The sequence below is a fragment of the Tachypleus tridentatus genome, chromosome 7, assembly GCF_004210375.1.
Source record: "Tachypleus tridentatus isolate NWPU-2018 chromosome 7, ASM421037v1, whole genome shotgun sequence".
Classification (NCBI taxonomy): Eukaryota; Metazoa; Arthropoda; class Merostomata; order Xiphosura; family Limulidae; genus Tachypleus; species Tachypleus tridentatus.
The window spans coordinates 143,438,968-143,583,146 of NC_134831.1; the positions used below are offsets into that span (position 1 = coordinate 143,438,968).

General features: G+C 34.2%; 2 protein-coding genes, 1 long non-coding RNA gene and 4 other non-coding genes across 7 annotated transcripts; 5 read left to right on the forward strand and 2 right to left on the reverse strand.

Moving 5' to 3' along the window:
* Window positions 1-20,064: 20,064 nt before the first annotated feature.
* TRNAN-GUU (transfer RNA asparagine (anticodon GUU)) lies at window positions 20,065-20,138 on the forward strand. The gene has a single exon. It is a non-coding gene; the product is annotated as a tRNA-Asn (tRNA).
* Window positions 20,139-22,533: 2,395 nt separating this feature from the next.
* On the forward strand, window positions 22,534-22,607 carry TRNAN-GUU (transfer RNA asparagine (anticodon GUU)). Its single transcript has one exon. It is a non-coding gene; the product is annotated as a tRNA-Asn (tRNA).
* Window positions 22,608-24,997: 2,390 nt separating this feature from the next.
* Window positions 24,998-25,071, forward strand: TRNAN-GUU (transfer RNA asparagine (anticodon GUU)). Its single transcript has one exon. It is a non-coding gene; the product is annotated as a tRNA-Asn (tRNA).
* Window positions 25,072-27,465: 2,394 nt separating this feature from the next.
* TRNAN-GUU (transfer RNA asparagine (anticodon GUU)) lies at window positions 27,466-27,539 on the forward strand. Its single transcript has one exon. It is a non-coding gene; the product is annotated as a tRNA-Asn (tRNA).
* Window positions 27,540-33,217: 5,678 nt separating this feature from the next.
* On the forward strand, window positions 33,218-58,851 carry LOC143256796 (excitatory amino acid transporter 3-like). Its single transcript, XM_076514480.1, has 10 exons — window positions 33,218-33,381; window positions 41,099-41,297; window positions 45,739-45,958; window positions 46,439-46,481; window positions 47,658-47,793; window positions 51,375-51,501; window positions 53,083-53,316; window positions 55,645-55,839; window positions 57,887-58,027; window positions 58,542-58,851. Exons 1-10 carry the CDS (start codon window positions 33,355-33,357, stop codon window positions 58,717-58,719), a joined length of 1,500 nt encoding a protein of 499 aa, XP_076370595.1. The 5' UTR covers window positions 33,218-33,354; the 3' UTR covers window positions 58,720-58,851.
* Window positions 58,852-77,591: 18,740 nt separating this feature from the next.
* Window positions 77,592-89,188, reverse strand: LOC143258151 (uncharacterized). Its single transcript, XR_013032163.1, has 4 exons — window positions 89,070-89,188; window positions 83,871-83,913; window positions 82,114-82,225; window positions 77,592-77,763 (listed from the first exon to the last, which is right to left on the reverse strand). It is a non-coding gene; the product is annotated as an uncharacterized LOC143258151 (long non-coding RNA).
* Window positions 89,189-104,908: 15,720 nt separating this feature from the next.
* On the reverse strand, window positions 104,909-130,058 carry LOC143258152 (ileal sodium/bile acid cotransporter-like). The gene is made up of 6 exons (XM_076517166.1): window positions 129,842-130,058; window positions 123,584-123,789; window positions 119,724-119,928; window positions 112,373-112,633; window positions 109,040-109,196; window positions 104,909-107,927 (listed from the first exon to the last, which is right to left on the reverse strand). The coding sequence occupies exons 1-6, from the start codon at window positions 130,010-130,012 to the stop codon at window positions 107,866-107,868; spliced, it is 1,062 nt and encodes a 353-aa protein (XP_076373281.1). The 5' UTR covers window positions 130,013-130,058; the 3' UTR covers window positions 104,909-107,865.
* Window positions 130,059-144,179: the final 14,121 nt, after the last annotated feature.

A 144,179-nucleotide genomic window follows, 5' to 3' on the forward strand; every position in this document is an offset into this window, starting at 1 on the left:
TGAACAATGTCTCTACAGACACAAACTAAGCAGGAGATTACCTCAAAAACGCCTCAGGAGATAGTCACGAGTAAACAAATGTCATACAACCGCCACTGAGATAATTCGTTGCCACAAAATATTAAGTGCCTTCTTCAGAATAAATACAAACATGTGGCGTCACACTGAGATCAGCAGAAATTAACCTAGACAGAAAATGTTATGTACTAGGCAAAAAATGAAGCATAAAATTCCATTTAAAGCCCATTCAACAATCATGGTAGACATACATCTGTCCTCCTAACAACAAATGATAACAGGAAATCTGGTTGAATTTTCATCGTCTAAAAGATCAACAACATTTTACATAAAGTTCAAGTAGTAAAAGGATAGAAATGGAAGCCACAAAGTAACAAAAGGATGTAAATAGAAATCACAAATGGATTGGAATAGAAGTCACAAGCAGAAGAAACAAAGTGCAAATAAACAGAACGAGTAACTTGAACGTTGTATATATACTAATTACTGGGTATCTGTCGTTGTTTTTCATTTATTATATATTTAGGTAAAGCAGATTACTCTCACCTAAAGTTAACACTAATAACATTTGTAACTGACCTGCAGATAGTAAAAATCAGACTGATTGATTCCCTGATGGATAGCAGAAAGCAAAGCATCTCCATGGTGAGACTATCACCTGTTTGTTTATCAAGCCATCTAGTAGTAAAGCTAAGCGAAGAATAATGGACAAGAAGTAGGCAAAGAAACGTTTCAAGACGTCTTCAAAACCAACATGAATAAAAATCAATATCACAACCAAACCTTGGGAGCCCTTTCCATTGAATCAGTCTCAGTGGAAATATACCTTGGGACAGAGATCTCGTTACTTTGAGACTCATTGGCAACTTACGGAAAAGGAAAATGAACAGTAATACGATCCAACGTTCCTAGTCCTCCCATTCGGTTTGAAAACGTTTGTCCTTACAGCAACAGAATGTGTAGATTTGATATTGGTCTGATCAGTCATCTACGAATCCATTACAGAAGACTATCTTATTCGCCTGTGAATGATTACCAATTAATCAACCACAAAGCTAAACGATGGAGCTAATAAGCTTGCAAGAGAACCTCTTTCATCAAGTCCTGCACAACTCTACTGATAGGATATCTCTTCTGCACTAATATGATAAAGGAACAAACAAGAAAGACTTTTTATCGGCAGTAAGAAGGTACGAGACTACTAGAAAACAAAGTAACATATTGTGTACCGAAGAAAAGTAAAATATGGGGAATTATTAGAATACTATACAGCCAAAAAGTGATATATTGTGTACCGAAGAAAAGTAAAATATGGGGAATTATTAGAATACTATACAGCTAGTGGTAACAGCAGTAAAAAAATGCTCATTCCATATAAAGGTCAGACCTGTTGATGCAATATTGGGATTTTCACCTGATGCTCAGTTCAGCTCATTAAAAAACAACAACACGCAAATGAGCTGATCACGTTAGCAATGAAAATTATCTCATAGCTCATTTAAGAATGTTTCAACTCTGAGAAAAATGTTTAAAGCAAGAGAACATAATAAAAAAAATCGTTGAGGAAACTATCCCTCTCTCCTAACCTAATATCCATCGGGTTTGCATCGGACAATCTTACCATTATATTTTTGTATGATTTAGTATGAAAATACATTTCTTACCCAGTTGCTTCACATTAATTTACTATAATTACACATTTTAGTCATTATAATTGGCCCGGCATGACCAAGTGGTTAAGGAACTCGACTCGTAATTCGAAGGGCGCGGGTACAAATCTCTGTCACACCAAACATTTAATTACACAGGCTATCTTGTGTGTTTTGCCAATATATATTGCAACTATGGAAGCTTCACTTCACACTTATTCAAATATCTATTTGTGAACAAGATGAACTAAGCAAAGATCTAATTATCGATTAGTTTCAATAGTTTTGTTTGTTTTGGAATTTCGCACAAAGCTACTCGAGGGCTATTTGTGCTAGCCGTCCCTAATTTAGCAGTGTAAGACTAGAGGGAAGGCAGCTAGTCATCACCACCCACCGCCAACTCTTGGGCTACTCTTTTACCAACGAATAGTGGGATTGACCGTCACATTATACGCCCCCACGGCTGGGAGGGCGAGCATGTTTGTCGCGACTCGGGCGCGAACCCGCGACCCTCAGAAGTTTCAACAGAAACCTTAAATAATTTTGTTTCACATAAACCTATATATATGGTATAGGTTTTGCTATACCACTTGATGACAAAATATGTGACACCTAGCTTCCCTCAAACTAAGATTTAGTTTATTCTAGGTTGTGCTTGAGCATTTTCCATTTAGCAAATGTGTCCGCACTAAATTTACTACTTCTTTCTTGAAACAGAACATCGTTTCAAATAAAAAAACAAACAAACTCTATATACTTTTCTTGAAAATGAGTTTAAAAAGTTCAGTTTAACGGGGGGTCAGCTCGTATTTAGTATACCAGATAAACATAACTGTTTGTGGGAGGGAACAGTTAGGGGGTTTTAGTCGAGGAGGGAAGTAGTTTGTCACGGGGATAGGACGAACACATCACTAACACGAGTGCATTACACAGCCTAACGTAGTCAGAACTGTCACGGTATAATTTGGAAACATGTACCTTGAGGGAACTTTCATGGCTGTTGAATACTGTCGAACGATTGCAGGAACAAGTGGTTGATAAGATCAACGATTAGCTTGAATGTGACATACATATTACTACTAGGTAGAAGAAAAAAAAAGCTGTTAAGCCAGCATACTACGAAATCGTCCCTTGCTTTTAACTTCACTCAGGCAAGGATTATGTGTTTATATGACACACACAAACACACGTGAGAAGAAGACAAGACAATTCAAATTACATCCTAAGGCATGACATAACCTACCATCAAATAAACCAGGTCTCATGTTAAGCTGGATGAAACTTATAAGGCTTGAAACTTTAGAACTTGGTGAAAATTATAGGCGAGCAATATTTAATGAGAAAATATCTATGTTTGATTACTGGTAACTAGCAAATTATTGAACTAAGGGATAGTTAAGACTGACCTAAACATACTTAAAAATAATTTCCTCAGAGTTATGGAAGTAAACCCTGCAATTATACAAGTCGAACAGGGGCAAGTTCTGTTGACGAGGTCTTTGAAATGGCAGCAATAAAAAATTAACCCCGCCCCTTTGTTTGGAGAGACTTCCCGTACGTGTTCTATAACATAACCATTCATTCACATTAGTCCTAGGAAATCTTTACGAGGCTTATAAAACTAGTTGAATCATAGTCAGTCATGACAATCCGTGAAATCTTTCCCTTTTTCACAAGTCTATTTATAATGTGTCTCTGCTAGGCCCTCCAGAGGTTATATATGGCTATGCTGATCTTTATGAAAGCAGTTAATCAAGATTAAATTATGTGAGACATGGGGATGTGCAGTTTCCTGTATGACGTAAATAACGTCATCAAATTTTTGAAACGAAACATAGCTCGTTGTAAAGAATATATAGCTCTATACTGAAACTAGGGTCCTAATGAATAAAATTCTTGTAAAACATACAACTGTCTTTGTTTTAATCAATTCTATAATCAGAATATTTTAGTGTTAACTTACTGGGAGACAAATTTTATCAATAAAACGTTAGAAAAATTGGCTAACCTAGCATAAATGTATTATTCTACTGGTCAGAGGTTTCTTAAGAGTAGTCTTTAAAGTGTCCCTGGTGGCTCAGTGGAACATTTGAGGTCTTATTTAACCAAAAGTTAGGTGCGACACCTGTGGTGGGTAGAGTACAGATAACCCATGTAGCTTTGCGCATAAAAACAACAATAGAACAAACGAAAAAACTTTCATTAGAGGGTAACTCACAATTTAATCCACCACAAAAGAAATCTAGGCTTAAAACATATCAAAATTATGACCGTAACCGCAAACAAGTATGCGAAGTTTTATTTTTAAAAAAGCTAAATTTTGTAAAGCATGATATGAGTGTAAATCAATAAAATATATTAATAAAACAAACTTCAAGTTAAGTACACGATTACACCAGAATGGATGTAAATTGTGCAAATTTTTACATTATTTGCTTATAGTGCCTTTCTTAGCTCAGTTATAACAGGTCATTCGATTTTTTTCAAATATAGTGGCTTCATTAAGCCTAATGATAATGAGATAGATTTCATTGTCATTTTTTTTCCTATATATTAGTTTAATTATGTCAGATGAGAAAGAACGACTGATCATATGGTTTCAAAGAAATATAGCTTAGCTATACGATTTGTAGATTAAAGTTGTTGTTTTTTTTTGTTCTTCTTAATAAGGGCTTCAGATTAGTTATGGCAGATGTGAAACAAACAACTCATTATATACTTTATAAAGGCTTAGTTATACTACTTGTGGATGGAAAAATAAATTGTTTCTTTGCTACCACAAATTTTAGATTAGGTCTACTAGGTTCGGGTGAAACAACTAATTACATTTTTTCCAAGGGTGTTTGTTAACTTTTACATGGAATGTATAGACGAAACAAAAATCCATTTGGTTTCCTATACATTTTAACTTGATTCTACCAACTGTGAGGTAATTAATTAAATATTTTATTTCCAAATAGTTTTCTTTGGTTTTAGTGAGCATGGATGGAGCAGCAATTTATTCGAATAATAATAAAAAAAGATAAATACAATTAAAGCGCGATTCGAACTCCTGTTGTCTGAAATTCAGCACATGGTTCTACTGAAACCTAAGTTGTAGTATTGTAATTCCGCAAACCTACAACTTTGTCGTTGGAGGAATAGGATTAAATATCTACCTACTGAAGATCTTATTAAGATGGGAAAATTCTTTAGCAACGTGAGACAGATGTTGAAGTTCCACGGTTCATTTACTGAGACCGTAATTGCAGAAATTAAGTTTTCAACTAAACCGATAACGTTCATCACATCAGACCGTATTTTATTATTGCAGTAAATTTTACAGTTAAGTGAAAATTAGGATCTAATGGCCAAGAGTCATGACAACTTACTTCTACAACATAAAAATTATATCAATTTACATTTTAATAAACCCATAAAAATGGGAAATGTAGGTACCAGCTCTAGAGATCGAATATTTAAGTGATATAGCCCCAAAGGCTACTTTACACTACGGTGTAGATAACAACTTGATTGCACGTGCAACAACGTGACGAAAAAAAAAGCAGTAACAAACAAACTCATCTACTAAATTAAAGAGTTTTTTATATTTCTCAAATTACTGGCACACGACAAGAAAAAGAAATTGACAACCGCTTTGTGTATCGATTGCCACTTTTCCAAAAACAAATTATCCCAGCTCTATAACATTTTCCAACTGTCTAACGTTATAAGAGTTTATGGACACTAGCAGTTTTAGCTACAATAAACAAACGTGGTTCCGTGGATTCCCGTAGAACGTTTTTCTTCTGATTCCAGTCAAAATATTATACTTTGATAACATAATTATTAACAACTTTATGTCAAAATTAGTTTTATAATCTGTTAGAAATCCTGGTTACAGTTATACTAAATATGAAGGCTGCCAGATATAGTGGGCCCGGCATGGCCAGGTGGTTAAATCACGCGACTCGTAATCGGAGGGTCACGGGTTCGAATCCCCGTCACACCAAACAAGCTTGCTCTTTCAGCCGTGGGAGCGTTATAATTTGACGGTTAATTCCGCTATTCGTTGGTAAAAGAATAGCCCAAGAGCTGGCGATAGGTGTTGATAACTAGCTAGCTGCCTCCCCCTAGCCTTACACCGATAAATTACGGATGGGTAGCGCAGATAGCCCTTGCGTAGCTTTCCGCGAAATCCAAAAGAAACAAACAAACAAACCAGATATAGTAGTCATATCGGATAAAAATTATTGGCATTGCGTAATATTTTGCACTAAAAATTTATATTTGTAAATTAATTGTAAACTAAAGTAAAATTGGTAATAAATTCCATTAAAGAAATTAATTACAGATCATGGTAACAATTGTTCATGAAAATTGATGTAAATAATGTGTTTAATTTCAAACAAAGGAACTTTTGTGTTTTTATCTTTGAAGGGGGTATTTAGCTGAAATTCTTCGACAGAAAACAAAATTCCCTCAGCAAATTCTAAACAAATTATTCATAAATAATTATTTCTATTATTTTTATTACAGTTTCAGTAAAGCAAGACATAAATTCGAAATAAAAATTGTATTTTGAGCATTTTCTCGACATAGGAAACCTCTTCCTCAAGTTCCCCACCCACTACGCCTAGTTATGAATGGAATTTTATTTGAGAGGGAAGAATGTTGTTACACATTAACAATATCACCAACCGTTCGTTACCCTTTGTTATTGACTCGTAACTTCTTAATGAAGGGATCGAAAAAATTAAAGTTAGATATCCCAATAAATTAATTTATTATTTCTGTTCTGACTGTAAACTGGTGATGCGTTTTTATGAAAAGTCTTTTTTTTCTTCTGTCCCTAGATAGAAAAAAGCTCTGAAATGATTGTTATAAATTAGAGACTCTATGAGAAATACAAGCCTCACTAGTGGGTTAGCAATAAGTTTTCTTTTTATAGCAATAAAATCCAGAGTTCAATTCACTGGACACATTCTAATACCCCATTGCGTAATTTTGCTCTAAGTTATTTAATACGTAATTTATAGAAATTAATATATCATTAGAAAGTTGTTTAATTTCATAATATATATCTGATGACAAAAGAGGATACATTAGGGTCATTCACCCTAAATATATTTTCTTGCCTTACTACCGTAGAGGTTGCTTGTTGGATTATATAGAACTACGAGTTTGACTGTACGATGATAATTTTTTGTTGTTCTGTCTTAATCATTTTTAATTGTACATTTACTCTTGTCAGTTTAATTGTAACTTTCTACATGCTCTAACGTAAGCATGTTCTTGACTTTTGTTTTTGGATTTTGCGACTTGACTGTCTAATATTTGAAAGTTGCTGTTTTCATGTATTTAGAAAACTTGTCCTGCCATCTATTGGTTTATAAAATAACTATAATTAATGAAATGATCAAACGAAAAGTTTGAATCTCATTACATAATGTGTCTATCAATGGAGCATTTGGTTTTCAATTTTGTCTAAGGGATATAGAAACCAAGCGGAACTTTACTAAATCTCGTCAAGAAGCTCCAGATTAAGTTGAACCAAAACGAGAATTCTTCTGTGCACAGTGCGAAAGGTTTCACGCAAGAATTGGACTTATTAGCCATTCGCGGATACATCAAATAACGGTGAGATGCAAAATGGATGTCATCTTCATATCTGATAAATGAAAATATGCATAGCACGTCTATCTTAAAATTAGAAACTGTTTTGTCGAAGAAGAACATAAAAAATATATATATATGTTGAAGATACTTATGTTTATGTTAGATATTTGAAATTAATGCTATTCTTATAATATACGAAACTCCTTTATAATTAAGCCCCTTTCTGACTCAGTGGCACGTTTTTTGGCTTATAATACTAAGAATCAGGTTTATACACCCACAATGGGCAGAACAGAAATACCCCGCAATGTAATTTTGTGTTTAACAACAAACAAGCAAGAAAAACCTCTATAATCAAACACATACTGATATAACATTTCGTTTATAAGAGTTATTAAAGTGTTGTTGTTGTTGTTTTTGGAATTTCGCACAAAGCTACTCGAGGGCTATCTGTGCTAGCCGTCCCTAAGTTAGCAGTGTAAGACTAGAGGGAAGGCAGCTAGTCATCACCACCCACCGCCAACTCTTGGTTTGCTCTTTTACCAACGAATAGTGGGATTGGCCGCCACATTATAACGTCCCCATGGCTGAAATGGCGAGCATGTTTGGTGTGATGAGAATTCGAATCCGCGACCCTCAGATTACGAGTCGAGTGCTTTAACCACCTGGCCATGCCGGGCAGGTTCAGTTAATTTCGGTTTAGTTATTGTTATTTGTTACGGCGTTTGGAAATGTTAAAGAAAATACGACAATGACATCCAATTTCACCATCTACTTTCCCGCTGGGACATTGGTACGTCTTCGGATTTACAATGCTAAAAATCAAGGGTTCGATTCCCCATCTTTAGATACAGCAGCTGGCTGGACGGGGCTTTGCTATGAGAAAACAGTGACTCGTTAACAGAGTATGATTTCTTATGATTCAGGCATTTAGACTGAAATTTTCAGCATGTGATTATTACTGGTTTTTTGTTGATTTTTTTGCTTTTGGTTCTACTATGTTTCGCGTAATTTCTTGAAACATATTTGTTTTAAAATGATTCTAAGTTACTGATAAAATAGAAGAAAATAATGCATCGTAAAATAGGAGGAAAAAGATAAGTTGATTTCCTTTATTAGTTAAAAGTATTATAAATATTGTAGATTTCTTCGTTGCCATAACAATCCACAGAATGCAAGTAGTGACGCTTTTGTGTAACATACTGTATGTTAAAATTAAGATTTATTTCATTTTTACTCACCAGGTGGCGTGCAATATTATAATTAAACGCAAAAGCAAAACACCGACTGTGACTCGTATTTCACTTTCAAACGAGATCGTTGATTTAATGTGACTATTGCTGTAAACACAGAAATACAGTTTATGTATCCGATCAAACCTTTCTCACAGACTAAACGTAAAGCTAAGTAAATCTGCAAAACATAAATTATCTTGTGTCACTGAATGCACTCAGGAGATCTGCAAAGTAAATTCATAAATTACTGCGGTCTATGACTATAAAGTTTGGCGTCACTATATTTTCTAGTTTTGTCACCAGTTGATATGTAATGAAAAACAAATAACTTATCGTATTAGTTGTCTTTGAGTCTATAACACAAAATTCACCCACTCCTACTCCCACCTAATGGCATAACAGCATGTCTGCAAATATATACCATTAAAACCAAGTTTCGGCACCTTTGTGCTTAATAACAAACAACAACAACGACACAGAAGTCGTAATGTATGTGAAAAGCCGCTACAGTTCAGTTGTAGTAAATCAGACGACAATACAGGGTGTCCATAAAGTCCTTGTGCAGTTGGAATCTTTAATAAGTCCACTTCTATATAAGATATAAACAACTTGTAAAACGAAAAAGAGGAAATTTATTCAAGATTCAGCATATTTAACTGTACGAATGTTAACTTTCAACATATCTGCCATCTTTCTGGATACAAAGCCAAACACGATTTTGAAGTTCCCCGAACACATTCTGTAGTTGTGTATGATTTATGGCTCTTATCACATTTGTTATTCTAGTACGAAGATCGTTTAGAGAGGAAAGCTTTGTTGTATAAACTTCACTTTTTAACTGTATGCTTCAGACAACACAGTCTCATGGTTTACACTAGGTCTTCCAGTTCGTGGCTTATCACTAATGGAACCCGTCTTCTTAAAGTTTTTCATCCAGTTTTGAATTTAATTTTCGTGAGACGTTTCTTTGTGTTAATCAGATCTAAATTTTCTTCTGACGGCTCACACAGACTTCAGCTCACCTAGCCAGAGAACGCGATTGACCTTTTCTGCAATTGAAGCCATTCAGTACAGTAAAGGGTTTATTATCCGAAAAATAAAATAAAGAAATTAGATAAAATGAATCATTACCATCTGTTGCAAAAAACTCAGTTTCTCGTAACAGAAATAGAATGGATTTTAATGGCATAAGTCTTGTTGCATTTTGTAATCCAGTTCTTGTGCGATAAAACAAAAGAATGTCGTTACTGAGAGGTTTACACAGGACCCTTAAAAGCACAGCACGTGAGGTATCCGAAGAAAGGTACATCGTTATATACAAATTAATAACGCTGGAAATTTCCAAATATGGTTAAGAGAAGAATTTGGGCCAATCTTTAATAATTTCTTGTCATGTAATCTTCTTTCTAAACGCATTTGTTCACTGGAATTTTTTGCTTTCTTACATTAAACGTGCTGAAAGTTTTTTAGAAATGTCATACCACATGTTCGGCACATGGGTTATTTCACACTTAAATACAGAATTGTGCATGCAGTAAAAGGACTATTTATGGAGCTCAATAACCTAAATTTGACTGCATTACTGGTTATCGTATATGATACACTTGGCGATAGAGATGCGGTTAGAAACTAATAACGTATGGTTTAAGTTAAAAGTATGCACACCAAAAAGACGTTCTCTGATTTTGTATGCAATGGCACGCTTTTCTGCAGTCGTCTCTTAACCTTTTAAATTGTGGTGTTTTAACTTTCCTTCGACATGCTATATAGAAAGAAGCACGTAAAACATCTGTATACTTTCTTTTACAGAAGCTGGTACCAAACCTGTCTTATTCGTTTAAGTGCCATGCATAATTATATTATGGCGCAGCTAGGGGCTGCTTTGTACAATGAGCTCCAATCTGGCTGACATATAAAATTTTCATGGGGGTGTTTGGTCGAATGTGGTAAGGAAGATATATTGTCGTTGGCAGCTGTGTCTCTGTATAGCATAAACAGCTAGCTTTAACTTCTTTTCGCTTTTACCAATTACTGCTTGAAAAGTATATATATGAAAATAAAGATTAGACTCTTTAAATATCTTAAGGCTTGAGCATGCGAAAATAAGAATTAAGTAAACGATTGCTGTTTCGCTGCTGTCTTTGAAAACAAGTATTTTTAATCATACCTATAGGTTTTTTTTAGTTCTGTATGATAATTTTAAAGGACTCATGAAGTCCGTAGTTATAATATACACATCATCATTACAAGAGGCCTAATTGCATTTCTTTGGTTTGCTGACCCTAGCTATGCTGACGAGCCTCGAATAGGCGAGGCTGTAATCCATAGCCGCACTCTTGAGAGGTCGGCTATGGACTACAGTGAATGCATTTGGTCTCTGTATAACAGATTATCTTTTTCAATTTTGCCTTCAGTGAGAAAGAAAAGAAATCTATGCTATATATATATGTTTGTTTTGGAATTTTGCACAAAGCTACTCGAGGACTATCTGTGCTAGCCGTCCCTAAGTTAGCAGTGTGAGACTAGAGGGAAGGCAGCTAGTCATCACCACCCACCGCCAACTCTTGGGCTACTCTTTTACCAACGAATAGTGGGATTGACTGTCACATTATACACCCCCACGGCTGGGAGGGTGAGCATGTTTAGCGCGACGCTGGCGCGAACCCGCGAATTACGAGTCGCACGCCTTACGCGCTTGGCCATGCCAAGCCTCTATATATATGTATAAAATCATTAATTAAACAGTTGGTCCGCTGTATAATATCGAATTATGAAATAGGCGCAATGACCTAAGTATTCAGACACCTAAATTAATTTACTTTATTTTGTAGTGATGCAAAATGACTCAAAACCCTCATAGGTATAACGTTCACTTCATCATTATAAGGGGCTTAACTGTACAAGTAAAAAAAAAAAAAAACTTTAAAAAAGGAATTAAATGTAGGAATGGCTAATACCAATCCTTCAAAATCAATATTGGCAAGATAGTAGGGACAACGTACAACATTTGCATGATCCCTACATAATAGCAGAGCATGCACACAGTGTCATAGAATGTTAACAGCCTAATATAGGATAAATTAAAATTAATAGTTATATATACATATTGTTGCATATTAATTCTTACTGTCAAGAGCCGATGTAAATGTCATTCCAACTATTTGTTTGCATTGTTCTGAAGGATTGGTGTTAGCCATCCCTACATTTAATATTAATTCTTACTGTCAAGAGCTGATGTAAATGTCATTCCAACTATTTGTTTGCATTGTTCTGAAGGATTGGTGTTAGCCATCCCTACATTTAATATTAATTCTTACTGTCAAGAGCTGATGTAAATGTCATTCCAACTATTTGTTTGCATTGTTCTGAAGGATTGGTGTTAGCCATCCCTACATTTAATATTAATTCTTACTGTCAAGAGCTGATGTAAATGTCATTCCAACTATTTGTTTGCATTGTTCTGAAGGATTGGTGTTAGCCATCCCTACATTTAATTCCCTCTTTGAAATGTTTTTCTTTACTTATTTACTTGTTCTTGATTTTTTAATGCACTGTTTCAATAAACATACGGAGGTTGTATTTACAACCGATGGTAATTCCAATGCAGTTCCAACTGTAATATTTACTGTTTATCTCATACTAGCTGATATAAAATATTATAAAGGAATACTAACATACTATACGAGAGCTAACTTCTAGGAGTAATAACAATATTTTTCACACTAGAATTATGCTTTGTTTTTTTAATTACTAGTTGTTATTAATAATACTTATGAAAGCTGATACTTCGTTTGAAACTACGTCACTTCAGTGAAATTATTTTGATTTTTAACTTATCATGTAATAAAAAGAAGAAAGAATTACAAGAAAATAGAACATTTTCCTATGATATTTACAGACATTTCCAGAAGTTGTAACTCAGTCAATACAAAGATATCTTATAAAAGGAAACACTGCATAGTATTGTGAAGTTCTCATGACCTATTGAGAAGATATTAAAAATACAATTTCGATGAAAAATTCGAGTGATCCTTAAATAGGCAGTGGCACCGCCTGCTTGGATATCTCTGCTTTGCTAACCCAATCTGTGTCTTGAATAGACGAAACTGTAGTCCACAGAAGAGGACACAGACATGAATCAGGCTTCTACGTCACAGATCATTTTTTCAGTTTTACCTCCAGTGCAAATAATATAAATCTATAATATATATATATATTCAATGAACTTTTTAAAACTGTTTTGTTTACTGTATTTTGCTCCTATCAGAAGTAGTTTTGATGTTTCAAAACTATTTTTTTATTATTACGTAGATGCAGAGTAATCAGAAAAATTGTTGAGAGAATTTAATTGTTTACTTATGTTAAACCAAGTGAAATTTTAGAAAAATGTTCACTACCCTAACCGTAACTATTCTGCAAGGTAAACAACCATTTTTTTTTATAAATTCTGTAATGTTTCGATATTATTTTAATATCTATGTTTGTTTCACTTTAATATATATTTAGAAACGTATGTAGCTTATATTTTTATACGTGTATTGTGCAAGTCCCACCTGTTCTCTAAATCTGTAGAATATTCTCAACAGTAAGAATCAGAGTGTGTGTTTTCTTACAGCAAAGCCACATCGGGGTATCTTTTGAGTCCACTGAGTAAGAATCAATAATATATGTTTCACGAAAGCACCAGTGTACCTTCGAGTATTGTTGCCAACAGAACTTTAGAGAACCTAACTCTTAAAACTTTATAAATCGATGCGTCAAGAGACAGTTTAATATTGTTGGGTTGTTGCAGTAAGTACAGTATAAACCTCAGAAGTTTTAAATGTGACAAATGCTTATCAATTGGAAAACTACAGATATTTGACCAGAAACGTTTATAGATTTCGAACATTACAAACATCAGTGAATTAAACTCGAGCGTTAATTGTTACACGAGAACAGTAGTTATTTTCATCGGTGTGTGTGTGTGGGGAATCACATGTAAAAAATAGAGCTAGCTAGCGTTCCTTAAAGTGAAGTGCATCAATGTAAAAGTAATTCACGCCTCATGAAACGTCGATAAAATATTCATTTCCAGACCAGATAGAAGACTCTGTAGTGTTTCTAAGTTTGTGAAACTTTTGCATATAGATTACTATCTGTTATTACCGTTATTATAAATTGTACTGTTGTTTGTATATTAAGATATATTTGTGTTAGAAAATAAAATTATGATTATCAATCTTGTTGGCAAATATCGTAAATTTTATACATATAGACATTCAGTTAACTTCTAAATTCAACATCAAATTTCTGTTTTTTTTTCCAATCGTAATGCATAACGTGCATAAGAAATCAGAGACTCGTCCGAGATAAATTATAGTACGTAACAATTCGAACTGATATTATCAATTTGATATTCTGCTACTATTTAAATATGTAAGTTATTTATTAAATTAATGACCACTCGTTTCAGTGAAAATTTCCAAAATGAACTGTGCTTCTTAAATGTTATATGTTAATCCACAGCAAAAAAATGTGACTTTTTGTTATACCGTAATACAATTAGTAGTACTATTAGAGTTTTGATATGGCTTTAAATAAATCGGTTGGGCCTAATCTCTTTGCTTTTAGACAACTAGACCTAATTCACTTTTTCAAATATTTATCAATTTGATCAAAAGGATAAGATTTTAGTGTTTAAAAATAAACTGCTAATATATATATATATATACTAGCAGTGACCCACAGCTCATTTGCAGTTAGATTAGTACCTTTGTCACAACAGTACTTATTTCAGTACAAGATTTCTAAAATAATACAAGTGTTCCAATTGCAGACTTAAAATCTACGTAAGCCCACATATTTTAGGCCTGACAACAGTCAAGCCTGTATATGATAAAGGGATACATTAACACTGTAACTTGTTTAGGTTTTTGCTTTATTTTAGTTACTAACCTTTACCGTACCTAATGTTAACAATAAATAAACTTTTAATGTTATTATACTTTTTTAAAAGTTTTTAATGTATTGTTGTTCAAAAATATCTACTAAAATATACTTACATCCTCCGTCTTTTGTTCACATTCGTTTAAATCAGGGGTGTGCAACATTTTTCGTCGGTGGGCCATATAACCAACTTCATCAATCAAGCGGGGCCACTTAAAAAACAAGCTTATTCGTGTACATGCACAATAAATTAAAAAAAATTCTCAAAATGCAAGCAATAATATTTTATATTTTTGCATGAGTGATCATTTTAGTGCGACACTTGAAATTTAGAGTCCTTGCAGAGCTTGTCAATATCAGCTTTGACAGAAGTGGTTGCCACTCTTAACTGACTGGTCAAATGTTCATCAGTCAGCTGACTTCTACATTTGGTTTTGATGAGCTTCATTTTGGAGAAAAATTGCTCACAGCAGTTGGTGCTACCAAAAAGGGAGGCAATTCTTTGTGCATGACGGGACAAATTGGGAAACTTTTCACGTACACAGAGTTTGTAAAAGTCTAGCAAACTGTTTTCAGAGAATTTCCTTTTAGTGTCCATGTCAGCCTGCAGTTCAATGAGTTCCATTTGGCAATCATCAGGACTCTCTTCCACTGCCAAATCAAAAGGTTGAGCGAACAATTTCAATCTAATTTCAGTTTGTCAGAAATCTGGAAATCTGTTTGCAAACTCATCACGCAGCTTTTGTACACTGGTTCCATATTTGGTGCAATCCAGATTAGGAAATTCCAGTTTCCTGGTTGCAAGACATGTAAAATGGGTCAATATGGCTCTTCTCAACTGAACCTGGAAAAGTTCCAATTTCTTCTCAAAAGCACAAATATGCTCAAACAACTTATTCACAAGTTGACTTTTCCCTTGTAGTTTTAAGTTTAAATCAGACAGATGCTGTGTAATGTCTGTGAGGAATGCTAAGTCATTCAGCCAGTTCTCATTGCTCAAGAAGTCCACATTCTGACGTTTGCTCTCCATGAAGAACTTAATCTCCTCTCGCAGATTCCAGAATCTCTTCAAAGTAGCAGCTCTACTAAGCCAACGTACAGCAGAGAAGTACAAAACATCTGAATACTCACTGTCCAGCTCATCTAAAAAAGTTTTAAATTGTCGATGATTTAATCCTCGTGTTCGAATATAATTTACGCATTGGACGACATTTTCATGACTTCTGCAAAATCCAGAACTTTGGTGCACAAGCTCTCTTGGTGAATAATGCAATGGCTTACAACTACGTCTTGTGCTCCAATTGCAGTTAGAAATTTCTTGGTGAATCCATTTGTCCTACCTGTCATGGAAAGAGCACCATCTGTTGTAACACCACATAATTTATAAGGATTCAGTTCAAACTTTACTACAACCTTAAGCACTTGTTCACAAATATCCTGTCCTGTGGTTGTGGAGGAAAGGCTTGCCATATCTAAAACTCTTCGAAAACATCAAAGCCTGCAGTAACAGCTCTGATGAAAATGACAAGTTGGGATGTGTCATTGATATCAGTGCTTTCATCCAAAGCCAGACTGAAAGCTTCACACGAATTCAATCTCTCTTCAAAGTTTCTTTGATGTCCTCTGAAAGATCTTTTGTCCTGCGTGAGACAGTAAAGCGGAAAGGCTAGTTTGCTCCACCAAATATTTTTTCTCTGGACATGCATATTCTGTGAATATTGTTAAACAATTTTAATAAATTCTCCATCACTGAAAGGCTTTCCCTTTTCTGCCATACATTCACAAAGCTTAAAACTCAGTTTTGTCACCAGTTCTGAATTTTTCTTGAAAGTGGTAAAACACCTTGTTGCTTTTCAATGGATGTTTTAAATGTTCAATTTTGTCCTTTCGTGCCTGACCAACAATTTCATCAAACTGGGAGGAGTGCTTAGTTGCGTAATGTCGCTTAATATTGTACTCTTTCATGACTGCAATTGTAGTTTGACGGACGAGGCAGACAACACCTTGATTATGTGGGACAACAAGATATTTTGTGCACCATTCACTGTTGAATAACCTTCCCTCATCATCAATTTTTCGTTTCTTAACTGCTGACATTTTACTAGCCCTGAAATCAAAACAAAAATTATTCTCACGAAAATAGCAAAGTAGAAAAAACATAGAATTTATTTACACATGGAACCTCTTATGGACAGAAACACATGTTTCTAAATTGGCATCCCGATCATAGCCTTCCGGTACTTAAATTAATTGAGAATAGCAAAATACAGTGTGACCTCGCCTATTCGCGGGTTATGCGCGAACTGCGTTTTTGTAGGTCACAGAGACTGAAAGGGCTTTTCGAGGAGATTTCTGTTGTATTTACTCAATCAAGCCGTTTTTATCAATTGTCGTCTTCACCAAACAAGATTGACTGCTATTGGCTGACTGCCTCAGCTTCCCCAACAACGCAAACGGCAAAGCACAGCCCGGTAACGCACGGTACAATTTAGTGAAATACATAACAGTATGCAATATTGCTACATTATTACTGCATCAATGAGTATAAGTATCATTAGTGTTTGGGAAGCATTTCATATAGTATATAATCGCATACATATACGTTTTAAAACTGCGTCCAATATTCGTGGTTTTTTCGCTATTCGCGGGAGGGTAAAGAACGTAACCCCCGCGAATAACGAGGTCACACTGTACATAGAATCAGATGCATCTGAAAGCAAAAATTTTAATAAATTCAGTAAAGTCACAACAATATGCTAAATAATAATCAATTTACCTTCAATCTCTTGTAGTAACTGTAAAAGGAAATAAAATTTTCACCAATAATGAATGACGGACAGCAGAGGTTCGGGAAAATTGTCGCCAGCGGGCGATGGCGAGGTTCAGGACATGACGTTGAGTCGTAGACAATAGTGCTAGTGCACGTCACCTATTCATGCCCTAAGGAGGCCGACCAATCGAATTCGGCCTGCTCCTCTCTAGCAAAGATAATTTTAGAAGTTTGTCGAGTCGAAGCCTGGGAATCCCGTAGGATCGATGCTTTTTAAAAATATTCCATTTGCGTTGGATTACAGATCAGGCCACATGGTTAGATTACAACAACTAGGGCCACACTAAATGGCTTGGCGGGCCGGGTTGTGGCCCGCGGGCCGCCTGTTGCACACCCCTGGTCTAACGCAATCGGCTAGCGCGTTCGGCTGTTAACCGAAAGGTTGATGGTTCGATCCCACCCGGGGGCGTTTACGTTTTGCCGTCTGGTGGCAAAGCGACGATTCCACGTGACGGTGTCAAAACGTGATTCACGAATCAGGAGAAAGTCCGTCATCGATCTTCCTTCTCATATCAAAGAAGAGACGTACAGCGTTTTTCACCAATAGGCCAAAGAAAGAAATATGCAAATAGAATGAGACTCTCTCGTGAATAACTAGTAGCATACGACTCTTAATATCTCATGTTAAATACCGCGAATTTTAGAAAGTTCCAATAAAGTGTAAAACAATTAGTGTGACAGAACCGTTACCGTACGCTGTATGTATCTCAGGCTTAGAGAGATATAGCTCAAGCGACGACTCAAACAATCTTTAATGTTTCTATCAATTACGTATAACATAGATTATGAAACATGTTTAATTCATTGTGGTTCTACTTGTTACAGTTGTGTGATTATAATTTAGTACTAACTCGAACGTTTTGTCCAAACATGTATCTTTTCCACGATGAATAACAAATTAACAATGATCATCGGTTGTTCGCGAAGCATAAACCGTCGTCATCAAATATAGTTGTTTGCCACGGTTACTTCTACCATGCTGTACCAAAGAAGAGAGACGTGGATACCGATACAAGTGAGGTTCTTAGCCCATACTGATGCAGACAATCTCGTTTGAACTTGGTGACACAAGATCTTCGAGTTGTTATTGAAATATACTGATGTATTTGTGAGACTAGACGGCTGACTGTCTTACACAAAGGTAACCCGTTTTTCTTGGTAATTAATTACATCTCTAAATAATATTGATAAACATTAATGTACATTGATAATTTTTCGCCTTGTGTAAAAAGCCGGTATATTCTATATGTACAGATGACCGTGGTACTCAATAGACATAATACAAATATGAACGCTTTAAATCAACACTGCGAAAAGGTTTTACTTTAAAAGACCAATATTCGTTCATTTTCATTTGTTTCACTACCAAAAATATTATTCAACAAAATAAATGTTATCTTTGAAACCTATTTAAAAGTATTAACAATGAAATGTTTTGTGAATAAAGAGACTTTTATTTATTCACATCATCTACGATTCGGTTTAGTAAATCACGAAACCCATGCGTCTTTTCGTTAAAATTCGCATGTTATTATTGCTTTCTCAAATGTAGTGTTACATTCGTACAATCCCTAATCTGACACAAACCTTTAACAATGTCATCGAAAACTTTCTAGAAATAGGTTGATAATTATATATTTATATATACATATATATATTTACAATTCTAAAACCATTAGAACTCGTTTGAAGCTAGGTTTAGTTTCGAATAGATGTAACGTAATTGACGGTCTAAGACAGAAATCTCTCGTTTACCAGTAATACGACTACACAGTAATGAAGTTGCCATGGTGTAAAAGGCTCCACAAGCACATCTACTTGCATAAAGTATATGGAATTTATTAAGACGATAGGGATGATTAATTGTTGTTGTTGAATATTATTAGGCAGTAATGAAACTGAAAGTGTAAGTTAGAATATTGGACATGTTTACGAAAACAAAAGATTTAGCAAATAGCAAAGAAACACTTGAGCGTTGTGTCACATAAATTTACGGAAAATATTTTTCGGTGGGTGGCTCAATATATATTATTAACCATATTCCTCAAATACGACTTAAGAATGTTAGCTTTACTATTTCTGATTTTAAATCATAAAGCACAAAAACTGTAAATGAAAATCTCACTTATTCTCTATTTTCTCCTTTATTCACTTAAACACTGTGTATGATGAATTTTCGGGTAAACTTTTTTAAACGCTAATTTGAAACTCCTTTGCTCAATTTACTTGGGTTTTGAACAGTATCAAAAGTAGTGAATTAAAAATGGGAAACAAAGAATCTAGTAGTTTTCATTTACAAATTCTATATTAAATGACAATGGAAAAAGAATCACGAACTGCGGCAAAAACGTGCTTCGAGGCAATTGTAATTGCGATTCGCAATCATAATGTGAAGATCGAGCTAACTTATAGACTATTATTGACAGCTATACAGAGCAGACGAAATATTTTTAGAATAGTTGTTGAGAAACCAGTTTACGTATATACAAAGCTTATTAAGATATTTCTTGAAACATTTTAAAAGGAACATATGTTTTTTATAGCTGCGCGATGCAAAGACAAAGACGATGATAGAGTAACTGGGAAAGGTTAAAGATGTGAAGGATTTATTTGGTTATTAAGATTTACTGGTGCAATGAACGCGAAGTAAGAAATATTTGAGGAAGTGCATAACGTTCAGTACATAATAACTGAATGATATATGTACCGGGAATAAAAGAACAGCGTGATTGTAATGTAGAATAAGGCTGTAAAACATTGCTTTTTTCTTTCCTTCAAGAAATCTTCTTTGGTCGTTAATTACGACGCCTCCGTGGCGCAATCGGCTAGCGCGTTCGGCTGTTAACCGAAAGGTTGGTGGTTCGATCCCACCCGTGGGCGTTTACGTTTTGCCGTCTGGTGGCAAATCGACGATTCCACGTGACGGTGTCAAAACGTGATTCACGAATCAGGAGAAAGTCCGTCATCGATCTTCCTTCTCATATCAAAGAAGAGACGTACAGCGTTTTTCACCAATAGGCCAAAGAAAGAAATATGCAAATAGAATGAGACTCTCTCGTGAATAACTAGTAGCATACGACTCTTAATATCTCATGTTAAATACCGCGAATTTTAGAAAGTTCCAATAAAGTGTAAAACAATTAGTGTGACAGAACCGTTACCGTACGCTGTATGTATCTCAGGCTTAGAGAGATATAGCTCAAGCGACGACTCAAACAATCTTTAATGTTTCTATCAATTACGTATAACATAGATTATGAAACATGTTTAATTCATTGTGGTTCTACTTGTTACAGTTGTGTGATTATAATTTAGTACTAACTCGAACGTTTTGTCCAAACATGTATCTTTCCACGATGAATAACAAATTAACAATGATCATCGGTTGTTCGCGAAGCATAAACCGTCGTCATCAAATATAGTTGTTTGCCACGGTTACTTCTACCATGCTGTACCAAAGAAGAGAGACGTGGATACCGATACAAGTGAGGTTCTTAGCCCATACTGATGCAGACAATCTCGTTTGAACTTGGTGACACAAGATCTTCGAGTTGTTATTGAAATATACTGATGTATTTGTGAGACTAGACGGCTGACTGTCTTACACAAAGGTAACCCGTTTTTCTTGGTAATTAATTACATCTCTAAATAATATTGATAAACATTAATGTACATTGATAATTTTTCGCCTTGTGTAAAAACCCGGTATATTCTATATGTACAGATGGCCGTGGTACTCAATAGACATAATACAAATATGAACGCTTTAAATCAACACTGCGAAAAGGTTTTACTTTAAAAGACCAATATTCGTTCATTTTCATTTGTTTCACTACCAAAAATATTATTCAACAAAATAAATGTTATCTTTGAAACCTATTTAAAAGTATTAACAATGAAATGTTTTGTGAATAAAGAGACTTTTATTTATTCACATCATCTACGATTCGGTTTAGTAAATCACGAAACCCATGCGTCTTTTCGTTAAAATTCGCATGTTATTATTGCTTTCTCAAATGTAGTGTTACATTCGTACAATCCCTAATCTGACACAAACCTATAACAATGTCATCGAAAACTTTCTAGAAATAGGTTGATAATTATATATTTATATATACATATATATATTTACAATTCTAAAACCATTAGAACTCGTTTGAAGCTAGGTTTAGTTTCGAATAGATGTAACGTAATTGACGGTCTAAGACAGAAATCTCTCGTTTACCAGTAATACGACTACACAGTAATGAAGTTGCCATGGTGTAAAAGGCTCCACAAGCACATCTACTTGCATAAAGTATATGGAATTTATTAAGACGATAGGGATGATTAATTTTTGTTGTTGAATATTATTAGGCAGTAATGAAACTGAAAGTGTAAGTTAGAATATTGGACATGTTTACGAAAACAAAAGATTTAGCAAATAGCAAAGAAACACTTGAGCGTTATGTCACATAAATTTACGGAAAATATTTTTCGGTGGGTGGCTCAATATATTTTATTAACCATATTTCTCAAATACGACTTAAGGATGTTAGCTTTGCTATTTCTGATTTTAAATCATTAAGCACAAAAACTGTAAATGAAAATCTCACTTATTCTCTATTTTCTCCTTTATTCACTTAAACACTGTGTATGATGAATTTTCGGGTAAACTTTTTTAAACGCTAATTTGAAACTCCTTTGCTCAATTTACTTGGGTTTTGAACAGTATCAAAAGTAGTGAATTAAAAATGGGAAACAGAGAATCTAGTAGTTTTCATTTACAAATTCTATATTAAATGACAATGGAAAAAGAATCACGAACTGCGGCAAAAAACGTGCTTCGAGGCAATTATAATAGCGATTCGAAGTCATAATGTGAAGATCGAGCTAACTTATAGACTATTATTGACAGCTATACAGAGCAGACGAAATATTTTAGAATAGTTGTTGAGAAACCAGTTTACGTATATACAAAGCTTATTAAGATATTTCTTGAAACATTTTAAAAGGAACGTATGTTTTCTATAGCTGCGCGATGCAAAGACAAAGACGATGATAGAGTAACTGGGAAAGGTTAAAGATGTGAAGGATTTATTTGGTTATTAAGATTTACTGGTGCAATGAACGCGAAGTAAGAAATATTTGAGGAAGTGCATAACGTTCAGTACATAATAACTGAATGATATATGTACCGGGAATAAAAGAACAGCGTGATTGTAATGTAGAATAAGGCTGTAAAACATTGCTTTTTCTTTGCTTCAAGACATCTTCTTTGGTCGTTAATTACGACGCCTCCGTGGCGCAATCGGCTAGCGCGTTCGGCTGTTAACCGAAAGGTTGGTGGTTCGATCCCACCCGGGGGCGTTTACGTTTTGCCATCTGGTGGCAAAGCGACGATTCCACGTGACGGTGTCAAAACGTGATTCACGAATCAGGAGAAAGTCCGTCATCGATCTTCCTTCTCATATCAAAGAAGAGACGTACAGCGTTTTTCACCAATAGGCCAAAGAAAGAAATATGCAAATAGAATGAGACTCTCTCGTGAATAACTAGTAGCATACGACTCTTAATATCTCATGTTAAATACCGCGAATTTTAGAAAGTTCCAATAAAGTGTAAAACAATTAGTGTGACAGAACCGTTACCGTACGCTGTATGTATCTCAGGCTTAGAGAGATATAGCTCAAGCGACGACTCAAACAATCTTTAATGTTTCTATCAATTACGTATAACATAGATTATGAAACATGTTTAATTCATTGTGGTTCTACTTGTTACAGTTGTGTGATTATAATTTAGTACTAACTCGAACGTTTTGTCCAAACATGTATCTTTTCCACGATGAATAACAAATTAACAATGATCATCGGTTGTTCGCGAAGCATAAACCGTCGTCATCAAATATAGTTGTTTGCCACGGTTACTTCTACCATGCTGTACCAAAGAAGAGAGACGTGGATACCGATACAAGTGAGGTTCTTAGCCCATACTGATGCAGACAATCTCGTTTGAACTTGGTGACACAAGATCTTCGAGTTGTTATTGAAATATACTGATGTATTTGTGAGACTAGACGGCTGACTGTCTAACACAAAGGTAACCCGTTTTTCTTGGTAATTAATTACATCTCTAAATAATATTGATAAACATTAATGTACATTGATAATTTTTCGCCTTGTGTAAAAAGCCGGTATATTCTATATGTACAGATGGCCGTGGTACTCAATAGACATAATACAAATATGAACGCTTTAAATCAACACTGCGAAAAGGTTTTACTTTAAAAGACCAATATTCGTTCATTTTCATTTGTTTCACTACCAAAAATATTATTCAACAAAATAAATGTTATCTTTGAAACCTATTTAAAAGTATTAACAATGAAATGTTTTGTGAATAAAGAGACTTTTATTTATTCACATCATCTACGATTCGGTTTAGTAAATCACGAAACCCATGCGTCTTTTCGTTAAAATTCGCATGTTATTATTGCTTTCTCAAATGTAGTGTTACATTCGTACAATCCCTAATCTGACACAAACCTATAACAATGTCATCGAAAACTTTCTAGAAATAGGTTGATAATTATATATTTATATATACATATATATATTTACAATTCTAAAACCATTAGAACTCGTTTGAAGCTAGGTTTAGTTTCGAATAGATGTAACGTAATTGACGGTCTAAGACAGAAATCTCTCGTTTACCAGTAATACGACTACACAGTAATGAAGTTGCCATGGTGTAAAAGGCTCCACAGGCACATCTACTTGCATAAAGTATATGGAATTTATTAAGACGATAGGGATGATTAATTGTTGTTGTTGAATATTATTAGGCAGTAATGAAACTGAAATTGTAAGTTAGAATATTGGACATGTTTACGAAAACAAAAGATTTAGCAAATAGCAAAGAAACACTTGAGCGTTGTGTCACATAAATTTACGGAAAATATTTTTCGGTGGGTGGCTCAATATATATTATTAACCATATTCCTCAAATACGACTTAAGAATGTTAGCTTTACTATTTCTGATTTTAAATCATAAAGCACAAAAACTGTAAATGAAAATCTCACTTATTCTCTATTTTCTCCTTTATTCACTTAAACACTGTGTATGATGAATTTTCGGGTAAACTTTTTTAAACGCTAATTTGAAACTCCTTTGCTCAATTTACTTGGGTTTTGAACAGTATCAAAAGTAGTGAATTAAAAATGTGAAACAAAGAATCTAGTAGTTTTCATTTACAAATTCTATATTAAATGACAATGGAAAAAGAATCACGAACTGCGGCAAAAACGTGCTTCGAGGCAATTGTAATAGCGATTCGCAATCATGGTGTGAAGATCGAGCTAACTTATAGACTATTATTGACAGCTATACAGAGCAGACGAAATATTTTTAGAATAGTTGTTGAGAAACCAGTTTACGTATATACAAAGCTTATTAAGATATTTCTTGAAACATTTTAAAAGGAACGTATGTTTTCTATAGCTGCGCGATGCAAAGACGATGATAGAGTAACTGGGAAAGGTTAAAGATGTGAAGGATTTATTTGGTTATTAAGATTTACTGGTGCAATGAACGCGAAGTAAGAAATATTTGAGGAAGTGCATAACGTTCAGTACATAATAACTGAATGATATATGTACCGGGAATAAAAGAACAGCGTGATTGTAATGTAGAATAAGGCTGTAAAACATTGCTTTTTCTTTCCTTCAAGACATCTTCTTTGGTCGTTAATTACGACGCCTCCGTGGCGCAATCGGCTAGCGCGTTCGGCTGTTAACCGAAAGGTTGGTGGTTCGATCCCACCCGTGGACGTTTACGTTTTGCCATCTGGTGGCAAAGCGACGATTCCACGTGACGGTGTCAAAACGTGATTCACGAATCAGGAGAAAGTCCGTCATCGATCTTCCTTCTCATATCAAAGAAGAGACGTACAGCGTTTTTCACCAATAGGCCAAAGAAAGAAATATGCAAATAGAATGAGACTCTCTCGTGAATAACTAGTAGCATACGACTCTTAATATCTCATGTTAAATACCGCGAATTTTAGAAAGTTCCAATAAAGTGTAAAACAATTAGTGTGACAGAACCGTTACCGTACGCTGTATGTATCTCAGGCTTAGAGAGATATAGCTCAAGCGACGACTCAAACAATCTTTAATGTTTCTATCAATTACGTATAACATAGATTATGAAACATGTTTAATTCATTGTGGTTCTACTTGTTACAGTTGTGTGATTATAATTTAGTACTAACTCGAACGTTTTGTCCAAACATGTATCTTTTCCACGATGAATAACAAATTAACAATGATCATCGGTTGTTCGCGAAGCATAAACCGTCGTCATCAAATATAGTTGTTTGCCACGGTTACTTCTACCATGCTGTACCAAAGAAGAGAGACGTGGATACCGATACAAGTGAGGTTCTTAGCCCATACTGATGCAGACAATCTCGTTTGAACTTGGTGACACAAAGTCTTCGAGTTGTTATTGAAATATACTGATGTATTTGTGAGACTAGACGGCTGACTGTCTAACACAAAGGTAACCCGTTTTTCTTGGTAATTAATTACATCTCTAAATAATATTGATAAACATTAATGTACATTGATATTTTTTCGCCTTGTGTAAAAAGCCGGTATATTCTATATGTACAGATGGCCGTGGTACTCAATAGACATAATACAAATATGAACGCTTTAAATCAACACTGCGAAAAGGTTTTACTTTAAAAGACCAATATTCGTTCATTTTCATTTGTTTCACTACCAAAAATATTATTCAACAAAATAAATGTTATCTTTGAAACCTATTTAAAAGTATTAACAATGAAATGTTTTGTGAATAAAGAGACTTTATTTATTCACATCATCTACGATTCGGTTTAGTAAATCACGAAACCCATGCGTCTTTTCGTTAAAATTCGCATGTTATTATTGCTTTCTCAAATGTAGTGTTACATTCGTACAATCCCTAATCTGACACAAACCTTTAACAATGTCATCGAAAACTTTCTAGAAATAGGTTGATAATTATATATTTATATATACATATATATATTTACAATTCTAAAACCATTAGAACTCGTTTGAAGCTAGGTTTAGTTTCGAATAGATGTAACGTAATTGACGGTCTAAGACAGAAATCTCTCGTTTACCAGTAATACGACTACACAGTAATGAAGTTGCCATGGTGTAAAAGGCTCCACAGGCACATCTACTTGCATAAAGTATATGGAATTTATTAAGACGATAGGGATGATTAATTGTTGTTGTTGAATATTATTAGGCAGTAATGAAACTGAAAGTGTAAGTTAGAATATTGGACATGTTTACGAAAACAAAAGATTTAGCAAATAGCAAAGAAACACTTGAGCGTTGTGTCACATAAATTTACGGAAAATATTTTCGGTGGGTGGCTCAATATATATTATTAACCATATTCCTCAAATACGACTTAAGAATGTTAGCTTTACTATTTCTGATTTTAAATCATAAAGCACAAAAACTGTAAATGAAAATCTCACTTATTCTCTATTTTCTCCTCTATTCACTTAAACACTGTGTATGATGAATTTTCGGGTAAACTTTTTTAAACGCTAATTTGAAACTCCTTTGCTCAATTTACTTGGGTTTTGAACAGTATCAAAAGTAGTGAATTAAAAATGTGAAACAAAGAATCTAGTAGTTTTCATTTACAAATTCTATATTAAATGACAATGGAAAAAGAATCACGAACTGCGGCAAAAACGTGCTTCGAGGCAATTGTAATAGCGATTCGCAATCATGGTGTGAAGATCGAGCTAACTTATAGACTATTATTGACAGCTATACAGAGCAGACGAAATATTTTTAGAATAGTTGTTGAGAAACCAGTTTACGTATATACAAAGCTTATTAAGATATTTCTTGAAACATTTTAAAAGGAACGTATGTTTTCTATAGCTGCGCGATGCAAAGACAAAGACGATGATAGAGTAACTGGGAAAGGTTAAAGATGTGAAGGATTTATTTGGTTATTAAGATTTACTGGTGCAATGAACGCGAAGTAAGAAATATTTGAGGAAGTGCATAACGTTCAGTACATAATAACTGAATGATATATGTACCGGGAATAAAAGAACAGCGTGATTGTAATGTAGAATAAGGCTGTAAAACATTGCTTTTTCTTTCCTTCAAGACATCTTCTTTGGTCGTTAATTACGACGCCTCCGTAGCGCAATCGGCTAGCGCGTTCGGCTGTTAACCGAAAGGTTGGTGGTTCGATCCCACCCGGGGGCGTTTACGTTTTGCCGTCTGGTGGCAAAGCGACGATTCCACGTGACGGTGTCAAAACGTGATTCACGAATCAGGAGAAAGTCCGTCATCGATCTTCCTTCTCATATCAAAGAAGAGACGTACAGCGTTTTTCACCAATAGGCCAAAGAAAGAAATATGCAAATAGAATGAGACTCTCTCGTGAATAACTAGTAGCATACGACTCTTAATATCTCATGTTAAATACCGCGAATTTTAGAAAGTTCCAATAAAGTGTAAAACAATTAGTGTGACAGAACCGTTACCGTACGCTGTATGTATCTCAGGCTTAGAGAGATATAGCTCAAGCGACGACTCAAACAATCTTTAATGTTTCTATCAATTACGTATAACATAGATTATGAAACATGTTTAATTCATTGTGGTTCTACTTGTTACAGTTGTGTGATTATAATTTAGTACTAACTCGAACGTTTTGTCCAAACATGTATCTTTTCCACGATGAATAACAAATTAACAATGATCATCGGTTGTTCGCGAAGCATAAACCGTGGTCATCAAATATAGTTGTTTGCCACGGTTACTTCTACCATGCTGTACCAAAGAAGAGAGACGTGGATACCGATACAAGTGAGGTTCTTAGCCCATACTGATGCAGACAATCTCGTTTGAACTTGGTGACACAAGATCTTCGAGTTGTTATTGAAATATACTGATGTATTTGTGAGACTAGACGGCTGACTGTCTAACACAGGGGTGTGCAACATTTTTCGTCGGTGGGCCATATAGCCAACATCATCAATCAAGCGGGGCCACTTAAAAAAACAAGCTTATTCGTGTACATGCACAATAAATTAAAAAAAATTCTCAAATAGCAAGCAATAATATTTTATATTTTTGCATGAGTGATCATTTTAGTGCGACACTTGAAATTTAGAGTCCTTGCAGAGCTTGTCAATATCACCTTTGACAGAAGTGGTTGCCACTCTTAACTGACTGGTCAAATGTTCATCAGTCAGCTGACTTCTACATTTGGTTTTGATGAGCTTCATTTTGGAGAAAAATTGCTCACAGCAGTAGGTGCTACCAAAAAGGGAGGCAATTCTTTGTGCATGACGGGACAAATTGGGAAACTTTTCACGTACACAGAGTTTGTAAAAGTCTAGCAAACTGTTTTCAGAGAATTTCCTTTTAGTGTCCATGTCAGCCTGCAGTTCAATGAGTTCCATTTGGCAATCATCAGGACTCTCTTCCACTGCCAAATCAAAAGGTTGAGCGAACAATTTCAATCTAATTTCAGTTTGTCTGAAATCTGGAAATCTGTTTGCAAACTCATCACGCAGCTTTTGTACACTGGTTCCATATTTGGTGCAATCCAGATTAGGAAATTCCAGTTTCCTGGTTGCAAGACATGTAAAATGGGTCAATATGGCTCTTCTCAACTGAACCTGGAAAAGTTCCAATTTCTTCTCAAAAGCACAAATATGCTCAAACAACTTATTCACAAGTTGACTTTTCCCTTGTAGTTTTAAGTTTAAATCAGACAGATGCTGTGTAATGTCTGTGAGGAATGCTAAGTCATTCAGCCAGTTCTCATTGCTCAAGAAGTCCACATTCTGACGTTTGCTCTCCATGAAGAACTTAATCTCCTCTCGCAGATTCCAGAATCTCTTCAAAGTAGCAGCTCTACTAAGCCAACGTACAGCAGAGAAGTACAAAACATCTGAATACTCACTGTCCAGCTCATCTAAAAAAGTTTTAAATTGTCGATGATTTAATCCTCGTGTTCGAATATAATTTACGCATTGGCCGACATTTTTCATGACTTCTGCAAAATCCAGAACTTTGGTGCACAAGCTCTCTTGGTGAATAATGCAATGGCTTACAACTACGTCTTGTGCTCCAATTGCAGTTAGAAATTTCTTGGTGAATCCATTTGTCCTACCTGTCATGGAAAGAGCACCATCTGTTGTAACACCACATAATTTATAAGGATTCAGTTCAAACTTTTCTACAACCTTAAGCACTTGTTCACAAATATCCTGTCCTGTGGTTGTGGAGGAAAGGCTTGCCATATCTAAAAACTCTTCGAAAACATCAAAGCCTGCAGTAACAGCTCTGATGAAAATGACAAGTTGGGATGTGTCATTGATATCAGTGCTTTCATCCAAAGCCAGACTGAAAGCTTCACACGAATTCAATCTCTCTTTCAAAGTTTCTTTGATGTCCTCTGAAAGATCTTTTGTCCTGCGTGAGACAGTAAAGCGGGAAAGGCTAGTTTGCTCCACCAAATATTTTTTCTCTGGACATGCGTATTCTGTGAATATTGTTAAACAATTTTAATAAATTCTCCATCACTGAAAGGCTTTCCCTTTTCTGCCATACATTCACAAAGCTTAAAACTCAGTTTTGTCACCAGTTCTGAATTTTTCTTGAAAGTGGTAAAAACACCTTGTTGCTTTTCAATGGATGTTTTTAAATGTTCAATTTTGTCCTTTCGTGCCTGACCAACAATTTCATCAAACTGGGAGGAGTGCTTAGTTGCGTAATGTCGCTTAATATTGTACTCTTTCATGACTGCAATTGTAGTTTGACAGACGAGGCAGACAACACCTTGATTATGTGGGACAACAAGATATTTTGTGCACCATTCACTGTTGAATAACCTTCCCTCATCATCAATTTTTCGTTTCTTAACTGCTGACATTTTACTAGCCCTGAAATCAAAACAAAAATTATTCTCACGAAAATAGCAAAGTAGAAAAAACATAGAATTTATTTACACATGGAACCTCTTATGGACAGAAACACATGTTTCTAAATTGGCATCCGATCATAGCCTTCCGGTACTTAAATTAATTGAGAATAGCAAAATACAGTGTGACCTCGCCTATTCGCGGGTTATGCGCGAACTGCGTTTTTGTAGGTCACAGAGACTGAAAGGGCTTTTCGAGGAGATTTCTGTTGTATTTACTCAATCAAGCCGTTTTTATCAATTGTCGTCTTCACCAAACAAGATTGGACTGCTATTGGCTGACTGCCTCAGCTTCCCCAACAACGCAAACGGCAAAGCACAGCCCGGTAACGCACGGTACAATTTAGTGAAATACATAACAGTATGCAATATTGCTACATTATTACTGCATCAATGAGTATAAGTATCATTAGTGTTTGGGAAGCATTTCATATAGTATATAATCGCATACATATACGTTTTAAAACTGCGTCCAATATTCGTGGTTTTCGCTATTCGCGGGAGGGTAAAGAACGTAACCCCGCGAATAACGAGGTCACACTGTACATAGAATCAGATGCATCTGAAAGCAAAATTTTAATAAATTCAGTAAAGTCACAACAATATGCTAAATAATAATCAATTTACCTTCAATCTCTTGTAGTAACTGTAAAAGGAAATAAAATTTTCACCAATAATGAATGACGGACAGCAGAGGTTAGGGAAAATTGTCGCCAGCGGGCGAAGGCGAGGTTCAGGACATGACGTTGAGTCGTAGACAATAGTGCTAGTGCACGTCACCTATTCATGCCCTAAGGAGGCCGACCAATCGAATTCGGCCTGCTCCTCTCTAGCAAAGATAATTTTAGAAGTTTGTCGAGTCGAAGCCTGGGAATCCCGTAGGATCGATGCTTTTAAAAATATTCCATTTGCGTTGGATTACAGATCAGGCCACATGGTTAGATTACAACAACTAGGGCCACACTAAATGGCTTGGCGGGCCGGGTTGTGGCCCGCGGGCCGCCTGTTGCACATCCCTGGTTTAAATGAAGCGCACGCGTATGCGCATTGAGATAATAAGGTGTAGTTGTGTACGTATTTTCAGGATAGACAAAACAAATTATTATTACAATAGCTGTTTAACGCTGTACAAAACAAACAACAAGGTATTTAATATTAATTTAAACGAAACCGTTCTTTCAGCGTAAAGTGTTAAAATGCTAGATATACCGTTTCTTGGCCACTCCAGCTTTGCTTTATTATATTATTATTATTACATTTATTACGAGCCCAGCGGTAAGGACTCGTAATGAATACACTGTGTTTAAACCACGATGTGAAACGATAATAGCATCGAAATCAAATCAGAAAGAGTAGAAAATAAAGTATTTGTAAATCTCACACACGTCCTTATAAACTATATAACATATTTTAAAGAAATATATTACTTTATATTGAATCTCATTGACTACAAACGTACAAGTGTATTGCTATTTTGGGTCGGGTGTGTCCTTGAATTAGCTTTCTTGGCTACAGTACCGAATATATTGCTAAGCAAGTTTCATATTTTTAAGTGTGAGGATGTTGTAGCCGTGACAAACAATCCGTAACAAACAATCCACCATTATATTTCAACATTGAAAGAAAAAAATGTGTTTTGTGTTGACATATTTCTTGTTTATTTATAACGTACTATTATCGTAAAATAGCTTTTGAGGGTTGTCTAGATCGATGGTTCCTGACAAAGGCAATATTGTGGAATTTTTAAAATTAAATAATGCGTGGAAGGACAGAAAATAATAGCATATAAAGAGTTGAGACTGTCCTATAACTGTCACGCGTTAATTATAAGTTAATAAAAACAGTTTATTGGGAACATGGGATCTTTCAAAAACATGGGATTTGTGGGAAAAAGTAGCAAGGGGTTCATGGGGAAAGAAGGAATAATAAAAGGGGTCCTTGGTGGTCAATAGTTTGGAACCACTTGTTTAAACCAAACTTTACAAACCCTTTCGATATTAGGGACCGCTGTTTCTCAGGGGGATTGCAAAACGAAAGACTAGTGTCACATTCCTTCCGTCAAAGCAAAAACCAAAAACAACCAGTGAGTAACTTTTTTTAATTATAGTCTAATGAATTAAGACACTTGCTACTCGACATAAAACATCATGTTTAATGGCAGATATCTTGATTTAATTTCGTGGATAAAGAAACTAAGATGAATACAACAGTTTACACTGATTATTTGTTAATCAGTTTTCCATCCTTGTATGTTTGTTTGTTTTTTAATTTTGCGCAAAACTATACGAGGGCTATCTGTGCTAGCTGTCACTAAATTAGCAGTGTAAAACTAAATGGAAGGCAGCTAGTCATCACCACCCACTTCCAACTCTTGGGCTACTCTTTTTACCAATGGATAGTGGGATTGATCGTCACATTATAACGCAAAGGGCGAGCATGTTTGGTGTGAGAAGGATTTGAACCCTTGATCCTCGAATTACGAGTCGAATGCCTTAACCACCTGGCCATGCTGGATCTTTTCATCCTTTTCTTGCAATATATAAAGTTCTTTTGGAAGCAATTAAAACAATATATTTAGTGTTGTATTGTTATTTTGTATTGACAAAAAAGGTTTTATTATGAGTTCTTTTTACAACTACCATATTTGTATCAATAAGCAGATTCGCCTTATGATAATTAAAGTGTGAAATATATGAACAGAAATCGTTTCATAAATTTTTGAAATGGAAAATATTTCCCCATTGGTTTAGTAACACTTAGCCACATTTCACAACGAACGTTTGCGACTGTTTTTCGGGATTAACCATTTCACGAGTTCACAGGCTGTAAACGTTCTTGGGATCTTGTAGTTGTATTTTCTGTTCGTTCTACCTCTGGATCATATCATGTAGCAGTGTGCGCTTGTTCCTTATTTACTTTTGTCTGTCAACCTCCCCGACAACTACACTTGTATTTTATCCAGTCATCAATAGCACGTGAGAATATTATGGCAAAATACTTGTTAAGCGCAGAAGAATATTGAAGCTGTTTCATCTGTGGGATGATAGAATTTTAAAGCGTGCAGTGTAAGACGTATCAACGAGGATGGGTTGCCATAGTAAAACCTCTAAGGTGAGTGTATGATTTATTCATTAATTTTTGTAAATATTCCATTTTATATTCTATTAATATCGCCTAGATCAATTTCCAAACGTTCATTACATGTAAAAGTATTTTTTGAAAATATTACAAATATTCAGCGACGTAAAATAATGAGGTGACTGCTACGTATATAAATCCGTTTTTTTTAGGGTTCGTTTCTCATTACGGTAGTCGATACGATGTGTATCTAGATACACAAGTTTTACCAACGGTCTGTTACAAGTTTGACTTCTTGTCTGTAATTTATTATCTATGTTACTAACATTTTCTTGTTTAAGTACTTCACTGATTAAAGTGCTTTCTTTGCGCAGTTTTTATATTGAAAGCAAGAAAAAACTAAACTAAAATTGTATCTATGCTTTGCTTTACAAATGTTTTCAGACATCAGATAAGGAGGTTGTCTTTTTATCTAAAAGATTTTCAAACCTCTATTTCTTTCTTATCCCTCCAGTCCTTGAGGTTTTTCTGTTAAAAATAAAAACGTAAGGAGATTATCAATAGCCGCTGCCCTTGAAATTTCTTTAAGCAGAACTAGAGTAAATTTATTTATGAGACCACGTTTTTTGTGTCTTCCGCTGGGGCAGCGGTAAGTCTATGGATTTACAACGGTAAAATCAGAGGTTCGATTTCTCTCAGTAGACACAGCAGATAGCCCGATGTGTGTTTTCTTGGGATGCGCGTATACTCAATTCATGTTTTGATTACTCACCAGGATCTCTAAGAGTCCACCCTGAAATTTAAATTCATTTAGGGAGGACTAATGTAAATCAAACTTAGAGACATTGAGCTGGTCGGACGCATGGATTGAAGGGTCTAAAAGCGTAATTAGATCTCAAATTGGTTAAGAGATAACAGAGGTATGAACTATATGTTTGTATTTGAAAAAAACAACAACTAACAACTGTTTACGAGCCTTCATGCCGAGACTAAGAATAAACTGTAGGGACTTTACTAACTTGTCACAAGTATTTTATAAAGTCAGGTTTTTAAACAATGACTTTTTAGCCAAGAGTTGGCGGTGGGTGGTGATGACTAGCTGCCTTCCCTCTAGTCTTACACTGCTAAATTAGGGACGGCTAGCACAGATAGCCCTCGAATAGCTTTGTGCGAAATTCCAAAACAAACAAAACAAACAAATTGTTATTAATAACAATACACCTTCTTGTATTGCTTCATATCTTCAGTTTTAAAATTTTCTTTGAATTCACTTGGCAGTAAAAGTTTTAGCAAGTTAACAAACAGTTCATGTAGATTTGCTCGAAATTAAAAAAAAAAACAAAAACAAAATAATAATAAGTACGATCACTGGACAAGTTGGGAAATTCTAAATGAGATGGAAGACTTAGTAATCACAGTTAAATAACTAAAATTCCTATGAAAAGCAACTGTCTTTAATGGACAAAAAATAAAAATTAAGAACAAAAACAGTGATTATACAAGACAACTTATATTAGTAAGTGAATTAAATTCTATCCTGTGAACTTCCTGATTGTTCATGGCCTTGTGGTGATACGTTTATAAATGAATTAGGTAATCCACGTCACTGATTTTCTAATCATCCTTATACAAGAGCATATTTTTAAATTATTATAAAGCAGTGGTTCTTAATCTGGGTTCAATCAAACCCCAGGGGTTCAGTGAGTCAGTCTCAGGAGTTCGGTGGAGGTCAAGGCACACACACTGTGTGTGTGTCTGTTCCGTTTACCCCACTCGTATGATTCGTGACGTCATGCTCCACTTGGCCATCATTGGCTGCGGCTGAACACGTCACATCACTTGCCTTAATATCTGTGCTGCAGGGAACTTCGTGCGCATAGCAGTCGACTTGTGACTGTAGTAATCGTGCATCATTTGTGATTTTTCCTAATCTTTCAATCCCTTCATACTAACTATGTCGAGCAAAAACAGAAAGTGGTCGGACAAATACGTACAATATGGATTCACGTGTATAACGAAACATAATGGTTGTCAGCGTCTTCAATGCATGATTTGCAATGCCATCTTGAGCAATTATAGTCTAGCACCGGCAAAACTAAGAGAACACTCCCTAAAGCTGCATGGAGATTGGAAATACAAAAACACACCGCTTGCTTAATTCAAGGTAAAGAGAGCCAGGTTCGATAAAAAGGCTACTTTGTCTGTTCTCGGCTTTGCCATCAACAATCCGATCCTCACAGCATCGTACGAAGTTGCGTACTTGATCGCAAAGCAGGACAAACCACATACCATTGGTAAAGCACTCGTAAGACCACCTGCGTTGAAGATGGCGAATATCATGCTGGAAAAAGCTGCTGAAAATAAGTTATCCCAAATTCCTCTTTCAAATGACACCATCAGCAGCAGAATTGATGACATGAATGATGACATCTTGGCTCAAGTAGTTGCAGATCTGATTTCAAACCCAGCAAAATTCAGCCTTCATCTCGACGAGACCACCGACGTTTCCAATCTAAGCCAGCTTGTTGCATTCGTGCGCTACGTGAAGAACGAAGAGATAAAAGAAGATTTTTTATTTTGTAAGTCTCTTACAACAACAACTAAGACAGCCGGCGTGAAGAAACTTGTGGATGACTTCTTCAGAGACAACGATCTTTCGTGGGATATGGTTTCTTCAGTTTGTTCAGAAAGAGCTTCAGTCATGCTGGGACGAAACTCTAGTTTTGGTGCGCTGGTGAAAGCCGATGCACCACACATCATTGTAATGCACTGTGTTCTGCACAGGCATGCGTTGGCAACAAAAAACCTTGTCTTCAAAACTGGCAGAAGTATTAAAATTGTAGTGGAATGTGTGAACTTTGTGCGAAATAGTGCCCTGAAGCACCGCATCTTCAAAGAGCTGTGTAATGAAATGGGCTCTGAATTCGAGGTACTTCTGTACTATTTTAACGTTCGGTGGTTGTCCCGGGGGAAAGGTGCTGAATCGTGTTTTTGCCATGCGTGTGGAATTAGCCCTGTTTTTGCGAGAGCACCAACATTGTCATGCAGATTGCTTCGAAAAATCTGAGTTCATTCTCAATTTGGCGTACATGGCCGATATCTTCAATGCTCTCAATCATCTCAATCAACAGATGCAGGGCGGTGGAGTCAACATCATCGAAGCGGAAGAAAACCTGAAGGCTTTTCAAAAAAAGCTATCGTTATGAAAACGACGAACAGAGATTGATAACTTCGCAAACTTTCCCCTGCTGGACGACTGTGTAAGTAAGATCGAAGATGTGTCTGAAATCGGAGACATTTCTGTACCCGGAGTACTGAAACAAGCAATTGCCATGTACGTAGATGAGCTTGCAAAGTCTCTCGACGGATACTTCTGCATCAGAGAGTCATATCCAGCAAGGGTGAGACAGCCGTTCACGTTTAGTGTTGCGACAGCAGATGTCAATGATGAATACCTCGACGATATAATTGAATTTCCAGAGCCAGGTTCAATAGCAACTTTTCAAAACAACAATAATATTTCGAAATAATCACACATTCATCCTTTCCCAAATCTGCAGCACAACTAAGATACTTTCTTTTAATTTTGATGCACTGATTTTTGGAAACTTGGCAGACAGATATCTGAAGCTATTACCATTATTGTTCGTTCATTAGACACAAGTGTTCACGAATTCCAGTTTAATATAAAGTGGGAATAAAAATATATTTCGAGGATTTACTAGAGGCTGATACTCGATATTTTGTTCCATAGTATTTAATTCTCTGTCATTGGCCACTCCTTCTTTTAGAAATAACTTTTTCATATAGGCTGTCCCAAAGACACAGAAAGCAACAATGTTTGGCATATCCACTTTGTAGGCCTAGCAGTAGTGCAATAACTCTTAGATCATCACATACGTTCTACCTATGGTGATCATATTTGATAGCCTCAAGTGTAATCTGCACACTTTAATAAATTTCATGTTCACAGTGTGAGCAACAAGAATTAGTGATTTAGTGTTTTCATTGTGCAAAAATACAACTTTCACACTAACTTTAGACGACTCAATAAAAAAATGTTTTTCATTCTTGAGAATGATGTTCAGTATCCAATTCTTTCATTCTTACACAAACAAAAAGTATCTTGCATGCTGTGGTAAAAAACAAGACATTGATGATGACTTCGATAAATTGAAACTTTTATTTATGGAGTTAATAAATTCCATATCTATAAACAAGAGCCAAGAAATTCTCCACGTTACTTTGATAGAGACAAGTCATGAATCAGATCATTTAGTTCATCTTGTGTGATCAGATGAAGCAGTTTATGTGGAGGTGTCATAGGAATAGAATTAATAGATGAAGGGAATGAAAATGATTCATTGCATTCTTCACAGAATCGCTCTTCTGTTTCTCAATTCAATTCAATCATCTAACTGGCTGTTATTTTTGTATGACTAATGTTTCAGGATATTTAGACAAAACTAAACAGTATATTAAATATCCAAATATCCTCATGATGTACTGGTTTCATTACAGGTGTAATATTTGGATATTTAATATACTATTTAGTTTTGTCTAAATATTCTGAAACATTAGTCATACAAAAATAACAGCCAGTTAGATGATCTTTGAGCACACACCATATCATGGGAGCTGCAAATGGCATACTTGCTCTCTTCTTATTCAGCCACTGTGTAAAATCAGATGGTCATCAGTTTTACAACAAAAATGGTTGTAGTAAAATACCTTTACCTTTTGCGTGATGTTTTTCCTTCATGAAAATGTAATACATTTTCTACAAGTGTAACAGGAACTATTTGGATAATTTTTTTACATCAACTGGAGGTAGTCAGCATTTCAAAAGATTTACAAAAAAAAAACACAAAAAAATCTATGTTTACAAACCTAGAGTTTAAAAGCATTCTAAAAAAACAAAGTTTTGCAGAATTGATTACATCGCGAATATGATGTGAAGAAAACTTCGGACTTTGCTTTGACTCTGTGCAAAGTGAGACGACGTAAAGAACTGAGTGAGTGAATGCAGCTAAGAGGGAGAGGCATCTAACTCCGTCTCTTTTATGTTTATTCGAGAAATTTCTCGAATGTTCTTGCAAATTAAGTACATGAGGGTTTTTTGATTCTCGAGCGGAGCAAGTGAGTGTATAAATGAAACAAAAGTAGTGCAAATCGCTACAGTTATATCGAAAACAAATTGCATAAAAATATATTTGAAATTTTTAACCGTTGCAATACAGCCGATATTTGAAGTTATCAAAAGAGTATGTTTTTACCCATTAAAATCTCCAAGTAAAATCAATTTCACAGCATAAATATATTATACTAAGTTTATTACATGATAAAGATAAAATATTGAGATAGTATAAAAACTCAAAATCTAGAGGGGTTGACAACTTTTGACTATATTTTTTTAAATCAGCACCATCAAATTAATCCGTAAAACTTGAGTTTTCTCCAGAAGAAAAATTTTGTGTTGTCCAGTGTTACTTGTTTTTGTTTTTGAATTTCGCGCAAAGCTACACGAGGGCTATCTGCGCTAGCCGTTACTAATTTAGCAATGTAAGACTAGAGGGAAGGGAGCTAGTCATCACCACCCACCGCCAACTCTAGGGCTACTCTTTTACCAACGAATAGTTGGATTGACCGTAACATTATAACGCCCACACGTCTTATCTCACCTGGCCATGGTGGGCCTGTCCAGTGTTATGGAAGCACATTGGATATCGCATTATAAATTTAAGTATTATGTATAATTATAAAAAAGGGTTTATTTAATTGTACGTTTGAACTCATTATTGCAGTACAGAATGTAGACAAAGTGTTTTAAGCACTTCATTTGAGTGGGATGATGTGCCCACTCAACGCAAGGGGAGACATAGGGACCCTCGGGGTGACACAGGGAGGTCAGAACCTAAGGCGACCTCTCATGTTACTCCGCGGGTAGGTTAAGGATACATACCAAGTTTAGGGACAAGCAGTTCAAGATTTTTCATGTGATAAGCAGATACAATGTACAGGAAAGACAGAAGCTTTAGGGAAGATCAAATATCGATCCCTTTATGTCCCTCCCCTATGGGTTCTAAAGGTTTGAAGAGTCCAGCGGTTTGCCAGTTATAAGTAGACACGTATGGAGACTTTTGCCATATAATAATTTAAATAAAAAGTAAGCAAGATAGAAAATCTAAAGACGTGACCACCTTTTCATAAATTTCATATACATGTGTGTGTGTGCGTGTAATTTGTGTATACATAATTTTCACAATGTTATTGACGAAGTGTTTATGTACTACATCTGTGCTGTTTTAACTAAAATCTGACACGAAGTTCCCTGCAGCACAGATATTAAGGCCAAGTAATGTGACGTGATCAGCCGCAGTCAATGATAGCCAAGTGGAGCATGACGTCACAAATCATACGAGTGTGCATACATAATTTTCACAATGTTACTGACAATGTGTTTATGTACTATGCTGTTTTAACTAAAATCTGACCTATAATGTCAATATCTGGTAGTTTATTCTTAGTGGTGAGAACAGTCTTGGATTCTAGTTGTTCTGGTGCATGGAAACTCTTTTGTCGAAAACTGTCCACATACTACTAGAATATTGTAATGTGTGAGACAATGAGAGTGGCAAAGTGTCTCCAAATTGATTGGTCGTACTGTGTACTTTAGGTACCATTTCTGCTGTAGAAGTAGATATGTCTAAGGTGTTATGTTAAGTAGCGAGATTAATTTTCACGGCATAGAAGATAAGACAAGAAGGCTGTTTTATTATCTTAGTCTAAAACAATACGCTACTATACTAAACTCTACATGTGGCGTAATTTCAGGTTTCCAAACGTAGGCCTATACAGATGGTATAAATACATTTATTAGGTAATTTTGAAAATGAAATAGAATTTTTAATTGCTGGCAGATTGGTTATCAACAAACATATATATTTAAATATTAAGAAAAGTAATTTTATAATTTTAAAATCTATTAAACAACATAAACATATTTCTAAACATTGGTATAAATGACAAGGAAATAAAGAATCTCCAAAAACAAATTATCAGACAAATAATTACTTAATAACTGAAAAGGAGAGAATATACATTGAACAACAAAAAAGAATGTTAAGTTATGCCAGATCTTTATTACGTATACCTCAACTGAAGTTAATATATAATCACTGGCATTTCCGCATAAAACTACGATTTATTAAATTTGGGTTGTGACTGTTCGTTAAATTCTGTGTTGAATTTTAATTCGCCATCGATTTGATCGGTGAATCTTATTTTTGTAAAGTTTTATCATTGTAGAGTGCTAGTGTTTTGGCTTTGTCTCGGTTTGTTTATCTTTATTCCGAGCGCTTTTCCAAGTGTCCTATATTGTAATAACGATCACTTATAGTTTAATTTTCTGGGCCTGGAAGCCTTTTTTCATATGTTAAGTACTGCCTAAATCCACTTTGACAGAACATAAATAATTCTCTTCAACTATATTCAGAAAATACTCTAATAGTCACTTTAGTTAATTTTGAGATTGACGAACTGTTGCTTCGTTATTCTTGAAAGTAAAAATCTTAAGTTAAGCATTTATTTTCGTGAAGATAACAAGAATGGAGTGAATTGTTGTTTCTTTTCAAAGTGTAACATCAACTTAGGTATTTTGATTGGGTGAAAACCATCACAGAGAACTTTGCAATTGTTTACATAAACAAAACATACAAGCAAGTATTCCATTGTTCTATTTTTTTTGTAGATAAAGAACTGTTTGAGTACCCACCGTTTGTCGCTGTTCATTATTTCAGCAACCATACTTGGGTTCTGTACAGGACTATCCCTACGTCACTTAAACCTGGATCAACGAAAAATTCAACTGATTGGTTTCCCAGGCCGACTAGTTTTCCGAGCTATCATCTTATTGGTTGTTCCGCTTTTGTGCTCCAGCATCGTATTGGGTAGGTATTATTAACTCAATTAATACCGTCTGTTGACACGATTATGACAAAAAAATAAGCTTCTTTTATACTAGATATCCAACTATAAAACCGTCGTTTTTGAAGAAAAGATAAATACCTAATAACAATTAATAATCTATCAATCTTTGGTTGTCATCTTTTTTGCTACTCGAAGCCATGTTTGTTCTTAGGCAGTAATATTTGTAATCTGTGAGACCAATGATTTTGAAACCGTGTCCCTTATTTTATCGAAAACCGGTTTTATTAGCTCTTAGGTATATTATGCATCTAAAGTTTTTACTCTGGGCCGAATTTTAAGAATTATGAACGCAAGTACATTTTAGTTCACTGTTTTAGGTTAATTAATAAAAAATTACTCATTAGCTGAGGCTGTATTTCAATACATCAGAGTGTGTGTATAACACATACAGAGTTGTACAGCAACATCCACGTAAAAGAGGAGTTTGTTTTGTTGTTTTTTTAACGTTTAGATGTAACATATTACTCCATAAGGGCTGGTTTTGGCCATGCTATGAACTTACTGTAACACACGTGATAGTATGACTAACTAGAGAAACGCATCTGTTTATCTGATTGAATTTAAGAGAATGCGAAGTAGAAATACATATTTAAAATCACCTTATAATTATTGTAATTCGCAAAAAAGCACACGTTTAGTAAGGTACAGCAAGCATGTAAGTGATATAAAAGAACACGTTCAGATATGAAATATTCAAAACTGCAGTGTTGATGTTATGCTGTTATTGGAACCTTAGTCGTGAGTGTTATCAGACCTAATGCCTCATCATGCTGCATCAGTGATATGATCTCGAAAGTGTCCATAAATACTTTTTACATATAACGTTTTTTTTTTTTTTACATACACTGTTCAAATATCAAGATGGTACTTGCAAGAGTCTGATGACTTAAAGATGAGTCTCTTAACACATCTTTGAGGATAGTGGATACAGTGTCAAGAATTTACAATCCCTATCGACAAACACTTTGTAAAAATCTTCATATTAACTTGCTAAAAGGTAGGGTTGCACTGGCACTACCGAAAGCATCATCCATTATTTCCTTTCTTAGTACTTTATTACACACTGGGTTTTAGGGCCCAAAGTCATTTTTTTTGGAGGACAATCCTAATAAACAGTCGAAACTATATGTTAACATTTGCCTGAAATTACCGGAACTAATCTATTAACATCGTTTAGTGTTGTCGTCTTAAAAAGAAAGTTCGATAATTAAGAAAAAAAAACGAGTGAAGAAACCCCAACTTAAAACAATTTAGTTAGCTTTGCATGAACCATACATTTTTGTTTGAGGTTTCTGTGGTATAAAGATTCAATCTAATTTAGAAATATCAAGATGAGCATTATATTGTATACTTTAGCATGACTAAACTTTAAACTGAAAAATTATTTTAATTTTAACACGTTTGAGTACATAGACATTATAGTTATGAGCTTACAACTTCACGTTAGTTAGTTGCAGTAAACAAGAAAGTGATATATGTAGTTAATATATAAATCAACCATGTAACTGACAGAAACGAACATTAACCGCTTATGGGAAGTGTTTACATTTATTATTATAAACAAGTCCCTCACTGATGATGTCCATACAGATGTAAAATGGCCAAGCAGAGAAATATGTATGAAACAGTGCATTTCATGTTATTGCGAATTCTCGTTGGAAGTTGACTTAGAAAGGTTAACCATCTTGTACAATGTTTATGTGACAACCAGAGGGGATCTGTGGCTTAGTGAGAAGACGGCCAATGTTGTGTGTTGTAATGTGATTGACCGGTTTAGATTAATAGGTGATTTTTAGTTACACACACACAGATGTATTTATATTTCGATGGTGAACTACGATACTAAAATATATAATCTTTCATTACGTCTCGAAACATGTGTCTTGATCAATATCACCTCTCATTAACCCTTCTATGGCAATGACAGAAATATTCACCCGACAGAGCTTTCTTTGTATTATTTGATTTGTGAAAAGTGGAATAATTTAATTTTTTGAGTTAATTTATTCGCGTGTAACAACTTAAACCAGTTTACCGATAATTGTTTTTTATGAGAATGTAAAGCACGACGAATACCTCAAACTAAAAACGATCAATAAATAACTAAAACAATAACTTAATGGATCAGATTACGCAAACTCAGTGTCCAACACTTTACACAGATACTTTTATGCTGTCAAAGAGGCACAGCCTTCAGCTACTACAACGACTCTTCCTTTCTGCTCCCATATCCCAGACCCGGCATGGCCAGGTGGTTAAGTCGCTCAACTCAAAATCCGAGGATCGCAGGTTCAGATCCCGTCACACTAAACACGCTCGCCCTTTCAGACGTGGGGGCGTTATAAAGTTACAGTCAATCCCACTATTCGATGATAAAAGAGTAGCCCAAGAATTGGCGGTGGGGGGTGATGACTAGCTGCCTTCTCTCTAGTCTTACGCTGCTAAATTAGAGACGGCTAGCGCAGATAGCCCTCGTGTAGCTTTGCGCGAAATTCGAAACAAACCAAATCCATATGCCAATTCTTTAAATTGGGGTTGGGAAAAATAAAAGGGTGGTAGAGTTAAAACATGTAAGTTTACATCTGTAGCTATTAAGTCAGGTAACGTATGAGGTGGTTCATAGTTCACTTATGTTTAATATTTGTACTATTTTTTTAGATTCACAAAAAAAATCCAGTTTGTGATATAATAGGTCATGAATAGGGTTAAGTCAATAATAACTATTTAGAAGTGCTGAAAAAGTACCTCAAATTTTTTAAAGCAAACTACATTAAAATATTCTGAATTAATGAAAAAAATTAAACGCATTTATCTGGTTTCCGCAGTTTTAAAGTTTATATTTTCCAGTTTTACCACTCACAGTATCATAATTCAAATGAAATTACTTAATTTTTACGTTCGACAAAAAATAGTTTTTGAAATTGTTAACATGACGATGATGGGCATTAAATTATTAGGAAATCAAGTTTGTAGTTTGAAGTTTGCACATTTGAGAAACTTTGATGAATCAAACTATGATAAAATTATTTCACATATTACAGAAAAACAGTTGGTTAAGTTTGAGGAGACAGTTTTAAATAAGATTTATTTATAGGACAACCTGATAAAGTTATATTCAGTTATTCAAAGTATGTTTTGAGTAAAATGGAAAAGGTAAATTCAGCTCATGGTTTAAAATTCAGCTTCTTTCATGAGATTAATTTTGAGTATTATTTGTAAGCTGCGATTTTTCTTTGGATCTAAGAATCAAATTTCGACTTTATAGTCATTATATGTACTTAATAAATTTACATGTCCTTGCTATCAACAAGGTTAGATTAAAACTGGTAACGCGAAATAGAGAATATGAAACTAATATTTTACCTTAAGTCAAGTGCATTTGAACATGTCTTTAGAGCATGTGACCTTGTTCATTTCAGTTGGTTTAAGATCGTAGCAAAGGCCAATGATGAACGGATCCACCAAATTAAAAAGCTTACTTATTCATGAACTGAGACCTAAGATAAACACTGTTATAGCAAGTAATAACGGACTTCCGTGGCTATAAAAATATAGTAGTTTCATGCATTTAAGAAGAAAGTAAAAACACTCAGAACGAATAATAATTACAGACAACGTTAATTGTGTTCTTTCACTGTTAGTTTTAACCATTGTTGCCTTATTAACACCAAAAACTCGTAAACAGTTATAATGTGAGACTATTTAATGAAACAGATAAACGAGAGGGACTCGTTATCAGCAGAATTTTGATATAACTCACCAAGTAGACAGCATTATAATATTCTCTGGTGTGAATTTAAACTTTCGATATCATCAACTTGAATTCTTAACTAAACTAGTTGGATTATAGCATCATCCCGAACTTTCGAATTTTGACTATTACAAACTCAAAAAGTACCATTTATGACACTGTGAATATCAGTAACGGCGTCTTATATTTTAGTAAAAACCGAGAAGAAAAGTTGTAGCAGTTGTTTTTATCGTTGTCAGATTATGAAAAATATAAGTTAACCCTGCCGTTACTCTAAACCTGTTTTGAATTACAAGGACAGCGTTTGGCATTCTGTAAAATTTGTTGACTTGCCTATGGTTCCACACTACTCTTTGAACACCCTGTACATAAAACATCAAGACTAGAAATGCTATGGAACCGCTGATGGATTGCCATTACATGTAATTCTAACAATAAACAAGATGTACGAATAAAAGAGAAATTAAAAACAAAGAAAGTAAAATTAACATTGAACTCGAATCCGTCAGTAATAGACATCCGTGAAAGGTGATAAAACGAGTAAAAGTACGTTAAAAGGTTAAAAGCAATTTAGAAGCTTATAATCCTTTAAGCCTAAAGCAAAATAAAACAATTTAATTAAATATTAAAAATAATTAAATTTTTTATAGGTGTTTCGTCACTGCAGAAAGGAGATAACTTCAGACTGGTGGGTTTCACTGTTGGTTTTTTTATTGGTCTTCAGTTATTTTGTACAACGCTTGGTATTGTTGCTGGACAGCTAATAAATCCTGGGAATTTCAAAGATAAAATTACAGGAAATTACGACTCAAAGACAGAAGCATATGCTGGAAAAAGCCAAATTGTGGATCTTGTACTAGATATGTTCAGGTATTGAAAAAAATTAACTATTCACTATACGCGCCAAATTAAATGTTTTGTTTTCTCAAATGTCCAGTAAATATTAGAGTGTTAAAATTTAGGTCTAGGAATGCAGGAAATAGAACATTTAATTGATACAGTTTTGATTTTAAAAATTGGAACATTGTATTTCCTTGTGTCACACGTACAACATACTAGTGGATTTGAAGAAGCTATTATTATATTAAAGATTTTTTGTTTTACTTGTATGAATACATTATACGCCATGATACTCTAATCATCCTGTTTTTGTAAATTCCCAATTTTAATTTAAGTTATTATTTGTCACCTCAAAGTTTAAATTTGATGCTTCTGACCATACAACTGTAAACATAGATGTCAAAATTATTAATGAAATATACCAGGTCGGGTCTGATTGGCTAAGCTTATTATTATCCAATTATCTTCGTGTACGTCTTATTTATAAAACATATGTATTTTATTTTGCAGGAATGCTGTACCAGATAATATATTTAGGGCAACATTTATGCAAGTAAGTTATTTCATAATGCTGGTGTTAATACAACACATCCTAAACAAACATGTCTTAAGCTTGATTTATCCTCGTTCTGATGTCAATTAAACATGTCTAGCGTTTGACTCTTATTTTTCTGTCAGTCTGACATCTTTTGAGTTTGATCTATCCTTCTCCTAACGTCAATCGAACATGTCTTAAGCTTGTTGTACTCTCGTTCTGGTGTCAATCAAGCATAAGCTAAGCTTGACTTATCCTCGTACTGACGTCAATCAAACTCAGCTTAAGCTTAATTTATTCTCGATCTGGTGGTACATTTTCTCATCTGCATTAGCCACATTTCTATAAAGTTGTTCTTTATTACTATTGATCCCAATTATTTATATTTGTTTAAAGTTTTTAAAAGTGTTTCTGTTAATTTTTGTATAGAGAGTAAAACGAAAAATATATTTAAAAAGTAAAACTATTCCAAATAACTACTTCAATAAAATCTAAGTTTGAATAGGAATGGAAATATATAACTCAATATCCAACGAACAAGTGTTTACTATAACAAGAGCATCAAAAAGTATTTTTGATTATGTACATGATTATTAACTGCTTGTTTTATTTTAGAATTCCATCAGTAATGTGGTCGTTTAGTAAAAAATGTGTTATTAGTCAGGCTAGATATCTCACCAAGTTTCTGAAACAGAAAAAAAAATCTTAACAGACACATTATTAAACAGTTGATGTTATTCAAAAATTAACTAAAAAACCAACTATTTCAGAATAATATGTAAAGTTTGCTTTTCATAGACTTTAGAGTAATTTATTATCATTGTTATTTCAATCTATTGTTTTACATCTTTTTATGAGCTCTGTGCATGTTTTTTTTTCTACGAATATTTTAAAACTGTATTTTGTGGTATAACTGTCGGTGTTTATTTTATGTAATTATTTAATTAGTTTCGTATTAACCTGACTTTAGAAAATGAAATGAGATTATACTTTTAGTTAAAACTGATTTGGTAATTTTGCAGTATTTCTTGAGGAAAAGTGTTCGAGGAAAACTCTTTAAAACAAAATATTATTTTTCTTTATTTAATATTTACTGATGATATTTCAAGACACTTCTACTATGTTTATTATACTATGAAATGATTTTTCACTGTATTATAAATTCATACTTATTTATTTTGTCACATTTTTCAGGAGGCAACAGTGATGAAACAGTCAATTGAAAAGTCAAACGAAAACAGTGCTAATTCTTCCAACATAACTGATGAAGTTTTGCAGGATGATATGTACACGAGACATATCATTTACATCAATGGTTCTAATTACATTGGTAAGGATATCTTTAGAAAGTTGTGGTAACATAATGAAGAAATAACAGTTTTCTATAATGTTGTCCAATATTACAAATACATTGTATTTCTCATAGCTTTACAAAAATTTCTATTTAACGATACATTTTTATCAGAATAAAACAGTGATAGCGAAGCAAACGGTATATTTTAGAATATAAACTAAAACAAATAAATCATTTTAAAATATGTAAAAAAAATCACTCTAGCATGGACCAAGGTACACTGTTATTGTATTTAAAAATTTATCTTTCATTAGTGCCTTTTGAATTTCATTTTGATACTTTCTTTTACTTAAACTTGGTACAAGAAAAGCACTTAGAAGAATATTTCAAACTAAACGCACTTGTTATTTTGAACTGAAATGGTTCAAAAGATAGATGTGTTAAATAAAGATATTAATTCAAGATTGGAACATTTTCAAAGTACAAACTACGCAATAAAAGTAATACGTACTTCACAATAAAGAGCTTATACGTTTACATATAGTAACACATTACGTATTGGTTAGTTACATTATTAGAGTTCATAAGCACATTTTACACCAATCCATTTGTTTATCATTATCAAATGAGCTGATCACATGATGTGTCAGTGAATATTTGAGCTAAATAAATTCGAAGATTTAGTCGCAGCATCCTAATGAGCATAGTGGAGAATAATTACATGGGAACCTTTAACCACTACTATTATCTAATATGAGAGTCCCCAAGAGATTCGGAGGAAGGGACGTTGACATGATTTAGTCTGTAATATATATAGTTGCGCCCTTGACTGAATGTGTCGTTGTCATCCCAGGCTACAACTTGATCGACAATTCGAAGACATCTGTTATCAAAGTCAGTCGAAAAACTATGTCTTGAAATAAGGAATAACTATCTGCTAAATGTAAGCAATAGGCGGATGCCAAGGCGAGATAACAGTCATAGAAAACTATAAATATTTTTTGTTTGCCATATACATTATAACTGTGTGATTTTTATCCGATGTATTCATGTAACGACGTTTTCTTGTTCTTGTTTTTTTTTTCTCATAGTTTTGTCAAAATGTACCATAGTAGTAAGTATCACCATATTTGTTTTTGACATCATTATACTATGACTAGAGGTGGACTGTGTTATATATTGCATTTCTTATTGCTGAACTGGACATGGATATGCAAATCGTTGAAAATCTTGGCTAGGAATTTCTGAAAGCGATCTATTGTAGACAATATAGGAAAGCTTTTTATGGCTTCGAGTGTCTGGTAAATTATGAGAAATACAGTTACGTTCTGGGGATTAAAATATACTCAGCTTTTGTATTTAGCACAATTCGAGTAATTTTTCATTAACAGCAGTGCGTTATAACGAACAGTCCAAGCTGACAGTTATTAGTGAATAGTGTTGAGGGAACTCTAGTCTGTCACTGCTAAATTAGAAACGGCGAGCGCAGATAGTCCTCGAGTAGCTTTATGTGAATTTCAAAACAAACAATTGTGAAACGGATGCTTTTTTAGTATGATAGATATACAAATGAATTTTTTCTACCATTACATGTTTAGAATCTTTAGGATATTTGATGTTTTTGACAGCCTTCCAATACGAGATTTCAGTACGTTATATTACAAAGATTTCAGAGCCTCACTACGTCATTATAGTCCATAACGCCACTCCATGTTATATTCTATTTGACAACCATGTATCTTGAATTACCTTTGCAGAGTAGTTTCCATTGCGAAAGGGTCTATTAAGGTTTCCAATCCAAATCACACTGCCCTTCGTTGCATGCTTTCCAAAATTCATCTTTTTCATGAGGATGGTGGTTTTTCAGCGCCCATTTCAAATGTACAATTGCAGAAAATGTATAGGCATTGTTTCCAACTTGACTCGTATGTTTTTGTGTGAAATAACATGAATACCTGTCATTTCATTCTCCAGCTGCTTGAGGTATGCGTGTGTTTATCAGAACACATGACTGAAAGCCTTATATTGGTGACCCCACACACTGTTACCTTCCTTTCCAGGCGCTTGTGGATGTATTTTAGCACTACCTTTTGTGTTCTTGGATTACCAACTATTATGAAATGGCAGACTTTGTTGCAGACCTCTTTCTGGATGGTCGTGGTACTTTAAGTTAATCCATATGTCTTTGTTTTCTAATGTCGTTAAATATAAGGGACATACTCACCTTTGAAATCCCCAAAGTGAATACATCTCTATGATCACGATAGACATATTTTGTGTTTAAAAAGAGTTATTACATAACTTTCCCCAAATTGGAAAACTAGCGGTGACATCCCACCAACTATGCAATAAAAACATTGTCAAAATATGGCCCTAAGACATTCCACTCCAACATAACTTTATATCGGTTACTGACATTTTGTGACGGATTCACTATTATATATTTATTTTAATATCGAGTTTATTTCAGTTAAATATATATTTAGAAATGCATATAACTTATGCTGTTAAATGTGTATTCAGAAATTCCCGCCTAGTTACTAAAGTTGTAGAAGATTCTCAAGTATAAGAATCAACAATATACATATGTGTGTAGGTAAATGCTTGTGTCGTTTTAGCTGAAATTTCTAAAATCTCTCCTGAGGCTTATAAAACATAACCAACACAACGCGTAGAAATACAGTATATATTTTGTTGGTTTGCTACAATTGGTATATTGTAAATCTTGAAAGCTATAACTGTGATAAACGGTTATTAATCGGGAAACATTTATATTTTTCAAACACGACAAATTGTTTAACTTTGGCGGATTAACATCGAACGTTAGTACTTTTACAAAGACATTAATAACTTCAGCGGTGAAAAACTCACGTGTGATCAGCAGAGAACTAGCTAGCTTCACGTGAAGTGAATTGTGCTTATATCAATTTAGAATTAATTCGCTCGTCGTTAACCCTCGATAAGATAAAAAGAAGTTCTTGGATTGGATAAAAAACTCAATATTGTATATAACTTGTGCATGTAAATAATTATTTATAATAACCATTATCATAAATTGTGTTATTGTTTTTATATTAAAATATATTGTATTAAGAAAAAAAACTATATTTATAAATCTTGTTGGCAAATATAAATGTGATATTTATCGACATTTAATTAATTTCTAAACCCAAATTACGATTTAACTCAGTTTTAGACTATTGGAAATTGTAACACGTAACACTTTATGATCTGCATTTTTAAATTGTTTTAATATAACGTGCTCAACCAGCTGTATCATTGAACTGGTGATTTTCCACGTATGAGCTGTTTATTTGTTTTTGTTATCTGATACCAAGTTTTTGTATTATAAGTTAGACATACTTCATATTATAAGCTTAAACGAGCTGCCTTTTGATAAACCAAACAATTTAGACTACTATCAAACTAAAAATGTAAATCATATACAAATTTATCTATATGATCATTTTTAAGCATTTTCGTTGTGAAAAATGGTAACGAAATGAAAGCAAATTTGATCCTCAAAAATTACAAAATGATATAAACAGTTCATAATGGATGTACTATGTAACACGTGTTAATACAAATATCCAAAGAAAAGCGTTTTAATTTTTCAGGTTTGCTCTTGTTTTCTGTTGTATTCGCATGTGCAATCATCTCACTTGGTGAAAAAGTTACTCATCTCAAGATGATCATTGAACAATTCAATCAAATCATTATGAAAATGTTAGAATTTCTTCTGTGGTAAGATATTTCTGTTTATTTGAAATACATTTTTAATGTATGAAAACTGAGTAAAAATTTAGACCAATACTTCTTACATATGTAAATATTATATAGTAAGATATAGGTTGTTTTATCCATATTTAATGCTTTCAATCCTATTCATGTTTATCTACTGCTCTTTATTAATTTTAAAGCCAATATCCTGTACCAGTCAAATAACGAATTAAGAATCTTACTACAAATTATGAACATAACTGTTATTAATAGCTGACTTCTTGGTGGCAAGTAGTTAACATACCAATATGTGGATCAGAATACACAAGGTTTGAGCCACTAACCAGGTTCCGCTTTTTCATTTATGATGATGGGGCTAAAGCAGTTACTCTCAAGTCATGCTGTTTGGTCAGAAATAACCACATAATGTTCCCATATTCGAGATGAACCAAGCCGAGTTATCTGATTTTCAGAGCAAGAAATTCTAAAATCTAGTATCTAGAAAGAATAATGAAGTTGAAGATAGAATAAATGAGGCAAGGAACGATGCTTAGACAAGAAACATTAAATAATTTATTTACAAAGTAAATGTAAGATAAGTGAATCAATAGCTGACCGTCAGATCACAAAGAAGATTTAATTGTAATGATTTGAAATGAAAATTTATTTAAAGTAGAACAAAGCAAACTGTATATTTACAAAAATAAAAATGAACTTATAATACTAGTAGACTTCTGTTACGGTTGAAAGGCAAACTAAAACATGGATGATTGTTAAGTACAGAAAGACGCAGGAACAAAGATGAAACTTCTGTATACGTCTTTAATATTTTAACATCAGAATCTGATCTGACTGTAAAACTAAATATGTTCTCACGATCCACATTGTCCTTGATGCAAGATACAAGTATTAGATTACACAGTAGAAGGCTTGCTAACGAATGTGACGTCGAAGGTCAAAATGGCAAGTGACCTCTTATCGGATTTATCATGTTAAGTATTGGTATTATGTGAAAAATTAGAGGTTTCTATGAGCATATAAATCATACATACTGTATATGAATGAGATATATGTAGTATCAGCATACCATAGCTGTATAGGAGGCGGGGTGAATGATTTCTTGTCCTCGTCTGTGCTGTATTTCTAAATTAAGGATGGGTTTATTTGAGCCTTATAGATTTCTGTGCTGAACATTTGACCTATATGTCGCATATTACGCTCCTTAAGATGCAAAAACTACTGTATTACCGATTGATACCAAATATCACTAATGAATAATTCCACTATTTATGTATGAATTATGAACTCTCTCTAAATTAGTCACTATCACAATGTTAAATAAACGATAGATGTAATTCAATTTTATCTTTCAATATCGTTATTGTAGCATTTAAGCACAAATAGTTTAGTTTTAATGTTATTCAACGAAGCATTTCAAACATCAACTTCGAAGGGACTATATTTTTTGTTGACAAGAAACAGAACAAGCTCTAAATGTTGTTATATGGCATACTCCAGCCAAAGTGTAAAAACATTTTAAAATTAACTTTGGCAGTTTTACCGAAATTTCAGATGTGGAATAAACTTAATTTTCATTAACTTAAGGTCCCTGTTGTTGGGTATGTTCTTCTGGATGTGTGAAGAAGGCTTGAAGACACAATCAGTTGTCAACATTTTTTATCGTTTGTTGTGGTATGTTATAACTGTCCTCGGACTATACATGTTGTATCAACTGGTCATATTACCATTTCTTTATCTGGTCATTGTCAAGAAAAATCCGTTCCCCTTCTATATAAACCTTTTACCAGTGTTTCTCACAGCTATAGGAACATCGTCCAGGTTAGTTTATCCTTCTGTATTAATTCTCTGTGTGTTAATTTTGTTTAAATAGAATGCTAGTGTAATCATAAGCATTGTTTAACTTTTTAAAACTAACCAAAAGGCTGGGTGTTTAATTCTAAATAAAACGGTATCGACAACGGATATCAAAACCCGGTTTCCGACGGTGTGAGTTCGCAAACATACCGCTGTGCCACAGATGAGGAACAAGTTACTTCGTAAATAAATTATGCGAACATGATTATTTAGTAGTTTAACAAGTTTGTAAGCCAATAAATCGATCCAGATCTATTGCACGGTAAATGTTACTTCACTGTGATACTTATAATAGCATGACCTAATTATTATTTATCGATATTTAAATCTAAAGTTCCGTAGTTTGAAATTCGTTTCCACAAGCTCACACCCCATACTTTGGGGGTCAATGAAAGAGCTGGTGAAATTACTACCTTTGATTAGTGTAACGTAAGTGTGCCAAAGAGCAGTATTGGTTAGCTGTTTCCCCTGGTAATTCTAGTCGGTTATGGCGGTTGACTTGTAGGCTGAGGGTCATGGGTTCGAATTCCTCTCCCACCAAACATGTTTGCCCATTCAGCCGTCGGAGCGTTGTAATGTGACAGTCAATCCACTGCTTGTTGGTAAAGGTGTAAGCTCGAGAGCTGGCGGTGAGTAGTGACGACTGGCTGCCTTCCATCCAGCTAAACTGGGTAAGACTAGCGCAGATTGCGCTTGTGTAGCTTTGCGCTATTTTTCAAACAAACTAAACTGTAGGACTCTAGATCTGAGATTCCATGATTTGTGTTTCGTTACTGCGAAGAAAAAGAAAAACACGTTCCACAGTTTAGGGCCGTGGCTGCGTCATAAGGGAGATGATTAAATTCCATAATTCGTCCTACATTTTAGTTTGTCATTTTAAAATTAGGAACTACTAGCTCATGTAATTTTCGTATAGCTTTGAGCGTAATTTAGCAAACAAACCTTCTAGTCAAAAAGTTCAGTATTATGAACCCTGGATCCTCCCGACCCACTGGGTGCGCATGTAAAAGCGACTAAAAATAAAAAGATTTAGCTTAAGTGGATGTATATTATATATTTATTATTTGTACAGCTTGCTGTTTACGACGTGTACTTACAATCTTAAGATTAGAGGAATGAATGAACGGCTTTAAAAACGTTAATAATAATATTTAAAAAATACTTAAAATGTGTTTTAATTTGTTTCTTTGCTGTACTTACAGTTCTGTAGGAGTGCAGAGAACAAACAGATATACTACTAGAAATGAAACAGATGTTTACCTTTAAATTATAGGAAAAAGGTTTGGCTTGTTTTGTTTTTAATTTCGCGCAAAGAGACACGGTGGCTATCTGTCCTAGCCGTCCCTAATTTAACAGTGTAAGACTAGAGGGAAGGCAGCTAGTCATCTCCACCCATCTCCAACTCTTTTTACCAGCGAATAGTGGGATTGACTGTAACATTATAACACTCGCACGGCCGAAAGGGCGAGCATGTTTGGTGTGACGGGGATTCGAACCCGCGCCCTTCGGACTACGAGTCAAGTGCCTTAACCACCTGGCCATGACGGGCTAGGAAGAAGTTACCCACTGCACCACCGCACACATATAAGATTAGTAAGTGCTCCCTGCTGGTACAGCGGTAAGCCTACGAATTTGCAACGCTAAAATCAGCGGTTCGATTTCCTTCGGTGAACTCATCCGATATCCCGATGCTGCTTTGCTGTAAGAAGAACACTCAAACACGCACGAGTTAGAATAAACCAAAACAGTTCAATAAAACTATCTTATAACAAGAGCTTAATATATTTCGACGTTCCACTAAAAGATTATGAACTCTCAAAAATATTACATCTAAGGCTATAATATCTTTCTTTTTTTCTTCCGTGTTTCTAGAATCTAGTTACAAATAGTTCTTCAATTATTTGACATGTTTTTAAGCCCAACACTCTGATATGCTTTCTTTTGCGGATTTCTCATATTTCCTCTATTAGTTCGTGTGGCGTTGCATGAATATTTCCTGTTTACTTTTATCATAAACAATTAAACCTCGGAGCTGCGATATAAAATACATAAGTTTAATAAATGATTGTTGTGTACAAGTTGCTATAAGACAATTTTATCTGTAGAAAGTATTAGTCGAAATGTAAAGTAATTAATCTTTTTTTTCTTATTTTTCTGGAGGTTAAGTCTTAACTCCTAAATTAGATTTTGTTCCTGTAATTCCTAAATTAAATTAAAACTAAAGCTAAATATATGAAAAGAAATGTTTTAAATATAAATACATAACTTTTGTTTCCCTCAAAATGGTTACAGCTCTGCAACTCTTCCATTTTCCATTCGGTACATGGAAGAAAGTAACAAAGTCCACAGCTATATAACCCGGTTTGTACTTCCACTCGGGATGACAATTCACATGGATGGCGGATGTTTAGATTTTCCAGTAGAAGTTCTTTTTATTGCTCACTGGAATGGAGTCACTGTTGACATTACGACATCGATTATATTGTGGTATGTAATATTCATAATTATTTTGTTTTGTTTGCTTGTTGTTGTTTTTTTTAATTTATCGCAAAGCTACACGAGGGCTATCTGCGCTAGCCGTCCCTCATTTAGCAGTGTAAGACCAGAGGGAAGGCAACCAGTTATGACCACTTACCGTTAACTCTTGAGCTACTCTTTCACCAACGAATGATGGAACTGACCGTAAAACTATAACGCCCCCATGGCTGAAAAAGCGAGCATGGTTGGTGTTACGGGCATTCGAACTTACTGCGCTCAGATTGCGAATCGACCGCCCTAACCACCCAGAAGTGCCGGACTATTCCATAGTGAAAACAGTAAAACATTTTCAGCAGTTCACATATTCGTCACTTTGTTCAAATTTTCATACCTAATCATTTTTGTGACAAAATGCATCATCTCAATCAGTTCTTGTTAAGTTGTATCAGATTAATTTAAAGTCATAACTATCGTGTCCATTGGGCGTAGACAGGCCCCAGGTCTCATCTTCGGAAAAGTGAGAACGTTAAACCTTTATATAAATAAAAGAAACTACCCAATCTATGTTTATTTGACTGACTGAGTAACTTGGAAAGACTGATTACAATTTTTGAAGGTAAACGTTTAATAAAATATAACTATTCCATTACTGCGAATAAATATTTATTTCCAGACATTAGAAGGAGCGCATGATACTGATTAGTCAAGCACCTTACTCTAATACTGAGGCATATTTGAAATGTTCTACTGACTGATATTTAGCAATTAGTCATATCTGGAAATGTTTTAGAGCCTGAAGGTAAGAAACAGACATTAATATTAATTATTAATAAGGTTATTAATTAGTCCATTGTCTAGAGTGATCATGAAATATAGTCAATGAGATAATTAATCATAATCTGAGAGTAATTATAGAAGTATGAATGTCAAACGCTATGACATAATCTAGTATGGTTGTGGCCATTGAGGGCCACCACCCAGGTGGATGTAACGTAATGCAATATGGATGTTCCACCAGTCTGGTAGTCATGCATATCCCATGGTGGGTGGAATATCGAACTTTCACATCTGTCATTAAAATCAATCCAACAATATAACTTCTCGCTGCTCTGGCTTTCCAAGGCTAATGGGCTGGCATCGCCTGATGTTTAGGAGCTCAACTCGAAATATGAGGGCCACGGGTTCGAATCCCCGTCACACCGTACTTACTCCCTTTATTCAGGACTGCCACAGAAAGTCCCCGTATAGTTTTGCGCAGAATTCAAACAAAATAAACTCAAGTTGACTACCATGTATTGTTTGACGAAACCTATCGCTGAGATGTTCCTTTAAGGATTATTTGGTAAAACTAATGCCAAGGTCACTCAACGACAAAGAACTCATTTATTTCTTCTATAACGCTTAGTACAAGCCACGTTCACGTTGATCTTTGACATAAGTTATAGAGCTTCCTTCAGAAACGATTTCTGAACAGAAACTCCTAGAAAATTTCACGCCAAATCACAAATAAACTTGCATAATTTCTTTGCTTATCGATTGATTAACTCACTATACGCAGTCATTTTCACTATAAGCACTGATCACTGTATATTTTACTGAATCTCGAAACTTAATTAGTACTATACTTATTGTGTTGCTTTGCACGAAATTTCAAACAAACCAAACCACTACTAACTGATTCACTGCTTCGTTGACTAATTTATTAGAACTGAATTTTCTCATCACTGATTACGCTTATTTATATCGTAATCTTGTTTCTACATATTTCACGAACCTTCGTGATTTTAATTTTCGTAAAAAAATCCAAAGGAAAATGCTCATTAATAACAAGCACTTAAACTGAGACATCAAGCATGTAGCTTACAATAGCATGAGATTGAAGTGTAAACAAATATTTCTCTAGTACTCGTTTTGTTTAGGTAAGGCATTACATGAGCTGAATTAGAAAATTGACAATTAATGGTTATACATGGAAGCTCAGTAATAAATGTTTTATGTATTAAGTAGGAAATTATTGTTCATAATAATACTTGTTTCTTTGACTTGCAATTTTCAGCCTGTTTGTTGTGTTATTTTGCATCGCCTATCCTGGAGTCCCAACCACCCCTGTTCCAGTTGGACTTTTGGTTGCACTGGATATATGTGGTGTGACGTCACCTGCTTACGTACCTCTCGTTCTTAGCATGGAGTGGCTTTTGTAAGTTAGACATGTTTATTACTTTACCTTGCCAGTAGCAAAGGAAGCTTATTCTTAGAAAAGTATTATAGGAATTTTTAGAATAAAAGAAAAGAATTGAACAGAATGTTGATTTTGAACTATTGTCAAAAATGTAACTTAAACAAGACACTCTTATGCTAATTCTAACCATTTGTGCAGGAAGGAGTTGTAAAATGTGGATGCTCAGCTAGAGACGCAGATTTTATAACGATAGCGTATGAAAAGCTGTTAAGTGCAACGTCCATCTACTAAAAAACTCTTGGTTATTATTATAACGCTTGCTATATAATAATGTTTATACATAATTTTGAATCTCAGAAAAATGTTATGAGATTTCACCTTAAGATTATGCCTTAATCATCCATAGAATAATATTTTATCAAACACTGCCCTTAAATAATATGTTCGGAAAGAAGATAGATACACCCGTGACAAATGAATACTCCATCTTTAGCTTGTCCTAGTAATTCTGCTGTTAAATATTAAATTCTAGGGACCGATTCCGGACCAGTTGCAACGTTATTGGTGACTGCTACGTTGCAGCATATGTTGAAAAACTCTGTGTCCATCGAAAAGACGCCGAAATTACAAACGACCTACTGACCAACACATTAAATATAGATGTAGAAAAAGGTGGTGACGAGTGCACTTATGAGGTTGAGCTAAAATAATCTGTATATATATATAGTAAAAGTGCTACATATTTGTGTCATATTTTATGTAAAAAAACGTGTGTAAAGGTTTTCGAGAGAACAGGTTCATACGCTTTAATTTTGAATACATTGTAGTGAATATTTAGAAGCTCTTTTTTGTAAACATTCATTAGTCTAAGAAATGTATATCTTTACTGTATTTCAAAAGTAAATACTGAAGTATATTTTTAACGAGTTGTAACTGAAATCATACTGTTACGATGTGTTTGCCTTTCTGTGTATTTCTGTGAATTTTATTCAAATTTTTAAAGTACAATTATTACATTTCCATATTCTATTGGGTAATTAATTCTATGTTATTAGTTTTGTTTCGTAGATAAACGGTTATTCATTCGCCTTTTGCGTGGTAAAAATTTTGTAGATGGCTGTCTCAGTCCCCCCAGTGACACAACGGTAAGTTTACGGAATTGCAACATTAGATCCTGGGGTTCTATTTCCCAGTATACACAGCATGTAACCCAATATGGTTTTGCTCTATGACAAACAAACAATAACCGAATTAATTATGCATTTATTCAGTAGTAAAGATTTTCCGTAGGATGTTCTCCCAAGTCTTTTAGTCATTAAAAATACTATGAACGTATTTTAAAGTATTAGTTTAAAAAGCTCAAGTATCTACAGTCATAAAGCATTTTGCTTTAACGTCATTACGTGGTATTGTATATAACAATGTATCTATATTTATGTTGAAATAAACGAAAATAGCGAAGTCTATCATAGTAACTTTTAGTCATATAGAGACAACATGTACCATTCAAACACTCAATAAACTTTGTGCAGATCCAGTAATTATTATTATTTTTTAATTATAGCTAATTATTTTAAATTAAAAAAGCTTTCTTTTATTCTTTCAAATTATTTCACTAGTAACTGTTTCAGTGTTTGAACATTTACACTATGCAAAATAATTTTTGGCTGTGAATGTGAAATTCACTTTATTTCAAGGTGTCTGTTTGATTTTCATGCAAAGATGCCCTTAATTTATCAGTGTAAGACTAGAGGGAAAGCAGCTAGTTATCAGAATCTACTATCAAATCTTGAGCCACTTTTATCGAATAGTGGGATTGACTGTCACAGCATAATGCCCCCACGGCTGAAAAGGCGAGGTTATTTGGTGTGATAGAGATTCGAGCCCGTGACCCTTATCTTACGACTCGAATGCCTTAGCTACTTGACCATGCCGGACCTTCAAGGTGTAGTTTACCTACTTTCTCACATTCAATACAGTTCACGTTCTTTAACCGTATAAGGACGTTTTTTCCTGATAGCACAAATAATAGCACCATTTTCTTTATATATATTTAAAGAATAAAGCTAACATATTTTAAAATATATTGACTTGTATTTTGTTATGACCCCATCCACCCCTTTATATATGCAAAATATATTGATCATGTATGTGGCCCAGGTGGTTGCTTAAAACTATGTAATTGCAAAGATGTAAACATGTGATCGCTATTCTTAAAACTGAGTAAAAGTCTCAGTCTGACCGACAGAGATAAGGACATAGTAGTGGAATCTGTCTAATAGGAACATTTTTATCAAATACATTTTCTTTGGCCTACTGTTTAAAGATATATACTATCATAGCCTTACAACAGCAGGAACAAGAAAGAAATTTATTTCCCATTAGTAAAAATTGTATTCGTCAGTCACTGGTAACAAATTGAAAAAATTGGCAACTGAAAGCGAGAAAAGTGTAAATGTGCTCAGGATACGATTATTTCCGACTGCGCTATCTGAAAAATTACATAGGCTTTCATATATTGGCCCACAAACATTATAAGAACTACTTATCTAATCTGAAAACAAAAAAGCATGGCGTCTGCGTTAACTGTGCTCTAATAAGTGGCTAGAAACAATTAATGTGATTAGATGAGTTATATTCTGCCATATTCTTTATGGACAAAAGTATTCATAAAAATGATCGAGGCTCTTGATTTCTTTTTATGTAGATCCAACAGGTCAAGTTGGGGAGAGGTGGTGTAGTGATGTGGGTCATGTTTTATTGGCAAGGACTAAGTCCTTTTATTCTTTTAGATAGGGCAAATAACACTGCTAGTGTGCCTAAACCCTATTATACTTCATTTTTATCTTGACACACAAGGGCTATTATAAAATGACAATAAAACAATCCTCAGAGTTCTTATTATCCGGAATTGGTTTGAAAAATTATAGTGGCTTCAATCATTTTCTTCATAGAATATCACTTGAAATAAAGTTGGATATCACAATTACTCTCTGCACGTATCCATGAATAAGTGACAGACTATACTCCTAGATGAGTCACATTGAGTCAAAGATGTTATTATTGTGAAGAATGGATCAGTATGTTATTATGTTAGGATATTAATGGGAAAGCTATTCAGCTGACAGATAAGATGTAAAAGTTTATTGATGTGTTGTATTCTTTTTATTGGAATATCCAGTAATCATGAAAATTCTTGAAAATCTGTGACGTAAAAGTACCTTGTAAAAGTATGTGTCTATCTGCTGAGTCCACCGAATGGAACCTAATCCCTGATTTTAGCGTTGTAAATCCGTAGACTTACCGCTGTACCTGCAGGGGATCTTCTACAAGTATTCATCCCTGTAAATTTTCACATTTGGTTGCTGTCTGAGCTTGCAGTTATGAAACTTTCAAAGGAGACTTTATATTTAATATCAACACAATGTACTTCAAGCCGAGAAAGCTAAAAAAAATGCAAGATACATTGGTATTTGACATATCTTCACCTGTATAGTTTAGTGTTGATAAGATTTTGCTGATTTGTTTTAGTCAATGGTAAGCTCCATCTAGGATGAACACAGGATAGTCTGATTCTGTAAAGTGATCAAAGACACTTATATATATAAATCTATAATTTGTTCTTTATAGAAAACGTAAAAGCGACAAATTATTGGAAACAATATTGTGAATATTAGGTCGTATTTAAGATTTATAAACCTTGAATATCTGAAGTAATGTGTGATAAATAATGACAATTATGAAATGGGATGAAATATCCTTTAAAATACTGCTATAAAAAGGGAATATTGATTTTAAAAAACTTATTATACTATGTTTGTGTCTGGAAACTGCAAAGTCTGTCTTATATTAGTTTTCTTTGCGTTAAATAAAAACTTCATTTCCTATACTTTTACCAGTTAAATAGTTTTACTTTTTGCGTCAATTGATCTCATTAATTTTGCAAGGAGTTTTCCAAGGTGACCTTCACCGAACGTATAAATACTGGATGAAATGTTTCTCACATTTAAACAGATGTATGTTTATATAAAAGCGTGCAAAATATTTTCAAGAATTTGGTAGTTTCTACCTGAACGCCACCTGGTCTAAGCTGACAGATTAGAAGATTAGAGACCTCAAGATTCAGCTACAACCATCCAAAATTTTCAACTGGTGATCGTAAGGAGTGACATTACTGAGTAGCATCCATCATCTATATAGCTAGCATTAACTGGATAGCATGAGTTACTTTTGTAAGTTGCCCACAGCCTAATATTGGGTGATTGTTTAAGAACATATCGGGGAGGAGGGGGGATCTAACGTTCTATACATCCTGATTCGTAGCCTTAAATACTATATATATATAAATCACTATCCTAACCTAAGACGTTTCAAGAAGGAAGAAATCGTTCTATGTCAGGTAACTATATATAGATACTAAACATTTTAAGAGATATTTGTTCATGTATTATTAGGGCAATATGTAATAATTTCTCAAGCCTATCTTCAAAAGCATAAAGAGCGCGACCTGAAGATTATAACGGTTTCAGATTTCGGCATAATATACAACTATGAAGATGATGACTATAATGTTTTTCCGATTTGATAAAATATATAAAAATTGACGAATGTGTGTAAAAATCTGGCAACCTGTTAGGAATACGTTTCGATTTTGTTACAAAAACATGGGATTATATAATAAATATATTACTATGATGATCAGGACTATCATTGCCTACGAAACATAAAACTTCAAATCATTTGTTTGTTTGGAACTTTGTGTTATATTTTTAACATCGAAATTTAGCACTTTTCATGGGAATATTTCACAGAAAAACACGACACAGGATGTTGAATTATCTGATGTGAAACCTAATAAGCTGTGACTGAAATACTAATCATACAGCGTTCAGTAGAGTTCATAAATATATTAATACAAGCTAAACACTTTTTCTTAACAATATATTGATAGACCTGAATATCGCAGCTGCTCTTGTTATTTCTAGATAGTTATACTTTAGGAGATTCGATCACTGAAAGCTATCTAATTATTAATTCTCAAACCTTAAGTAGTGACTTTATTTTAAAAAGGCTAATTGGTTTCATATATTGTATATTGTTTTAAAAATACTACAATCTATGCAAATATTCTACAATTACTCCTGTTGCTAAGATCAATTAAATCTATTTTTAAGTTTTTGTACTGCTTTTTTTTTTAAATTTCCCGGTGGATGTTTCAGAGTAAATTTAAAATTAGTCTGTAATAAAGAGTTCCCTTCATCGATCAGCATCTGCTAAAATCGAATTAACTTAGACGAGAATTTGAGAAATATGTATAATCACGAATTAAATTTCATGAGAAACGTTATTTTCTCTAAAATTTTGGGATTGTGTGTGTATTTTTCTGATAACAAAGCCCCATCGGGCTATCTACTATGTCCCTAATTGGGAATCAAACACCTAATTCTAGCGTTGTAATACTCATAAAGTTACCGCAGTCCCAGTGGGGGACATATAGGTGTGCATGGTAGATCGGAATATTGTTCCAAAAATGGATTCTGATTGGTAGCGAGTAGAAAAATGTAGAGTGTGACTACAGGAATGTCATACATTTTGTTGATTTTAATGTTTTACAACAACATATAATGTAACTTGGAAGACAATTGCAATAACACGGTTCTGTTGGGTTTGAAAGTTTTGAAATCGAACATTATAGATAGAACAGGTGATCACATTCATGATTCACGAGTAGTTGATATGCGTGGCAGATCAACTCAACGTTAATCTTTCATAGGGATACAAGTAAACGGAAAGGCTTATAAGCTATCTAAGCACTTTTATGTTATTTCTACGTTAATCCTACGCTGGTACATCGGTAAGTCTACGGATTTACATCGCTAACATCAGGAGCTCTCAGGAGATAGTCCGATGTGGCTTTGCTGTAAGAAAACACACACACGTTTCTACGTTATGTTGCCAAAATACTGTCGGATATATTAAAAAGTGTAAGTTAGAGGTGAAATAAATTGTATATTAATTTATAAATAATTATCAATCATGACAAAGTATTTCGATTGTAATGAAGAGAGAGTTACAAAATAACTAAAAAATATATAATATGCTTATATATACACATTATGAGAATTGCAGAAAGTTGGTTACATGATTGGATGTGTTTTTCAGCAATTAAAACTTTTCATGGTTGGCTGGAAAATATTTTTAAAGTAAAGAAATAAAATATCAGAGGGTCAAGTATGAATATTTAACCTACTATATATATATACTACGATATATTTGAGGCAATTTATGGAAATATTCAACATGCCTTAAAAATCAATCTTTATGTTTTAAAAAATGTTTCCTAGTGTATTTAAATATCTTCCTTACATATCTTTCAATACATCCTATCCCTGAGGACTTCTTACAAACTATATTATATTGTACATATTTAGGTAACTTTGTAATGAAAATACCATTTACTGGGTGCATCTAATTCGTCTGCTTTTATGTAGAAATAATTTACAGTGAGACAGGTGTCATCTTAACCTCACTGTTTTTTAAACATAATTCTTGCTGGAAAATTTACAGAAAAATAACGCAATCCATTCGAAAGTTATACGAAATTATCACCTCTGAGAATTTGGCTTTATAGAGAAGTCGAAAATTATCGCTACTAAAAAAAACAATATAAAAGCATCGAAGAAGTGAATGGAGAAAGAACTGGTGGTAAGATGTTAATAATTTAGTCTATCATATATGTACCTTAAGATATTAATAATTTAGTCTATCATATATGACCATAAGATGTTAATAATTTAGTCTATCATATATGTACCATAATATATTAATAATTTAGTCTACCATATTTGTGCCGTAAGATGCTAATAATTTAGTCTATCATATATGTACCTTAAGATATTAATAATTTAGTCTATCATATATGACCATAAGATGTTAATAATTTAGTCTATCATATATGTACCATAATATATTAATAATTTAGTCTACCATATTTGTGCCGTAAGATGCTAATAATTTAGTCTATCATATATGTACCATAGAGGAGCGGTAAAAAGAAGTTTAAGTTTGTTTTGGAAATTTCGCACAAAGCTACTCGAGGGTTATCTGTGTTAGCCGTCCCTAATTTAGCAGTGTAAGACTAGAGGGAAGGCAGCTAGTCATCACCACCCACCGCCAACTCTTGGGCTACTCTTTACCAACGAATAGTGGGATTGACCATCACATTATACACCCCCACGGCTGGGAGGGCGAGCATGTTTAGCGCGACGCGGGTGCGAACCCGCGACCCATAAGTTTAAGAACGTAACATTTGACAGCATATTGTAGATGTATCATTGTACGGTTTTGGTAAAGTATGTATCAAGAAAATTATGTGTTTTTAGGCTGTTTTAAAGCACGTTTTTTAAGATCTAATGTGGTAAGCTCAAAAATCTGTCAATATATTAAAAAGATTTTAATAGACTTACATTCTGACAATTTTTAATAGTTCGGATACTGTGTAACATTTTCTTTAATATATCATAAAAAATGAAATTATTAAACGATAATATCACATTATATGGCTCAATGTTGAACATCCCCTTTCAAACATATTTGTGTAAAAAATAAAAGTCTCCAATCCAAAACTAAGTATGAACAGTAAAAACACATGCCTGCGAATGCAAACGCCATAAAAGTTGTTTTGGTTTTAATAACATTTTCCGTAATTCAGCTAAGCAAATTTCGAAAATAATATAATTTTTTTCTGTACCAAAGGATTTTTTTTTTACAAATCGGGAAGATAAAACTCTTAGTTAGAACAAATTATTATTATATTTTACCATGGTGAACAAATTGAGCAGAACACAGGTAGCCTAGTATGTAGCTTTGTGCTTATTTACAAACAAACTGAAGAAAAGAGAACATTGATGTGAAACGAATAATATGTATCCTTTATCATCCTGATTTTTTTGTGAAATTACATCGTTTATTCTCAGAACTACGTGTTATGCTTTTTCTTTTGTGTATTGTGTCTGGAACATCTCGTTTCAGTGACCAGCAGTAATCAGCCATCATGATGATGTCTCATATTCCATGATACTTAATGTCCCTGATGTCTTGATGAAGTCTTTCCTCTTCTTCTTTACTGGCGGCAACAAACTCCTCATAGAAATAATCAATATGTAAGCGTAAAAAATGAATTTTCAAACTCATATTACATCCAAACTCTTTGAATTTATGTCTTTGTTGTTTCCTAAAAAAATTGTAAATAACATTTTTAAAGGGAATCCACGCTTCTTTTTCAATTTTTCTCATTGTCCTTTCGACCTGTTCATCCGAAGTCAATCTCTTAATCTGAGATTCAACAAATATTTATCACAGATATAACGGAATATGTTTCGGTCATTTACACAAACTTTTGTTGCCATAGTGATGAATACAAAATATTGAAAAGAGAAAAAATAAAGTACACGTACAAATAAATACTATCTTTAAATAACACATCATGGGGCCTGTTGACTGTTTATATACTAGGATGTGTTTTTACGGGTTCTAGAACAAGTGATAGGACTCTCACGTCGCGATTGGTCTAGAGAATTGTTTGTTTGTTTGTTTTTGAATTTTGCTCAAAGCTACTCGAGGGCTATCTGTGCTAGCCGTCCCTAATTTAGCAGTGTAAGACTAGAGGGAAGGCACCTAGTCATCACCACCCACCGCCGACTCTTGGGCTTCTCTTTTACCAACGAATAGTGGGATTGACCGTAACATTATAACGCCCCCACGGCTGAAAGGGCGAGCATGTTTGGCGTGACGGAGATGTGAACCCGCGACCCTCAGATTACGAGTCGCACGCCTTAACACGCTTGGCCTTGCCGGGCTTGGTCTAGAGAAATCTATAGCTAGTGGTTTGTCGGTATTTAAGTGTAACAAAATATGACTCGATTTCAATGAAAATGATTCACTTATGTAAAAGTACATATTAAGTGATGGGGGAAAATGGACATTTTCGGATTCATCATACAGGAATTACAATAGAACAATTAAACATTTTGAGACAATAAAAAAAAAGTAGGTGGACAGTAAAAAAACATTTATTTATTTATTAACAATCTAAAAAAAAAAAAACAGATTAAATTAAAACAAATGTAATTATAAAATTGTAATTATATAACACAAATAATATAGTTGCAACATAATTATAATATACAATTGCATTAATATAACCGATACATAAACCTATTCCAAATGCAGTCCACCTACTTTTGGCTCACCCTGTATATGTAAAATGTACATTTGGAACTTATAAGAATACATATTAGTAAAATAGGTAAATTTCTTGGAAAGAATAATTATCTAAATACGTTTAACCTCCCTATCCACTTCTCTGGTTTGTTTTTTGTGTGTTTTTTTTGCAGCCGTCTATCCCACTTTTTTGGGCAAATTATTCATTTTTGGAATTATTGTTTTTGGATCACACAAAGAAGACTTCTGAATAAAAAGATAAGACAAACACAGTTGTTTCATTCGCCCTTTTCCTTTACTTCTCATTTCTGAACGATTTCTGTTCAACATAGACTCTTTAAAAACAACCAACAATCATACAGAAAGGATGTAAACTTTCTTCAGAAAAGGTCACGAAAAATATAAAAGGGCTTTTTCCTTCCTTTTTCGAAAATCTAGGACGTTAAATATTTATTTTTGTATTTGGCCTGGCCCGGCATGGTCAGGTGGTTAGGGCGCTCGACTCGTAATCTGAGCGTCGCAGGTTCGAATCCCGGTCGCACGAAACATGCTCGCTCTTTCAGCCGTGGGGGTGTATAATGTGACGGTTAATCTTACTATTCGTTGGTAAAATGGTAGCTCAAGAGTGGTCGGTGGGTGATGATGACTAGCTGCCTTCCCTTTAGCCTTACAGTGCTAAACCAGGGACGGCTAGCGCAGATAGCCCTCGAGTAGCTTTGCGCGAAATTAAAAAAACACAAAGCAAAAAAACAATAGGTACACGTGTATAAACATATAACATAATTCAGTAGTAATCATTACGAAAGCAAGTACGGTAGAGTAGAGCCTTATTGTTACGAGTATGTATCCTTCACCTTTTGAAAACAACTTTAAACACCGTATATTTATTTAACTTTTAGATTAGCTTATAACGTATAATTACAACAAACACATTTTTTATTTATAGGACAGTTCTCTCTCTAACACCTACAAATGGCAGAAATCTAGTTTGTTTTGTATTAACAATTTAAATGACTCAAAATCGAGCAAAGTGTATTGACTTTGAAGATGTATATTTGTACATTCCAATTTCAACAACACCTAATTCCTGTATTTATTTTGATTTTCCTATGAGGTTATAATTTTACTGTTAAGACAAAAACACTTTCATTTATGAACAAATCGATTTATAACACGTATACATGGTTTCACATTATCCTAGTTTGTGTTACATGACTCCAAATTTTGAAAAAAACACACAAAAACATACCTCATCTGCACGTTATTTTACACGATTTCGCATGCACTATGCGTTTTATTGCGCGTATGACATACCTGTCTTCGCATGGGCTGCAAAAACATATTTTTGAATGTCTGATAGTCGTTTTACATAAAAGTTAACTGGAAGTTAATAGTACAGAGACCTCAATGCGTAACTTGGTACACAACCACAAAAAAATACATTTCAGCTTTATTTGTTTCCAGTTTTCACGTGGAAAAATAGAAATGCGTAACAAACCTTATAAAAATGTATTTTTACACAGGAAGGCTTGAAATCGAATATTTTACAACATATTGCATTTATTTTGAAAACGCCTGCATCGTGTCGTCTTCTGAACACTGTAACAGTAGCTGGTCGTTCCTTTAAGTTTCAATTGTTATTTCATTCTGAAAAACTAGATTTGTCCTAAATTCTGATTCATTAAGACTGTAATTTCGTCGAATATAAGTAATATAAAAAGACAGTTGGAAAAGATAGAAACTTTATACAAACAAGGAGAAAGTCCAAAAAGTATTTTTTTTTCAAAATAATATTAGTAATAGATAAGCATAATTTGTCATTTTTAAAATATGAGATTTATTTTTAACTGTTTGGGTTATTTTTGTCCCTTTTTTAGACTGACATTTTTCTTTGTCTTTTTTTTTCGTTGTCACTTTTACCCTTGTTTTTATTAGCACCAGTGCATTTTGTCTGTCTCTGACTCATTTATTCTAATTTCGTCGTATTTTATGAATTTTTTTTATCACGTTTCTAAAAACTTACATGTTAAACGGTATTTTCCAACAACTATAAACCTGTATATTTATTATTCAAAATCATTATTAGGAAACGAAGTTAACAAGTATAAGGTTAAAGAACGACACACTATATTTTCAAACTTATCATTTTAGTGTAATTTAATATGGACATTGAAAAGTGATTATTTATCGTAGTTTAATAAGTCGGTGCTGCTAAAATACAAATCTTTAAAAACAGCTTTGTAGTTAATATCTTTCATTTATTCTTGTAACTGCATGACAAACTCTGTCAGAGAATAAAACTTAGTTATAGAAGTATGATTTTACAAAATAAAAGTTTTAATTTTTAAATAGATTCGGTTATAAAAAAACTAAACGAATTAATTACTGCTTGACATTTGTGTGTTTGCGTGTATATATCATCGAAATAAAATGTCAAAAGCATTTCAAAACACGAATAGCTTGTTTGTTTAAAGATTAAAGATTTAATAGAATGCTGCAAAAACGACGTTGATACGACAATCATTAACCCTTGAATGGCGGCCATCATCAATTGATGCTGCTACCTTCAACATTCCTACTGTTAAAGGGTTAAGTAATGATAAAATTTGGGATCAGAATATTCGGTCACAGCATGTAGATCATTGTATAGTCTTGAACTAAAACACAAACACATGTCATTTAGGTGTTCCTCTGAGCATTTTTCTTTCACATTCCTACAGTTTCGTAACTACAAAGATCTTATCTTACTAGTCATTGCACCTTCTGAGTCAGTGACAGGTTTGTTTGTCGCACTCTTGTCCTTTACAATATCAGAAAAATGTTTTCAAACCTTTTGTAGAAACATCGTAAGGTAACAGTGTCCAATAACATCACTAGAAGTTCGAAATACGTCCATAAAAAGAAAGGTGCGAAAACAACGACATATTTTCACTTTAGAAAAGTAACGTTTACATGTGTAATTAAACATACAATTAAGTATAAAAAAGAGAGAGTGTTTTGAAATCATTAGAAAGTTTGAGGCGTTTTCCTGAACTACTGGGTCTTGAATGAAATAGACTGGTGATAATAATAGTGAAAAACTATGTTTTTCGAAAATACAGCTTTTCTTGAAAATAATGACTTATCATCCGTGATGACGAAAAAATTTACGTGTAGAGAAAAATATATATGTAAAACCGGCTGGTATGGGTAAAGAAAGCACTATGTTCGCTCCTCTACATACAGCTTTATCTTTCCATACCTGGCCTAGCATGGCCAAGCGCGTAAGGCGTGCGACTCGTAATCCGAGGGTCGCGGGTTCGCGCCCTCGTCGCTCTAAACATGCTCGCCTTCCCAGCCGTGGGGGCGTATAATGTGACGGTCAATCCCACTATTCGTTGGTAATAGAGTAGCCCAAGAGTTGGCGGTGGGTGGTGATGACTAGCTGCCTTCCCTCTAGTCTTACACTGCTAAAGTAGGGACGGCTAGCACAGATAGCCCTCCAGTAGCTTTGTGCGAAATTCCAAAACAAACAAACAATCTATCCATACCACACGTTTTTACATATATAATAACTTATTTACACAAAATCATTTGTTATGAGGTTAGAAATAATTTCATGAAAATAGTTGTAATCCCATTGGCTAGCTTCTGTGGAAGAATCTACTTACTAAAATAAATTATAACTTGAATTTGAGAATGCTCAAAATTGTATCTAAAGACATTGTAATGTACACTGTAACATGAAATAATCTCCTCTATCACAGTAACGGTTTCAAGGTTTCAATTTTTGGAAAACGTTTGTATTTGTTGATGACAAGAAAAGAACATAGAAAGCATGGTAAGCTGCTTTGGATTATGTTTTTTTTTTGTTTTTGTTTACTATTCACCAAAGCATTATAGCTTCGTAGAGTGCATTCTACAGTATTTAGTGGTTTATTCAACAGTGTCCTATAGAACTTTCTAGAGTACAGTCATATGGAAGTATTTTCAGCTTTACAAAGTGACTACATTACTAATTTTAGAGTATTTGATGATTTAAAACAAATTTTAAGTCGTTTTATTTCTAGATGTAATCGTTAGTTCTGGTAATAAAAAACATTATTTTATGCACAAAGAAAACTGAAACACTTTAACAGAATTTCAATGTTTATTGAAATAAAGAATATATGATAATTGTTCATGTACTTAGATATAATAATAAGACACTTTCAACATAAGCCTTATTGTGCATGTGTGAACTATTAAAAATCTTTAGTGTGAATGACTCTGTACAGGTAGAAGCAACTTGATGAACAGGTCACAGATTTTCATCAATCCTTGAATAAGATAAGATCGTTTAACAGAACTGCGAGAAACGCGATGACTTTCCAAAGATATTGTTAATGATATTTCGTGTAAAGACACTTTTAATGGGTTGGTGATATACTGCTGTTAATTTTTCAGCTTCCAGTTTGTGCATAATTCGTATTCGTCAAATATGTTATTTTATCAGTTTTGTTGTTGTAACCATCATATAAGGCGCTTTCTTATTGGTCTCAATTTTTTTATGTGTGTACACTGCTACAGTTTTGTAACAACAACGTCCTTATCTTGGAAATCAGCTTCCCTTCCTGGATCCTTGATGGGATTGTCTTCCACACTTTCATTCTCTGTCACATCAAGAAGATGTTTACAAAGCTTTTGTACAAACATATCAACGTAACAGTGTCCAATAACGTTGCTAGAAGTTCTAAATCGGTCGCTGCAAACAAAAACATAACAGTGCATTTTTACTTTCAAAAATAACGTTTTAAACACATTTAAAGATACAATTAATCAAACGACAGAGTTCCATAATTCGTAATCAAGTTTGACATACTTCCCTTCATGAAATACAAGGTTATGAACAAAAGTATATTAACTCAGTTGTTTTCATTGTGTATTTATTTTATTAGAATAACATCAGTTACACATAAAGTGTTCTCTACTTCCCTTTACAATAATATCAAACGAACTGTGATATTTTGTAACCTATACTTAATTCATTATTCACCATTAGATATGTATATTATTTTATGAGGTAGAAGAAAATACTTAGAACTTCATTTACTACATTTAAATTTGTATACAACATTAATTCCGCCCTAGTACAGTGATAAGTCTACGGATTTAGAATGCTAAAATCAGGCGTTCGATTCTTTTCGGTGGGCTCAGCAGATAGCCCTATATGGCTTTGTTATAAGAAAACACACACAACATTAAGTGTTTTTAACAAAGATTTATTTCTGCCAGTAAAATGTCACACAACTGACTTTTCACTTTTACTATATAATTGACGATTCTTGACAATGTTATTGGCCAAAACTGTTAATGAATGCTCTATATTAATTATTTCATGCTGTTGATTCTACTCAAATAATCAAGTCCGATCTCATGATCAATGTAACAAGAAAAGACACTTTTGTTCAAAAACATTATGATATAATCTGACTTCTTATGAAGGGTTATGTGCTATAGGGGTTCTACACACAAAATGAATCAGGATTGTAATCAGTTTGTTTTGAATAAATTCAGGAATAAAAGTTATTTAAATAAAAATATAAACCAGTAGTTGTTTTGTGATTCGTTTCACAACGAAACTTTCTGTTACAATTGTTTGTCAGTGCGTCACACAAAACTAGATTATGCTCTTTTTGATGTTCTATTATGATTTTCAACTTTTATGTTCACTATTAAGATTCTTCAACATATTTGCAACATTAAAACTTACATAATCATGGTCAATATACCTGCGGTAATATACAGGCTTTAAACTCGGAAGACAATCTTATACTGTCTGTTGTTTTTTTTTTAATAACAATTTCTGAGTGCTGATGCTGATTTTGATTTCATTGCTACTCCATCATCTTGATCATAACAACAATTGCTAAGTGCTGATGCTGATTTTGATTTCATTGCTACTCCATCAGTTTGATCACATATAATGTTACTAAAAAAGGAATGATATTCTTTAATGGTGCATCACAACTGTTTCTGAAAAAAACATATTTAAAAATATTCGTAGTACTGTCATCGTTCTGACACAAAGTATCCACTGCCTGTTGTAATATTTCTTCCAATGGAAGCTAGTAAGAGATTCCACGACAAGACTAACACAACGATCATCATTTTAATTTAACTGCGTTTATCTTGTGAATAAAGATTGCTATATTTTACTACGCATTGAGTCAAGTCTTTTTTCATTCATCAAACTAATACAAAGTCAATGAATTCAGATTTACGCCGTGAAACACTTTCAGTCAAACATAACTACTATTCTACCAGTCTTAGACCCGGTATGGCCAGGTGGTTAGGGCGTTCGACTCGTAATCTCAGGGTCGTTGTAGTTAATTTTATTGTTTTATTACCGTTTGAACCATGTTTAACTAATGATCTCGTCTCATAAGTTGTAAATCACAAAGCGAATGTGCAGCTGCTGTTACCGTATCGAATTACGAAATGCACCGGCTGCTCGTTTGAATACCTCGTGAAGAGTTTTTATTAGTATTATTACGTTTCCTTATCTTTCCTTATCTAGTCTAATAAATTCCAGATATTACAATTTAGTTATAAACAAAACTCATGAAAAACATAAATATAGTACTCACCTTCGAAAATATCACAAACCACCCCTTCTTCTTTTTACCCAATTCAAGCACTTTGTGCATTACGAGTACAAGCGAAAAATCTATGATAGAAGAGTTTCAAAATAATTTAATTACACGTGGAATTAACAAATATCTTTATATCCGAAAGCATAATGCAATATTTTATTTACATTTAGAGACCAAACAAATATCTTTGCTAAAAACATGCAATGTGCTAGTGTACCAAAAATGGGTTGTATATTAAACGCGTATTAAACATGTTAATACGCAACCATAGTAGCAGAAATCGCATAAACACGATTTAATGATATGAGTATTTATACGAATACCGAAAATGTTGGGATTAACTATCTTGAAGATATATGGATAGTATCAGTACTTACACAAGCCAATCAATAGCTAACAGTAAGGATATATAAGAAAGATTCCTGATTCCCACAGACGAAAGAGCTGCCAATAGATACACAGGATTTGGACCTCCAGCTATTCCTGGTGCTGCCACCGTCAACAACACTGTTGTAAGACTGGAGAAATAGTTCTTGACTGTAGTTATTTCACAATAATAAATCGTTTGGCTACTCCTATGTATTGAAGTATTAAAAACATTCTAAAGTAAAATTATAGTTCAAGATTCACCAAAAAAAATATTAGAAGAATATTATGTATGTAATATTCTTGTTAATGATGGTAATGGTGACCAGTAGAAGTTAATGACTGACCCTTGGTGCAGTCCAAAATATTCCTCAAACCTGTCTGGTTTTCGGTTTTTACGAATGTTGTCACTCCATCATAAGTAGCTGTAAATAGCTTGATCAGCTTTTGAGAAAGTGTTATTTTTCAGAAGCACCAATACACTAATTATCGTTGCATGTTGTCATACGCTTTTTCTTAATCTAGAAATTCATGGTATAACTTCGTGTTTTCTTTTAAGTACTTCTCCTGCAATGCTCACAAAATAACTATTGCATATTTTTTCTCCAACGCCGAAATCCAATCTGTATTTCGTCGATGGTTACGAATTTCCTTATTCAACTTTCTTTCACTCTCATCAGCTGCTTTACTAGTTTTATTCCTCTATAGTTTCCACATCGAAGAGAATCTATTTCCTGTTTGTTCTTTACCACTCTCTCTCCGTTCTGTGCGTATCTGCTCTTCAATACATACTTAACTTCATCATCTCTTCGTGCCTTGACTATCTGAATCACAATCATTGATGAGCCTCCACCTTGCGTATATTCATTTTTCTTATTACTTCTTTGACCCCCTCTCTACTGACGTCCAACACTGGGCATGCTGTTGGTAGTGTCATCTTCATTTTTTTTCCCTCATTGCTGGCGTTAAGTAGATCCTTGCAGTATCGTTTTCATTCGTCAGTATTTTTCTTTTTTTGTCCTGAACTACATTGATCACTGCAAGGATTGTGTATATACTATATGTATACATTATATATGCAGAAAAACATGCAAAGCTATCTGCGCAATACCTGCCACTGCAGAGATTGAAACCTCTAGCTATAGCATGGTGAGCCTTCTATCTTACGCTGAAGTACAAAACATATATAATAATGAGATTTGGATAAATGATGTCAAAATTTCAGCTTCGGCTTTAAAGACTCGACAAATATAATATTGGATAATCAATAACATTTACAGCAAGGTGGCCATAGCCCTTCAAAAATATAAAGATTAGGTCTCCAGACAAAAAACAACAACATTAATATATGTAAAAGATTAAAAATAGACCAAATATTCTCGTTTACATAGACTATGTTAGTAGCTACATAATAAGGGTGTATAAAATGTATCTGGTTATAGACGATTCTGTTAGTTACGTAACTATTTGTTGTGGTTTTTTTGTTTCTTTAAAGAAATAGCATCACTACTTCTTAACCTATTTCTTATTTCTATAAATTATATTTTAATCCAAAACCAACAGAAAACCAAAGTACCTTTCCATTATTGGTTGTTATGAAACAAACAATTTGAACACAAATTATATGAGTACCTCCAGCTCCAAGATCAATAGCTATTACCTGAGAGATGAAAAGAACTTGAATTGTAAGATCTTTACATCCTCCTCCCGTGTGGGCAATCATTTCGAAGGGAAGAACAAACCGTGTGACGCAGGGATGAGCCTTATTTTTTATTTTGTTCTACCATAGTCCGCATAGTAACCGGAAGTGTAGCAGTACTGCCATTTAGGTAAAAACTGTGATTACTTGACAATAAATAATGGGATCACGTAGATACATAGACAGATAAACACACTAATGCCAAATATTGAATAATTTCACAGTCTATCGTAATTGTTTACCTCCTTTTGAAATAGAAAAATATTCAAATTTTTTGTTTGTTTATTTTTTAATTTCGCGCAAAGCTACACGAGGACTATTTGTGCTAGCCGTCCCTAATTTAGCTGTGTAAGACTAGAGGGAAGGCGGCTAGTCATCACCACCCATCGCCAATTCTTTTACCAAAGAATAGTGGAATTTACCGTCACATTTTATTTTCCCCACGGCTGACTGGGTGAACATGTTTGGTGTGAAAGGAATTCCAACCCGCGATCCTCGGATCACGAGTAAAGTGCCTTAACCACCTGACCTCTTATTTTTTGAGATTTAGTCAAACAAATAAAAAGTTCTTCAATATTAGCTCATTTAAAAGTAACAAATAAACATAGGCCTGTGTATAAAGCATTATAAAAAGCATAACCGAGGGAGATTTGGTTATTTTAAGAAGCATTTAATGACATTCAGTACCTTGATGAAGTTCCAAAAGCAGTAAAAAACACAGGTAAAATACTAACGAAGAATTTTAATCAATTTTTCCTGACACAGGAAGAAGAACTAACTGATGAGTGGCATAACCAGAAAAAACAATCACTAGGTACAACCCTATGTTCCGGAACATCTCAGTCACGGATGAAGTTTTCAATCCTTCTTCACACATCCAGAAGAACATCCCAATAATCAAAATCCTAGATTTGTATAAAGACACTCTTTTACGTAGACATAGAGAGGACACCCACTAGTACAGCGGTAGGTGTCCGGATTTACAACGCTAAAATCAAGGGCTCGATTCCCCTCGGTGGGCTGAGCAGATAGCCCTTTGTGGCTTTGCTATACGAAAAAAAAACATACACACAGAGTGTTACCAAACATTTGTCATCTTGTATTTTACTTTAAAGTGCATATCACGGATAACACACATTATTTAAGGTGCAACTACTTTTGGAGTAAACTTATACTCTAATTATACGTATTGCACACAGCGTGGAATAAGCTGGAGCAAAGTCCCTTATTTTTAGTCAGATTTTATATCTGAAATCATAATTAAATTTTATGTCCTGAATTTTAACAAAGATCAAATTCTTTCCTGATTGTTACAACTTTTGTTTAAACTGTTGTGCTAAATTGTTTAATTTTCTTAACATTACGTTGCTTCTCAACAAAATTTCGAACGTTTTCTTTATACATGGAGTATAAATGACATGCAAATAATGTCGTGTATTATTTAAAGTAAAACAACAAGAAAAACGTCCGAAGTTGATTGATAAAGTAGAAATCAGAATATGTACAAGACAAAATTTGAACCCACAACACATTTAACAGACTCTTGAAATGGACTTGTTTCAGTTATAAACTTACAACATTTATTGAAACGATTTAAGTTAGTCATCAGACTTCTTTGTGGATGTTAGGTGTGACGATTTAATATGTCACAAAGATGAAGAAAGACATGGCTGCACGGATATGTGTGTTTATAAATCAGATGTTTTAATAAACACTTAAGTCATACCGAAGTAAGAATTGAAGAATCTTCATGATGACAGCATTGACCTGCACAATGACTTGCCTCAGCAGCGCCACCTTATCGCCTAGAAACGACATTGCACAGCCAAACACCACACTGAACACCATGAGACCTAAGTCAGAAAGTTATCAAATATCAAAGAATGGCAGTCACCTCATTCTGGATACAAATCTAGATAACCTGTATATTAAATAATTAGAAGGATACAAATCTAGATAACCTGTATATTAAATAATTAGAATATTAACCAAATAATTCTCTGATAGAACTATTTACTATATATCACTAGGTTACTATAGTTATAAAACTACTAATATTGAGAATTAAGTAAATAAAATTTTGGGGTGAATGACAACTGAACGTGATAGACAGATAATGTTATTTTTCACTTGGTGGTCAAAATTCAAAAGTTCTGCGATTGGTTAGTCTTTTTTGCAGTTAACCGCAACACTACAAAGTGGACTGAGGACTGGCATGGCCAGGTGGTTAAGGCACTCTACTCCTAATCCGAGTGTCGCGAATTCGAATCTCCGTCACACCAAACATGCTCGTCCTTTCAGCCGTGGGGACGTTATAATGTGACGGTCAATCCCACTATTCGTTGGTAAAAGTGTAGCCCAAGAGTTGGTGGTAGGTGATGATGACTAGCTTCCTTCCCTCTAGTCTTACACTGCTAAATTAGGGACGGCTAGCGCAGATAGCCCTTGTGCAGCTTTGCTCAAAATTCAAAAACAAACAAAATGGACTACACTGGGGAACACTTTTTCAGTAACTTTGAGTTGCATTGGATATTTTAACTGATTCTGAAGGAGTTTTAGGCGCTGATTTCAAATCTGAAATTAGTTTTTCTCTACAAGCTCTAGTTTGTATGCAATTTGAGGTTAATGAAATTGTACCAATGTGAACTTGCGTAAACCATGTATAAGCATTTTCACGTCCATATATATAGATAGCTTCTAATATTTTGATCATTCTTCTTTTGTTTCAAATCAAACATGGCTTCCAAAAATAGATATCATTGCAGAAACAAGCCTGATGCCTTCTGCTACATATGTGGATGCTACACACTCAATCGTCAGAGACGTAACATGTCCTCGTTCGTCAAGCGTGCCTACAAGGCATATTTTGAAGTTCATCTTGGTGATCAAGACAAGCAATGGGCTCCTCATGTTGTGTGCCACAATTGTGAGGAAATGCTTTGAGACTGGACCAAAGGAAAACGCAATGGTCTGCCTTTTGGTGTTCCAATGATTTGGCGCGAACCCACCAATCATGTAACTGACTGTTATTTCTGCATGGTAAACACAACGAGTGTTGGGAAGAAAAACCGACATAAGATTACGTATCCGAACATTTCCTCAGCTATTCGGCCTGCTCCGCACTCTGAAGAAGTTCCTGTTCCAGTTTTCAAAGGCTTGCCTTCACTGGACGATAAAGACATTGGACATGATACAAGCGAACAAGACAGTTGTGACAGTGAATTATCAGAAAAGTGTACACAATAGGAGAACTGTTCTTCAGACACTGAACCTTTCCCCGTCCCCAAGCCTCTTCCCCAGGCTGAACTGAATGATTTAGTGCGGGATTTAGGTCTTTCAAAGAAAGCAGCAGAGCTTTTGGCATCAAGATTACAAGGCAGAAATCTTGTTGATCACTCTGTTAAAGTATCATATTTCAGAAAGCGTGACCAGCTTTTTGTGACCTTCTTTTCAGAAGACAGACAGGTTGTTTACTGCCATGACATCCAAGAGCTTCTCAAAGAACTGGGTGTACCTTACTATAGTCTTGCTGAATGAAAACTGTTTTTAGACAGTTCAAAACGCAGTCTAAAGTGTGTTCTTTTACATAATGGGAATGTTTATGGAGCAGTACCTGTCGGTCACTCAATGCATTTGCGGGAAGTCTATGATGATATAAGAATGGTCATGGACTTATTAAAATATCATGAACACAATTGGATCATTTGTGTAGACTTAAAGATGGTCAACTTTCTTCTTGGACAACAGAAAGGTTTCACCAAGTTTCCATGTTTCCTCTCTATGTGGGACAGCCGAACACGAGACAGACATTGGGTCCAGAAGGACTGGCCTATTCGTGACACCCTTGAAGCAGGCATGCCAAATATCATACAAGACCCAATTGTAAGCAGAGATAAGATAATCTTTCCTCCTCTTCACATCAAATTAGGTTTGATGAAGCAATTTGTCAAGGCACTGGAAACCGAAGGTGAATGTTTCCAACACATCATCACAGCTTTACCAGGGTTATCATTTGAGAAAAGCAAAGCAGGCGTGTTTGATGGCCCACAGATTCGAACCCTAATTCGTGATGATCAGTTTGTTGCTAAGATGACCGCTTTAGAAAAGGCAGCATGGTTATCCTTTGTGGCAGTCGTTGAGAACTTCCTTGGAAACAATAAGGCGGAGAACTACAGTGAACTTGTGAACAGAATGCTCCTCGCTTTTCGTAATCTCGGGTGCAACATGAGCATCAAACTTCATTTTTTGAACAGCCACCTTGATAAGTTCCCTGACAACCTGGGGGCTGTGAGTGACGAACAAGGAGAACGATTCCACCAAGACCTAAAGGTCATGGAAGAACGCTACCAAGGGCGCTGGGACAAAAGTATGATGGCTGACTACTGCTGGAGCATTAAACGAGGTTGTCCAGATGAAGTGTACAAACGCAAAAGTTACAAACGCAAATTCCAACCTGAATAAAATACACAAACAAATTGATAAGCTATTCCTATAATTTCCTATAATAACGAATTGCATAAAATCTGTAGCTTGCAGACAAAAACCGACTTCAGATTTGAAATCAACACACTCAAATTGACTATAGAAAGGTCTTTTTTTAAATGCAACAAAATGAGTGTTCCCCAGTGAGCTATCATTGTTCTGCCCACCACGGGTATATGGAAACCCGCTTTTGTCGTTATAATCTTTCAAACTTGCCACTATTTACTGGAGGGCTTTGCAAGAAGATTCCGTTGAGATTTGCCTCACATTTCGCAAGGCAACTTTTAAAAATAGCCATATTTTTGTTTAATTAGTGAATGTTAAGTATGCTAGTCACGGAATACATACAAAGGTATTAATGTCATCTTCTCCCCTATATCTCATTAATGTGTCAAAGTTTCAAGGTTGTCATTTATTTCTCAAAATTCATGTTCAAGTTACATATTAAAGTTTTATTTGGCAATTAATTTCCCTTTTTATGGATCAATGACTGAATGCAGCCCAGTGGTATATTCGACTGTGGATGAAATGCTCAATGGTTTGTATCCCGTTACAGCCGAAAACAAATAAAAAACACGCTTCGCATATAAGAGTCATACATGTATTTAAATAACGATCATTGAATATCATTATTCTATTAGAGTAGCCTCGAGGTGGCAGTGTAAGCGTTGACTAGTTGTCTTCCCTCCAGTTTATCGTTTCAAAGTTAGGGCCGCTTAGTGCAGGTAACTATTGAGTTGTTTTTGTGTGGAAATTCAAACAAACACGTCCTCCCAGAAATGAAAACTGATTAGACAAATAAATCTAGTGTAGGCAATTTCTGTACTTGTTACGTATTATTAGTATTTACATTTATTTGTAAATTCGGTAACAACAAATTAAAAATAACACATGTTCTACTTGTATAGTAACACATAATAGCAAAATGTGTTCGTTATAATCAAAAATCAAACTTGGAAGTAAAAAAATAACTCAGTATTGTATAGCAGTCTTATAAAGAAGCCATGTTGGGCTATCTGCTGAGTCCACCAAGGGGAATCGAAACACTGATTTTAGCGTTGTAAATCCGTAGACTTACCGCTGTACCAGCAAGGGACGATATTATTTATAAGTATATAAGAAAGTTCCAGTTTTACCAGTCCAACTGTAGGTGCTTGTAAGAAAATAATGATAACTGAATGAATAGTGCATTCTCTGGGGATACCTTGCATTTATTGTTTTGAATTTCACAAAAAAACTGTATGAGTAATATTTATGTTGGTTTTCTCTAACTTAACAGTGAATTACTAGAGGGAAAGGAAGTGGTCACTATCCATCACCAACTCTTGGGCTGCTCTTTCACCAAAGAACAGTGAGATTGATCGTACCTTTATAACACCACCAGGGCTAAAACGGTAAGAGTGTTTGGTAGAACGAGAATCCGAACCTTAGATCTTCACATTACAAATCAAGTGTCCTAACCAACTAGCCATAACACGCCTCGGGTACATCTGGATAAGAAGACTAAAAATCAAACTAAAACATACTCGACTATAATACACATTTACAAAGTTCTAACTCTTATTTACTCACCAATCAACCGATAAATAATCATAGAATTATGTTATAATCATAACACAGGGGAGGTAAAAGTATACTTTTAACCATAGTACTCTTGTTTCCTATACTGAACTTTATCAACTCCCCCTCTGTAGATAATTATTTTACAGCATTTGGTTTACCTAAAAAGTTGACTCCGTCTTGCAGTTTGACTACTTTTGTGCTTGTGGTAGCGTTCTGTTCCGTTGTGTTGCTAAATTCAAAAAGGGGCTGTCTTTTAACCACGGTTACTTCCTGAAAAACAAGTTGAGCCTGAGAAAAGATTACAACATTATCATATTATGTGAAAATTTCTTAGCGCATGATTGCCTCGTAATAGAACCAATCTCAAGCGTCTTTCCTTGTGATAAATCCTTCGACTCTTAGAAAAGACTGTTAAGATCAAAGTTTAAAGTCGATAATACAAGAGTTAAAAAATATTATAGACATACGTATTCATCCGGAAGAAAACAGAAAACTGCGTAACAACAAATCACAGAACAAAATTGTCTTCTACCTACTAACTCTATGATATTCTCATGTGAACCTGTATTCCTTTAATAGTAACTAGATATGATATGCTAAATAACAAAAGGATTGAGTAAAGAATCTATACCAGACAGATTTTTCTGGGATCGACAATTTTAAAGTGAAGATTATAATGTAAAACAGAATGAACCAATATTTATTTAATACTAAAATAATCAATGATAAACAAATGTATTGTGTGACGTCTTTAATGATGATGTCTAGGAGTGTTTGAATATGTTTAATGTGCAAATATAGATCCAGATTGTTTGAGGTTGAGAAAGCATGACATTATATATGGGAAACAATACTGACATTCTTCTCAGGATGTGGACACTACCCCTGTGACGGTTAGTTAATTGCATCGAAAAAATAACGAAAGGTATAAATTAAAAGTAATACCTGAAGTACCAGTGGAAAAGGCCACTCTCCGTTTATATATCGTATGATCTATTTTACAAAAACCTTCCCACGAGAAATTGCATCATTATAGCATCCTAGTTGAATGGGCCAGTTCAGTAAGCAATTAGGGTGAGAGGAAATTACTAACTGATTTGATTTAAATTCCATATTAAAACTACAAGCGCACTATGTACATAAATTTTAATGCATTATATTAAAAAAGGGAATAGGAAACAGTAGCATCCCACATCCACAGCGGATCAAACATGGCTCACTCTTTCGTAAACAAATAAAAGACGTAATTTATGTTGTTTAGTACAAATCAATGATTGCCTTCTAAATATATATAATAGATATTATGCAATTTATGCGTTACAACTTGTGCCTCGAAGAAACTAAACTCAATTTTGTACGACAAGGAGGCTAAAACTAAACTAATTAAGCAACTAGTTTGAAAACGGAAGAATAACTTAGAATTTTAAAAACGTGAAACACAAAATCAATAATAAAGTATCAAAAATCTATATAGATACTAATATAAAGAAATGAAACCATGCACAAAAAGAAATTCAGCGCCATCTAAAGTCATACAATATAGACTAATTACCAGCTATTTTACTTCACAAATTCTGGAATAAAAGTGCTTTTAAAATATAGGATTTTGGCTGGTATTATCTGTCAAAATACGTGTTTGTTATCAAAGCAGTAAAGGAAATATTTCTTATTTAGATAGCTCAGCAACAAATTCATAAGGGTCATTTGAGAATCAATTCATCTATACGTTAAGGCAAAAAACAAAAAAACAATTGGTACTTTATGAAACCATTAGACTTTCTAAAAACTTTTTATCACTTATGGAAATATAATTATGTTTTTAGATTTTCCTATATTTACATATACACGCTTTTATTTGTATAAACATATGATTTTTATCATTTTAAGAAGAAATAAAGCAGAAATATATTCTCACATTCATGAAAGTGGCTCGCATTAGGTTGTTAGGAAAGGCATTTCTGAAAACAATGAGAAAAGAATATTTTTTAAATGTCCAAAAATAAAATAAAGTGGAAAGAACAATTGTAAATTGAAAATAATAAAAATTACAGAAGATTAAACCGCTTTAAACAATTTTCATATCTAAACACAATGCGAAACAAACGTGAGACCTCCACACGTAGTTCACGACAAATTATCGACTATTGCAATAATGCACTAGATATAGCTTGGATAAATACATTACAGCTCATTGCTTGGAAAGGATATTCGTATTGCGAAATCTTTAAAAGTCGTACAACAAGAGAAAAACAAGCCTAATAAAATACAACACTTTGACGTTATCAATAGAAGCGAAAATTCCGCACGACAAAGTATAATATTTTGAATGCCAAGTAGCTCTGCTCTCACACTTCAAGCTCATGCAGTGTAACATCTTTGCTTCAAAAATGCAGATTACGGCTTTAAGGGTGAACTTTCTCAATTGCTATACAACAATGGTTAAACTATAAATATTTCCTGATATCTTTAAGTAGCGTTAGGTTCAAATGTTTGAAGAACAACCACGGAATCAACGACTTTTTTATTTCGTGAAAAAAAGATAGCTAAATAAACTACAGTATTTACAATTCAACTCGACTAATGCTTATAAAGTATCTCAGTGCTTTTTGACAGGTCAAACGTGGTCCAGTGGTTAGAACCAGGCCATGGATCTGAGAGCCCATTGTGGTTAGAGCCAGACTATGAATGAGTGTTGTTATGCGTGTGAAACAAAAGCAAACTAAAAATGGGCGATGGGTGCTATGGGCTAACTGCCATCTGTTTAGCCTATCAGCACAAAATTTTGAACAGTTAGCGCAAATTAACGCCCAATGTTGCAAATGGTAAAAATATTATGAATCTCAAAAAGGATCCATAGAAATAAAGAAGGCTTTGGAAAATACATTATATGTGAATCAAAATGTATGGATTATTAAGGATATGATTATACCAACTTGTTTTAAGAATCTCTTGGTTTAGAATAACTATTTACAGACATTGGTTTTCATTTCCGACGTGGAGTTAGAATATTAAAAGATAGTTCTTTGCTCTAGTTTGTAGTTTGGAAAGACTCTTCTATTAATGTGGTGAGAGACTTATACTGAATTGCACAATGTAACAACGCCCTTCCCATATGTGGCGATAAAAACAGAATATCACACTGAAGAAAGTGAATAAATCTTTATATTCATTTTAATTTATTCTTTCTGGGTTATATAGCCATCATCCCATTCGGAAAGAGTAAGTCTTTCAGTTCACATAACGTAGAGATCGTGGGCGATAATCATTAATGGGTTTTTATTTAGACCTTAACTCTATTCACAGCAATACTAAGGATTACACGTTGTGATTGTGATGCGTAGAACATTGAAAAATAAACAAAAAGCTAAAGGAATTTTAGCTCTCAAAAGTATGATTACCCTCTCATTTAAGCTGCAAATAATTACAAGAATGGCTAACCAGCAGCTGTTAATGTGATCTGTCACAGGGAAATTAAACTAAGAATGACTGAATTGCCTTTTAGTAACTGTTAATAAAACAATTCTGCTATTTTTACACTTGCTTTTAATGTAGCCACTTTGTTATTTAAAATTAATCAAATGATTACAAAAGCAGGTTTCTTTTACAATTTAACGATCCTTTTAGTTATATGACGAAAACGAAAACTACTACCATTTACGTTTGAACGTTTTTAAAAAGCGACCCAAATTTTAACCTTGTTATATTCAAATTGGCATTTTATCGAAGTGCCTTTCGTCAAGATTTAGATGTAGCGTACATCATTTGATATTATGGAAAGCAAAGACCGTCACTTCGTCCGTGATCATACAGATAAATTACTGTGGTAACTGTTGGTTCTCCAGCGGATCTCATCCAGTATCACATCAGTAGTGGAACTGTGCTTGATACCGCAGAAAGTAAGGAACACAATTATCCATTGCTCGACTGTCGCACTATTAAAACATTGATCAGCTCCACCTATATTGATTGGTAGGTTGACATCATTGACCATTTTAATGGGTGGAGCTGCCGAATACTTTTATTTCCAGCAACTCCTCATCTGAGTCTTTATCTGATTCATAAAAGAAGGCCAGATAAGAATCTTTATCACCTTCCTCATCTTTGAACAGGTGTTTATGTCTCATAACGTATCCTCATTCACGTCTGACACATAAGTCTTATCTTCAGACTTCTGATCAAGCCACGGCTCTAAAATCTCGTCTTTTATAACAATAGAATACAAATTATGAGCCTTCAGATTCATAGTCTGAACATGTTAATACAAGATCTCACCCGACCTTAGCATTGCAAGGATTTTTTTTTTTCTTGGATCTCCCATGGTCGGTTTTAGATCCTTAGAACTTCAACGTATAAGCATTCATATTTGATCATATATAACCTTTTTGGGTAAAATATTGATGTATGTTTGTTCATACTGGCCCGAGATATATGTCAGTAAATATATAAAATTCAGGAGCACTATATTACTTTTCAGGGAAAGAATAGATGGAATAACACGTGATAATAAAAATAATTCTCGTAACTAAATAGATACTTCTTTTATACATTGGAATGAGTGCAAATTAAAAATCATTTTATTAATTACTACGCTGGAGTATCTGTGTTCTATCCATGATATGGAAATTTGTTGGCAATTGATCAACATTTCGCATGTTGTTGTTGAATGCTCAGTAGTGAGTGAGGTTATCAGATTTACCTACGGTCACATTACACACTATCAATGGTACAATGAGCAGGATAAAACTTCGGATGACAAGTTTTCCAGGTAATCTAATCAACTGAATTGTTCTCTAATCCGGTTCGAAACGGCGTAACTTCAGACCAATAAAAAAACCTGTTCATGTCGCGGTAATGATAAGAATGGATAGTTTATGTCGGCACCAAAGCAGTTTCAGTTGGAACTGATAAAAAATTGACTTTTGGACAGAAAAATACAGCCCCACAAAGTGTAGTTTTTGTCATAATTGTAATTCACAAAAATGATTTGCGTAATACACTCTTCAGTTGTGGTACTGGGGAGAGAGTTCAAAATGCATGATTAATTAAAGCCTCATTTCACGTAATACATTATTTTTGTCTGTCCAATGCTACACAAGAGCTGTCTGCACACGTCGTCTCTGATTATTAACTTGCAGGTCGAGGAAAGACAGCTAAACTGCAGCACTAACCGCCAATTCTGAAACTATTCTTGTTTGATCAAATAGTGAGATTTGACCATCACGCTAATGACGCACCGTATATACAAAATTTGGAGTGAAATCTTGCATATATGACTCACAGAACATGAATACTCAATTTTCAGTCTGACAAGATAACAAAAAAGCCGCGACTGATCCACATAGAACATGTAATTAATAAAAAAACATAAAAGTAAAAGTAGCGGAATAATTATTGTAAAAATAACTTTTCAGATATAAACTGTGAGAAGACGGTAATACATGTTGAAAAAAATATTTCAAAACTATTCAATACTTACTGTCTATTCACATGTAAAGCTTAATGTTGTCTGTTTTCCCCTCAGGTATAAGAAACAGATACATATATATATAGAACCAAAACTGAACTAAGCTTTAAATGATGATCTAGCTTTTGTCGTGAAAAAACACAACTGTTAAAAGTAAAAATCAGAAATGAGTTTCTCTTGGATCTTTGCAAAGATATAACATTAAAACAAACACCAAAACATCAGAACAGCACTAGTTACTGAATAAATAAAAAATAAAGTGTTTTGCAGTATTTCAACAGTGTTTTAAAAAACAGTAAGAGGAAACATATGCAAACAGCTTTAGAAATAATAAACTCTTATATTACAGAAAATATTACGATGAACAAAAATATATTAAGCACGAAATTAAATCTATAAATGACGCAAGCAATGTCGAGATAGAAATCTTTGTTAACTTTAAAATCAGATTATCTGAAGCATAACTGATCCCTTCTTCACGTAATGTCTTCAGCCGTTGTTGTCATATTTTTCCAAAGCTAACAAAAATCTATGTTAAATGTTCTCAGGCTTAGGATTACGTCTATGTTTCAGATATATCAGTAAACATAAATGGACGTTTAAAGTCTTGAAAAGGCAGATAAAATATCAGGAATAAAAATAAGCACCAGTTAGTGTATTGTATTTAGGTGTAAAGATATTTTCAAGGATTGTTAAAGTTACAGGATTCTTCAAGTAGCTTTAAAAAACACCAGTTTGTGCAATGTTCATTTTTAAGCCCATTGCTGTACAACGAGCCTACCGCAAGAATCGTACCCTAAATTTTGATCTATATAAGCCTTCAAGCCCTTATCAGTATACCATCTGGGGGGAATAAGTATGGCGTATTAAATCAGAACAACATATTTACCCTGTTTCAAATCAAGCTAAACATGAATATACAATACATCAGTTCCAGATCACGTTGTTATCAGCTCAACACATCTTAAAAACAAACAAATACCACGTGATGAAGACGTCAGTGTACCGGTATGTATATCTGAGGTTCCTTGTTATTACCTAACAAAAAAACAAAAGTTTCACACTTTGGGGTCTTGGGAATGTTACAAGAATAACTCTTAAATCACAACGTTCAGTCAGAGTTGTTCGTGAATTGGCGGTGGGTGACGTTGAATAAATTTCTTCCTTCTGGTCTATGATTTCAAAATTGAAGACGAGTAGCGCAGATAGTCTTCTTGTAGCTTTGAGCAAAATTCACCAAAACAACAACAACATTTATCATAATCCGAAAACTCACCCATCAAGAAAAGCAGAACTATTAAATGTTCCTCCTAAACTTTCTACTGTCAATAGCGAAGTATTAAAAACGTATTTTCTAGTTAACGTTTTAAGAGTTAAACAAGAAATAATTTAATAATTGCGTGAGAGAGAGACAGCAAGAAGACTTGCTATTTGGACGATCAAAACTGTTCTTGGTGGTTCTTTTTTTTCTATTATTGAAATTCCAAATGTAGCTTTGTTTGAAACACACTTAATGTTTTCTCCCATGTTTTTAGAATTCTGTCATTTCCTTTTCATTCAAGTTTTGCCGAATTCGTTTCGTTTATTTACATGAGAAACAGTTAAAATTTCTTCGGGTCTGAAATAACATTTAATTTTTCATAGACTAACCTTAAATCCTTGACGTTGAGGCAGGTTGGGAGGTATCTTCTCTTCCTGAAATACCATCGTACAGCTAACAAATACTTGCTGTTTATTCACGTGAAACAACTTTTTTTTTTTCATTCTCGTTATTCAATTCCGCAGAACAAAATGCAACCAGTTCTTGTCAAAACAGCCAGTTTCCAGCTGTACACAATTTTTATTTATATATTCTTGGTTTGTATTTCATGATGTGATGTATAATACGTATTTTTGCTGACGTTTTTACTCACTTGTATTCTATTGTTATATTTGTTTGTTTGTTTGGGAATTTCGCACAAAGCTATTCGAGGGCTATCTGTGCTAGCCGTCCTTAATTTAGCAGTGTAAAACTAGAGGGAAGGCAGCTAGTCATCACCACCCACCGCCAACTCTTGGGCTACTCTTTTACCAATGAATAGTGGGATTTACCATGACATTATACACCCCTACGGCTGGAAGGGCGAGCATGTTCAGCGCGACGCGGGCGCGAACCCGCGAAATACGAGTCGCACGCCTTACGCGCTAGGCCATGCTATTGTTATAACAACTTGTTTTTGAAATATGTTTAAGTTTTTAACAGAAAGACTATATTCTTAATTACACCTACTTTACGTTCCGTGGAAAGCGTATACGGCTTCCATGCTAAATAGAATGTTAGGGCATTCAACTGAGAGAGTAAAGTGTAGGTTAAGTCTATATCCCGAAGCCAGTTTAGAATGTAGCACACCTTGGATAGTAGGTAATTTTGTCACTAGATAGCAGAGTGTAAGTAATAGCGAAATAAAAAAGACAGTAATTGTTTGTTTGTTGTCCTTGTTTTCCAACAGTAGAATTTACATTTTTGAAAGTGCTAATCTACTACCCAACACATGCAAAATAACGACTCGTGCATAAGGTTATTTCAATTAAATTTAGTAGAGCGATTGGTTTAACTATGGTGTATTTTACTAAATTACTTATTCCTGAAACAAACGCAGATAAGAATAAAGTGGCCAGAAACTAATATAACAAGATTGTTTTCTTTTTCGTTTGTTTGTCTTAGCATAAAAATAAACAAAATATTCTCTTTGTTTTATCGCCTCAAGTGGCACAGCAGCGTGTATGCGGGCAATAAACACTAAAATCCGGTTGTCAATAATCGTGACGGGCAGAGCACAGATAACCTGTTGTGTAGCTTTGTGCTTAATTACAAACAAACAAACTGTATTTTACACACCACAGAGAACCTAATCCCAAATTTTAACTTTGTAAGTCTATAAACTTGCCGCTGATCCACTAGGGGAGTAATGATTATTTTGGATTTAACTCTAAAAGCAACAACAAGAAACACATATTAATACAAGAAATAAACGATTTCATAACATTGAAATGTGTTTTTATTTAATTAGACACTCAGCGTTTTGCTTTGTAGTTTTTATATAAGCGTTCAATAAATCATTATAAAATTCCAAATGGTTTAAATGATAAATTGTGTTCGAATTCATAACGTACATTTCTACAGCGTACTTTTGATATATTAAAGAGTAAAACTTATTGTTGAAAAATTAACTGCTATCTGTAGTAAACGAACATTCTATCAAGATTACAGAGCGAAGTAACGAAAATTAGGATAATATTAAGGAAATAATTAAATTAAGATTTTGTTATGTTTGTTTCTTTTGGCGCAAGATAGACAATAAAATGTCTGTGTTTACTCTGCCTCAGACAAAGAAACAAAGAGTGAATGTCACTCAAAACTTGAGAATAGAACCATTTCGATCAAAATATAGAAAGAACTAAAACCCAGCAAAATATCAAAATCCCAACCTTTACTATAACCAACATTGAAACAAGGCTCGGCATGGCCAGGTGGTAAAGGCACTCCATTCGTAATTCGCGGGTTTGAAACTTCGTCATACCAAACATGCTCGTCCTTTCAGCCGTGGGGTGGTGGCGTTATAATGTACGATCAATCCCATTATTCGTTGGTACAAGAGTAATCCAAGAGTTGTCGGTGGGTGGTGATGACTAGCTGCCTTCCCTCTAGGCTTATACTGCTAAATTAGAGACGGCTAGTGCAGATAGCCCTTGTGTAGCTTTGCGTGAAATTCAAAAACAAATAAACAAACAAACAATACTTAATATGTCAAAAGCACACTGTACAAATGTACGTTATAAATTCGAACAGAATTTATTATTTAAACCACTTGAAACTTTATTCCATCAGTTTTGGCTTTTATTGAACGCTTCTTTCGAAGTTACGAGGCGATATGTTGAGTATCTAATTAAATAAAACAACAACACTTCAATGTTATAAGATCGTATATTTTGAGTATTAATATGTCATCTATAAATTAATATACACCACTGAAATTAAACAAAAGATATAGATTGTGCGCACAGCTTTTGTTTGTTGTGCTTTTCAACAGTTGGTGTTATCAGTTAAAAACTAAGGAAAATCAACAAATCAGTAGTGTCCATCATTTATGTAATTATTTTTGAGGAATAACATGATATGTTTATTGGTTAATGATTACTTGTCTATGTTTGTTAATAATTGTTTTCAGAGTTTGTAATGATTTCAGAAAAAAATGAACGTACGCAGTGAGCCTCGCTAATCGAAAGTCAAATTAAGTTATAGATATTGTTTTGAATTAAACATAAAGCTATACAATGGGCTATCTGTGCTCTGCTCACCACGAGTATCGAAACCCGGTTTTTAGCGTTGTAAATCCGCAGACATAACGCTGAGCCACCGGGGGCAAGATAGATATATAACACTAGTTGTACAAAGCAACTATATTATCATTTATTCAGAGCGTAATATCAACTGCTCAGATGCGCAGTGTTTGTAGAAATATCTTTCATTAGTATATATAGAAAATTACTAATATCAACTTTTGTAAGCTTATTTGATTGTTAATAATTCATTTTTCATATACGCATTATATTTTTCAAAGTTACGCGTGAGCAAACTTGACTCCAATTCAGAAGTATCAGAGTATTACGTATGAAACTTCGAATGATAAAAGGTAAGTGTAAAACAAGTACATCTTTTTGTTGTTGTTTATGATATATTTGTATTTTTCAAGTTTATGATAGCGATACTTTCAAAAGTGTACATGACATTTTTTTTGCATCATATCATTCAAAACTTATTGCTGATAATATGATTAGCTCACCCAATCATTATTTAGCTTCTGGTAAGTAATGTCATCTGGTGACGAAAATACAAAACGTATATAGAATATAAACGTAGCAACAAATTCATTTGATGCGAATCAAAGTTTAATCATGAACAGGAGAATAACGCATCAGCAACGAACGTTTGACACGTGTGTGTGTGTACAGTGACAAACATCTAATTGTCGAACGCTTTGAAATATACGTATTTCATTTTCAGCGAACTATATTGAACAGGGTAAATCCCTTATACTTCATTCAAGTCCTAATACGCAAGTTCATTTCTCACAAACTTGAGCTCTTAAAGAAACCATGCACTGTTGGTAAACACCCACTAAAACTTATTTAAGTAAGCAAAGTTTCATAATAAAATCACAAATGTTACGAATAATTAAAACGTTATGTGCACAACTTCAACTACAAATGATATTTAAATCACCTTTCAAAATATAAAATCTATTCCGATCTAACGACCTATTACCTACTCTTATATGTTGCAGGATCGTATACAAATAAGCAGGTGGTGGCTGTAATACTACTTACATTGAAGAACTATCTGCCAGTTACATTTGTAAGTCTGCAAACACATGCCAGTATCGAACAGAACAGGTAAAAACTATCAAATCAAACAGACTCTACAATCGTACACATATTAAAAACACTAATCATCTCATCTTGATCATAAATTTTAAAATCATTTCATCTGGATAATCAAATACAGAACCTCTAATTAAAGAAAGTTTGTATATTTTAAACAAACTCCCAAATTTGAATTATAACAGAGCTTCATTACAATTAAGGCTTCTAAATGTTTGTTTAATATTGTTTCATTGTCCTGTTCACTTTTTATTTGCTTCTGTAATTTTATCACTTTTTATAAAATGTTTAAACTTATAATATTTTATACCTAATACTTTACTTTATTTAAAATAGCTTGTTAAATATGGAATATGTATAATTCGAAACGTTCAATAATTTATGTTTGTGTTTCTAATTTCGCGCAAAACGACTCAAGGGCTATCTGCGCTAGCCGTCCCTAATTTAGCAGTATAAGACTAAAGAGAAGACAGTTAGTCATCACCACCTACAGCAAACTCTTGGGCTACTCTTTTACCAACGAATAGTGGGATTGATCGTCACATTGTAACGCCCCCACCGCTGAAAAGGCGAGCATGTTTGGGGCGACCAGGATTCGAATCCGCGAAAAATTCATTAAAATATATGTATGTCGACTAGCTCAATCCAGTTGGACCAGACTAACCACACTACCTGAGCGTAAACTCCATGTTTTGTTTTGCAAGCTTGTGAATGAGCGTAGTTTCAAAAATGGCATCCCTAGAATTTTAAGGTGTGTCAGGAACACAAAACGTAATTTTGTATTATTCTTTAGCAATCCTGAATGCCATTCTTTAAGTTCTGTTATGTCTGCATGATATTTACGAACGCGTTGTGGCCCTCCACCTTTTTCCATTAGAAGATAACTTTCCAGGCTAACCTGAATTTGCTTGCAAAATTTGATCCTGCTGTGCAACTCACAAAGCAGTTTGCCTACATAGAGAAAAAGACTTAAAGGTTATAGATCGACTCCTTTGAGGGCTGTATTTATATAATCGTTCTTGAATATTTCACATTACTGAGACGTTTCTCTTTTTCCTTTAAAATAAATGTCCTTTTTTTGAATGGCATATACTAAAGATTCATATGTATATTAATAAACCAGTATATTAATATTTGTATGATAATAATTGCATCTTCCTTAAATGTTTCTAATGTCTCTTAGATTAATAACCTCGATTATACTTTTTTTCGCGATTAACTAGCATCAACAGACGTGTTAGACATACTTCAAAACAACACTACGAAGAAAAAGGATCATATTTAAAAATCGATTTTAATATATGCAGATGAGTTGAACTAATTTTTCCAGGTTAATTGCAATTTATATTATGAAATGATGATTGCATATCAGATGGAGGATGTTACTCAATACGATTCGTTGGTTTATATTCGTACTTTACGTTAGAAAGCAATGAATAACGATTATTGATGTCAGTCGTCAATTTATTTGTTTCACAGCATAAAATGTTATTATTCAGTTGGGGACCATTCTTTTGTGACATTTTGTTGATCTTAGCAGAACTCATAAAAAACACAACACAAGACTATGAAGTGTTATCAAAGTCCTTTAAAGGTGAGAAAGTAACATTATATACTTATGATATTTATATCTGTTATATCATTGAAAGTAGATATTTTATCCTTCTAATTGCTTTTGGAACATTTGTTATTGTTATTTTTAATAAACCTTTATAATTTAATTCGCTTTATTTTGTGGTCCTAAAAGGTATTTCACGTTACCATTGGCTGGTAAATTAACATTTGAAATTGAATTTTTCACATTTCTTTATATGGAATCTCAATAACTTGGAGATAGAAGTATTTCTACATTATAAAGCATATAAACAGTATCATTCACGTAGTTTTCTTTTAAATCAGTTAGGAATAATATCATTGCATTATGCTTATAAGATATGGTTATTCTAGCAATAGATGCAAATCTTATGTATGACTTTGAAATGAAATTTTTTTATTATTCGTATCCTCAGTTTGTTGTAAAGATTCAGGTTTTAATTGAACTAGCAATTGAACTAGGGAAGGTATAGAGAAAAGATTTAGAAGGGTGATAATTTCAAATTTTATCTTTGGCATGTATAACATTGTATAACATCTGGACTGAACGACTTGTTTGTACACAATAGAAATTTGGAAATTACATAGTTATTTTTCATGACATTCAGATCTTCATTCCGAATTTATGCATATGCATATTAACTGTTCTTGAAAAATGAAACTTAGAACTAAAACATTTTAACAAAAATGTTAAGGTATTATACTGTAACGTACTTTGCGCGACATTTTTAAAAGTATTTATTGGCATGTATTTCCCTTTAGATAAATATCTTCATAGAGACATTCCAGTTGACCAGAAGCATATTCGTTTGTTCTGAATTTTGTGCAAAGCTACATGAGGGCTATCTGCAATAGCCATCCTTAATTTGACAGTGAAAGACCAGAGGGAGAGCAGCTAGTCATCACCACCCTCCGCCAACTCTTGAGCTACTGTTTTACCAACGAATAGTGGGATTGACAATCAAATTATAACACCCCGCGGATAAGAGGGCGATCATGTTTGGTGTGACGCAGATTCGAGCCCGCGACCCTCGCATTACGAAGCAAGCGAGTCATGACCACCCGGTCATGTCGGACCGATTAACCGGATGCATGAGCTTTTACAAACCCTTGACGATATAGTTGATAAAACTTTTATCTGTCTTTTAATGTAATATCATATTTGTTCCTTTTGCCGGGAAATCAAGAGGAACAAATAAATTTCCCAGGGTACTTGTGTGTGCGTCTTATAATAAGAAAGCCACTCAGGCTTACTGCTGAGTCCATTGAGGGGAATCGACCCCCTGATTTTAGCGTTGTAAACCTGTAGACTTACCGCTGTACCAGCGAGGGACTCCTCGGGTCTCCAGCAGTACAAACAGTGGCTTCGTCTTTATAACATTTGGTGAGAACAAATTATAATGCCTTTTAGTTACTCCAGAAAATTTTCGAAATTTTCCATTATCAACTCGTGTACTTGGAAACAGGAATAACAATGATCTCTTCAGTATACCAGTCACATGGCCTGTCATGACCAGGTGGTTAATGTACTTGACTCGTAATCTGAAGGTCGCGGGTCCGAATCCTCGTCATACCTAACATGCTCGCCCTATCAGCCATGGGGGCGTTATAATGTGCGGTCAATCCCAAATTAAGGACGGCTAACGCAGATGGCTCTCATGTAGCTTTGCGCAAAATTTCAGGATAAATAAACAAGGTACGTGCTTTATTACTTGGTTACTGTCCCGCAGCAGACATTCAAGGCTAAAAGAAAATTTCCTACATAAACATGACGTTAATAACTGAAAAATTCTTAAGCGGTTTTAAAGGTTTGCTTTTGATGACATTCTTCCATCTTCCTTGACAAACTTATGTGTTCGCATATAAAACTCATAAAGTAAATCAATATTAACTAACTTTAAAAATAATTAATGTTTTGAAGCGTTAGTATCAAACTGAGCGTGGTTTCAATAGTCCATCAACATTTCAATTGATATTACGTGTAATTGCATAACAGACACCACACCCCAGTGAGTAGAAAATACTTCTTGAAAAGCACTTTCATTGCTGTTAATTAGCTACACTGACACTATTATCTTCTTTATTTCGAAACGTGAATGGTGCTATTAAATCGTACACGTTGAAATACAGTCATATTGCTCACTTAACAAATCATTCTTTTCGTTATAAAAAACAATCGAGAAATATGATAAATTAAGATGTAAAGCAATTAATTTAGAACATTAAAGAATGCTAAGATATTAAATAAAAGTTTTTGGAGTTCGATCATATTAACTTTATTAAAGTATCCTTGTAAGTTTAGTTAGGTAGACATTGTTACAAACTTAAAATTCTGTCCGTAAGAACTCATTCCTGTTTTAAACTTATTAACTGATCAATGGTTTTTGAACCACAAAAGTTTCTATCTGATAACAAAAATATTGGCCTGGCATGACCTGGTGGTTAAAGTGGTGGACACGAAATCTGAATGTCGGGTTTCGAATACCCGGCCAGGAACATGCTCGCCTTTGAAGCCGTGAACGCGTTGCAGTGTAACGTTGATAAAAAAATAATTAAATAGTTGGCTGTGAATGTTTTTTGTCTAACTGCCTTCCTTCCAGACTATCACTGCTAAATCAGGGACGACTAGAGCAAATATCCCTCGTGTAGCTTTGCGCAAAATTGAAACCAAACCAAAACAATAACAAAAAATGTTAATAATAAGAATGCTGAAAATTTGACAAAGTGTTTTTATTTTAAACCTGGACTACAGATTAGACGCTAAAGTACGGATATTGCGTCTCTCATTTTGAACTACTAACCAGAGAGAGGGAAACCAGTTATCAGCACCCACCACCACAAAAACTTTGCCAGACTTCTGAAACTGAATAGATCGCTTGATTTTCACTTTTATAACGTGTTTGCACCTGAAAGTGTAGTGCATATTCAGTATTGTCATGTCTTTAACCTTTTGATATGAAACTTGAAATGCTGGTACTAAGCCAATTGTTTGTTTGTTTGTTTTGGAATTTCGCACAAAGCTACTCGAGGGCTATCTGTGCTAGCCGTCCCTAATTTAGCAGTGTAAGACTAGAGGGAAGGCAGCTAGTCATCACCACCCACCGCCAACTCTTGGGCTACTCTTTTACCAACGAATAGTGGGATTGACCGTCACATTATAAACCCCCACGGCTGGGAGGGCGAGCATGATTAGCGCCCCGTGGCGCGAACCCGCGACCCTCGGATTACGAGTCGCACGCCTTACGCGCTTGGCCATGCGAGGCCCAGGTACTAACCCAAACATGCTACATTTGAGAAGGAAATATCAACTAATACTCAATAGAAATGTGCTGGTTTTAAGATAACAAGGTCGTTCAATGTAATTAAAACTATGGTATTATATAAATACTGAAATGATATAATTACAAAAGTCAAACAAGTTTTCTTTCGAGTACTTCGCTTAATATTTATAAAGCTTTATTCCGAATTTTTAAACATGTGCAGTTTGTCCAACAACTGGAAAATATTATAACAAAGTAGATGAAAATTAACCTTACAATTTCTATATAACTGTCAAAAATTAAATTCAACTCACTCCGAATTGCAATGTATTAGTTCTTATATATATAACATAACTAAAGTAATGTTATTCATAAGCTAAAATAAAGACATAAGATCGAAACAACTTACACATCGTTATATAAGATATTTCGTAATACTTAATAAGGTTTTTATAAAAAATTTAAGACAATGTGTAAATTGGAACTTAAACAAAATAAATAATAAAGAACGTAAGTTTAACACCTGATACCATTACAAATTCGGCCACAGTTATATTAGTACTTTGATACATTAAGAAACGTAATCTAATTCTCTGATGCATTTGAAGTTCATATCACAAATTATTTGTTACCCACTTCAAGTAAATGAATTATTTTCCCAAAACTTCAGTATATGTTAATAAAATATTAAATTTTTCTAAAATCTTAATTTTTTTATCATTTATAAACTGATAACGTGATAATGTATCTTAAATACAAAACACGTTTGAAACGTAAGTTTAATCATAAGACCTTCCTGTATTCAAAATGATATATTTAGAGTCTGTTATTATTTAAATATTTGAATCATGTTCGTAATAAGACATTTAAAATTCGATTTCTATAGATTCGATCACAGATTGATCAGAATGAATTGTCATTATGCCTCATCATCATGACAATGTTAGGCTTTACAGCTGGTTTATCTTTACTTCAGTACAACTTGAAACAACAAACAGCTGAACTAATTGGATTTCCTGGAAAACTTGTGGTTCGAGCTTTCCTTCTTTTAACTGTACCCTTCATTGTGATATTGGCTAAGTGTTTTTAATTCACGGATTACTTTAATTTTAGCTTAGCCCATATTGGAAGGTAGACTGTAACTAAAAGGTATAAATAGCTGATTAAACACACGAATAATTCCGAGTATATTAGACTCATAAAAGGCACCTCAAATTAATAAGTACTGGAGATTCTGTAACCAAGCTAGGCTGTTGTCCATTGGCACAACGGTATGGTTTGTAGACGTATAACGCCAGAAATGGGAGCTCAATACCTGTTGTGGGAACAGCACAAATAGCCCATTGTGTATTATGGATAAACAAAAATAAATATTTTGAAATGAAGGATCTAATTTAATTTCAATAACTCGATCGAAACAAAGTTGACATAAAATAAAATAAAACGTTAAGGTAAGTAAGTATCAGAAGAAGACATTGCATGTCTTTCTCTTGTCGTTTTGTAACTTGTGTATGAAAGTTTTAAAAGTAAAAATATATCTTAAATAATGAACTGCTATTCTTCACCATATGTCTGTGGTACTAATATTCTGTTTAATCATTTGTGGTAGATTCATTATAAAATATAAAACAACGAGTTGCTTCTGAAATATGTATTCCTGACTTGATCATGTGCTCCAGTTTTTATAACAAAATGAACCAGAGAGTATTTTGTGGAAATTTTGAAAATTACTTTCAATAGCCAGAGTTCAGTTGTTGCCATGATAGTAAATTTTGGAGAAACTTTGTTTCATATTTCACTTTCTATTTCGCATGCTTCCAACCGTTATAAAAACTTCCTACGTGTTTTGTTTAAAGCTATTTTGATAACCATTTCGTAATTTTAGAACTTTTATAGAGATATAACTGGATATATTTACAATATTTAAACATTTATTTTCTATGCCTTCATTTCCTGATCAATATCAGCTTTTAGCCATCATAAGTATTTGTTACACAGCGTCAGTAATCTTATGGCCACGTATGATCTCTGTTTAATATTATCGTGTTACTGTTTTCAGAACCAAACACATTCAGCCATGAGACATTTTTCCTCTGTAATTTCAATCTGCAATTATTGTTTGTGATTTCTGAGCAATTAAATACATATGACCAATCTTTAACAAAATTCCAAAGTCACCATCTAAAATTAGTCATTCACAATAACGCAGAACAATAGTAAACTTCAAAAAGTTTTTCTCGAAAGTTCTGTTATAAGTAATATATGTCACATTTGATACCAAAAGTTTATCTTTTGGTGGGTTAAGAAAGAAAATAAAGAAGGTTACCTGGATATTAATCGGCTAACAACATTCATACGAAAATGCGTAACATTAAAAATACTCCAATTGTGTAAATAAAGCGGTTGGAATAAATTGTCTCAAATAGACTAATGTGCTGTTGAATTTAACACTTACGTAAAAATTATTTGTGGATGTTATTTTAAAGTACAAAATTAAAATAAAAAGCGTCATTACTTGAAAAATATTAAAGTGAAATTCCATTAAAACACATTTTTCGAGATTTAAAATTGACAACCATAAGTGATTTTGTGTGTGTGTTATTTTCATTAAGTAAAAAGGACATCGTTGGCCGTTTGATGATGGTCACAGTTTGTTTCTTTCTTGAACTATTCTTTTACCAACACATTGTGGGATTGACCGAACTTTATAACGTCCCCACGGGTAAAAGGGCGAGCATGTTTGGTGTGACGGGGATTCGAACGCGCGCCCCTCGGATAACAAGCCGAAAGCCTTAACCACCTGGCTATGCCGAGCCAGACTTCTCATGGAAACAACACACACTTTGTGAAACAGGTGAACGTAAAATCACAGTGAAAAAAAGTATAAGTTAAGAAAGGGCTGATATTAAAAATCACATATTTCAACTATGGCCCCCCGCTAGTGCAGCGGTAAGTCAACGGATTTACAACGCTAAAATCAGGGGCTCGACTCCTCTCGCTGGACTCAGAAGACAGCTCGATGTGGCTTTGTATAAGAAAAAAAACACACACACATTTCAACTATGTCCCACCCAAAGTGGCTTAGCAATAGGTATGGAAGCTTTTATAGTGCTAAAATTCGAGTTTCGATTTCGTAGTGAGCACAACACAAATAGCCTTCATGTAGCTTTGCGAGAAATTCACAAACAAACAAACATCGATATGCAGCTCTATCTGTTGTGTTGATAAGATATTTACGTGTGTGCATCAAATAATAAGTAGTAAGAGTTAAAACCAGATATAGACTTATACACATACATTACCTTCGACCTATTTTACACCCTCAGCACTACCTCGAATTTACATTTTTAAAAGAAGTTTATGTCTCCAAGCGCTTCATCCCTTGAGCTCTGTATTATAGATATGTAGTGCTAATTACTTCCATGTACTCTTTCTGAAGTTGATATTGTTTGCTTCTCGTTGATAAACAGAAACCTAAACCACGGCTATTTGTGTTGTGCTCACTACAAAACTCAAAGTGTAAGACAAGAGGGAAGGCAGCTAGTCATTATCACCCACCGCCAACTCTTGGGCTACTCTTTTATCAACGAATAGTGAGATTGACCATCACATTATAACGCTGCCACGGCTGAAAGGGCGAGCACGTTTAGTGCGGTGGCAATTCAAACCCGAGACCCTCAGATGACGAGTCGAGCGTCCTAACCAGCTAACTGTGCCTAGCCCGAAGTTAAAGTTATCATAAATATAGATGTACCGAAAATTTCTAATATTATCTGGGAGTTCAGTTGGACAAATACCTCTTATTATTATTATTATTTTTGTTATATTTTGAAAATAGTAGCACAAGAGGACACAAGAATAAAAGGACTGTAGTTAAACTATTTGTAGTAACTATTTGTTAAAACTATTTATTTTATTTTTTACAGGATTATTGGCTAATGAAATATGTTGCAGTCGGTAGCTGTGAAAACCAACAGTTTTCTAACTTAAATTACTGAGAAAAGTTTTGAGCACATATCAGAACTTTTATTTATGAAAAGAAAAAGAAATGACTACTCTTAAATTGCGTTGAAACGTTTAAAAAATCCGATTGTTTTCCGCCCGCAGAGTGAGCCACGTAGGCCCGTTAAGTATAAAAAAACATGAATATATATAAATATTAATCAAAGAAGTGAAATTAGCCCTTAATACAAAATCTTCTCTTACGCAGTAATGCAAATGTAAGACGAGTGTCATTAATATGATTTTAATGTGTTGATAACTATGAAAACAAATTATCTTATTTCTGCGTAACTTAAATTATTTCAGTGTAGTATACACCAATATAAAACTAAAAGACAGATCAAATTACTTTCAACTAGTTTATGCTGATATAAAGTTTCTTTTCCAGCTTTTTACATAGCTTGGAAGATTATGACACTGCTGTTTCAGATTTAGAATCAAAATTCATACATTCATAAATCATAATAGAGAGAAAGAGAATTTTTCTCTGCAATATTATTAAGTTAAAAATATTTAATATACGGTTCAATTACCTTGGTTCTTGAAACGAAAGCAGGAAACAAGGCCTTCATAAAGTTCATAACATGGTTTCTTTTCATACTTAATATGATTTTCATTCAGTATTTACAAGAAGTACGTATCTCCTCATAATAGTTGATATGATATAATATAAATACCGAAATTTTACCATTGGTTTGTTTTAAATTCCGGTCAACTCAACATGGGCAGGCGGTTAAGGTTTGTTTGTTTGTTAAGCCAGGCTTGGCCAAGCGTGTTAAGGCGTGCGACTCGTAAACTGAGGGTCGCGGATTCGCATCTCCATCGCGCCAAACATGCTCACCCTCCCAACCGTGGGGGCGTTATAATGTTACGGTCAATCCCACTATTCGTTGGTAGCCCAAGAGTTGACGGTGGGTGGTGATGACTAGCTGCCTTTAATCATACATTGCGAAATGTGGGACGCCTAAAGTAAAAAAAAGAAGCCAACATGAGAAGTAAAATAAAAAATTAATAGTGTCCATCTACTTTGTTATGTTACTTTTTACGAAATATTTTGATAAAATAAATGAAGACAATATGTAGTTCTTAATACTCATCTTCCTTTGTTGAATCATTAATTAAAAAAATACTTTATTAGAAATTCTGATTTTTCTGCACAGAAGACTTATAACGTGTACTAAAAGCTTATCAAATTTCGTGTAGATACATGTATTGTATCTTATTGTATCAAAAATATATCGATAGAATGGTATTATGGCTTTACGTTACGATAATCGTTTCGTACCGCTGAATCGCTACACCTTTAATATTTACAATTTTCGATATTTTAATATTTAACAGTTTGTACTTTCTTCACTAGATAGCACTAAAATGAGCAAAATATATAATTCAATTATTTGGAAACAATTATTGGCCGATTTTCTTATGCACACGTACACTAATAGAAGTATTTGGATAACAGTGTGCAGACGAATTTGTTTCTAAAGCCAAACACATTGTTCAATAAAAATGTCTGATGAAATAAGATATAGTACACATTTCATCCCAACATGCCTTTTCCTATAAACTCACACTCAAATATATAGAGAGATATACACACATACACATATAGAGATGAAAATGCATTGTCTTTTTACATTAAAAATCTGAACTTTAAGTATTCGATAAGTGAATCTTCAAAACATAAATACTGGTAATACGCTTTACTTGCTATAAGTGTATTTCTCTGCAAAGCTACTCACGTAATCTGTCTTCAAAGTATTCTTAAAAACGATTGGTGTGTAGTATCATTAATTTGTTTCATACTAGGAAAGCATGTTTAATACCTCTTTCATTATTTACACTTTGAACTATAAGATACATCTTTCAAGCTACGTTTATAATTTGAAATGTGCGCCTTATAGTCACTGTATCGTACTAACCAAGCTAGAAGCATAACACATAACACACGTACTAACAAACGTGTTTTGTGGTTAATATTTGAATTGCAATTAGTTTCAATACCGGAACTACTACAGTTTGCTGAACACATTTCTCTGTTAGGTTAAAAGTAATCACAAAGACAGCCGATACTGTTAAAGGTTGTGTACCAGCTAAAGGCGTGGCAATACAGCAATACGTAAAGCCGTGACAAGATTGTATCGATACATCGTCCGATACAATACGAAACGATTTATCTACACGAAATTTGGCAGACTTTCAGAACATATTATAAGTCTTTTGTACAGAAAGAAAGCAAGATTTCTAATAAGATATGTTTGCTAAATATTAATGATTTAATGAACAAAGACGAGTATTGAGTGTTACATGTTTTCGTATATTTTGTCAAAAACATTACATGCAAAGTAACATAAGAAATTAACATTAACAAAACATATAGACACATATTAACTACTTTACTTTCTCTGTCAGCTGTTCAGTTGATCAAGTCCGAGAATTTGAAAAAAAACAACTGTAAAGTGTCAAGTACTTAAGTAAGACAATGTTATTAACATAGTTAAAATATTACAGACAAGACTGTAAAACTTCGTAACGAACCGTTTATATTTAATCTCTCGCAAAGCTACACGAGGACTATCTACCCTAGCCATCCCTAATTTAGTGGTGTGATGCTGGAGGGTAAATAGCTAGTCAATACCACTCACCCCCAAATCTTGGGCTATTCTTTTACCAAAGAATAGAGGTATTGACCGTCACATTATAACGCCCCCACAGTTAAAAGGGCAAGCATGTTTGGTGTGACGGGAATTCGAACCCACTACCCTCGGATTACGAGTCGAGCGCCCTAAACACCTGGTCATACCGGGCAACACAACAAACCTTAATTAAAACTTAGATATCTAAAAACATGGTATCGACTACTAGGATAAGATACACACCACCAATACGAACATTTCAAATATCTGGCCTGGATCGAGGGCAAAGTCTCTCCGGACATGTCTCACCGTAGCAAAAAATTACAGAAATACATTAAATATTTGCTTGGGCGTTGGCCACGACTCTCGTGCACAACTAGGGTTGATAGTACTGTCTCATCCCTTCTCAAACTCTCTACAGTCTTCCAAAATGATGAATGCTTGTAGCCAACAAATGCTCTGAAACCATTACTCCAGGTATCGCTGAAGTTGTTTGGGCAGTTTCCCAGACCATTTTATTTCACTGCATTAACATTCCATAGAGCATTATGGCAGGTACTTTGTTACAAAACTTTGACGTTACTTTGATAAAGCATAAGAGGTTAAGCTCTTGAAGTCTGATTATTAATTCGTCACCAGTGATGGAAAGACCACTAACCAGTTCAAGAAATGTAAGGAATAACAATAATATCTTCACAGTTTTTATTTCACTTGCATGCTAATCAGCTTATTTATATATGAACTACGTAATTATATAATAAAGCTACGTAAAGGCAATATAATTAGAAAACTAACGTAGTACTTCGTGCACTGTTTTACAAAATTTAATTTTAAGATATATACTTTGCAATATAATTATAATTCCTCATAACATTATCTATAAATATACAGAACATACCAAGAGATAAAAAAAAATTATAAGCTCTAATATACCGTTCAACGTTAACATTCTACTGGACGGATAAAAAAGGGAAAAAATATTTCCACTTGTCTAAGTTATTCTTAACATTTCCTTGTTTTAGTAATACAATTATAGCTTGTGTAACTTATAAACGAGGAATGAAATCAATTGCTGTGATAAAATCTATGAAAATTGTCAACAACTTTACCCTTTTTAACTCACGTATTTCTCTTAAAACGTCTATAAAATTAAAACTACATCAAAATTTTAAATCGCAGGTTATACTTTGCTTTCCCTTTTAAAACGGAGGTTTCGTTAAGTTGTATCATTCAGTTCTGTCATTTAATATTTTAACCCATACAATCATTGGCTAATACTAATATTTTTACAACCAAAGGGTCTTTATGGCGTTGTAATAAAAAGTGGCTTATCATGAAAAAACAACCCTTCTCTTCTTCGAATAATAAAGTTAAAATTTCTCCTCAACATAACATTAAATAATATATATATATATACATACAGAGGTGTACGTGTGTATTCTAAACAGTCTATGAAATTATTTAGAGAAAACACTTCACAGTTTTAGAACTTTTACTTTTGTAACGGTTCATTCAATAATGGAATGGAAATAGTATTTTATTAATAGACACTGCTTATTAATACGAACATTATTTGAGCGATAATAGAATTTAACATATCTATGTTTATTGTATCACCTCTGATGAATGATCATACACAGCTGTTGCTGAACTGGTAATTAATAAACGTACGATGAATGTTAAGACGATGAAAAAGACATTTCATTCCCTGTAGAAAAAAAAATTCAATAAAAATAGAACACAATAATAATTTTAACAATGAAACCATAATTGAGAACATCTACTTATAACAAATAGATATTATTCAATTTATTGACATCCAGAGCATGGGAGGAAATTTTTCTTTTCTTTTTTAAATACAATCCTGGATTTTGTAGCCAAGTTTAATAAAAAATGGCAACCACTGGTGGTATACATTACCACATCTTTTTCAAAGCTGTTATAAATGCAGTGAGATTTATCGAGATCCGTCATTTGCATCTTTCAAGCTTTGTTTCAACACGTTGTAAAGCAGATTGCATTCAATTCAATGGTTTGGATTGCCTACGTTTTCGAACTACTGCGAAACGTGGTGTATAACCACATTTAAAAAGGTAGGGTCTGCTTTAAAAATCTGTCAATGTAAACAGAATGAACAGAATGTCAAAAATGTTTCATGACATTTTAATGCTATTACAATTAAACCCACACAGTTAAAATAAGCCCATACTGTGGTATTGTTCAACGTGTATTCACACTAGGTCAGAAACACTGGTACCTAAAATGCTGTTACGGTTCAAATTCAATCTATCCATTCAAAGCGACATTTGTTGTTCTGAGCGATGTTTAGTTTGTTGTTTTACGTCTAGCGCACCGTGAAAGTTAACGCGTTCCATGAAAGTCCAGAATGATAGATTTAAATCTAGCTCTACTGTTTAGATTCACTACACATTTCAAGATCGTATCATTGAAGAGAAACCAATTTTAGACAATTGGGTTGATAAACTGTATTAACCGATTCAGAGGCCTAAATTCCTAGGCATATTACCCAAGATAAGTATTGGTATGAGTAATTGGTTTGAAATATCGTAGATAATCATATCAGTGTAATATCTAATAACCCTTCATCTTTGCATGTCTAAAACGTCGACTGAAGCCCAAATGGTTGTCTGCGGCAGCTACTACCCATTATAAGCTCTTCAATGTAGTACTTTAATGGATCTTTAGATCCATTACATGTTTTTTGGATTTATTGATCCAAGCCAGACATCGAAAAGATTCGTTTGTTTCGATGCTGTGTCAACAATTAATTCTCTCCCTATCTTCTACACTCCAACCTGCCTCGACTTGACTTTGTCTTTGCTTTTGCGTGTGCCTTATCTGTCTCATGATAAAAAATAAAAAACACAACCCAATCAGGATTAGTCAACTTGGTTCGAATAGACCACAATAACTCTCAGAAATCTATAATCTTCGAACACCCTTGATAATTTCTTTCGAATTAACTAATTTTACATCAGAACAACTGCTAGACGTCAAAGGACGTCATAATATTTCATGGGATTCAAATGCACATTCTTTCCTAGATGAGGTTATCATATCCAATTACCCTTTAGTAACAACATATAAAACAGTTATGTTTGCGTTTAAGACGAGAGCGTTGTTTAAGAACGTCTACTTTCATAGCATATATCGCTATTATACTTCCTAAATTCAAATACTGTATATTTTGCTTTTAATAAATATCAGATAATTATATAATAATGATAAGAGGAGTGACAGTTTTAATATTATTCCTAAAATTCCTTTGAGTTGAATTATCTGAAAAATGTTTAGATTTATTGAACTTGGAACTTTGAATATATTCTATAAATTCTTGCTGTTGCTTAATGCTAATTAATTTTAAGAAGTTCTATTTTCATGTTCTTTTCTTCCTATTATTTGGTTGTCCAACTTTATGCTCAATTTTTATTTTCATTTTCACACAACAGATATATAACAACTGTAAATAAAGTTGTTTGAATAATTATCAACGGATCGTTGTCACTTTTGTTCCTAAAGAATTTTTGATTCAACATTACAGTCTTCAATGTTGTTTTCTGTCTTTTCTGTAGTTTCTGAAAAAAAAGAGATAAAAAGAAAGATCTTAGTCGCATAACATTAGAAACTTATCTCAGAGTTTTGAGCGAGCTTTCTTAATGACTCAGTAGCAAGCTTGAAGGTTTATAACGCTAAAAATTGTGATTCGATCCAGGGATGGGAACAGCAGAGATTGTGCAGCTTTTTCCCTGAAACTAACAAATTTTCCTATAATCATACTTGACAATACCTTTATTGATGAAACCGTGATCGTAAGTAAACGAACAGTTGTCTTGTTTTCCATCAGTTCTGTAAAGGAGCTGAAAGGAAAAGGAAAATTTAAAATTGTTCTCTAATTCTAACTTTCGATAGTTTCAACCTAATATTTATTTTCAGAAAAATTTCAACCAAATAACCCTTATTCTCAACTTTGGAATGACGAATATTCATCTTGTCATGAATAAACACTGTTCCTTCATATCTAATTCCAACTGGAACACAACAAACAAAGTGTGGCACAAAGAGACAAAATATACATGTTAATGGCCCGGCATGGCCAGGTGGGTTAAGGCGTGCGACTCGTAATCCGAGGGTCGCGGGTTCGCGTTCGCGTCGCACCAAACATGCTCGCCCTCCCAGCCGCGGGGGCGTTATATACTGACGGTGAATCCCACTATTCGTTGGTAAAAGAGTAGCCCAAGAGTTGGCGGTGGGTGGTGATGACTAGCTGCCTTCCCTCTTGTCTTTCACTACTAAATTAGGGACGGCTCGGTGCAGTGGGCTAACAACTTACTCACTTAAAAACCTGTTGAAGAATCCGCAAGTGATTGCGGCCCTATGTTCCTTGATGGAATCGAGTAGTGAATCAATGAATGAATACATGTTAATATAAAACAATTTAACTTCCAACAACCTGGTGTGTAAATCAGTCAAATATTTTTATACATCGACTGTTAGTTTTATTTGCTTGAAAATCAAAGCCGCACTGGGCAATCTGGTGAATACACCGCGAGGATTCGAACCGTAAATATATCGCTGTCTCTTTCGAAAACACTTAAATACAACATAACAACCTGTAATAATTTATGAAAAACAGAACATTTCCTATTCCATTCTATTCTCATGATTATAATTCTTAGTGTACGCTCACCTAAATTCAATGTTTCTTCTAATGCTTCATCAGTAACATTTTTAGACTTCCGACGGGAGAATCGCTTATATATCTGAAAGAATACAGCCATGAGGATACCAACGCACATCATGGAAAATCCGTATAATGCAGGGAATAGAAGGATGTATCTTTGTAACTGTAAAAATTCAAATATGTGCTAATTAAATATAAGTTACAAGTAATAATTCCATCAATGAAACAGTTTGTTGGTATTTTTCTAATAGAACTATGGAAATATCCATTTTAATTTCTCTTATTTTATTCATTTTATTGAATATAAGTTATTTTTGTAAACATGTTAAAAATTACAAAATAATGGATAATTTAAAACCTGGTGTTTAGTCATGTCATCAAACGTTACATGAACTTTAGGTCCTTTTCACTACAGAAGCACTAAATAAATAGCGAGAAAATAAGTTCATGAGGCTCATGAAATTATATTCAGTCATGTCATTACGATAATATCTCCCTAATATTAGAGCTGACATAGTCAGGTGGTTAAAGCACTCGACTCATAATCCGCGAGTTGCAGGTTCTAATCCCCTGTTACACCAAACATGTTCGCCCTTTCAGTGGTGGGAGCATTATAATGTGACGAACAAGCCCACTATTCATTGGTAAAAAAGTAGCCTAAGAATTTGCGGTGAGTGTTGATGACTAGCTGCCTTTCCTCTAGTCTTACACTGCTAAATTAGGGACAGCTAACGCAGATTTCAACTTTACGCGAAATTCAAACAAAACAATCACAATTTTGCCGATATTGCCATCAGCGTTTATGAGCAAAAATGTAATATAAGACATCTGTAAGAGCACATAAATTACAATGACGTTTGTATCCTTAAAGCAAAGCTATATTGGGCTATCTGATGTGTGCACCGCGGGGATACGAAACCCTAATGTTCAGTAGAATTAACGCTGCCCCATGTGAAGATATTATCTTACAAATAAGTGGAACTTGCAAAAATGTCGCTTAAATAACTTTTATATAAGAGAAATATTTGGAAACATACATAACCACTTGAAATACAGTCCACTGGTTTACAAAAGCGACCCCAAGAGGTCACTGGATATTTCTTGTTTCCATCACTAGTTACGATTGTTTTATCCGTTCTGCCAATAGTTTTAGAAATTGAAGCAAGTCACAACGGTATCAATCAATTGAAGAATGATTGCTGGGTTAGTGTAATAGACTGGCACCGTTATTATAACCCTGTAACCAGTCCTAAGCAGAGGTGAGAACAAGTGGAGGATGATTTTTGTTTGTTTATTTTTTAATTGCCTAGCTGTCCATAATTTAGCAGTGTACGACTAGAAGGAAGGCCGCTAGTCAACACCACCTAATGCCAATTCTTGAGATACTCTTTTACCAACGGACTTGAAATTCACTCTCTCATTATAACGCCCCAACGGCTAAAAGAGCGAGTCAGTTTGGTGTGACGGGTATTCGAACTCGTAACCCTCAGATGACGAGTCGAGTGTTCTAACAACCTCGTTATGCAGGGCTGCGGCGTTTGTAAGTATACGATATTTGTTCTGCTGTGGCTCACAGATGTTCACTGGTCTCATTTATCTTTCTGGTGCACGAAATCCAGTCTTTAATCAACTGAAACACCTGACATGGACTTCGATCCAAACACCTCGCATAGACTCCGACCAAAACGTTTTTCGACAATCATAGCCATACACCTTTGATTCCTGAACGTGTTGGATCTTCGAAAAACTTGGTTTCCGGTTTTCAGCATTTGTTTCAACAGCTTAATACAGTTATTTCTTCTTCAATTTAGTGATTAACCGTTTAATTAAATTTTCTTCTTGAAGATATTTACACATTCCTCTAATACTCAATCCACACACCCAATACTATGATAAACCAGTACAGAACAGTGATTGGATAGGATAGTGTAGCTGAGATTGCAGCAGAGTGCAAAATCCTTTACATAGGATAATCTACTACACTTTCTATTTCTTCTTCACCCCGTCATGGCTAGTTGGTTAAGGCGCTTAATTCATAATCCGAGGGTTTCGGGTTCGAATCTCCATCACATCAAACAGACTTACCTTTTCAGCAGTGGGGGTGTTATAATGTGACGGTCAATCCCACTATTCGTTGGTAAAAGAGTAGTTCAAGAGTTAACGGTGAATGATGATGATGACTAGTTGTCTTTCCTGTTGTCTTACGCTGTTAAATTAGTGACGGCAGCTGTGATAAACTTCGTCTCGCTTTGCACTAAATTCGAAACAAACCAAACCTACTTCATCAGAGCCATCTAACGGCAGCAAAAGTTGTGCATAGTCCACATCTTGGGTGCTACCTCACTATTGCCGGGATTTTACTGTTACAACTCCATCACAATGATTTACTGTTCCGAACTTAGCATTGTTCTTTTACTTTCACTGACAGAATAGCTGTTGTTCATTTCATTTTGTGCTTATAGCTAAAATATATCTATCCTTGTTTTACTGGTATGTAAAAATGTGATTCTGCTATTCCAGAAACCAGTGGATGTTACATGATGACTTTATTATGATTCGAATTGTTGTCTTGCTTTAAAATACCAAAATGATATTGATTTACCGAATTCAATGAAATAAAATAGCAAACAGCTTGTAACGGAAAACTTGCCACATTTGGAAAACCGAAGAAATATATATAAGTTAAACGAATTTCTTTTGCTTTCAAAAGAAACGGCACATGTCTGTCTTAATCTTTTTTTTTAACTTTTCACGTACGTAGCGAAGTCACATGAAATATTTCAAAAGATAGCTGGAAAAAATAAATAAATAAACCATTTAAACTGAAATGTTCACGAAGGATATGAGATATAATAGTTAAAATTACATTTCCGTATGGAAGCAAAGCAAATTGTTTTTTTTTTAAATTTCAATAAAATATATTATTTTTCAGTGTTTTAGTGTTAATTATATTTATTCGTTTGTTTCAGTTATATAAAGAAACTGCTGAAGTGTTATTGTTTAATGTCATTCCCGGTATAAAATATAAAAGTTAATTTACTTTAACAGAAGAGCGTGGTAGAGAAAAAGAAAAAGCAAGATAAAACCACATCTCGGTGCAAAAATTTCTTCAATAATATAGGATTACAGAAGGTTAAGTAATCGCATATTTCGCTGAAAATCTGCAAAAGACACACAATAAAAAATATTTCAAGGAATGTACAATATTCAATAAAAACGGATTCATTCCAATATAAAAACAGTAATAAAATCAAAAATTACAAAACGGGATACGGTTAGAAAAATCACAAGATTCAATGAATGAGCTCTTTATCTTGATACTAAAATGTATGATCTTACACTGAAAGGAAACGAAAGAGAAATCACAGTGAGAGCAGTTCCAATATTCTGGAATCCAGCTTCAATTCCAATAGTCCTGCAAATATGCCATGGTTGGCGAAAAATCCGACCAAAGACGGCTCCAAGAAATATTCCTCCACTTGGCATGAGTACTTCAGCTATATACAGTGAAGTAGGAACGTCATCAAAGATGTCGGGGAAAATAAAGACTTCCATTATTTGAACGATAAGAATGATACCAAATCCACTGTAACTTCCTAGCTAGAAGAATAATAAATAAATGATGTTTTAGAAAAATACTGTATAGGTCTTGCCCTCTTAAATTATTTTAAAGGCATTCTAATGCTTTACAAAATTTACACCCAACAGTAAACTAAGATATCGGAATATAAATTTATATTCATGCGTATTACATAAATTTAACGTGAAATTATACATGCATATTACTACATTATCACTAATACATTGTTTCAATGAATGAAAAATAGTAATTTCCTTATAAATACTATGACTAACCTGTTTTCATCTTTTCTTTATTTACTGTGATAGCAGGGATGGTGTTAGAATTAACCAAATTTGAATCACAGATGAGTATGACTTATATTTCACTATAAAGAGCGTATATCAAGTCCTTCACTTCAGTGATACCATATGTAGCCAACCTCAAATCAGAGTTGCCAGTAGTTACAGTCATACTGACTGACCACCGATTCAGTATTCAAACTGACCGTCGGGTGAATATTATTTAAAAATTTGGTATCATGTTCACCTGAATTACTTAGCTTTTTTTTTTTTTGGTTTCATTTATTGCAAAGTACAGATATCTTCATTAATTAACATTTTGTACAGTAACTGATACAACAAGTCGACATTTGCTTATTTTTTCACAGTAACTTGAACATCTTTTAACTAATCATATTTATATACATTTTTCCCTTATTCTTAACGATAAATGTAAAAATGGGATCTCATCTAAGTTGCGGATAGAATGTTAGCATTTTTGGATAGAATTTTTGGACATATTCGTGGTATAATTCTTCAGACTTTTTTCAAAATATTTCTCTTCAACACAAGCATGTAAACTTTGTCTGTTTGGAGGTTATTTTTGTTTTAATATTATAATATATTGCCTGTAAGTACATGGAAGACCGGAAACGTTTAGTAAAAGTTCATTGATAAACTATTATTACTCTTACAATAAAAATAATGATTACTATTCAAACCATCATCAGATTCATCACTTGCTTTGAAACTATTACTACTGCATCGTCAGTGGTACCTAATTTCTTGGAAGTAATTCACTAAAGATTCCTCTTTTTCTGGGATCATTGAACTGTTATGTGTCCTTCTGAATGGATGTTTCATTTTCCATTTTCTTCACTATTACGTTATAAGTGATAATGTTTCTACAGAAAGGAAGGCCCAGTTTAACATGAATTTTGCGTTCTAAACTATAATATTTCAAAAGAAAGTGAAAGTTCTCTTGAACATAATTATTGCGTTCTAAGTGATAATATTTCTACAGAAAGTGAAAGCTCTCTTGAACATAATTATTGCGTTCTAAGTGATAATATTTCTACAGAAAGTGAAAGCTCTCTTCACATAATGATTACCTTTTAAGTGATAATATTTCTATAGAAAGCGAAGGCCCTGTTGAACATGAATTCAACGTTCTAGATGATAATATTTCTACCGAGAGTGAAAGCCCTCCTGATCATGATTATTACAATCTAAGTGATAATATTTTTACAGAAAGTAAAAGCCCCATAAACATGGTTATTGCGTTCCAAATGATAATATTTTTACAGAAATTGAAAACTCTCTCGAACATGAATATTACATTCTAAATGATAATATTTATACAGAAAGCGAAAGCCTCCTAAACATGGTTATTACCTTCTATATGATAATATTTCTATAGAAAGTGAAAACCCTTTTGAACATCATTATAACGTTCTAAGTGATAATATTTCTACAGAAAGTAAAAGTTCTCTTGCACATAATAATTATGTTTTGAGCAATAATATATCTGTAGAAAATGAAAGCCCTCTTGAACATAATGATTCAATTCTAAGTGATAATATATCTATGGAAAGTGAAAGCTCTCTTCAACATAATGATGATGTTCTAAGTAATAATATACCTACAGGATGGGAAAGCCCTCGCCAACATGATTATTACGTTGCAAATGATCATATTTCTACAGAAAGTGAAAGCTATCTTCAACATAATGACTACGTTCTAAGTGATAATATTTCTACAGAATGTGAAAGCCCTCGCCAACATGATTATTACGTTGCAAATGATCATATTTCTACAGAAAGTGAGAGCCCTCTCCACCATGATTATTACGTTCTCAGTGATAATACTTTTACAGAATGTGAAAGCCCTCGCCAACATGATTATGACGTTCAAAGTGATAATATTTCTACAGAAAGTGAAAGCCCTTCTGAACATGAATATTACTTTCTACGTGATAATATTTCTACAGAAAGTGAAAGACCTCTTGCAAATGATTATTACGTTCTAAGTTATAATATTTCAACAGAAAATGAAATCCATTTTAAGAATATTTATTACATTCGAAGCCATAATATTTCTACAGAAAGTTAAAGGTCTCTTGAAAATAATAATCATGTTCAGAGTGATAATACACATACAGAAATTAAAAGGTTTCTTGAACATAATGATTACGTTTTGAGTGATTATATATTAACAGAAGTGAAATTACTCTAACATGATCAATATATTTTAACTAATAATATATCTACAAAGGTGAAAAGTTCTTAAATATGGTTATTACGTTCTAAATGATAATATTTCTACAGAAAGTGAAAACTCACCTAACATGATTATTACGTTATAAGTGACAACATTTCTTCAGAAAGTGAAAGCTCTCTTAAACATAATGACTACGTTCTAATTGATAATATTTTAACAGAAAGTGAAATCCCTTTTGAACATAATAATTACGTTCTAAGATGATAATATTATCACACAAAGTTATAGCCCTCTTGAAAATAATTATTACGTTCTAAGTGATATTTCTAAAGAAATAAAAGACCTCTTAAAAACGATTATTACGTTCTAAATTATAATATTTCTACAGAAAATTAAAGCCCTTGTGAACATAACTATTACGTTCTAAGTAACAATATTTTTACAGAAAGTGAAAGATATTTTAAACATTATGATTATTTTAAGAGTGATAATATACATACAGAAATTAAACCCTTCTTGAACATAATGATTACTTTCAAAGTGATAATATTTCCACAGAAAGTAAAATCCCCACTAACATGATTATTACGTTCTAAGTGATAATATTCCTACAGAAAGTAAAAGCTCTACTCAACATAATGATTATGATCTAAGCGTTAACATTTCTACAAAAGTGAAACCCCTTAAATATGCGGTTATTACGTTATAGATGATAATATGTCTTCAGAAACCAATAGCTCTCTTGAATATAATGACTACGTTCTAACTGATAACATTTATACAGAAAGTGAAAGCTTCCTAAACATGGTTATAACGTTCTAAATGATAATATTTCTACAGAAAGTGATAGCTCTCTTGAACATAATGATTATGTTCTGAGCAATAATATATCTACAGAAAGTAAAAGATCTCTTGAACATAATCATTACGTTTTCAGTTTTTATATTTCCATAGCAAGTGAATGTTCTGTTGAAAATGAATGTTACGTTCTAAATGAAAATATTTCTACAGAAAGTGATTATTCTCTTGAACATAATGACTTAGTTTTAAGTGATAATATTTCTAAAAAAAATGAAATCCCTGTTTAACATCATTATTACTTTCTACGTGATAATATTTTTGGAGAAAATGAAAGCACTGTTGAACATGATATTTACGCTCTAAATGATATTATTTCTATAGAAAGTAAAAGCACTCATGAACAGAATTATTGCGTTCAAAGTGATAATATTTCTGAAGAAAGTAAAATCCCTCTTGAGCATGATTATTACGTTCTAAGTGATAATATTTCTACAGAAATTGAAAGCTCTCATGAACATAATGATTATGTTCTGAGTATTAATATAACTAAAGAAATTGAAAGCCGTCTTGAACATAATGATTACGTTCTTCGTGATAACATTTATCCAGAAAATGAAAGCCCTCCTGAACATGATTATTACATTCTAAGTGATAATATTTCTAGAGAATGTGAAAGCCTCCTAAGCATTGTTATTACGTTCTAAGTGTTAATAATTCAACAGAAAGTGAAAGCTCTCTTGAACATAATGATTATGTTCTGAGTGATAATAGTTCTGTAAGAAGTGAAAGCTTTCTTGAACATAATGAATATGTTCTAAGTGATAATATATCTATAGAAAGTGAAAACCCATTTAACATGATTATTACGTTCTTAGCGATAATATTCCTGCAGAAATTGAAAGCTCTACGTTCTAAGTGATAATACTTCTGTGGAAAGTTAAAGCTCTCTTGAACATAAATATTACATTTTAAGCGATAATATTTCCAGAGAAAGTTAAACCCTTCTAAACATGTTTATTACTTTCATGTGATAATATTTCTATGGAAAGAGAAAAAAGCTTTTGAACATAATGACAACGTTCCAAGTGATAGTATTTCTACAGAAAGTGAAAGCTCTTTTGATCATAATGATAATGTTCTAATTTATAATATTTCTAACGAAAGTGAAAGCCCTCTTCAACATAACTATTACGTTTTAACTCATAATATTTTTCCAAAAATGAAAGCCTTCCTGAACATGGCTATTACATTCTAAGTGATAATATACTCTTCAAAAAAAGAAACGCAAAAGGCAAAATTTGAGACAAATTTTAACCAGTATAACCGGGTAGTTCTGTATGACATGTGTGAAACTTTGCACATTCACTGCTGAACATTCAAAGTCTGCAAAGGCGAAGTCCACGCTCACTAGTTGAAGTTTAACGTCACTCAACGTCAATAACGAGTATGCCCCCCGTGAGCATCAATAACTGCTTGGCATCTCCTGCCCATGGAAGCAATGGGATGACGAATCACATTCTGTGAAATGCTGCAAACTGAGGTAGAGTCTGCGGTTGAGGTTGTCGCCGTCGCAGACGTCGGATCAACTCGTCCCAAAGATGTTCGATGGGGTTTAAATCTGGTGATCTTGAGAGCTAGGGAAAAACGTTGATGTTGTGGTGTCTCAAAAAAGACAGTGGTGAGTCGGGCTGTGTGAGGACGGGCGTTGTCATGTTGAAAAACGTCGTTGACGTTCACCATGATGGGTTGCACATGGGGCCTAAGAATCTCGTCGACGTGTCGTTGAGCCGTAAGATTCCCTCGAATGTGCAAAAGATCTGTTCTGGCATTGTAGGCGATGGCAGCCCACATCATGACGCTGCCACCACCAAATCTGTCAACTTCCTACACACAGTTTGCTGCAAAACGTTCACCTCGGCGACGGTAAACACGGGTCCACGGAAATCCTACGCAGCCCTGGTATGGTTGAGGCAGTAGACGTCGCAATGGTGGTCCTATCCCGAAGATGACGTAACTGGATGTAGCGATCTTGTGCGGGCGTGCTCACACGAGGTCTGCCAGATCGTGGACGGTCACGAGTTGATCCATGTTGTTGGTGACGATCCCATAGCCTTGTGATGGTGCTTGGGGACACATTCACAGCTCTGGCAACATCTGATCAAGATTCGTCTGCTTCCCAACGAACAATGGCGTTGTTGCGTTGTGCTTCAGTCAGTCTTGGCGTAACTGTATTGCGTGTCGGTGGCTTAACACTGAGCTATGGAAACCGAGAACCCGTCACTTTTATAGGGATTTTGCACATGTTTCACTTACAGAACATGCAGATCTCTCAAACAAATTTATTGGACACGAATGCGTTTTGGCGAAAAATCCGATGTTTTCCTCCGTTTTCATAGTGCACAACTTTTATTGTCATTTTGGTCTGACAATCAGTGCCTTAACACGTGTAACATTAGATACTCTGAGCTTGTAACGTTATTACATATATTTCTCCTTAAATTAAAAAAATATCCCTTTTGCGTTTCTTTCTTTGAAGACTATAATTGTTGAGAAAGATAAAGCATCCTAAATATTGTTATAACGTTCTAAGTGATAATAATTCAACAAATAGTGGAAGCTCGCTTGAACATATTGATTATGTTCTGTGTCATAATAGTTCTATAGTAAGTGAAAGTCTTCTTGAACATAATGATTATGATTATGAAATTTATAAGAATAACAAAAAGTAGTGAAGACTCGTGGCGTTCTATATAAAAACCATTTGAGGATTTAAATTCATTATGAGTTATAAATGAAGATGGCGGAATGTTAGAACCATAGAAACTGACAAGCTGTCATCCAATAAACAGAGCTGAAAAATAGCAAATGAATTGTATTCTCGCACATGATGTATTGAAAACATTTAAGCAGAAGAATATCTAATGTTATTAACATTTTGTAAAGAACTCGGTCACGATTTCAATGAAAACAAATTTTTAAGTCCGAATGAATATTAATTGATGAAAAATCTACTATGAGCCAGAAACTGTGCGTGTTGAAGTACTGAAAATTAGCGATTTCTTAAACTAACTAGTGGACCAATCCTTCGATTAATGATACACAATCAGTAACAAATTCAACATAAAATATTGCAAAAATAATAAGTTATTGCAATATGGTAGCAAATTAACGGTACCTATACTTATAATAACTCATAAAAAATAATAAATGCACAGATAAAAAATAGCAAAAACGACAGAGAATAGTAAAACAAAAATCTATTTTTTTAAATCATTTAAAAACAAACTAATAATACAAACACTATAACCTTATCTGTGTAGAGTCAGATTTTTCTGTTGTTTGTAAATCCAGTTAAATCTGCAAGCTGAGAGTGCCCTCGTGAGGATAAACTCCCTTATAAAATCCTTTGTATAAAAAGCTCTTTTTCCTGTACTTTGATTATCATTGTCTATTTAAGGTCTCATCGCTGATAAAATCAAACGAAATAACAATACCCTAGTCTGGTATTGGCTCCCAGTGCTTCTGAGGAATATGACTGAACTACAAAATATTGTCATTTCTCAACGTGAATAAGCCCACTGGAAGGCGACATATTCCAATATGGCCTAACTCAGAATGTTGCCACGTTAAGGTCAGACAAAAAGTATGTTTGAGGAGTTAAAGTGTTTGCCATCTCCCACGATTGAAAGATCAGTCACCATGCCAACCTGGCGATACAAAATAATTTATTATTTGTCATAACACAACCGTAAAATTCCAGTTTATTAGTTATAAGTATCTTAATTTTCACCTTATATTGCTTAAAATAATTAAAACTTGTACATCTTACCTTAGTAAATATTGGAGCCACTTTTGGTAACTTTACTTTCAATAACATTCCAAAAGCAAGAGGCAACACGATAATTATCAGAGAGACTGCCATCTTCCAGTAAGGAATTATAACAGTTCCTGTATCAATTCCGTGTGAATAAATCCACAAGTTCAAAGGCATCATTCCTAGAGCGATAATTGTTGACCACGTTGTCATAGCGACACTGAAGTAAAAAATATAAATGACTATTTAGTTAAAAAGGCTTATAAAACAAGGACCCGGCATGGCCAAGCGCGTTAAGGCGTGCGACTCGTTATCTGAGGGTCGCGGGTTCGCATCCCCGTCGCGCCAAACATGCTCGCCCTTTCAGCCGTGGGGGCGTTATAATGTGACGGTCAATCCCACTATTCGTTCGAAAAAGAGTAGCCCAAAAGTTGGCGGTGGGTGGTGATGACTAGCTGCCTTCCCTCTAGTCTTACACTGCAAAATTAGAGACGGCTAGCACAGATTGCCCTCGAGTAGCTTTGTGCGAATTTCAAAAGACAAACAAAAACAAAATAGCACAACAACTTCTTCAGGTTTGCTTTAAAGTGTGTCGATGTGCAGTATTAAATATTGCTTTTGTTTATTTATAAAATAAAGTTACACAATGGGACATATGTACTCAGTGACATGTCTGCAGACTTACTGTAATAAACATCGGGTTTTGATTATAGTGGTGAACACAACACAGTTAGCCCATTGCACTGCTTTGTGCTTAACTACAAACTAACAAAGCGTGAATTAAACCTGAATTTTTAGCACAATAATCCTCAGACTTCCAGGTGAGCCATGGAGGCACACTGCTTTTGTAAAGAAGGAAATAAAGTATTCCTTGTGACCAATACAAATTTAGATTTTCTATTGTTATAAACAAAAAATAAGACGAATAATTCCCTTATAAAATATATAGATACTTGTGAGTAATACAAAAGCAATTATAGTAAGAAAATGCTCTATTTTCATAGAATAAAATTTATTACTTGGTATTGCGCTGATTATGATTTATTTTACAGAATGTACATTCGGTTCCTCAGCGGTTAATCTGAGGACTTGTAACGCCAACAATCAGATTTAGACAGCTGCAATAAACAGAGCACAAACAGTCCATTGTGCAGATTTGCGCTCAACGACAAAAAACACCTATGAAATCCCCAGTACTGTCAATGCACTGAAGAATCTGTCACCCTCTGGTACAGCACTAAGTATACTGATTTACAACGCTAAAATCGGGAGTTCGATTCCCCTCGGTGGACTCAGCAGATAAATCAATGTGGCTTTTCTATAAGAAAAATACACAAACACACACACACTCATGAAATATACAAACCATACTTTCCACAGTGCTAAAGAAATTTCTGGTTACCTTCCTTCTTACAAACCTATTTACTAAACCACATCCAAAAAAAGAAACGTAAAAAAATTCAAACGTCAAGCAGGTAGCAGTTCGCTCACAAATGTAAATCTCGACAAACGTAAGAATTAAAGACAACTCAGTAAATTTATTTAATATCCTATTGTTACCCAAAGTGTTTAGAAACAATATATTCAACTCTACTAAACTCAAAGAAGTCCTATTACGTCATGGTTACACCCTGAAATTAAGCTCAAACAGTTCAAAACTTCCCTCGTAACTTATTCTAAATTCGCTGAAAGTTCTTTTAACGTGATAATTGCAGTACTTTTTCCCTCAAACAGAAACAGTCCTCATTGTGTTTAATAACGACCATAGGACTCATGTGTACCTTTCAAATGAATTTAATTTGGCAATTAATATCGTTTGGTTTGTTTCGAATTTCGCGAGAGAAGGCAGCTAGTTATCATCATCCAAAGCCTACTCTTTTACCAATGAATTGTGGGATTGAACGTCACATTATAACGTACTCACGACTAAAAGGGCAAGCATGTTTAATGTGACGGGGGATTCAAACCCGCGATCCTCGGATTACGAGTCGAGTGCCTTAACCACTTGGCCATGCCGGGCCAGTTAGTGTCGTCAGTAAAAGGTGGACACTTAGCGACTTTGTAAACGTATATCTTAGATATTTAAAAAATGAATATCATTGATACATTCTCGGCTAGAGAAACAATTAGAATATTTGGAATTTCACGTGAAGCTACACCAGGACTATTTGCGCTACCGTCCCTAATTTAAGAGCGAAAACTTATCGGGAAGGCAGTTTGTCATCACTAACAAACCGCAAACTCTTTCACTAATGAATTGGTGAAGTGAGCGTCACATTATAGCGCTCCCACATTAATATGGTAAGCAGGTTGAGTGAAACAGGGATTCGAACTCGCGCCCTTCAGATTGAGGTCCTAACCATCTGCCTACGGAAACGATTTAAGATAAGGCACTTGAATGATGTAATCTAAGAGAGACGAACAGAGAAAAACTTTCCTTCATGGTGTTAAAAAAACTCGTAGGTTCAAGAAGACCTGATAAAATCGAAATAAAACCCTATGAATCGAGCGCTTTCGAAGGGTGTACCTTTCTTTTTCAGTGTCAAAAGGAGAGAGAAAGCAAGACGCTATCCATGGAGACAAAAAGAAATCCTTTATAAAATGATATTTAAAAAACCAATAAACTCTCATAGTATAAACACAAACATGCACTTTCACTGATATGCAAACACAATTAAATGTTGTGTTAATTTTAACATATCTTTACCTCAGATGGTTTTTCTGTAAATTTCACACCTCTGGATCAAAAGCGTGAAACTAGAATATACATACACATTAAAGTATATCACACGAGAAACATACACACTAAAACAGCAAGAGCCGCAATGATAAGGAAAGAATGACAATGCTGAAGCTACAGGTTTTTGGTTAATCCTTCGTTTGCGGCTTGTGTAAATCTGGCTACAACACCATGTGCAAAATTCGCAAATTTTTGTAGCAGGCCATTCAAAATGTTGCGCACAAAATGTTTGCATCATATGACGTCGATCGCAGTCGTCCGCGCTAATATTGAATGATGTCAACCGAAGTTGAAGTTAAAAAATAAGTTATCAGAGGAAACTTTTAATAATTATTAAAGTTTACAAGAGTCACGGAAAGCTGAAACTATGTAATCTCAAAAATTAAAATTTTTGAAGGAAGTTTCGATAGTTTCTAAGGTTTACAGTTGAACAAAACTAATAGAAGAAGAAAGCACTTATATAATTACCAAGTACGTATTTAATAAAGCAAATCTCACACTGTAACAACGACAAGTTGTCATATTTACAATACTATAATCAGAAGTTCAATTCCTCTCAGTAGACATGTCAAGTAATTCAATTTGGATTTGCAATAAGAAAACACACACACACACTTTATGCGACATGTGGATGTTGAGCCACTTCTATCATCAAATGTCGTGATATTATAATAATTGGAAGACAGGGAGAATTCCTATATATTAATATTGAAAAACATGTTAACTCTGATGTGTGTGTTATTTCAGACTTGGTTTCAGACAATGTTATTTCAGACAATGGCAGATCTAACTCTGCCATTACCTTTTAGAGTAACAGTTGGATACTTCAGGTGAATGAAGTTCAAATAAATTTTAAGTACATTTGGAAAATATTTTTTGCAGCCTATGCCAAATATTTAATGGCATAATAAAGCAAGATATTTCTTATTTTGTTACTCATCTTATTACGATGGAACAAATATCAAACGCAAAAATTATAAAACAGTAACACGAAAAGTTAGATAACCTTGCTTTAACGATTCCTAACTTTCAATATACGTGTAAAGAAAACATTATATGATGTGTGAAATTTTGAACCCACAAACATGCTGCTGGTTACCCTACAGAAAACAAATGACACTAAAATTAAACCAACCTTAAAGAAACATCTCCTCCACAGAAATAGGTAATCATGTTAGATGAACTTCCTCCAGGACAACAAGATGAAATCATTATTCCTGTTGCGTATAAAGCACCCATTCCACAGATCTTAACAAAAGAAAATGCCAGAAGAGGAATAAGAAAAAACTGACTGGCCATACCTATAACCAAACCTATAGGTTTCTTCAGGTGACTCCAGATCTGCAAAAAGAAAAATCATGTTAGATTTACAAAACATGCATCTATACACTGTGCTGATTTTACAGCTCTGTACTCTTACATATATTCAAGAATCACAGCTTTGTTGTGGGTAACCACTAATATGAGAGCTTAAAAAGAAAGAATGGTATTTCTCTTATGAAGCCCAATGTTATACGCTTGATAAAACAGGCATTCTCTGAAAATGGTAGAATAGAGGAGCAGCAAAACAAGACCGCTTTACTGAAAGATTTGTTTTTGAATTTCGCTCAGATCTACTCAAGGGCTATCTGCGCTAGCTGTCCCTATTTTTGCAGTGCAAGACTAGAGCGAAGGAAGCTAGTCATTACCACTCACTGCCAACTCTTAGACTACTCTTTTATCAACTAATAGTATGATTGACCGAGACATTATAACGCCCCTACGGCTAAAAGGGCGAGCACGTTTGGGATTCGAATCCGCAACCCTCAGTTTACGAGTCGAACGCCTTAATCCACCTGGCCATGGTGGGCCTTTCTGAAGTTATTCAACTGTTAACCTATCTTTCTAATATTATTCACACCTCTTCGTAACATATACTATTTATTTTTCATGGCTAATTACTAATAAACTAATCAGCCGGCTCCTTTTTCAAATACTTTTAACTTTAAACCTATTCTTCATCAACTAAATCATTAACCCTTAATGGCCCAATTTTGATGAAATCTACCTCTTCACAGCAGTTCCAACCTCTGTTGCAAAATAGCTTTAGAACTTTATATCCAAGATCCTAACCCATTAATACACATCCACAGCAACCAATTAGCAACCCTTAGAGAATTCACTACCACAAAAACTAACTTTATGTCCAAATACCAAGACTACCTACAAATAAGTGGCCGAAGAACGGCCAATCTCGTGTCACTAGTTCAAGCCAACATTTTTATGACAGAGTTTGAATGTCAAGAAATCTGTTCAAACTCACACCCACCATTATACTGGTACAGATGTGCTTACGATACAATAGCTGGTTTCACATCCGCAGAACACACACTTACTTTTTTCAACTACTTTAACTCTGCACTCCTCAACATTAAATTCACCTGTGAACAGGGAAAACTAACCAAATAGCATTTTTTAACCTCAATATCACAAGAACCGATATACAATTCAAACCAGAAACCCACAGAAAAATCATCCATACTGATCTATATATTCCCTGAAACTCAAGGCATGAAACAAACAAAAATCAGTGTATTAATAAACCAAATAAACACAACCATAAAACTATGCTCACCCCATAAAATTAACGATAAAGTCAACAAAATAAAACAACACTTCATCAGCATCAACAAATTTCCTCGAAAAACCGTGAAAAAAATTATATGCACACACCTAGAACAGCAACAAACAAACAATAATAAATCCCAAGATACAACAAACTACAAAAACTAACACTCCTGCATGTTCCCGATATCAGCGAAAAAATATGGAAAAACTTATAAGAAGGCCCGGCATGGCCAGATGGTTAAGGAGCGCGACTTTTAATCTAAAACTCGCTGGTTCAAATCCTCGCTGTACCAAACATGTTTGCCCTTTCAGCTGTGTGAGCGTTATAATGTGACAGTCAATCCTACTATTCGTTGGCAAAAGAGTAACCCAATTAGGAACGGTTAGCGCATATAGCCCTCTTGTAGTTCTGCGCGAAACTCAAAACAAACCAAAACTTATAAGAAAGCACAAAATTCCAGTAAACTCCTGTTTTTTTTAAAACTAGGTACAAAACTAAAGTAATCCATACTATGTAAAAACTATACTGACAAACACAATACCAACATTACTCATAAAATACAATGTAATAACTGCCACGACTTTGATATTGGAGAAAAGAGCAGAAAAACAAACCCAGCTGAGGAGGGAAACAAATGTAAACAAACGCAAAATCAACAAAGGCCTACTTATACAACAACTAAAACCAAAATTAAACACTTTCTGTTGTAATACATTGGTGCAAATGAATGTTGTTGTTTTTAACTTTCCGTAGATGTTAAAATGTCTGACGCACTTCTTAAAGAAAGAAAACTGACAGTATCAAGTAGTTTAATCTTTAAAGAAATTAATTTTGATCGGGAATTTCTGAACTACTCTTGGGAGATCTGTCGCACCCACTCGTATAGATCCATACAATAAAAAATCCTCATTTGCAAAATAGTGACCAAGGATAACACAAAATCCTAACACTAGTTTACTTACTAGACATCGAAACCAGTCTTCTCTTACTCTATACTCAGTTGTCCCCCGGTGGTACAGCAGTATGTCTGCGGACTTACAACGCTACATAAATGGGTTTCGATATCCGTGTTGGTCAGAGCAAAGATAGCCTATTGTGTAACTTTGTGCTTAATTACAAACTATCAGTTTTATTCTAGTTAAATCAACAATCCCTCCACCACTCACTTTTCAATTTTTTTCTTGTCTCGATGTTTAAGCACACTTCTATTCAATAATTTCGTAACAAGTGAAATATTTTATTTTACATTGCAGGATAATAATGAATTATATTAACCATTTCAGTTACGTAATCATCCAATACAATATTTTCTATATCACTTCATTCAAGATGCAACGTACCCATAAACCAAATCATCTGCACAACAATGCCATCCATTTGACATGTTTATCCAACTAGCCGAAGCGTAGTATATCGGTTAACATGTCCAGACTTTGAATCGGAGGTTTATTGTCCTTGTCTCGCTGCTGCAGAAAATTTGTTCCTCACTTTATGGGACCGTAGGTGAGTTAGAAAAGTGATAATTAAATCTCACTTCAAAATTAAGGATGACTTTGCGGAAACAAAATTGGTTAAAGTTTTACACAAACAGTTATTTTGGGTGACAACTCCATTGTTTTCCAATCAATAAATTGATCATTCAAAACATAATATTGATAGCTAAAAAGTACTTATAAGTATTTTAATTAAATGACAAATTTTCTCTTTCGCTACACTACCAAATATTCTGCTTTACAGGGTTCTTTGGAGTTCATTAGTAATTTGCCCCCATCCTTTTCCAAATCGTGATTACGACACATTCTGTTTCCGTTATTTAATTGTCATTACTCAAGTTGTTCGTTTCTTCTGTACTAACCCTAAGATTTTTAACTTCTAAACCAGATTTATTTATCGTCCAACGGCCAAATAGAAATGTAAGCCTAAAAACCTGTATATATTTCAAGACATTTTTATTTTACGTCATGCAGTTGAGAACAAAGAAATTCGTACCAGTTCTGGTTTTCGGAAAAACATAAATAGTATGTGAAATTTGTCACTGTAGATTTTCGATCATAATAATTAACACCTCATGCGGCTGTAAGTTAGGTATAACAAACAAAATGTAAACTTAATCGCGCTTTCTTTTTTTCGTTAGTTTTCTGGCAATTTGTTTATCTTTGTGGTTTATAAAGATTGTTCTACGGTAAACCATCTGGCATATTACCAGAATATGCGTCTTCTTTTACGGTTTTTAACATTTAAGTGTGAGACGCTACCAGCTTACCACTGAGGCACTAGGAGGCTCATTACCAAGGACAGATGTAACACATAAAACACTTTAATAAAACTACACCACGTTTATATTTTACATGAACCTAAACAGAGTTGTTCGGCAGAAACGATGTATACTTTTGTCATTTGTGTGCGTGCACCTGCGTGTTGCCAATTGTAACCACCTATCTGCATTCAGCATAAATTTTATTTTCCTCGTTCCACGCTGTTTGCATCTTGCAAAAAGCAACCACGATTTATAAAAGTTAATATGTTTTTATCTATTTGAATACAGGGCTTATAGTAGTCAAAAGAGGAGACTGATATTTGAATAATGAGCGTTATTTAAACCTATTAAACCGAAAACTTGAAACATGTAAAATTAAATAAAAGTTCTTTCCTTCAATAGGAAAATAACAAAGTTTCAAAAATTTCAAAACATATCCTTGAACGTTTTGATAATCTATTCCTTTTTACATATCATATGATCGGGTTTTCTTGACTGCAATGACCACTCTTGAGAGGATTTGAATGAATGTCTATTCTAATTGAAATGTACACTGGCCAGTTTTAAAATTCACTATTATGATACTAAAATCAAATAATTTATTCACATAAAAAAGGAAGAAGTAATCACTTATTCAAAATGTTCCATTTGTACACCTTACAGTAAGTCTGAAGGCTTACAACGCTCTAAACGGGTTTCGATATCCGTTGTGCTCACGACACAGCTGACAAGAAATTGCAACATTCCTTTGTAACTGTGCCACAAACAAGTACACAACTTCAGTAGTATTACAATACATACTATTGCTCCATAGATGTTTTGCGTCATAGATTGTATTCTGTTTTGCTTTAAACTGACACATTTCTATTAAAACTTTCTTTTTGTGCACTATTTATAAAAACAGCCATAACAATTTCCTGCTAAATCTGAAAATATAGTTCCAATTCTATGTTGGATATTTAAATTGGTCAACTGACCTTTCTGGCTAGTTATATTTGTGTTCTAGCAATAACTCAACTACACTTTTGATTATCATGTTGCACGTAGTTTGTAACATCATTAAAGTTCTGAGAAAGGCTTACTTTTGATTCTTTTAATGTTGTAGAAAACTATTGAAATTAGGTCAAACATGTTCACGTGATAACTGAATTATAGTTATCTATACAAACATCATTACTGACGAAATAAAAACTGAAAAAAACAATCACGTGTCTCAAAAAAACCTGAAAGTCAAATTTCAGAGAGTGGATTAGTTTACTTATAAAAGTTAGCCCAAAACTACAAATAACTTTCTTGTAACCGATAATTTTAGACAAATTGACCAGAACAAAGTATTCACAGCTCATAGGTGGCACGTGACACTTTCGTGTAGGTAGTCTATTCTGTATAACAGTGAGAATAATGGTTTGTAACAGATTTCGTATTTGAGGAGACTGTTTTTTTCACGACAGGTGTTTAAGAGGGTTTACCCAGCAAGCAGTTAGAAATGATCTATCTCTTCTTTGTCTTGTTTTTGAATTTCGCGCAAAGCTTTACGAAGGCTATCTGCGCTAGTCGTCCCTAATTTGGCAATGTAAGACCAGAGAGAAGACAGCTAGTTTTCACCACTTACCGCCAACTCTTGGGATACTCTCTTGCGAACGAATAGTGGGAATGACCGTCACATTATAATGCCCCCACTGGTTAAAGAGCGAGCATGTTTGGTGTGATGGGAATTCGAACCCGCGACCCTCAGGTAACGAGTCGATCGCCTTGACCACTTGACCATACCGCTATCTCTTCCGATCCTAAGCCTTCACAAATCTCTTGCACCACCAGTTCTTGGCCTACTTTAATCGAACATTAGAAGTTGACCATCGTTCTTATAACGCCCCAATGGTACCCAAAAGTCTAATCGACTTTTTGTGGTAATACGGCGCGAATTTGGAACCCTAGAATCCCCACTCCAATACGCTAACAATTAAGTTACACCTGCCTCAAACATTCAGAAAAACAAATATAAAATAATATCAGAGTAATATTTATAGTGTGGCAAAAGAGAATATGCAGAGCTACATACGCTAAATCAAACATAGAAGCTAAACTATTAATACTATTGGAGGTTTGTTTTATTCATCATTTTATCTAATATGGATATATTGATTATAAAAAAATCGGATGTTCTATAAGCACATTTAAGGTGAAGATCATAATTATGTTGGCTAAGCTCTTACGTAAAGAAAAAATATGTAAATTGTGAATGTTCTGTTTTGCTGAATGATTTAGAATTGATATACGATGTTAAGTAATGAAAATGCCTATCTGTTTCATATTTTGTACGCATTACGATTTGCAATCTATCATGTCAAGAGTATGAACATGGTAACTACTATCTAAGCGTCATCCTCGTACATTAGGTAGATCTCGGAAAGGCTGCAAGAAGCAATGGTGTTTTTGGACGTGTCAGACTTTCAACAGACCCATTTCGTTACGAATGAGTCGTTTTCTTTATTTTATGAATAAAAGTTAGAAACAAGAATTAAACTTACCTCGGACAGTGTGATGTGACATCCCATTCCAAACATGATGAAAAGAAGAATAAAAACAATTAGAATGTCGTGAGCTCGTTTTAGAGGAGGTGCGTGTTTTTCTTCAAACTCCGTAACATTCTCGTTATTAATGAGCGAAGCGTTAAAGAAGTTGCTATAGTCAGTATCCATAACGAAGTTGTAATTCAGTGTAATAGAAAAGTCAGGTTTAAATACTAGTTTGGTGTACGTGTTCGCGTACTAGATACCTGCAACTTTGACGTGTTATAAGGCTGTGACGCCCTTAAATGAGGAAATATATTAAAGAAACTTTAGAACTCAGCAAATCAAATGACAATCATTCCCTTAAAAAAGTTGCAATTGAAATGCTTCTAATATGATCATATTTTGATGCTGCTTGGATGTACCAAGGTAGTGTGGTTCCACTTAAAACTGATAGCTTTTGTAGATATTTCGTAAAAGTAAAATATTCACACACAAAGTTCATAAAGAAGGGTTCTAATTGTTAGTTTAGAATTTACATGACATAGAGATCCTTTTATTTAATAGAATATTGGTCATCTTGGGACACCAATCATCGAGAAAGATTCTGAAAAAAAAAACGTGGTAAACAAAGTGCAGCGTCTTCTGATACGAAAGAATCCACAAACACGATGGTAAACATGAAAAACCATCGACGTGCCTCTGACAACAGTACGAAACGTAATCAATAAAGAAAAACGATACAATTTACATGTTCATAATATATTTCTTCGACATTTCCACCAATCATCGTACACCTTGAGCACTTGGGAAAAAGGAAGGAAGAGCTGTTTCCTAACGAATACATATTAGTGAAGTCGTCGGACATAACAACTGTGGACTTATTTGTGAACAAATTCTTTAAAGCGTACGCTTGGAAAATGTTGTTCTTGTACACTAGACAGATTACGGAAAGCTTTTAGGAATAAACGTTGTAGTTAAGATATTACAGGCTGAGGATAAAATCTCCCGTGGAAAGTAAAGAAACTGCAACATTCATTTATAACTAACTGTCCCACAAACAAGTATACAACTTTAGGAATATTACAGTACATACTGTTACTACACAGAAGTTTTATTTTCTAATGGTATCCTGCATAGTTTTACAATGATATATTTCCGTCAAAATATTTTCCTTGTACACAATTTATAAACCACGCATAACGTTTTCCTGTTAAATTTGAAAACACTATTTGAATTCTGTGTTAGGTGTTTAAATTAGTCAGTTGGTATTTTTGGCTAGTAATATTTGTATTCTAACAAGAAACCAACTAAAATTTTGATTACCTTGTTGTACACAGTTATTAACATCTTTAAAGTACTGAGAAAAGCTCACTTTTGTTTTGTTTACTTTTATAGAGGGATAATAAATTAAGAGTCAAGCATAATCATGTGAATAATAATCATTTGTACGAATCACATTACTTAACATAAAAACATTGAAAAAATAACGTGTATCAGTTTGTTTGTTTTGGAATGTCGCACAAAGCCACTCGAGGGCTATCTGTGCTAGCCGTCCCTAATTTAGTAGTGTAAAACTAGAGGGAAGGCAGTTAGTCATCACCCCCACCGCCAACTCTTGGGCTACTCTTTTACCAACGTAATAGTGGGATTGACCGTCACCTTATACACCCCCACGGCTGGGAGGGCCAGCATGTTTAGCGCGACGCGGGCGTGAACCCGCGACCCTCGGATTACGAGTCGCACGCCTTACGCGCTTGGCCATGCCAGGCCGTCACGCATATCATAACAACCTTGAAGTCAAATTTCAGAGAGTGGATTAGTTTGTTTACGTACTTTAGCCCAAAGCTACAAACAGCTTCCTTGAAACCGATAATTTAAACTGATTTACCAGAGGATAGTATACACCGTTCATAGGTGGCGCGTGACTCTTTTGTTCAGGTTGGTTAATCTGTCACAGATTCTGTATAACATTTTTTGAGTTTGTGAGAATAATGGACTGTAACAGATTTCGTATTTAAGGAGACCGTTGTTTGTTTACTACATGTGTTCAAGATGGTTTGCCCATCAAACAGTCAGAGATGCTTTATTTTTTCTTACCCTTAGCCCTTGATGACAAATCTATGACGCGCATGCCCAAAGTGGTACGCAAAAAACAATTTGCTGGCGAGTGGCATGCACTTCTGCCTCTTGATTCTTTAAACTCTAGACCTAACCAAGAATAAATAAATAAATATATATACAATGATTATCATTATTGACAATTGCAGCAGCAAATGATTTCTTCCAAGCCGGGAGCAGTGAGAAATGTTCGTAGGGGACGTATTACACCCTCTTAGTGCCAGCTTTGTGGTTACGGGAACATATGACATCGAATGACAGGTTTTGAATTCCTGGAAGACGCAGTGTACACATCAGTATTTCAGGATAAATAGAAGTAAATTGTTAGTATTGACTTTGCTCTGCTCGTTTGTTTGTGTTCTGAAATTCGTGCAAAGCTACACGAGCGCTATCTGCGCTAGCTGTTCCTAATTAAGCAGTGTTAAACTAGAGAGAAGGCAGCTAGTCATCACCACCCACCGCTAACTCTTGGGTTACTCTTTTATCAACGAGATTGACTGTCACATTATAACACCCCCACGGCTGGAAAGGCGGGCGTGTTTGATGTAACGGGGATTCAAACACGCGATCCTCAGGTTATAAGTCGATTGCCGACTTAGTTAGGCCGACCCCACTCTGCTTGTATCTTTCTTCTGTTGTTTTGTGAATGAATACTGGATATTTAGTGATAATAACGGTAAATATGGATTTATTTTTCGCAATAAATATATTAATTGTATTGTTAAAATTATGTTATTTAGCATGACATTCGTATATTTTTGGTTGGTTAGTTTATTAAAGATTTTTTTTCATTTCAATTACATAACATTTCACCTACTAATAAGTTAACTTTTCGTATTCAGGTTAATTGGTGAGATCTTTTATAAATTCTATTCACCCTTTTCACTTTGTCAGAATGTCAACTTAACCAGCAAAGAAACAAAAACGTTCAAATGGAAGGAGCAGCAGTGGAGATTTTCAAGAACCATGGACTGAAAGAAATTACATGAACAAAAATGGTGATAAAGCATTATGTAACTTATGTTCTGAAACACTGGTGTGCAGGACTTCCTCTGTAGAGCGGAATTATGAACCTGTTGATAAATGACTTTGTGGTAAGAGTGAGCAAGAACAAAAATGCAGACAAATTTTTGATGACATTTGTTTCAGGTGGTCCAAAGTTAGTTGCTGCTAGTTTGAGATTCCAAAATCATTGCTCAACATAGTAAAAACACTTAATGATGAGGTGCATATTAAAGAATCATGGCTATAATGTGCTCCTTCCCTTTTTGAAGATTTTCTAGAAAAAAGAAAAAATATTCAGCACGTTAAGGAATTACCAATTAGTAGAAACACAGTAAAAGCTATAATATTAAAGACAGAAACAAACATAGCAGAAGAGCTAACAAAAGATACTGATTCATGTAAATTCCTTTCCATTTGGCTTGATGAGAGCACTGATGTTACATCATCAGCTAGGCAAGCCATTACTGGAGTTTGTATAGATGACGAAATCTGCGAAGAACTGGTTAACTTTGAAACATTACCTGAACATATCACAGGGGCAGAAACTTGCAAGGTAACAGTAAACAAATTATTCAGTCGACAGGTTGACCTTTCAAAAATAGTTTCTGTAAATCTGGTTTTGTAAATCTGCTTACAAAGTATGTTGGACATCAATTGGTAGGCTGTCATTGTATTATATACGAGGAGAGAATTTGTGTGCAAAAGCTGGCTTTAAAGAGCCTGAAAAAGTGATGAAACTTGTAACAAAGGTAGTTAATTTTATTTTTATGAATGCTTTGAAGAAAAGATGATTTCAGAATTTACTGAGAGAGACAAATTTCGTGTACACAGGGCTACTTGTGCACGACAATGTTTGTTGGCTGAGTAGAGGTTCTGTCCTAAAACCATTTGTTGAATGTATGGATGAAATTCATCTGTTTTCGGCAAACACAATTTTTTCTTGTCAAGAATTATCTGATGTTATATGGATTTGTAGACTAATGTTTTTTTACAGATTTCCCTTCACATTTAAATGGCTGAAACATCAAACTGCAGGGATCTGGCAAAACACCTGATGTTATGTTTGATAACATAAAAGCTTTTGAAATTAAACTGAAATTTTTATGTGATGTTTACAATGGCACTTTAAAATATTTTTCAAACCTAAACAAACGCATGACAGATCTTGAAATTCATGAGAAATATATACATTCGGAACTTGCAAACGAAATGTCCAAGTATAATTAAATCAACTTTTGAAGAAACTGCTAAATTTATAAAGTATGCACACAGTGCAACGTTAGACAAACTGTATTTGGAAATGTCGCAGTGGAATGACTTGGATAATTTTGAAATGCAACTTATTGATTAACAAAGCAGCTCAATTTGAAGGCAAAAATTTGTCAACTTAAGAGCTGAACTATAAAATATTGAAAGAATCCGGTAAGTGACTGGAATAATGCACAAAACTGCAGAAAAAATGTTCTAAAACTCTATAATTCTATTCCTGAAAATTTTGACTGTCTGAGAAATGTCTCAATAGCAGTATTAACAGTATTTTTATCAATGTATTTATGCAAGTAATTATTTTCACTGATGAGCTTTGTAAAGTGTAATTATAGGAACAGACTCACTGATGAAACTAGTGCTGCAGGCATAGCTCTCAAAACAATCAAATACAAACCTGGTATAAAATATCTGTCATCCTTGAAATTGCAACAGCAAATGTCTCACTAAGAGTAAAATATGCTTATTTCTTTCCTTGTTTTTTTTCATGATATGAACCAAAGTTCATCATTTTACAAAATACTTTCTGTTAATAGCAATACAATAAGTAAACATAAATAAGAAAGAGGATTCCTTTTTCCTTAAAAAAATCCATTATTATTGTTACTAATTTATTGTGAATTATTATATTTATTAATAACATGTAACTTCTAAAGTTGTTTCATTTAAATTAGTTCAGAATATTAATAGATGAAAATCTCTTGCTAAAAATTACCATGGATACACAAAATAATTTTTAGAAGATTATCGCCAATCTGGGCACACACACACTCTCAAAACGATTCGCTATCCCTGCCCAAAACCTTCACAAATTTTTTATACTTGCCGCCACTCGAAACGCTAGTTCTTGGGTACTTTAATCGAATATTTAAATTTGGTCATCGTTTTTATAACGCTCCCCTTATCACCGAAAAACGTATCGAGTATTCTTCGATTATAGGAGGCGAACCGCGAACGCTCGAATCCCTATTCTGACACGCTAACAATTAGGCTACACCTGTCCCCAACACATTTAGAGTGTGCCAAAAGCGAACATGCACAGCTATGTACGCTGAATCAAACACACAAGCTAAATTATTAATACTATTGGAATTTTATTTTATTCATCATTCTATCTAATATAAATATATTGGTAATATATAATCAGATGTTTTGTAAGCACATTTCAGGTAAAGATCATAATTATGCTGGATAAGCTCTTACGTAGAGAAAAAAATATGTAAGTTTTGAAACTTCTATTTTATTAAATAATTTAGAATTGCTAAACCACGGTAAGTAATGACAATGCTTTTTCTATTTCATATTTTGTATGCATTACGTTTTGCAATCTATCATTTAAATAGTATGAGCATGGTAACTACTATCTTAGCGCCAGCCTCGTACATTAGATAAATCATGGAAAGGCTGAAATAAGTAATTATGTGCTTTGGACATGTTAGACTTACAAGAGACTCCTTTGGTTACAAATTTTTTGTGCGTAGTGGAGCAAAACGAGAGTGAAGAAGTCACGCGCAGATTCGACGTTTACGGGGTTATAAAGTGATAAATAGCGTCAGAAAAAAATTCTGTATTTTTCAGTTTTTCTCAAGCATCTACCGAGTATTTAAGCGAAACACTGTCATTTATGGCTAGAAATTGATAAAATCTTGGAATAATGTTATCGAAGATGCCATTTGTTAACAAACAAGCAGGGGTGGAGATATGAAGTCATAAATACGTCACACGCGGATCTAATTATTTTTCACGAAACATAGAGTTATAAAGCGATGAATAGCGTCACTATCATTAATTAGCATGTTGCCGATGAGCGTTGCTAACTAACAGCTAAGTAAATGTCTTTGGCACGTTTTTGTCTTTGGGCAAGAAAAAAAAAATCAACAGAGATTACTACAGAAGCCTGCAACTCGCTGATAGCCACCGTGCACTGTAAACCCTACCAATTGTTGGTATCGCAAGTGAGCACTAGTGTCACGGGTAATCGGCTAACGTAACATAATTAATAACTAAAAACGACACATTTCGCATGTATACATAAATTGTTTCCATGAAATTCCCACCAATCATCGCATGCCTTAAGCACTTGGAAAAAAAAAGAAATGAGTATCCATTTCCATACGAATACAATTAATTGAGGTCGTCGGACCCAGCAACTGTGGATTTCTTTGTGATCGAACACTTTAAAGCAGACGTTTGGAAACCGTAGTTCATGTACATTAGATGGATTATGGAAAGTCATTAGGAATGAATAGTGTGATTTAGACATTACAGGTTTAGGATGAAATTTCCTATGCTGCACGGTTAATGCAAGTTGTACGATCGTTAGATAAAATAAGACCAGGCAAACAAGCATTTACTCTAACAACGTGTTGAAGCTAACCAGTCATTTTTGTATAATGTACCCAACCTGTGCATACAAGTACATCAATTTTAGTGATTTTAAATATTTTTTTCCTGAGACATCACAGAGTGCCATAAAACATATTTTTTTTTCTTTAAAGATGCAACAATTACCACTTAAGTCAATACTTACCTCACTAGCAGATGTGAATTCGGCCCGGCATGTCTAAGTGGTTAGGGTACTCGACTCGCAATCTGGGGGTCACTTGTTCGAATCCCCGTTACACCAACAATGTTCGCCCTTTCAGCCTTAGGCGCTTTATAATGTGACGGTTAACCCCACTATTCGTTGGTATAAGAGTAGTCCAAGAGTTGGCGGTGGATGGTTATGACTAGCTGCTTTCCCTCTACTTTTACACTGCTAAATTAGGGACAGTTAGCGCAGATAGCCCTCGTGTAGCTTTGCATGAAATTCAAAAAAGACAATCATTCGCAGCTCACCCGGCTACTTGTACAGCAAATAATGGAAGACAGCTTGCATTCAGGAACCAGTTCATAAGCAGCATCTAAATTATAAGAAAGCTTAATTTGTCTCTGGCCAAAGTTTATATTTTTACATCACACATGATTGTTTGTTTATAATTTAGCACAAAGCTACACTATATGCTATCCGAGTTCCACCCACTACGATTATCGGTACGCGGTTCTAGCGTGGTAAGCCCAAAGACATCGCTCTGTCACTGGGGATCAGGCCACATGAACCAGCCAAGCTTTTTTTAAGTACCGAGCTTAGAATGTTTCAACAGAACGGGGTCATTACAGAAACCGGTGATTTAAGATTATTTCCACAGATCTCGATGAATGAAAGTCGGCAATACTTCTAAAATTAAAATAAACTAAATACTAATGAAAATATGACATGACAAAATCTATATGGAATATACTAAAATAGTGCCTTATTGTTCATTATATTATTCTTATTATATTAACTTTTTATTGCAGAAATGGTATTTTTAATTTAATAATGATAAAGGAAATCATCGCGCGTCAGCTTCATCTTCAACATTACGTCTCGTACAGTTAACTTTACAAAATATTGAAACTAATGATATCCTTCAAATCCTTCATTTCAAAATAATGATACCATTCTGCCCTTTTACGTTTTGTTGTCAGTGCAATAATCAAATGACCAATCTATGATTCAGCTGGTATGTCAAATAGATTGGGATATCTTCGATTATGTTCTCCCCTAATCTGTTCTGGATCTAGGTTTAGCATAATCGCTATACTTAAACCATCACATTCACACCACATATAGAGCATTTCAAACATGTTTTGTTACTAATTTGTTTTACTTTAAATTTACAATTAACTTTTCCATGTTGGTTCTCATGGTTTGCTTGTTTTGAATTTCGAGCAAAGCTACACGAGAGCTATCTGTATTATCTGTCTCTAATTTAGCAGTGTAAGACTACAGGGAAAGCAGCTCGTCATACTCACCCACCGCCAACTCTTAGGCTACACTTTTACCAACAAATAGAAGGATTGACCGTCCTATTATAACGGCTGAAAGAGCGAGCATATTTGGGGTGTAGGGGATTCGAACCCACGAATCTCAAATTACAAAACGAACGCTCTAATCACCTGACAATGTCGAGCCCAGCTCTTATGGTCTAAAGTCAGTTCATGGGTCTGGTCGAGATCTCAAAAACAGTGCCAAACGTTTTCTTTTCGTCTAATCAAAACAATCCAAATCTTTCCGGAATGACCCATTTCTTTTGTATCCAGATCTAGATGCCGGGCTGTTAATATAATTTGAACGGACAACCACACCGTATAAACTTAAAGCAAGTTTAAGTGTACTTATGACGCTCACTGACATTATATTCAGATCATAAGTAAACCGTACATCAAAAAAAGCACTTTTATGTAAAAGTCTCTTACTAATAAACTGAAATAATAGTTCAGCTACGAATCTTTTTATGAGAATTATTATACGAAGTGATCAGTGATAAAATGTTACTTAACATGTGATCTTTACCTAAAGATGATCCTACCATGGGTTAGAAAACTTAGTATTTACGTGTTACAAGTATGAAAAGGGAGAAATATAAACTTCCAAACAAACCTTTACTTTTCACAAACTAATACGCATAATTTCTTACACAATCAATCTCTCAACATACGGGAGGGCTAACTGCACTAGGTGTCTCTAATTTAGCAGGGAAAGACAAAGAGAGAGGGCAGACAGTCATCACCACCCACAAACTACTCTTGGGCTACTCTTTTACAAACGAATAGTGGGATGGATTGTCACAATAAATAAGCTTAATTACCTGAATAATAATTCTTAATATACATGTCACAGGGATGTAAATTGTCAAGTCATATTAATATGCACAGGTATTTATTACTCATTTGTGAATTACAACAACTACAATTTAAAAGAGTGTGATATAGAAATAAGTTTAAGCAACTGTAAGTTTTACAGAACAGGTGTCGTAACATATAATCTTTGTTGAAACTACAGATTTAACTTAAGTTTATGATCGGTACGCATCCTATTTACCAGGGCACCACTAACTACACACGCACAAAAAAGTTAAAAATATAGTATCTGAATTACTTATATAAAAATATATTATTTACTAACCATTGAAAACTAAAAATATAGTAGTTTAACTGCTGCAACAAGTTGGAATAGGCTTATTTCTGTTTCTCACATTTCGAGTTTTATCAAGTTACAAGCCAAATTCAGAAATACCCGGCTGGCATGGTCAAGCGCGTAAGGCGTGAGATTTGTAATCCGAGAGTCGCCAGTTCGCGCCCGCGTCGCGCTAAACATGCTCACCCTACCAGCCGTGGAGGTGTATAATGTGACGGTCAATTCCACTATTCGTTGGTAAAAGAGTAGCTCAAGAGTTGGCGGTGGGTGGTGATGACTAGCTGCCTTCCCTCTAGTCTTACACTGCTAAATTAGGGACGGCGAGGACAGATAGCCCTCGAGTAGCTTTGTGCAAAATTCCAAAACAAACAAACAGAATTACCCCAATGAAAGTAAGCGGTACGTAAAGAAGTTGGTTATTTGACGATTAATAAGAAAGAAAACAACTCACATAACACATTTTAACGGCAATTTGACAATTTAATTTTCTTTTTATGTATCAAAATCTCACAGTCAGTTCTGACACAATAATGATTGTACAAATAAATTAACAAGCTCAGATTGTTGTTACGTAACCTATATTATTTTTAATCCATAAAATTATTCATACCATCCCGTTTTTATAAAATCAAATAAGAAGATTTCACAAGTACGTATTTAGTTATGATGTAAATTTATGTAATAATAGTAAAGTATATTAAGCATAGATAGAGCCCATCTTACTATTCCTATACTTGGAGGAAACACAAGTTTAAACTAAATTAAACTACGCTAAACTAAAAACATGTTTACCATTTGCAAAGTTTGAAGGATAGAAGAAGCAATGCCTTTTAATCTAACGTAAAAGTGTTTCACCTCTTAGGTACGACACGATACTTCTTTTACGTGACAAGTTTTGTTTATTTGTACCATTCGCTGGTAAAAGAGTAGCTCAAAAGTTGGCGGTTCGTGATGGCTATTTGCCTTTTCTCTAGTCTTAAGCTGCTAATTTAGGAATGGCCAGTTCAGATAGACCTCGTGTAACTTTGAGCATAATTCAAAAAGAAACAAACAAACGAAGCCGGGTTTTAAGCGTTGTAAGTCCGCAGACTTACCGCAATGTGATAAGCTCTGTTGCCAAGTGGTAAATATGCTGACATGTCAGGAATTTATAATTCGATACAATTTAAACATTTGAGTTATTATTAAGTGACATTTGAAACTAAATATAATTATTTTTATTGAGTATATTAACCACCTGACCATGCCAGGCCCCGTATTGAGATTTCAAATAGCTGGAAATTTTAATTTAAATTCAGAAGTTCATATGTATCAAAGTTGTGACATTTGCCAACTGGATTGATACACACATTTTCTTCCTAAACACACAAGTATTTTAACATACAAAAAATAAAACAATTTATAATAACGGTTATTACAAAAAGGTACTATAAATATTTATTTATACACAAACATTTTACAAACTCACAAACAATATTCACTCTTCTATCTGGTCTGTAACTGAATATTTTATCAATGATCCAGGTTCAGGACGAACAAATTAATTATAAGTTGATATTGTTACACTTCGCCTAAGCTGGTGCTGTCTTTACTTGGCTTACATCACACCACTTACAAGCTGACTTTTTTCTGGTGCGACGGGGATGCGAACTTGCAACCCTCAAATTACAAGTTGCACGCCTTAACATGCTTGGCCATGCCTGCCGGCAAACATATCTAACGTCCTCGTAAAACTAATAACGTTAGAAGTAATTCACTAAAGTTGAAGGATTTTTAATGTTCGAAATCTAGTCAAATTCTGTAGTTTTCCGATTAACAAGCGTTGATCAAAACTAGGGTTCCAGAAGTTTATAATATTCTGACTGTAACTGACCAATAAAACATTCTTCTGTTTCTCATATAGTTTCTTTTATACGAATCATATGAAATACTCGAACGTTCAACAATGTTCGAAAACACGCTGGCGTTTTTGTAAAACAGATATATTGTTGACTCTTACTCCCGTAATCTTCTACAAATTTAGATAACAGGCGGTACCTGTACAATGCACATCCAACAATATACGTCACATGCATCAAACTGAAACAAACGTAAGCATTAAAATAAACGAATAACAGTAGCTCTCTTATAAGTTCTACTTTATTAGCTAAATTAACATGTTAATATTTCGAAATGCAATAGATTTATTGTTTGTTTGTTTTGGAATTTCGCACAAAGCTACTCGAGGGCTATCTGTGCTAGCCGTCCTTAATTTTGCAGTGTAAGACTAGAGGGAAGGCAGCTAGTCATCACCACCCACCGCCAACTCTTGGGCTACTCTTTTATCAACGAATAGTGGGATTGACCATCACTGTATAACGCTGCTCCAGCTGAAAGGGCGAACATGTTTGGTGTGACAGGGATTCGAACACGCGACCGGCAGATTACGAGTCAAGTGCCTTAACCACCTGGCCATGCCGGGCCACAACTAGCTTAGCATCAAATACAGCTACGCTCCCACGCAAAATGTTTTGACATAACATGACTCTTTTGGGCAAAGCAATTCAAAAACATAAGTAATCGATCAGCAAAAGAATTGACAGTTTAATACTAAAAACAGGAAAAATTAAAGATTTAAATCTAATACTATAATTAAAACTTGTCAAGCGTATATTCGTCCCCTTATAGAATACGGCACACAAATCATCTACAATATGCCAAAAACATCGCCAAAACACTATAACTACAACAAAACAGAATTCTAAGAAAAGCCCTAAAATTACCAAAATTCATCCCTATCAATTACAAACATAAAGCTTGCAACATCCCATTACTGAAAGACAAATGAACAACACTAGCTCTCAAATACACAAATACTACCAACAAGCAGAAATAAGAAATACGTAAATACCAAGCTACGCACCTTGACGCTCCACACAAAACAATATACACGGTTTCCAAAGCATCATAAAACAACATTTAACAAAAACTTAAATGTACGTACTAATCGTTACTTGTGTTTTTTATGTCAGCTCTGGGCACAGGACAGATAGAACATTTAGCACCTATCTGATGAAAGTAGATTTTCTCGGGGAGCCCACTTTTCGCCCACAGCAAATTAAAAGGCACTTTGATTTATTCATCCAAGTCGTGTCATTGTATCTACTGATCCCAGTTACCCCGTGACCCTGATCATGGGAAGTTTGTCGAATGTTTGTCACCTTGCTTCCTCTCTGTAACGTTACATCATCCACCTTGATCCTCTTCTCTGTCTTGGAACCGTTCAGACTTTACCCTATTTTATTCAGCTCTTCAAAATACCACTGGTTTAAAGTATAACCACACAACCCAATAAAATTTCAAAATCACGAATATTACAATTTCAATTTTACCGCGAGAGGGATGAAGGGGATATTAATATCACTGACCACACCTAGTTGAGAAAAGTCTACATTTCTTTAAAAACTAAATTTCTAGCACGAAATATTTGTTGTTGTTTTTTATACCCAGTAAGTAATTTATATCTCGACATGACAAATATGTAGAAATCAAAATTTTGAGTGTTTAAAGACATTCCAAATGAAACACAGCAACAAGATTCAATGATTTAATAATAACTCTGCATAACACTTTGAAGTGATCGAAGTAGAAAACTGAAATTTTCCAAAAGTGGTGTTGAATATCTCACGGTTCGTTGTTTTTGAGGTAGACAATATTTGAGTATAGATCTTGCCAACGACTTTAGATTCTTTTTTGAACGTTACCATTACACTTAAAACAATGTGATCTTAAAGAACGTTTAGATTATTGAAAACTGCTGTTTTAAAGAGTTAAGCAAGTCGAAAAGTTTGAGATTGGAATCAGACCTACAATAGTTGAATTTACAACGCTTGTGACGTTTGTTTTTAAACATGAATCCAAGTGAAGAATGTTGGGAAGGGGGATCAGTACAAGTTCGGGGCTACATCTCAGCCAACAATGTCGATGATCTACAAACCACTGATGGCTAGTAAAGGCAGATTATGCATAATCCATCTTGTTAGTTTCTCAGGAAGATGACTCATCAGGATTAATCTCGCAACTCAATAATGATCCCAAGCATACGTCATATACAGTAACACAATACTTTGGTAGCTAAGAGCTTGTGTGTCGTGTGTTTTTCTTATTGCAGAGCCAAATCGGGCTATCTGCCGTGTCCAATCAAACCCCTGATTTTTAGCGTTGTAAATCCGAAGACTGTAAAGAAAAATTTGTATTTCTGTTCAGAAAAAAAACTAAATGAGATGTCTGATAACTTCATGAAATTTATGTAACATTGATAAAATAAAGGTTACAAAATGCTTCAGTTTATTATTATTTCTTTGTTCAAGATATTTAGGAAATGCTGTCATCATAGTAAAGGAACACTGACTTTGTGAAGAAAAAATTACAATAAATTCTCTTTTTAATAAATCTTTAAAACATATTTTCTCTAAAATGGTTTATTTATGCTTAGAACACAGGGAATGTCGCATTACATAAAATTATGCCAAAAAGCTGTATGAAATGATAACAATGATGTTTAACGTTTCATTGATATCAATCCAAAAATCTTAATTTATATACGAAAAAAAAATACATATTATTAAAAGGTTCACAGCACATGTATTAAAGATATACTAGAGAGAAAGCAAGTAATATACATCACTAACAACCAGCTCATGGGCTATTCTTTTACTAATGAAAAGTAGGATAACCGTCACGTCATAACGCACCCACGGTTGAAAAGCAAGCATATTCGAAGTTGTATATAGAGATCAAAGAATTTTATGGTAACTCAATAGATCTGTTAATCTGAACAAATGCTAAACTCCTAGGCTCGATTCCTTGCAGCGGATAGAGCGTAAACAAGACAATTGTGTAACTTTGCGTTACAAAAACAAATATAAGCTAAAACCATGACAGTTTTTCTCTAAATAAGATATGAAACACTTTTTTATAAAA

Excerpts from the sequence above, each read along its gene's own strand:
- LOC143256796 (XM_076514480.1), top strand. The coding sequence starts at position 33,355 with ATGGGTTGCCATAGTAAAACCTCTAAG. Across the intron at positions 46,482-47,657 it reads TTAGGGCAACATTTATGCAA|GAGGCAACAGTGATGAAACA; the intron begins GTAAGTTATTTC and ends CACATTTTTCAG. Across the intron at positions 51,502-53,082 it reads ATGTTAGAATTTCTTCTGTG|GTCCCTGTTGTTGGGTATGT; the intron begins GTAAGATATTTC and ends CATTAACTTAAG.
- LOC143258152 (XM_076517166.1), bottom strand. The coding sequence starts at position 130,012 with ATGGATACTGACTATAGCAACTTCTTTAACGCTTCGCTCATTAATAAC. Across the intron at positions 112,634-119,723 it reads TGGCTCCAATATTTACTAAG|CTAGGAAGTTACAGTGGATT; the intron begins GTAAGATGTACA and ends TTATTCTTCTAG. Across the intron at positions 107,928-109,039 it reads AGAAGAAACATTGAATTTAG|AAACTACAGAAAAGACAGAA; the intron begins GTGAGCGTACAC and ends CTTTTTTTTCAG.